Raw genomic sequence first — 121,896 nt, 5'->3', positions numbered from 1 at the left:
GAGTGAACAGTGTGCTGCTGCGGCCAGGAAGGCCAACAGGATGCTGGGTTGCATCAAAAAGGGCATCGCCAGCAGAGAGAAAGAAGTCATCATCCCGCTCTACTCAGCGCTTGCCAGGCCACACCTGGAGTACTGTGTACAGTTCTGGTCCCCGCTATAGAAAAAGGATGTGGACAGGCTGGAAGGGGTCCAGAGAAGGGCCACCAAGATGATCAAAGGACTGGGAAGCCTGCCATATGAGGATAGGCTGGGAGAACTGGGTTTGTTCAGCCTTGAGAAAAGGAGGCTCAGAGGGGATCTCATCACCATGTATCAGTGCTTAAGGGGTAGCTACAAAGAAGATGGAGACTCCCTTTTTACACAGAGTCACATGGAGAGGACAAGGGGGAAGGGACACAAGTTGCTCTTGGGGAGATTCCGATTGGACACCAGAGGGAAATTTTTCACAGTGAGGACAGTCAACCATTGGAATAATCTCCCCAGGGAAGTGGTTGACTCGGCCACGTTAGACAGTTTCAAGAGTCATCTGGACAGGGTGCTGGGCCATCTTGTCTAGCCTGTGCTCTTCCCAGAAAGGTTGGACTAGATGATCCCTGAGGTCCCTTCCAACCTGTGATTCTGTGTTTTGGGGTCCTAACTATTCTGAATTGAGATACATACCTGTCTGTACTTCTCCACAACTTCAGCCCACCCTATTTTGTAGAAATTTTCCCGTAATTCTTTGTATTTATTTTCTCAGTGAACAGTGTTCCTAAAATCCTGGGTCAGAAACTGAAATAATATTTTGAATGAAATAAGAAGAAAAAACCAATATTGTTTATCATTTCTGTCAGGCTGGAACTTTTGGCAGTGATGCATTATGTGATCTACTGACACCACTAGAGTTATAATACATTTCAACATCCTTCCTCTGTGTATAGTATATTTTCATATTTGTATTTGTCTATTTATCAGTATTTTCAAAGACCTATCTCACATGTACTTAATTACCAAAAGCTAGAAAAGATTTTCTCCTAAAAGTATGGTTTTCCTCAGGGAAACATTAACTGAAATTTACCTTTGTCATCAGAGACACTTAACCATCAGAAGTCCTTGCTGTAGCTTTTAACAGAAAAAATTCATTTTACAAATTATCAGTAAAAAATAAAGTGATTGAGATTTTCTTACAGTTCAGTTACTAAAAGCTATTATCTTTCTTTCCTAAATGTGACAAAGAAATGATACCGCCTGCCTGCATAACATTAGGGCTGTTTAGATAAGCCGGGCGAGTTATTTTGTAAACTCCTGTGGCTACGCTAGTGTAATCAGCCTCCTCTGTAGATACCAGCATAACCCCAATGTCCCAACAGTGTACAGATGTAAAATGTGAAGCGTTGGTCAACTACAGCAGTGTAAATCCCACATTACACTGATTCAGCTTGCTTATGTTAAATACAATTACAGGTGTAATTGAACTAGGTCAGAAACTAAATGTTAGTAACTTTCACATCACAATTTCATATAACACTACACTGTAGATCCCTTTGTATTAACCATGTACAACCAGGCACACTTCATCTCACTACAGCTTAAATGCAGGCATCAAGAAGTAGACATTCATTTTGATGGTGTATCTCTTGTACAGAGCAATAAATGAAAAATATATTACTAAGTAACATGGCAGAAATAATTTTCTCAGAGACAAGATATAATAAATAGGACAGGAATTTGCCTGGGACACCTTGTAAATAGCCTCATCTAATCACCATACCCAGATACTGGTTCAAAAAAGTTCAAAGGAGTGCAAGAAGTTAAACACCGTTACTGTGCCTACATCATCTGTTCCCTGGAAATAGTTTCACTGAAAAATAGATCTAGTTATATTTTACTTTACAGACTCAGAGGACTGGATTGTAAAGTTACAAGACATAATTTTTCTTTTTTTTTTAAATCTGTGAGTTTTCTAATAGACCTGCTAAAAATAAATTTTAAAAGTACTATTTGGGATTCTGCAGGACTTCCAAGGAAAAAAGAAACAGGAGAAAATGAGAAGAGAGCTCATACATATATGTGCATTTTTATCACCTGTGTACAGATCTGAGAAAGCAGAAGCTCAGAAAGGATGATCATGATCTGAAGTCAAAATTCACACTGGTCTAAGTAAGGATACCACTAAACCATTCCAGCGCAATGACAGGTTAAAACAAGAAGGCACCTGAAAACCAGGAGACAGCTCACATTCTGGAGAAATGTCCGTGCCCTGAATAAAACATATGAAAAACAGCAATCGTAAGTGCTGTGTATATAATTACAAGGTTTAGTATACACGTAGAAAGTAATGCAGAGTTTTAAAAAGAAAGATCCAAAAGGTGCTCTGCTGCCAACTTGCTTACCCCAGAACATTAGACACATCATTATTGCAAATTAAGTCACTTCTGGACCAGAACCTAGACTGTATACCCCTTTCTATCCATAACTAACGAAGGGCAGGAACAACAGCTTGTTTTGTTTCTAAGATGAGAATTATAGGAAATTGATTCCCAGAAAAATTATACATCAGTAATGCATGGTCTGAGGTAGTGGGGGGTGTTACATCCTTGGCTTGATTTTTTTCTTCTGTTAAGGTCTTAAGAATAATTTCAGTTTTAGAGCTTAACACTGAAACTTAACTTTTGCTGCTGAAAAAATACATGTTTAATCCTTACACCGACAACATTAGTTTTACATATTGAGGCCAACATCATGGGTAGTCAAAGAATATGTTTAATAAAAAATAATTAAACTTCCATTTGCTCTATAGAACATCATAGAAAGTAATTCAATAAATTACAAATGACTTTTTAAGACGCTTGTTCAACTACAGAAAGCAAATCCAGACTACACAGAACACAACTGGCAAATATTGCAAATGTCCAAAAAAACCTGGACTAAGACTTGGGTCATGAAGCTTGAAACAAGGGATAGAAATACAAGGCAATAACAGCTAAGGTTCTTTTAGTAACTACCAACACACACTTTATCATCACCTTGGATATCCTTTTAATTTTAACTTCAGTATTAGTGTAATTCTACTGAGGTTTCCTTATAACCCTTAACTTTATACAACCGTATTTGCATATAGTTTAGCTGACAGTGGGACATTTTTTCCCCTTCTGGTTCAAACTGATTAAAAATAAACCCAATATAGTATGTTCAAGTCTACACCAGCCTTCATTACTTGAAACTGTAATTGCCTCATTACATAGAAAGAATCACTAGAATGCTAACCAAGCTCACTTGACCATAATTAGGAAAATACTTTATTTCATAAATCTGATAGAAATTAGGTTTTAGCCACAAGATTTAGGATTTGTTTTGTGGGGTAAGGGTGGGAAATGATGGTATTGTTGACATATTCCATCAGCAAACTAAGTTAATAACTGTTTGTAAAACTTTGGCTATTTCATAGATGCATCCTAGTTAAATAAAAGTGCTATATTACAAAGGGCAAAATATTAAACACTTTTTTTTCCCCCACAATGAAGAACTGCTACCCCCTTCTCTTGGCAGTTTTTAATTTTCACTATTGCTAAGACACTGCATGAAGGGCCAATAACCAGAATACTATTTGGGAAAATATGTAACCAGAACAATCCAAATGGTACATGTATAATTGCGTAATTACATGTAATACTGCTTCTAATCATGGGGCTAGTTATTTTGCACATAGAAACTTATATTTCATTGGTAAAGTTCTTGATAAAAAACAACACAGTTGTTTTACTGTACAAGCAAGCAACAGAACTATATCAAAATATACAGTTTTTGTTTTTTTGTTTTTAAATTTATCCCTTTGTAAAGCTTTTTCAATTGCTTTTACTAGTACCTGTATCTATTTTCTCTCAACACTTGCCTATTCTTGGACTGCTAATGATCTAACCAAGGTCAACTGAAGTCTCAGTCAGTTCAGAACTTCTGTAAATGTTAATCTGGGCCTCGACTGTGTCAGAGTAATAGCAGCTTAAGAAGAAGGAGGAATCGTATCACACATCAAACATTAGACAGATTTTATATAGTAAAGGGTTCTAAGGATTTGGACTTAAACAGATGCCTTATGCCCTGTTGTTGTGGTTTCTAGGAATAATTTGTCTTCCTTACTATTCAAAGTGCTTTTTCTTTAGTGGGTAACTCAGCATAATATATGAAGTGATATGCCAATAATGATTTTAGGTAATATTTAATATTTAGTCAGATTTAAATCTGCAGAGAAGTCTAAACTCAAAAGGAGTTCAAAACTATATATATTTTATTTACCATTATTAACTGGTAACTCCAGGAGGCTTTATGACATAAAACACAAATAGAAATCTACACAAACAAAGCAAACAAACAATTTTTACATGAAGTATGCAGTGTTGAAAGGTCTTTTCAGTGGCACTTTATGACAGTTTGCCTCTTCTGAGCCTTGGGGAAACTACTCCTCGTTTTGGGACTTTTAATTCTGCAGAGGGAGCCCAAAACTTCGCAAGGTGTAAACTAAATAGATCTACATGGTGCCAAGTAGCATGAGATTAAGACAGTTTTTGCTTTAATTTCCCCTTACTGCTGTCAAAGGGAACAGCTGTAATAAGGGGCAAGAAAAACCCCAACAGTCTTATCCCAAATAACTCAGATTTTAACATGATATACAGGATGTCTTTAGAAAACAAAACAAAACCTGAAAACAAGTAATAGAAACCAATGTAAACTTCCTAAACTAACTCAGCTGAGGTAACAGGTAGCCAGTTTAATTGGCTGATTGGGAAAAATTTATCTTCTTTTAAACACACTTGTACCTGAATTGGAAACAGCAGTGCATCACAACACTAGAGCATTTTCATGTAATTAAAGCAATGGATAGTGATGTAGATTCTACAGCTTTCATGACATTCATTAGCTGCCCAAATTATTGCTGAGTTTTGATCTGTAAATTATAAGTGTCAAGGAGGCTGTAAAACTATATTCAAATTAAATCAATAATATGCATAAAGTATTCTGTGTTCACTGCAAATATATTAAATATACAGCTCTTACTTGAGCATTATTTTCATAAAATTAACCCCCCAACAAAATTATAATGCCTTTTGTTGTAATTTTACACCATTGTGTATTTGATAGTACATACAAGTTCAGAAACTTATGAACTTCCAAGAAATATTACATGCAAAACGTCTCTGAAAGCAGTTTGCACTTCTAAACAAATACTGAAATGTTCGGTCAGTAAGTCATTGATGCACTCAACACTGGGTTATTTACAATCAAATAATTAAAGAATAAATTCAAAATCAGTTTATCATTTAAGTGCAGAGTCTGGGATCAGTCTTCATCACTAGAATCTGAATCCTCAGATGAAGACGATGTACTATCAGATCCAGATGAAGCATCTGCTTTCTCTGAACCCTCATCTGTGCTGTTTTCATTGTGAGAGCTTGGCTCTGTTCCCCCTCTTTCTTCCTGATCTCTAACCCTAGAATTTTCCTCCTTTTCTTCTGTGGGCTTGGCTGAGCCTGTGTCATTGCTTTCACTGTTCTGTACATCAAAAATATTAGACTGAGACAAAGCTGGGATATGAAGATTAAGGCCTGGAGTGAGAAGCATCCCTGGGTAAAGTATGTTGGACAGAAGTAATGGGTTAAGAGAGAGAGGATTGGCAGCTGCAGCGGATGTTGAAGGAGAACTTGAAACAGAGTTTTCACCACCAGTGTCTGTGTTTTGGTCTTCTGTCCTTTCTTTCTTTATATCTGCCTCCTTCGAATCGCTTCCCTTTTTTTCCTCTGAAATAGATTCTGTAGACTTTGTTAGAAGACCTCCCATGCCCAGCAAGTTTGGTAATCCAGCCATCCCTGACAGCAGCATGGGGAACATGGCAGCCATGTTCTTCGCTTCTCCTCCAGCAGTTAAGCCAGCTGGCATTCCCATTAATCCTGCTGTTACTTGCAGTGACTGCAGGTTTTGCAGGTTTTGTTGTAAGGCCTGAAGACTAGGCAAATCGACTCCCGGAAGCAAACCGTTAGCTAGCAGGGGGTTAACTGATACACTTGCAGCAGTGGCAGCTGCTGCAGCTGCTGTTGCCTTTGCAATCTCGCTTTTGGGGCGCCTTCCTCTCCGGCTTACTTCTTCCCGCACAACAGGTCCAGTAAGAATACGGTCAAACATACCTTCTGGAAGAAATCCCTGCAAGAAACACATGGGTCATTTTTAGTATTTTTAGAGCTTAAAGATGGAAAAGTAAAAGCAAACAGAAGACCCAAGTGTACAGTAACAGTGTCAAAGATTATTCTGGTATGTTAGCACAGCAGCTTGATCTCCAGACAACTCACTAGAATTTGTGGTGACTTTGTGCTATCAAGTCTCAAATGTCTAAAGGCCCATTTCCAGAGTGAGGTCTACACAGGTATTTTCTCAGACCCTCTGCTAACTCAGAGGCTTGTTTACAGATCAAGTCAAATGTAGCTAATATACCAGCAATCTCAGTTTAAGATCTAAACCAGCACTGCTTTGCAATATTACATTCCAATCATTTGACAGTTTAATTAACTTTAAATTGAGCAACTAATTTTTTTAAATATAAATGCGTGACTGCACACAGACCAACAATCTCCAAGCCCTTTTTATTACTGCTACTGTCTGTCTAACGTCCTCGTATTTCACCTCATCCATAAAACTCAAGAACAAACAAGTAAAAAGACTCAAGTTCAATTAAAATGAAATTCAAAGCACTTAGGGCTTGCACAGTACTACTTCACCTCTGTAAGCCCTCCTACCTAATGATGAAGAAAGAATTGCAATGGACACTAATGTTGTTCTCTTTGAAACGCATTGTCTTGAAAATTCTTCTTAGAAATGGCAACCGTAAGATCAACCATTACCCAGCCTTTTTTTCCCCAGAAAATCTCTCTGATTTAATCTAGCCTACTACAACTACAGGAATTCAGAACTCATGCTCTGTTGTTTTGTCCTGTGGATCACTACTAAATTCTAGAAGTAATTCTGCTATTATTTATACCTTTATTCAGTCTTTCATACCTTTACGCAGTCTAATCCTGTTCCTAGTTACCTATTCTTCTACCAGAATGACTCACAAGGGTACTGGCATTTAGAACCTCACAGAAAGATTACCAGTTCTGTTGACAGTGAACTAGAAAAAAATTAACTTGGTAATTTCTTTGCCAGAGGCTGAAGGTGTAGCAGAAATATAATTCTGTCATGTTAGAGTAGGTGAGGAAATAGACTTCATAAGAATATTGACAGAACCGTCTTCACTTCTGTTAGACACATGGAATGGAAGAGTAACTGGGTTACCCAGAAACCATTCTTTATTATACAACACAACTTTCTGAAGTTCAAAATATGTCCTTATCTTCAAGGCAAACAGGGAATGAACTCAGAACCTTACACCATACTTGAAACAATGACACCTGAAAGGAGAGACCAGCCATATAACAGTTCCCATAATAATGCTTACTGCTGTTCTGTTGGAACTGTGGACAAAGTCTAACCAAAAACTTTTTTTTTTTTTTTGAAGTTAACCAAGTACAAAAACCTCAACAAAATGAAACCTCAAACTCACTAAATTAATCTTGCTACTAGTAAGAAGGTGGCTCAGGACTATGAGGGAATGTAGTACTCATTTGACTTTTCTAGTAATCCATACAGAAGGAATACATGGGCAACACTGATGTTCTAGTGCAGACCTACTCCTAAAAATATATATTGATCACGTTCCCTCCACTGTAATCTCAACATTAGTTTTTAGCTAAAACAAAATCTCTAAGAACTGAAAAAAACAAATTCTAAGTATTTTAAGTATTCTAAAATACCTACATTAATGCTTGATTTACATTCTGATTGAGGATAGTGATCTCTTAAAGGTACATACTGAAAGTAAATTAATTGAAAAATAAAATATTTAAAACTATATTTATCTTCCTAACCGCAACTTTAAGAATAAGAAAGTATTCTGTGGGCTAATACCTTTCCTAAAAGCCTTCAAGGCTACATTTATCAGATAAAAAAGCCACATATTACAGCACCTTCAACCAAATGTCTAATTTGGGGTTGCCAGCCACTGTTCCTCCCTTCCTCTCACTCACAGCTCTCACAGCTGTGCCAGCTGTTCCCAGTTTAGGGAACCAAACTGGCAGGAAATAAAAAGCTATTATTGACTCATATTCTGCATTTAATATAATGCCAGAAATGAAAAGCATACCTACCTCCCCTCCCCCCCCGTTTGCCTTGTTTAAGATACATTTCATGTCACAGTTATCTCATCTTGCAAATACTCACAGACTGTTTTACAACTTCTCCCCATTCAGGAGCCACTCCATACTCTGGATTTTCTTTCAAGAACCTGCACAATTCCTTCAAAGGGGGAGCAAATGCACCCCCCACCTGAGAAGCAGAAGACAGAAGTCAGGAAATACTTCTCATTTGCTAAGACAAAGCAACATTCATACTGAGACTGTCATTTTTGCCTTTTATATAAAACAATACCAATAAAGTCTCACTTTCAATTATCAATGAGTATGATATAGCTTTTGACTGATTCCTGGTGGTATGAGATACACTCTTGATTTATTCTGAATCTACTAAACTCAAACTCATCTATTAAACTCTTACTTTGCAACTTCAATATTTGACATTCCTACTAGTGTTTAATATCAGAGTTTATTTAGACATGCAACGGATGGAAGAACAACCACATGAATAGAGAACAATAGTGGTCCAAGTATTACCAACAAGGCTGTAACTACAATTTTGTTAAACTTTTCCTTTATCCACTAAATCAGGCCTATCATTTCAGTCAACTTCTAAAAATACTTCCATTAAGACGCTCTGCTTCTCCTGTAAATTATTTCTTGTATTTATTTCTTGTATTTCTTGTATTTTTTTTCATGCAAAAAAGGCCAAGTTAAGAATGCTAAACAGCATGTCCTAATAAGATATAAGCAGGAAAGTAAGCTTTCAAATTAATCAAAAGTACTATTCATATCCAGAAAGAAAGGAGAAATGGTAGAAAGGAAGAGAACAAATTCTAGTTTCTGCTCAACCTTCTCTACAAACTGCAACTTAAAACTCCTATTTTCTAGACTACTTTTGGTCCCCCTACCCACTGCTATTAAAATGGGTAACTCAACTAAAAAAGAAAATGAGACAAAATGAGTTTAGTTTGGTGATGCAGAGAAGTTGGGGGCAGGTTATAAATAGGAAAAAACAAGGTTAACAAAGTAACAGAACAGTCTCAACTATGGTGTGGAAATTTATTGGAGAAAAAGGCCATCATGAAAATACAGGCTTTTACAGCAAGCACAGGTCAAATCTCTCACTCCTCAATCATCAACTTTGAAAAGATTCCTACAGTAAGCCGTGCCCTGAGAGCAGCCAACGGTCTGTTTTCAAGAGACTAGCAACCATACAGGTTCCTCTTTAGAGCTGCTGTCTAAATACACTGAAGAGATTAAAGGCACTCAAATTCTGCCTCACTCTCCTCTACTGATGGAAAAAGCTTCTGACCTTAATAACGGCAGCCTAAAAAAAAAAAACCAAACCAAACCAGAACAAACTCCCCCCACAATCTTCCTTCTTTCCTTGCAGCTGCTCTCTAACAAAAAGAAAAGCTAGCAGTATCACAAGAGAAGATGCTCCATACATGGACATAATACCTCAAAGACTCCCACCAGACTGCCACTCTGGTACTACACTGATATTCAAAGACACTATCCCACACATCTGTCCAAATTTGTTCAATAAACAACAGCAATGTTCTGCATGCTTTTCTGGAATATTGCCTTTCAGCCTTACCCAAACCCTATTCAAATGCATTATGCCTTTCCCAAACTTCTATTACCTGTCCAAAAACTTGAATTCAACACCTGGTCTCTCATCTTCCACTGTTGGGATTTTATACAAGACTCCCCCTTCTACTTTTGTTCCCCTGTTATGCTACTGTTTAACCTAGCAATGTGATTTACAACGGATATACACTGGTGAGCCACAGATGCTAAATGCCAGAGATAACTGAAAACAGAAAAAAACAAAATAATCCAGTACACAGGATTTAAGCTATTCCAATGGACAAGTTTCTATGGAGGATGCACTACCAATGTAATTGTAATCATGTCAAAAGTAGTAATGAGAAAATATAAACGAAATTTATTACTTGGGAGGAATGTTGCTACTTTGATCAGAACTACATATATTTCAGTGGCCATGCCTCTTTATTAGTCAATGGCACAAATACAGCAATATAGTGTTCAATTCTATTTGAACGTAAACCACAGGGTAAGTTTCTAGCCATATCTTACAGATTTTCATAGTTGCAAAACGTTTACTAGAAGATTGTCATTGACCTTCTTGCTCTGTGACAAATCCTTAAAACAAAAACCTTGCATTTGCACACAGTGTTTTAGCAAGTGTAATATTAGATTTCTTAGTTTCAGGTAACTGTTCATTTGGGGAACATCAGAATGGGAACAGTGACATGAATACCTTTCTTGCGTTTCTTCTATTTATGAGCTGAACGCGTTCTTCACCAGTCAAACTATTAACGTCCAGTTTACTAGGGTTTCGACAACGGTGTCTTTTTTGTTTGGGCCTCCCATCGTGCAGCTGCATCCTCTGTTACAAAGGAATTAAAGGCCAATTATCTTTCTGATATAACTGCTTTAAAAATAGTAAGATATCTGTACATTGCGTGAGACATTGAATTAATCTTCCATTTCAGAAATATTTTTGTAACAATCACAATCATATAATAAGCAGCCCAGTAGACAGCACTAAATCCTCTCTCTGATGCCTCTAACCATTGCTTTGTTTTATTCATTGTTCAGTTTTCAACAGTGCCTTAACTGTCAGGAATGTTGTATTATGTATTGTAACATCTTTATGGACAAACAAGGTTGTTATTCCAGATGTCATAAATATGATTTTCTTACATTCTGTTCAACATTAACAAATCTCAAATTCAGAGGTAAAATGAGAACATCATACCCATACAAACATCACTACCATAGCACTGTAATGCGGGTATGAGATACAGCACACAGTAAAGGCTTCAATCCTCTTGCACATCACTAAATATGCTGTTACACATTTTCAGCTCCTATCATAAGTATCACTGTAATATGAATTTTCTTAGATAATTCTTTTAATCCTACATAAAATGAGAAAAAGATCAAATGTCTTGTTTAGTATTGGTTTTCTCAGAATTTACATTTCTGAGGGTAAAAGAAGGCTTGTGGAGCTCAAATGACGTAAAAAGAAACAGACGTTTTCCTTTTCCTGAACAAAAAAAACCACCAAGAAAGAATAATTCCATGTAAATTTCAAATACAAATTCAAATACGTTTTTGAGAAGTGTTTTACTGTTTAGCTAAAATAGAGCTGAAAATAATACTCACAGGAATACAAGCTCCTGAATCTTCAACATATCCAGGATGTTCTTTAAGCCACCTTTCTAAATCTTTTCTTTTGGGGGCATCATCACCTGCAAGCCTTGTTCCATCTTTTAGGTTAATAACAGGAACTGGACTCTCTGCATCAAGCATGCCTTGGGACTGCGTGTAAGTGAGTGCTGCATTTATTCCTGCAGTAACTTGACAGGAGTTAATACCTGGATTAACCTGGAGAAATTCAAAACACTTTACTAAGTTCTCCATAGAAAACAAACCGTCACAATTATTTCATGTATGATACAATGAACGCAGACCATTATGCACACACTGAAGGACTCAGTGAAATTACTCATGCCATAAAGACAGCTCCCTTTAAGTCACAGTACAATCAGGTTCTGTAACAGACGTTACAGGAAAGGATGCCAGAAAGTGTTGCTAGGTCAAACATCAAGTTTTTAATAAATCACTGTTAATTTCAGTTCATCAAAACTAGAATTAAACTTGCTTTTTAAAAAGTTATTTTGAATTAGTTTAATTTAATCTAATAACATACTGAATATATCTAATAATTAGTAAAACTACCAGTTCCCATTTGCGTAGCCATAAACCATCAGCAAACAATTTCAGAAAAAACCCCAGCCAGTTTTGAGTAATAAAGCTTTTCCTGTATGTTAACAGCTTGTTATGTTCAGTTACAGGATTAACAGTAATTTGGACCTTATTTTTGGATATAAAAATCAAGTTCACTTACATGATTAGGCTGTTTATTTCTATTTATAAAGAGGACATCAACTCCCTCCACATTCTTCCTTCTTCCTCTTCTCTTTTTGACTACAGGCTGACTGTCAATGACGACTCCATTGGCACTAGCTGTTAAATGACTGGAAGTACCTAATTAATGATGCAATAACATTAGCATCAGATGCTTGAGCTGTTTATAACAAGAAACATGTCTGAATAAAAAAAGGAAATAAAATTACTTGAAATAGTGCAAGGGCATATAATTTCTACGTGTAATATCTTACAGAAATTGCCTATTGTTTTATGACTGTTCAAAACACTTAATATCACGCTCTGAAAAGCCACTCTACTATAAAAGTTTCCTGTTACTGCCTCCTACCCCCTCCAAAAAAATTGTACAGGGAGGAGACCTGTTAAGAACTGCTGACATCACACACACTCAGAGGAAGACATTCCTAAATAAATGTTTATACAAGACCTTAATAGTATGTTTCAAAAGAACAAGAAACTGCAAAATGCAAGCAAAGGGTAGCATTTTTTAAACAAAACATTCTCATCTGCATCTGTATGCAATATCAATGAATTACAGTCATTTAATCAGAAGCTGGCCTAAATCAAGCACCCAATTCCAATAATTTCAAACATTTTAATCCAAATTTTAACTGCTCACTTTAGGCTCATTTTTATTTGTCAGTGTACACCTACCATTATTTTTTAATGAAAATAAAGCTACACGTTTTTGGCTATAAACCAAGAAATTGGTTCTAGACTATTGTCCTCCACCGTTTCCTTACATGAGACACAGGAATGAACGTGAAGAGTGCAAATTAACACAGGCATAAATCTGGAACACTTCGTCTTTACTTAGAAACTAGCCACAGTAAGTTCTGATTTAAACTGACAAACACAGTCAGTGTAGAGTGATGCACTTTTGTAATTATTAAAATCTTCTTGTGGGAGTGTTTATAACTTATAATGGCATCCTTCCAATAAATGAAGGTTACAGTAACTGACCCTGTGAGACAGCTGAATACCGTGGTTCAACGTCATGCCTCAACTAGGTACCCAGTTTCCCTGTCACACTGGAGAGAATTTCTCCAGACTCCAGTTTAGAATAAATAACATCACAAACATCTCTCTCCACTGCCTATACACTGAGATCAACAGAAGAACCCAGAAGACAAGATTTATTACAAACTCTCATGCCCTCTGACATTTTACGTACCTAATTCAGGAAGTGATTTTGGGAAGTTGACAAGGCTGATTTCTGAAGCATTCTGGAGTTCACGTAGCCGAGCCAGGTATTGCTGCTGTCCAAGTGCACCTTCCTCGCTTTCAAATGGCCTTTTCTGAGACAGTCCCTGCTTCTGAAAAGTCAATTTCAAACCACCTTCCTGTTAAATAAATCCCAGGGTTAGAAGAGTCTCTGCTGAAGCAGAAATGACTACTTCATAATCAGGATTCTCAAAGACAAACATTTAGTCCAGAAGAATTGAGGAAGAATGAAAGCATTGTATTAGACGTTAAAACAAGTCTTGCTTCTCTTCCATGTAACAAAATGTGAACAGAAATTTTATGGAATTGCTTCTTTGAATGTCAATTTTAAATTACTTACTACCTTAACTGAAAAATCCAGACACTGAACAGCTGTCTACCTCCCTAATCTCGTTCTAAAGAAATGCCAAGCCAAATTACAAGAGGAAGTCTTCATACATTTTTATGTGCTGCCAACAGGTCTCGAACTACAGATCAGGAAAATGTTTGAAGCTTCTAGCCTGCATTGAAACTGGGAAATTTACCTGTAACCCTCCAAAAGGCCATGAAATAATAAAGTGCTTGCTGGATAGGACATGCTGAAATGTTAAAAAAAAAGCCAAACCACAGAATACCTTCTTTTACTGACCAGATTTCTTAGAAACAGCATAACACAGGCTGTCTGAGGAAGCACCAGAATGGTGAAATTTCAATTCAGAGACAGAAACAACAGTGATTCCTTCCAGTGGTTTATGGAAATTAAAAATAAACAAACCCACCACCCCCTCCCCAAACCAAACCCAAAAACCAAACACTCCATGCCCAGAAGCAGCAGACCCAAATACCCACAAACAAGTGTGTGAAGAAAGTGAGAGTGAGAGCAGGCAGCCACTTGCAGGTAAAGCATGCCGCACACCGCAATCGCAATCAGGTCCTAGGGCAATAAAAATAAACATACGTCATTGATTTTCACTGTAAACTCCTTTTCTCGTACATGCTTCTTCACCTTTGACATCTGTGGTGATTGATCATATTCTTCTTTAACACCTGCAAGAGGGGGTGTTGGTGCGCTGGGCTCACTGTAATCTGCAGCTGCACCTGGGCTATCCAGAAGTTTGGTTGTGTAGAAAGATGCCACCGTATTGCTGTCATAGCTCCTTCTTGCTGAAGGCCATTTACCTTTTAACACTGTTTGACAAATACTATCAAGTCGATTAATCATAACTCGATCCTAAAAAACAGAGAAAATCGTTTTATAAGAGTAATGCTTACCAACACCGTACACATTACATTTATGTATTACCTTCTAATTCTAAAAAGAAGAGAAATGACAAAATTGTTAATCACTAGACTTGGACCTAAAAGGTTTCTAAGTTCCTAGATTTGAACAGATTTCCTGTAAATCTTTGTGAAAGCCACCTCTGTACTTAATTTCACCACCTGTGAACAAATATGCACTCTCATCTACCAGGGTCTGGGGCCTGCAAATGCCTGAAACACATTATCTCACTAATTTTTAAAGGAAAGATATGGTAGCTACCAAAGCAGTATTTGTGGGTCTGGCTTTGAGGCATTGGTAGCAGTGTCTGAACCTGTGGGCAGCACTATAATGTATCTGGCAAACAGCATTTAGAAATCTAAATCTACATGCTTTTATTCATGTCTCATTTTAGCTTTTGAAACCATATTATTCCTCATTCACATTCTCAGACACCAAACACAGGTTTAACTTCAAGCACCTGCATAATACACAGATATCGAGTCCCAATAAAATCAGCTAACTACCTGTAGACTCCTGAAACTACCAAGTTTTCTGATACTTTCAGAGTGTAGTTATTTGAAAATAAGGAGTGTGAACACTAAAATTACCTGTTCTGTAAGCAAACATTTTTTGCCAAGTTCAAGACCCTCCCCTGTATTTAAAAGAAGTCTGATTATGTATGCACTCAATGTCATTTTTCACAATCTGCCAAGCACCTGTGATGTGAAAGTTATGCTCCTCTTCTCAAAATGAACGTTCAAAAATTATGAAAAGTAGTATATAGATTTAAGTGCATCTTCCAGGAGCAAATGTAACAATAACTACAAGCTCCTCAAAGGCAAATCCTATATCTGTTCTTCCTGTTCCATCGCTCTTTGTCTCCTGTGTCACCCTCCTTTCAGACTTTCCTCAACTGCCTCACCTTGAAACTTTTCCTTCATTACAAGCTTGTGATCTGGCTCTGAATTTTCAAGCTGATTTGCAACTCGTGCCTGTTGCACAGGAGGAGATTTTGAAATGATGCTTTTTATTAAAACACCAGTGTATTTTTTAAATATAGCATATGTAGCAACACACCAGACATGCTAAAACATGCTAAAATTGCTTTAGAACTATTGAAAAATACAAGCATCAAAAAAATCTCTCACAAAAGCTAACAACACATGGGCTTTCCCACACTTCAGAAAAAAGGTGACACTAAAACCTGTAAGTGTAATACTGACTATAAAAGTAAGTCAATTTTTCAAGACCCAGACTATGTCTAAGACAGTATGATTTTCTTTATATGTCAGGAAAGAAACCTATCCAAAAATATTTCACAGTTAAAGTTTATGCATTTAACAGGCATTCCTGCAATTCACAATTTTTGCTTCATCTTCTTAGTAAGCTAGTAATTGAAAGTTTAAGAAACTGCTCTGCAATGTTCCAAGCTACGTCAGCCATAGAAAATCAGATATGACTGAAGAGCTTAAAAACATTCAGTCCTTATTTCAAACAAGATGAATTTCCAGTCACTTCGTGTTATTATATTTTCAAAGTAAACTTCAGAATTTCATGAATTTCACTAATTCCCATATGGAGTCACAGAGTTAAATTTTAACATAAGAGCTGTATGACACCAGTGCTTCAGCCAGTCTAACATGACTTAGGATTTTGCATCGTAGCTGAAGGAGTCCTACTACTATTGAAGTTATTTAGCTTAACTGATTTTTTGTTCTGTTTCATGTTTTACTTTCTTTTGGACTACTCTAAACAATTCTTACTGACTTAAGATCATCCAAATACCTGATAAATTATCTCATCTCCATCTTAAATATGCTTCCTTTGAAGTTTTGTTTCCTATGTGAAAATTCTGTCATTTACAGATATAGCTATATAACTGACGTATGAAATGCTTGGTCATAATTTTAATATAATTCACCATGAACAAAAATCTGGGTTTTCTTCCAAGCTCTCCCCACAACTCAGTGGTATGGTTTTAACATATTTAATTGAATACTAATGTCAGAGCCCACCTTCCCCTACAACTCTGGTTTTCAAAGCAGTATTATAAACTTGCCTTTGGCCAGTAGGATGCAGCCAACATGTATCCACCTTGTAGGAGATAACTGGAATTTGGTGTCCCATTGTTCATCTGGAAACTGTCTTGTGTTTCATCTTGTGTTGTACTCAGAGAGGCTACACTCTCTTCATCATATGCTTTTATATGTGGGGTTCCTTCTGCTGAATAAAACCACTAATATCATTTGATGTTGTGAAGTTGAACACTCATTGTAAGAGGTTTAGTGAACAAAACACACAGAACAATGTTCAGAGAAAGTCCAAACACAACGTTAAACTGAAGAATTGACCTGTTAGGTTTTTCAGGATGATTGCTCATCTTTTTCTAGGCACGTAAATTCCACACATATTCCTGTTAATATTTCAAGAGCTTAACATGTCAAACATTAGCTATCTGAAAACAGCCATGCTTTAGAATAATCTGATAGACAGCCCTTACAAAGGAAATACGTTAAAATAAGTAAGCCAACATGCACTGAAATGCAGAATTAAATTGAAATGAAAGGTGTCTGTCACGGGACCATGGCAAATCTATTATGATACTACTTAAAAAAACCAACACCATTTCATTTACAGGATGGAATGCTGGATGTTCCATGCCTTGAACGCGTGTGCCCACATAATTTAATTTTTAAAATTTTGATCACAGAGGCTTTTTTCCTAGTATCTTTGCAGTCTGTCCTCTGACTTTCTTATACTACTCTCATTATTATTTTATTTTTGCCTCCCATCTAGACAACAATGTGAGATGCTGCCTGAAAAGGTAAATACTACATCAACACAATGATTAAGAGTATTGAGGGACAATTCTATAGAACTCAAATTTGTCCTTAATAATAGCTATTTAGCGAGACATCTGATACAATGCAGGTGTCCCTTAAAAGATGTTTCAAACTTGAAAAGTATGCCAAAGGTCCATGATCACTGTACAACATATGAAATAAAAACTGGGCTTAAAACTAAAATGCAGATGAAGTTAACAGAATTTTCCAGCATTTACTAATCTCTTCAACACCAATTTACAGCAAAATATCCACAAAAAGAAAGGCTGACTGGTTTACAAGATTTTGCAATCTACAAATCGCACAATTACTTGCCTAAACAGACTGAGCCAGCAGAAAGCAGCCCTAGTATCTACACTTGTAGTATATGTTACAGTATCCAAAACCTAGATGTAAATATTTATGTCATTATAAGCATTCCCCTTCTCTGGCTGTTTTCATGGTTGCATACAACTTTTTCCTCTGAAAATATCCTTCCACTGCTACAGGTAGCAACAGCTTAATAATTTTAAGTGGCATTTCACTTGTCCCATAATCATTTGTCCCAGTAAATTAACCCTATGATATCCATTTGTAATTTCCACAGACAAGAGGATCCCTCTGATTAACATAATGCCTTCTTCCCTGAGTATTGGAAAAAAAATATCTTATTTTCTTATGCTGTAATCCCACTGCCTAACTCCATCCTCTTCTTTTTTCTATTATCATTTGTTATCACGCAGTACAGAAATCTTGTCACATTCTGAGCTTCAATGGGGCAAGAGTAGAGGACATTTCATAGTATCAAAATAAGGAATTTATTAAGTAATGAGTGGCTTATTTATTAAAATTTTTCACTGATCAGAGGTTTTTGCTTCAAAAGTGTCTCTGTTATTTGGTTCCATGCTCTGTAATCACCTCAGTCTTCTCTAAGCGTTTGAAAACTTTCAGTGCAAGTACACTGTTTGGCCACCTCTGGTTTACAAGAAAAAGCAGCTAACATTATAGCTTGGACAGAAAGAAGCTTGCAGATTTCACAAAAGCACAATGAGGAAGCTACAAAGACAGGTGAGCAAGAGTGGAAAAAACAAATGGGGAAACCGAAAGAACCCCTATATTTAGGAAGAAAAAGAAACAGTAGTAGGAAATACACACACAATATATATTTCCAGAAAATATCAGCCATTCAACTCTCCTCCCACACATGAACCACATGCACAGTAAGCTTGGTTAGGGAATCAGTCAACAAATACTAACTACCTCATCCAAGGCACTGATATGGAGCAAAGAAAATGCTGTATCGTGAAATTCTTACAACTCACTTGAAGAATTAAACAGATACATTTATTTAAGTTTACTTTTGTGGGATTTAATATCCTGTTTTAGACATTTTTCCATTAAGAATAAACTTGTTCAGTGTAAGACTTATACTGCAGAAATAAGACTACACACATACCACGTTTTTGTGCCTCCTCTTCATCACTATCACTCTCTTCAGACGATGATGATGATGATGACGATGATGATGAGGAGGATGATGATGAGGATGAAGATGCTGAAGAACAAGATGAGGATGATGAAGAGCTAGAACCTGATCGAGAGTGTGAACAAGATGAGGAAGACGAAGAGGATGAAGATGATGACCTGGAAGAACAGGATGATCTATCTGAGTCAGAGTCTGAGTCAGAGCTAGAGTCAGATCCCCTTTTGCTGACTCTCTGTTTTTTGGAAGCTGGGTTTGGAGTTAGAGGCTCTGTCCTTGCTGCCACCATGCGCCTGTCTGTTTCAGTCTTCGCGCTAGGTTTGTGGTCTATATTTTGTATTGGTGTGCCATTTTTTGGACTCAGAGGTTCAGATTTCATTATTGTTTGTGTCTCCTCTGTAGACATAGATTCCTCTTCAGAAGACTGAGGGTCCTCTTTCATATTTTCACTTTTAGCTTTTGCATCCTCAAAAGCATTCACTTTAGGATCTGACAATCTTGACTGAGGTGTAAGAGGAGAAGCAGATAATGCCATCTGGTACTGATGCAAGAGTGGAGTAGAAGTCCTTGAGAGTGCCACTTTATTTTGATTATAGTTCCTCTGGGCAGACATAAATGAGAGTTCAGGATCACGAAGAATATGATAATCTGTCCTGCTGACTCCATGTTTAGCAGCTCCAATAAGTAAATCCCTGTCATGAGTCCCACACTCCCACCAGACAGGTAAGTCTGGGTTTGGCTGGCATAGCTTTAGTCGTTCAAACAACTGTGGGTGTCTAAGAGCCTGTTCTCGCACTTTCCTTAGAAGTTCAATGCGATACAAAGTCCGAGAAGCTCGCTCCTCTGTAATTGGTTGGATAAAAATGTTTGGGTCTACAAGTTCTGTATTAAAACAAAACAAAGATGGGAATTTGGCAAAAAAAACCCACAGCAAAGCAATACTAGAAGTTGATTGGTTAATATATGCTTCCCCATTATAAACTTTCAATTTTACACATAACATGTTTCCTTATTTCCTTCGCCCCCATTTTTGTTTTGGAACACATGAAAGAAAAACCTTTTCAAGATAAGCAATGACAACAGAAGTTACAGATAAAACTAAAAGTAAAACCACATACACCCACCTTCTTTTGAGGGGAGACGACAGACTCTCCGGCACATTGACATAAATGCATACAAGTACTTCTCTAAGCTCTCATCAGTTTTCTTATGTAGTCTAGCCATTGCTCTAAATTTGGTCCAATCAAATCGTCCCCTTTCAGGATCAAACACCACTCCAAATGTGGACACAACTCTGTAAAAGTCAGCTTCTTCTCTTCTTGTCCACCTTGATCAGCAAGAAAATAATTGGAAGTCCTATCACTTTCGTCATTGTTTCACGCAGCTAGCAATTATTATTTCCTCAATATTTTTAATGTAAGGATGTATTAAAAATGTGTGCTTGCATGCTGCACATACCTTTGCTGTCTTTCAATCTTAGCAGCCATCTTTGGATTTAGAGCAGCTTCTTCAAATGGAGGCTGCATCATACTAGTTTGTACTGGGAACGCTGGCTGGATCTGCTGGGCCTGCCTATTTTTGCTTGTTCGTTGATAAGCTGTTATTAGGCGGCGAAGACGTGTTGTTAAGGCAGACTGAGTAGGCCAATAGATTTTGTCTCCTTCCATCATTTGTCCATCTGTATTAAAACAAAGCACAGGAAAAATAATCATTGCTAGTGCATATGGTTCTACATTAGGCAATCTAAATATATTTTAGCTATGTCAGGAGAATTAAACAATTCGAAATAGATTGAATTGGCTCAGATTTGGAAGTTTAATGTATTTACCTCCATCTGCTATTACTAGATCACCTGGGGATGAAACATCATCCTGTAGAGAAAGAGAAGTAAAGCAAAAATTTAAAAAGTAACCCTCTCCAGAGATTTAGCTTAAACTTACATCTTGCCAACAATTTCTGAATATGACAAAGAACAGGAGTAACATCCATTCTGGACAAATGGCTAACAAGGTGTACAACAGAATTACATGATTCCATCCCATTCCCCCTGCCCATACAACTGCAGGAACACACAGAATAAGTTCCATCAGTTTAGAGAAATATAGAAAAATGTAGTAATTTACTCAACAAAAAGGTGGAAGTATATACATTCTACGTGCATTAAGAGGAGCTATTAATAGGTGCCTACTATACCTCTATGTCATCTTTAAACATTGCTGGTGCTGGTTTATATTCTGGATCTTCTACATCCCTGTTAAAATTGCAACACAGAAGAACACATCTCAGTAAAATTTTGGAGGCCCTTACACTCTTTTCAATTAAGCAAAACTTATTTCAGTTAGACATATTGTATTTGATTTTCTATTTGAAGTGAGGAAAATATTTAATGGCTTCAATCCTGCAGCCCCACCCTCCCCCCAATTCAATATCTCATTCAAAGATGTTCTTTACGACCGCAGCTGCTAACCTCACTGATGAAGCAATGAATAAAAGCAGTTCTGCCTTTCAGCAGTTATCAGTGACACTCAAATAGATCTACTGGGGTCACTGGTTAGCTACACAAGACTAATACACCAAGCTGACTGACCTGAAATCAAGTTAAATTGGTCTGTAGTATTCTGCCTCTGAAGGCTTTTGCACTTCAGTGTCTAAGTAACATTTCTGATACAGCAACACAAGGTAGAGTCATTGTTAACAACAAGTTGCTGCATTGTTCCTTTAACTGTGAAATCCCAAACTTCAATGGTTCTGTTACACTGTTACTAACTCTTTTCCACTCTGTGGGAGTAAAATCAAAGTAGTATTCTTCATAACAATGACATCAAACTAATACAAAACCAGTTAAGAAGAGGATAAAGTACAACATAAAAATTTGGTGTCATTTACTTTAAGGCCCTGAAACATTCATGCCCACTTTTAAGTGCTCATACCCATCAATATAATCATTTGCTCTCTGTTCAGCTGCAACTGCTTTTTCATCTGGCTTGCCAACCCTTTCCAAGAAGCACAGTGCTGGGTCTGCTCTAATAGTGTTGTATTTCTCATAACCTATAAAGAGGGGGGGGGAAAAGGAAGTGGCATAAAGTCACTTTTCAGAGTAAGCCGTAAAAAAAAAAATTGTGTAGGGTGTTTATATTGAGGGTCAGGGAAGTACGTATGTAGTCATCCATATCACTCACCATGTTTAAAAACTCCAATTAGAAGGGATTTATCTGCATCTGCATCCCACCACTCAGCAGGAACTTCAGAGTGATCTGGCTCAGGGACCCAAACATCAATTTCACTAAGGAGAATCATCAAGAGCACAGCAACATAAATAATATTCAGAGGTAGAAATGAAATTTTCTCTTTGTACATTTGTACTTTACGTGGGATTTTTAAACTTCTCTCTTCAAGCACACATATACAACATTCCACATCCAAACTAATTCAAATATTACTTTGAAGGTTGTAAAGAGTCCTAGGATTGAATTTTTTAATGTGCTTTGTTGTTTAATAGTAACAGTTAAAAAGTGGATGGTTACGCTACTAAATTACATAAGCCACACATACAATATTAATTTATCATTAATAATAATTTGATAACCTAAAAACCTGAGACATACACATTTGCAATACAAAACACCCAGACAGCTTGGTATTTTGTATTTGACAGAGGAAGAATACAAAAGCAGAACCAGCATGCAATAGTGTTACTCTCTCAGTAAACTCTGCTGACTCCTAGCAGTTTGAGCTTGCAAAACTTAGCAAACCAAGGATTATCTGCTTTTATGTTTAATAGCACGAGATGGACTGCACTTCCACAAACATTTATAAAATCTTTCTAGATCAAAATAAAACTTTCTATCCACCACAAGCTCCTGTAGCAGTGAGTTCAAGGGTTTCCAAACAGCAATACTTCTATTAAAAAAAAAAAAAAGGGGGGAATATGCGGCATGTAACCAAAAATGTGCATAAAGAGGCAGGAAAACCTGACAATTGGAGTGTCGAGTATGTAATTCTATCTTTCACTCACTGTTTCAGTCTGACTTAATTTCACTTTATAGAGCTAGCCTCATAAATAGGAATCAGGACTTCCTCATGTCAAGTCAATACAAAGTGTTTAGTAAACAAAGAATAAGCAAAACATTTTTCTCACAGCCTAAGGATACAGTTATTTGGTTTTAACATTTCTTATTTAGGTCTAGGAAGATTTCTGAACTTTCATTTGATAGTTTACATTTAAAATAAACAAGCAAAAAACCTCTCTATAGTTCACCTGGCATCAATTCCATCAAACACCTTTTGGAATTCATTACCAATGACTTCTTGTTTTAAGTAATACAGCATTCTTACTCGAAGCAAGACCCTAAACAGAGAAAAAAAGCACAAATATTAGCACTCCAAAAGCTTTCCATAGTTGTGAGTGGTTGTTTAGTTTTTTCTGTTGTAATATCACAAAGCTTTCAAGTAATTTTCCTAAAACATACTTCCTTCAGTTTTAAGAGGACATAACCTCCAATTCAGGTCCCCTAACAGTTTTTATTGCCATCACCACTACACATCATTTCATCACAAAAATTCTTTCAAAGCCTAAACAAAGGCCAGGGCCAGCAGAACACTCCTCACTTGCTTCAGAAAATACTGCTAAGAACAAACTGCTATCTCCCTTTTCCTGCTTAGAAGATTCCCTTCGAAAGAATTGAGCAGGCTGACAATGAACATCTTCCACATAACCTTCTCATTCCTCTCACTTTGAATTCGGTGCACGTCCCCAATGGCTTCTCCATGGTTTCTCTCAATTCTTGACTACAGCTGTATGAAGTTTTCAAGCAGAGTATGGCAAGTTTTGCTACAGAAAAATAATTTATCTAAAACAAGCTCATTCATGGCCACGTATAAGCTTTCCACAAGCTAGAGGCTCAGATTCACAGAAGCCCAGAAAACATGCCAGGTAAACAGCATTAAGACTGAGGGACAACAACTTTAGTGCTTTCTGTTTCATTGCCAAGCACTCCGAAACTCTTCAGTCCTTTGGCTGCTACAAGGCTCCCCAAACATGCTAGCAAGATGTCTCTCTCTTCTGTACAGACACATACAGTTTCTTTAAAAGTAACAGAATTACTTTCAGTGTGAAATACTCAGTCCACCTCCTAATATACTGCAACCTATTTATTTTTATCAAGCTAACACCATTAAAACTTGTTTCTTCATAGTGCCACAAGTATTTTCAAGTCTTCTAAGACAAAGAGGAATTAGGAGAAAAAAGAATCTTTACATAAATATTGGAAGACATTCACACTTCAGCTGCTTACTTGTTGCAGTGGTGTTTTATGTGCTTTTTGTATCCTTCATCTTGCAACAGATGTTCTGGATTGTATTTTCGAAGCCATTCTGCTTTGTGTATATCGAAAGTGCTAGCCTGGGTCTTCACTTTTTTTCCTTTTCTTCCTCTAGGCACAGGGGCTGATAAACCTATGCAATTTAAAATACAATGCAGTAACAGGTACATAGAGACCCTCATGACACTTGGAGTTCCTATATCCTATACCAGTATTGTGACCTGCAGTGCAGGAAAAAATACTAGCATCACAGCCTCTGGATAAGGTTTTTTTATTTTGTCTCTCAGAGCATCTCTGGAGTACATTTCACCAGCTAAGGAAAAAGCAGGGGAGAGGGAAAGAGAGGAGAGTGTGTTGTCACCTGCTATGAAACAGCACAGGCTCTTAGGAACTGAAGTGAAAAGAAAGCTTACACAGAGTATACCAATCCATTTGTGTAATCCATCAAATACAAAGCAAAGCAGAAATGACACTTCTTTTCCCATCAGTTGAATTGCGTATGTGGAATAAATTCCATTGATTTAAAGTAGGACACATTCAGGTTTTTTCTTTTTGCTGTTTTTATCCCAGTACCACAGGCATACGTATATGAAGCTATTTAACTGCAGGAACACGTAAGTCCTTACCAAGGTGATTCTGTAACTCTCTTGTTTGGCCATCCTCTGTAGGGGTAATGAGATCCCATATAAAACTTTTTATTTTCTCATCCCCTCTGTAGTGAACAAGACAATAGGCTAATAGAGCTCGGCAAATTATCTCCACATCCTGTTCATTCAGCTGTCTCTTGAAGCGACCATGTGACAAAATTTCTCTCCATCGACCCCACCTAGTCCAAAGTGAAACACAAATCAGCATTTAAAAGTGAAACACTTGGGTAGCCTGTAGATTCCTGTTACAGAAGGGATTTTCTCTGTAAAGTATTTAGCCTTCCACTTTTTTCCTTCAGCTGAAGTTACTGAGTGGAAATATGAAAGTAACACTTGCAACAAAACTGCATCTGTTAAAACAGCATTTTAAACAAAACTTGCCTGTTTAGAAAAAAATATGGATCATTGTTTTACGCTTCCAAGACACAAAACTGATGGGAACTCATACTGATAAGCAAATACAGTCAATTATCTTACAAGATGGGTGAGAGAAGACCTAAGAGTTTACTTCAAATCAACATATTAAGTGCCTGCAGCACTTAATGTAATCATTTTTAGAGAGAAAACTGTAGTGCCCTTGCTAAATGTCATATTCTCCTTTGAAGAAGAAACATTAGAGAGGAGAAAATATTTCAATTGCAAATTGTCAGAAAGATTTATACAGGGTGCATGACAAACTCACATAAATTCATATTATAAATAAATTATTTACATACACACCAGGTTACTGTCAATATAGCTGAAAGTTATTCCATAAATACAATTTCGTATATGGAAAAATACTATTTTTTTTCAAACTTCCTAGAATGAAGAAAGATATATACAATACCCATAGACCAGCAAGTTTTTTTCCACCCGAAAGCACTCTGTTCTTCCATATCCATTGGAGCGGTCACAAGGCCTGCGGAGTTTTGGTTTATCATCACCCTCGCTCTCCACCTCAGACAACTCGGCCAGCTCATCTTTTGTAGCACTAAAGGGCCGTGTTTGTTTCCTAATTCTTGGGGTATCAATAACCAGGCTGTTCTGCAAAATTTCAAACAAACCTTGTCAGAGAAACAGCTGATAAGTTTTTATTGAGTAGATGGCTTCAGTTCAGAAACAACAATTTCTAATAACGTCATTACTGGTATTTTGTAGACATCACAGTAAACACTCATAAAGTAAAACACTTTCTGGTATTTAAGGCAAGAAAAAATGGGTGTCATACCATGATGCCAGTACAATGGTTATAAACAATACTGAGTACCTCATCTGAGCTGAACACTTACACCGACTATGCTGCAGTTTCTGTGAGTAAAAAAGGGGCACTGAAACCTTTTCAGAACTGACTGCATGGGAATGCCTTCAAGTGTAAGGCATAACTTCCAGTATTATAAAATTGATATCATTCTTAAGCAGCTGTTTTGCAGATTCCAGCCAGGATTTACAGACAGAGAAACAGGGCAATCAGAATAACTACATGCTTTCAACCATTTCCAGGTCTGTGACAAACATCAAAGAGTCCCCCAAGCTCTTTTGGGACAGAAGGAAGCTAGAAAATACTAAAGCTACCAGCAGGCTGATTACCCATGCACAAACCAACCAGGAGAAAAAAAGTCTAATTTGTTGAAATATTAATGAAAAAAGCAGCAGAAATCCTACACCTGCTATTTCAGAATTCAACAGCAAGCACACACCACAAAAAACGTGCATTAAAAAAAAGAAATACTTACTCTACCACTGATAGCATCTATATCTATTTCTGCTTTTTTGGCCCATTTCTGCCAGAAGTTGGGATCATCTAGTGAAATATCAGTCCTGTTTCCAGACGCAACAAAACTAGCCTGTAATGAATAAAACTAAGTCTTACCAACATCACACATGAACATTCTGTAGAGTTTGAATGTCTCAGTGCTGCGAAGACTGCATAACCTCATTTCATCAAAAGTCTCCCAAGCAAGACTTTAGAAGTCAGAGTGCAAAGCAACTCAAAAGTTCTTCTCCCCCTTAATTTTTTAAAATCAGATCCCTAATATATCAGAAAAATCTAATGAACTTTTATGCACTGTCAGGAGAGAGGAACATTAAGCAGCAAGATTCTTCTGCTTCTAAGTCTGAATCTAATTTACTTGAATAGAAGAAAATAGAATCTTTTTAGGAGGCTTATCAGCATTTGGGGATTTCATCTCATGCAAAAGTACTCACTTGAGGGAAGTTTCAAAGGAGTGTTTAAACTACCAACAATCAAAGCTTGAGAACATAGAATAAGCTTAATTTCAGAGGTGTTAAAGAAATCCTGATACGCTGCTTTTGGGAAAAGAGTAAATATATATAAAAATTTCTAACTCTTCTGATAAAAAGACAGTGATGATGATGTTTCCCTAATTGGTTTCCTATCTCTTCATTGGAAGTCTTCCTTATTTAACCCACAATCAGCAAAATATAAGAGAGCCTAAATTAACGTGTATTTAGAAATAATAAATATACATATATATCCTTAAAATTTTTCCTTTTGCTTTGCCTTTTCTTTTTCCGAATTGTCATAACTACATTGGTGAAGTACGCATGTTACGCACTCACTTATACTGCTTGATATTTTTTAAAAATTATTTGTCTGTTTTTAATTTACCTGAATTTGTATTTATTCAGAGTCATATTTACATAGGCTTTGGATAATAAGGAGTCCAAATTTAAGTTTTGTTCTGTTCATCCAATTTTCCAGCTCAGGCTTTTGGATGCTGTGGTATTACTGTTTTTCTCTTACCAACCAAAAATTAGAATGCATTGGTCCAATTTTTTTCTATACTATTACTCTAGACCTTAGATTCTCAGCCCCTCCCCCATGTACCTATATATACTCTCCACCCCCTGCTATTTTAGGAGCTTTTATTTTGGTTTTCAAACTCTTATGAAAAAAGCTAAAGGTTCAAACTATATCGTATATGCAGGCATTTTTAGAGTAAGCCTATTTTCAATCTTTTTAATTGTCTTATATACATTTCCCCCCGCTCTTAATATATCTGAATCCAAATGGATCTCTAAACAAAACTGGTTTAATATTCTTGGTTAACACAGTCCATTTTATCTCACACAAATCCTAGCCTTTTCTAAAGCAGCGCACATGTATTACTCATCTTTGCTCAAGTATGCTCTTTGCATCTGACATTTACTCAATCTGTATGTGCAAATCAGATTTTGCTATGGGCATGTTAATATAGAACCCCAAAATATACTTAACACACAGACATTAAATACAAGTAAACATTACTTTAAAAAAAACCAAAACCATAAGCTTTACAACATCCAATTACATTTACAGCTCTATACTGTCACAGAACAACTTGCTGCTTCTGCACCTTAGCAAACGTGGAGCCCCTTCCTTCTGATTCAATTGTGATAGTTTTAGTACGACGCTGCAAAATTTGGTCAATGTCTTCCTCACAGAATTTAGAGCCTTCATCTTCCTCATCCATAATGGCACCATATGCACCTCTTCGAAGCAAGTCTTCTATTTCTTTTTTTGAGAGTTGTTGAATCTAAGCAAATAAAATAGGTTGTAGACAGTCAAGGAAAAAAAAACACCACACAAAAACACCACCAAAAAACCACCATCAAACCCTGCAGTCTTCGCAATTTCTCTTTCCCTTTCTGCAACCTAACTGTGCCTTACATTTTATAAACTTAAAATCTATATTACTGAAAGCTAAGAGTAAAGTCTAGCTGACAGCTGAAATAATTTGTTATGTGGGTTCCAGTACACAGTTTTACAAGCATGTGTCTTTTTTGTTTTGGCTATTCTCAACACTGTGATGAATGTAGTTTTAAAAAATTACCTGTTGATACAAGATTTAAATCTCATCTAACACTGAAGTAAAATATTATATTAATATGAAAGATACAGGAGACAAAGGGTAACTTTTCTCCTTGTTTTAACTTTGACATTATCTACCTTAGACCTTAAGAGATAAGAAATAGTGAAAGATTTATCACAGTAACTGACTACATTTAAAATTATGTCAGCTATATTGTTAACCCACCTCAGAAAAAGTAAGAGATGGAAATGACAGAAAAATGGTAGCTTCTGTAAAATAGCTCCCACATGATTACAAAAAAAAAAAAAGTAAGTTACTTCAAGAAATAAGTGTACATACACCACCGACACTGTTTTCTCTTCCACTCATACTCTGTAAGACAGCCTTATCCAGTCCCAGTTTCAGACTTGCTCTGTCAAACATCTCTCTCTCATAGGAGTTACGCGTTATCAGTCTGTAGACCTTCACGGCTTTGTTCTGACCAATCCTGTGACAACGGGCTTGAGCCTTTTGAAGAAAGGGAGAATGGCAATAAGCATTTAGACTTAGCTAGAAATAAAATAAAATTCTTTTAACAAATTGTTTCTGCTGTAGCGCAATCTGAAAAATAGCATGAACTCAAAAGGAAGTCAATTCACATTGAAGTAAATAGAAGTGATCAGACATTTTTCACACTGTGAACAGTTTTCTAAAAACAGTGTATTAAGTAAAACGCAGATGAATGATCTGCACTGAATGCTACTGAATGGTATTCCTCTTGCAGTAACACTAGATAAAAAGGCATGCTAACTCTTAAGTTATCTGATCTCCATATACAAATCGTAAAAGATTTATGACTTGAGAACGGATCCAATTTCAGCATCCAATTCCTAGACTTAACTCCCTGTTTCTTAATATATATTAATCATTTTCTATATATTATGTTTTAACTGAACAGCTCTATTTCCATAAACTGCATTAGTCAGCTTATGCAAGATCTAAACCCCCGTTCCACGTCATCAAAATCTTAAAGGTTTTATCAACTCACTGACTTAGTTCACCAGTGTTGTGCTTTTGAAGAGTAATCAACTTGAAATAAAAAGTTAGAACCCAGCCAAACCCAGATGACGTCTCCTACCCAAGTAGAAAGTATTAATCAAAAAACATTAAACATATGCCTTAAAAAACCCTGAACATTTTAAGATGATGCAAGTTCAAAACAGAGACAATATTCAAAGTGACCAAATTTATATCAACCAGGTTGACTTCTTAGGCCTATTATGCTCAAAGGAATTTACCTGCAGATCATTTTGAGGATTCCAGTCAGAATCAAAAATTATACAGGTATCTGCTGCTGTCAAATTAATGCCCAAACCACCAGCTCTGGTGCACAGAAGGAAGACAAAGCGATCGGAATCTGGTTTGCTGAACCGGTCAATTGCAGCTTGTCTGAGATTCCCTCGTACTCGCCCATCAATTCGTTCATATAAGTATCTGGAAATTGCCACAGATATACACACACAAATAATTACAAAATTTTTCATAATTTAAAGGGAGATTAGAACATATCTCCTGCTTGTGTATTTATTCTTTACAGTGAAAAAAGTGATATAAACTAACTTTGATCATCAGTGGATAACATAGGAATCACAACAGAACTCACATACCTACAGTACTAATACACAGTGAGTCCAAACACTGAGCATTTTATAGCAAGTTCTTCTGAACTTTTTCCATTAAAGCAAGTACCTGCTTATACATACCAGGAAACATGTATTACCATGGCACTTCAATGCATTAAAACACACCATAACCTGAAGTCCCATGTGGACACTTAAAAGTTTTTCACATGCTGTTATGCTTGGATCCCTGCCTAGGGTCACAGAAGCAGGACGGTTTACTTTTGTACTGTACACGAAATTGTAACATGTTAGGGGTAACTGAGTAATAAGCAAAAAGCAGTACTTGGTGAGCTGTCATTAGATAAACTACATATGGATTCTGTCAAGATTAAGAGAAATGGAACAAAAATGACATGACAGCACCTTTAAGAGACTTTTATCAAGGCATCAATGAATCCAGGGCTTCCTAAAGTAAAACCAGCAAATTTAAAAGCCTAAAGTAAAACTGTCATTTCTGTTACCTTTGATAATTACTAAGCGTCCTACAAAACTTGTGAAATAAAGTGAAATGCTTAAAAAGAGAGCAAATACTTTTGTACACTGTAAATGGAGTAAGATGCTGAGTGTGTATCTAGTAGTCAAAAAGCTTCACAAACATTTTTGTTCTAATCAACTATAAAATGGCATGGCAGATAATCCACAGGACCACAGGCATTTTGGCAGGCAGCTGTCTCCTGCAGTCATGAACCCTGTCAAGTATTAAATCTAATCACATGCGCACTCTAACATTTCTAATCAAATCGTAGCACAGAGCAAGTTCCAGCTTCTACGGATTTCAGAAGATTCCACTAGATGCACTAGTCTCAATTACTAGTTACTAGTTACATCATTACATAAAAAGGAATATTCTTCCATGCTAGATTTTAAGTACTACTGTGGAGTTAAAATTAGTCTATTAAAACAAAACCGTTGAGTGTACAGTTCAAATTGATAGTTTTATGAAACAAAAACCATAGAAGCATAGCAGTTACACAAAATTATGACAAGAAGAGGTATTAATATAATCAACTAATGATTTTTGATATACATTCCAGTAACCAGGGCAGAAAGGCTTGACATATTTACTTTTTAAAAAAAAAAAAACCAAAAAAATTTTAATTCTATATTACTACGTAGTTCACTGACAAACATATACTTCAGAGTGGTATGTACATTCTAACAAATGGACTATTAAACCAAGCAGAACTATGCCTTTTTATAGTTTTTCAGGTTGATATAGCAACTACTGATTGTAACCAAGTTGAAGGTTAGATTTTATGTGCTAAGGCTTTATCCACAGTATTTAGTCACATGCTTAAATAAGCTCTCAGTTTCCGTGGAGTCAACAGTATGATCAAAGGGTGCTATTATAGTGACAGCAAAAGCCAATCTAAGGAGCTCTTTACAGCTGGCAGTTCAGTCCTGCCGCAAAATTCAAAGCAGTAACAATTCACAAAGGACAGGAAGCCTGTTTTTCTTTTTACATTACTAAAAAACAAACCTCCAGTTGTCTACCACTTTGTACTTATAGTCTGTTGGGGATTACCCCTGTCTGGTCCAAGTTCAACATGATGCAAGTAAAACCTGCATTCTATGCTTCTGGGGTGTGGATGAGCAGCGCTGAGCTTGAACTGCCTTGGTTTCTGACTGGCAATGTATGAACAGTACATACATACCAGAATGTTTAATAGAAAAAGCAACAAACTGAAGGCACATCGTTTGCTAACAACCTCTATTCAGTTGTTCTCTGAAGTTTTTCGTTTTCTGGTGAATAAATGATAAGCCATCACAGAACACAGCAAGTTACACAGCGGTTAGCAAAAAAAAATAATTCCTCTCTTTGGTATGCTGTAATTGTTAATCCTGTGCCAACATTCAAAGATATACCCACTGAAAACAATCTACTACAGAAGACAGAATATGCAGTATCTTACCTTTTATGTATAAGGTAATCCTCCAAAATATCAAGGCAGCGCACCATTTGAGAGAAGATAAGGACCTTGTGGCCTCCTGCTTTCATTTTTGGAAGAAGTTTATCAATAAGAACCAATTTACCAGCAGACTGGATCATTGCTTGCAGATGAAAGTCAGGAGCACTTGGGCTATAAGTTTCTTTAAACTCTCCAAGGATTTTCTCTTCAGCACCTATCAAAGAATATTTCTGTGTCTATAGGTGTATCTGCAAAATCATCTCCCTATACATACAAGACTAAGTTACCAAAATTCGTGCCTGTACTCTAAATAGCCCCCTTTAGCCACTGCTGGAGACAGAACAAAGCTATGGATTGACTAAAGTCTAGCAAGAACATCTATTCCTATGCTCTTTGAAAACAAGTTTTTAAGCAGAACACCACAGAAAGAACACCTTGAATGAGGTGAAGACCCCAAATTGCAAAAACAAAAATACTTGTTCTCAAGTGTTGTGCGAAAAAACCCCAACCCCAATAATTAAAAATGCAAGTCCATTTGTCGCTGTGATATTTTAAATGGGACATGAGCCTTAAAAACAGTATTTTGACGACCTTTTCTGAAGTCCCACTATGACTGAAATAATAGCCAAAACTTTAAGAGCTTAAAGTGTATTTTCTTGCAAGCAGGAAAAACATCCAAGTTAGTTATAAATGAGAAAAGCAATGAAGACTGACACAGACCGTATCACTAGCAAAAAGCATTAATTTTAAAAGTTAGCTCTAGAAGTTCTTTTTCATACTGCTTTTGAAGAGATGTAACATTTTTATGAGATAATTGCTTCTAAATGTTCTGTGAAATCCTACAAAACAACAAGTCCACGTTTCAGGCCTCACAACTTTGCCTTACATCTATTAAAAAAATGCTTCCACCTAATCCAATCCTTGGCAAGTCTGGTGAAAACATCAAAGAATTACGACAAAAGTTCTTACGTATTTTGAATGAAAGAAGAAATTAGTTAAAAAAGAATCCATGTTTATCATGCATTTACCTTTGATGAGATAAGGGTGATTACAACACTTTCTGAGTTCCATCATCGTGTTAACCAGATTGGGTACATTTGCTTGACCTGCGCCTTTGGATAAGAAAGCAAAATTTTTCTCCAAGATTGCTCGGTAATATTTCTTCTGAATATTAGTTAGTTCTACTTCAATTATAGTTTCCTCCTTGGGAGCCAGCTTTTTTTCTACATCTTCCTTTAATCGTCTGAGCATCATGGGCTTCAGGATAGCTTGTAGTTTCTGAACCTAAATGAAACACAATAGTTTGTTGGAACATGGAAAAGTAATAGTGTAGTTTAATTTAAAAAATTTTAATTCCGTATCACCAATTTTCTTTCCTAGACTTACGTAAGATGTTTTCCAGGGGGGATATATCCTTGTTTTTATCCCCAAATTACTGAAGAATTTTTTTAATGTACTCCAACCCCCCAAAAGTACCTTTTAAGCATTTGTCTGCAAAAACTTTGCCTACAAAGCCAGAAAGCCTCAATTTTTATTATTCTCACTATTTACTTGTCAAATTAAAAAGACTAACCCCCAAAATTGAAAATACTTCTTTAACATAAAATATCATACTTGACTGATTTCTACTGCCTGCACAGTTTAAAAAATTTGCATGACAAAAGAACTCAGAAGTGATACGTGGGGAGGGAAGGCGAGGGTGGGGAGCAATAACAGTTACTATATAAAATGAAAGCTTTTCCTTCGAAGAAGTCACTCAAATACTGTAGCTCAAAATGAATTTATTCAACATGCAATACCTGTTCTTCCGTTTTAAGGTCTCCGAATTCTTGCATGAATGTACACTCAGCAGGAAAACGCAATGGTTCAAGAAAATGAAGAAGGCTAAATAATTCTTCTACTGTGTTCTGCAGTGGGGTACCCGTTAACAGTACTTTATGCTCCTAGAAAAGGAAACATAACTCACGTGACCTTAACGTGCACACATTTGCAAAAACTTGTGTTGAGTCAGAGTGTTATAAACTGAAAATACCAGCTCTGCATGTCACTAAGTACACAGGTAATACAGATAAGCACGTTTATAAAAAAATAAGTATTTTCTACTAGCTTTTCTTTAAATCCTGTCTTCCTGCATCTGTAACAAAGAAATGACTGAACAGTTCAACTTTTGCCTGTAATATTCACAGATGTATAATCGTCTCCGTCTATAGTGCGGTAAGTACGCTCCAAGCATCTATCAGAAAGCAAGTAAGACGACTTCTGAGAACATGTAGCAACAAGTGTATCAAAGTAATAATGAAGTAAAAAATAACCACAATGCAAAACTAGTCATGGTGCATCTTGTAGTAATGCACCAAAAGCCTGAAGACTCACGGTAGTATCTGCTTTTTAAAACCTTATGCTATATGAAGTAAAAGCTTTAATATGGGACTAAACAATATTTCTGTTTTAAATTTTACTACTTGCTTGGTAGCATGATTACTTGCTTGCTTATATAGTTAAATACCTTGTTTAAAATACTTTCTATGTTTTTAAACATTTAATAATGAAACAGTCTTTGTGCAGTAATTAAAAGCCCATTTTGAATTAAATCGTCATAATCAAAACTAACTATAGAATAGTATAATCAGAAATAGATTCTGCTTACAGTTAGAACTTGCCACACTTTATTTAAAAAACATACCAGCATCAGCTATTAATAAATACATACATTTGAAGAGAGTATCAGGAATAGATATCTCCTGAGAAGGACTTCTTGACAGGTCTTTTTTGGCAGGTAAAACAAATTTGTGATGTATTATTGTACTGTACTTAACTAGAATCAAATCCCAGAAGTAAAATCTAGTTACTCACAAGGTTCATTAATTTTAGTCCTTCCAAGAGTTTGCAATTTTTGTTCTTCAGTCTGTGAGCTTCATCGATAATAACACACCGCCATTCAATTGCATTTAACTCTGGACACCCACCAAGAATCATTTCAAAAGTTGTGATAATGGCTTGGAATCTGTAGGTACCTCGAACAATGCGTCCCTAGAGATTCATCAACACATAAAATTTGTTAATTACCTTGAATCTACTTAAAGATTTTGTTGCTGAAATTATCAAGAGCCAGGCATCAGATTTTGCATTATAAATTGTTCTGTCATCCCATACACATTTATTACATCTCTATAACTCTGGAATTAATACTAATGAGGAATTATCCATTGCCACAAATCTAGTATTGTCCAATGAATAGTAAAATTTTAACCACTTTTAAATTACAGATATAACCATCTAATAAAAATGTTTCAAAAGGTGCACGTAGATAATATCACATTTTTAACCCTGGGAAAATCTCAAAGAGACTGACAGGAAAAACCCTACAGTTGATCTATCAAAATATATGACGGTAATACATTTAGCACTCATACAGTAAGAAATAAAAATACCACCTGAGAACTAAATGAACACTTGTTATCCAGCTTACTTTACTCCACTGGTCTGACAAAGAGAATATGTAAGGCAGTGCACAATAACTCACTAGAGAAACAATATGTCATTTCAATATTTAGCACTACTTTAAAAAAAGGTTTCAGCCTTGTCAGTTTTGGAGAAATACCATGATAGTTTTAAAAAACCTGTTTATTTATGCAGAATATACAGCAAAGGCAAAAACAACCTTTTAAAATAGTCAGACTTCAAGGTTTTTTTTCACATCAATGTGAAGGATTTCAGACAGAAAAGCAAACTGTACGTAGACACATCAGCTTTACACTACAAAAAGGAAATCACCATCTACGTAAAGGTAACATAGAGCTTTATTGGCTCTATTTTTTTCCTCACTGCTCTTCAAATTCAGGACCCAACTACAACCATCTGTGTACACTTTAATCTCCACATGAATATCAATGTCACTGCTATTCAGTTGCAAAATTACTCTGCATACTGAAACAACATATATCCTGCTGCAACCCCTTTTAAAAATTTACTCAGTAAGAATCTTCAATGTATGCTGATATGTAAAGAGCTTAAAAAACACATCATGGGATGTGAAACGACTTTCATGAAGACATATGTACAGATAATGTGAAATATACTTTTCATTACTACTACCTGCAACAGATTTTGGTGAAGTTATTGCATACAAGTGACATTACAATACCTGGGAGTCCCTGAAGTACATTTCGTACTGCTGAATCATCTGCCTGCTGATCATACTTCCATGATACACTACAACATTAAGGTCAGTCCACGTGCGAAATTCTCTTTCCCAGTTCGTTATGGTGGAAAGTGGAGCTATGATGAGAAAAGGTCCTCTTATACCAGCCAGGAGGATTTCATAGAGGAATGTAATTGACTGAATGGTTTTGCCAAGACCCATTTCATCCGCTAAAATGCAATTTTGCCTAAAGTAAAATATATTTATTTGTTACTAGCATCAAAAGAAGTGCAGACACTGAAGCTGTTACTCAAATGGACATTTTATAAAACAAAGCTCAAATATATCAGTTTAAATCAATGGCCAAAACTGAGGCACTGTAAAAGATGCCTAGAAGTGTTCCCTGGTTATGATGAAAGAATGAACTCTGTATGCAAAACCACAAGCTTTCAATCATGTTTAGCACTGGCAAAACCTGAAAATGGTATGTTCCATGAGGTTCTCCTAGAAAAATATTCCAAAAGTATTCTTTTGGGACTACATCTGCCCTAATTAAAGGAATTCAGATTAATCAGATTTCCTGTATGTACACTTGCCTTGAAAAAACTGCTAGAAATTAATGAAGATTCCCTAAAGGTCACAGATGGAAATCATCCCAGCTACACTCACGTGAAAGAAGTGAAAAATTTCCCCTCGTTTCCAAAACTAAGACAGATGCATATAACCAAATTACTACATGAAGTACCACTAGGTGCTCACCCTCAGCCATACATTCCAGCCCTTCACTCTGCACAGATGCTCACACTGTAGTGTTTGACTGCAAATTAAATTTTCTTTTGCAGATCATGAAACTGTATGATAAAATGGTATGCTGGTATGCTCACTGACATAGTATCTATAAAGGACAGGCAACTGATATTTTGGAAATAAAGCAAGCAGGAAGATTCACAAGTAGAAATCCAACTTAGATACAGAGAAAATACATCATTCTGGAAAAAATCTTGAAAGTTATTATATTCCCATTAATACATCATAGCATTAATGAACCAAAGTTAACTTTAGCTTTCAATGTAGAAAACTCAATTATTTACTAGCCTTTTCGAAGAGAGGTAACTTTATTTGAAATACATATTAATTATAGAAATAATTTTGAAAGATGCAAGCATTTCCCAGTTGTTCCAAAAATTCTGAAAGCTTTCACTTCGGTGAAAGTTGCTTTTTGTTTTAATTTCCTCATAGCCATTGAAAATTTATTTTCAATTAGGTTAGTTTTACTCTTTTAAAATTTGTTGTTATTTGTGTTGATAAAAACATGCTTGTACACCCAAAAGAAATCTGTTTTTTTTTTCCAGTTACACCCTTTTAGCAATAAGCAGAGAAGATAAATTTAGTTAAGCCAGTATTCATCCCCAGCAACAGTGATTCACTCCATATGGTCTAAAGTTTACATTAAAAAACATTCCATGCATATACCTGTTGTACCAGTTGAATAGGAGCCAGTTAAGTCCTTCCAGTTGATATTCCCTGAGCTGATTGCCGTTTTTATATTCCCTGGACTGTTCTATCTTCTTCCAGGAGTTTGGAGGTGGTCGGTCCTTCAAGGGAGAGATTAATACATGTACAAGTTGGTACATACTTTATTTTTCCAAAACATTTTAACCCATTATTTCCTGAATGTAACCATTTAGATTTAGGATGTCATTATTCAACCTTAAATCTGGGATGGTGTAATTGTTAACATTACTTACTAATTACTAGTCTGCAGAAACCTAAAATTTGTATTTATTTGTCTCTAAGTTAATACTTTTAAAAATAATTTAAGAATATATTATTATTATGATATCAAGCAACTGATTTCTAAAACTAAGCATAAAAATAGCTTGGCACTGATAGTTTGAACTACTAATTCATTTATATGAGAAATTTCAGGAATATATGAAGTTTCACTTTGGAAGCTCTAAGAACAGCTGTCCTACAACCAGAGCCAACTAAGTATTTGGGACTATCAAAATCCCCAAAGTCTAAGTAACTCTGGATCCTGAAGCAGTTTGGGCAATCTACACCGAGTTACTGTGATCTTGCCCTTTTCTTTCAGCACCTGCCCTGGTCACTGCTTATCACTTGATCTCACAGACAGTTCAGGAAGCCAACACCAGGAATAAAAAAACTAGACTTTTGAGTGGCACAAAACAGACTGTAATAGTATCAAGGTATATCATCTTAATGTCCTGAGCAAGCTAAAGGAAAGCTAAGAGGCTACGTATATGTGTGTGTGTATATATATATATATATATACACACACACACACACACACTAGTTCCCAAGCCTGGAGACAAAACAGGCTGGCTATTAGCTTAGCAAGCAACTTAGTAGAGAAATAATGAAGTTTTTGACTGATACTAGGTATGATTCCAGCAGAAAACACTCTCTTTTAATAGCTTCGGCACCCCAAAGTGAACAAGCACACACTGAAGCAAAATATTTTCAGTAGGAGCTTTTCTGATCAGCTGTAAACTTCTTTTTTAATATATTTCTCAGTATTTATAAAAGCTTACATCCACTCGAGTCATGTGGCCTTATCTGGCAGCTCTGAATTTTAGATTTTTATTTTATATCTCTCTATTGCCACCATCAGCATCACCTGACACCAGGTCTCAGTGCAACAGTAGGTGTCCTTCCCCAGCAGCTGTGGCTTTCTCCCCTCACCCACAAGAAACCACCTGTCCACTCCCCCACACCAGGAGCAGCCATGCTCTTGCTCACAGAGCTGCAGTCAGCAAGTACTTCCTTGTACTTATTGGAGCCTGGAAGAAAAAAATTCTTGTGCTGATGCTAAGTTGACTGTCAGTTGTACAGCTGCACTTTAATCATCTTTTTCTCTCAAAGCCAAATATGGTAAACAGAGAGGTATAAAAGCCCTTCTACACACATGCCCAAATGGCAGGATTTTACATAAATACTAAAAAAATGAACTAAATATAATATGAAGATGTTCATCAGGACCAATGTCATTATCTGTAGATGGGAAAACCATTACAATAAAATCCAAAGCCTACAAATTAGAACACTGCATATCCGGTTATGTAAAATAAGTAAGTTAGAACAAGTGTTGTACTACACCACGCAGGTCACATGCCTTACTCTAACAATGACATACAGGGCTTTAAATAGAACTGTTTTGTTTTCTGCTGCTCTTTGAGACAGAAGATTAATAATTTAAAGATAAAACACATTTCCTTATTACACATATTTTTCTTTCTTTCAGCTAGCCCTTTATGACAAGAAGAAAAATAAAATCAGGAAGTAATTACGGAATTAATTTGACAGATGTCATTTGCCAATTTCCTTCAGTGCTGAAGCACAAGACTTAATTCTGTTCCCTATAAAAGGATGTTTATATTTTCTGTTTTCTTCTTGTCTTAATGGTGTTCAGATTCTGTGATAGCCGGTTTCAATGTGTTGCTCATCACTCAGCTGGGAGCTCAGGAAGTCATAGCACTTCATGTTTTTATCCCTAAACAGTTGTGGTTTTTTTTTTAAGCAGAGAACCAAATCAGATAAGAATATTTATCTATACCTACCTGAAAACATCATTATTCCTAGGTAACAAGGCACACAGATCCTTTACACAGTATTTCAATAAGCCTTGTGTTTTAACATAGAAGTTTAAAGCTGGGAAAATCAAGTCCCATTTGCAAAGACAGAGGAGTAAATTAGGTATGATTTTACCAGTCTCCTTGAGTCAGGCCTGGAAGCTTGCAATTGTTCAAATTCTTCTATTTTTGCTTGATCTACATCTTCTTTCAGTTCCCACGTACTGTCTTCATATGGCAACGAACACCATTTTACTAAATAGTAAATAACAGGCTGCAGAAGAAAATTCTGAATGTTATCAGCTTTTAATTTAGTATACACACCATTAATATGCCTTACTACTTAACTAGCTTACATGAGAGCTGGAAACAAAAGCACATTTCTCATACTTTTTAAAACATTCGGTGTTGATTCTTGTTATCTACCTACTTATCCTTGGCTTCTCATACTCTGCCACTTGTTGTAGACCCCTGTAGTACTTCTCAGTCCCATTTGCCACGAGTACATCTTAGTATTAGGAAAGATAAATTACTACATTTGTGATGTTTGTGGAAACAGAGCTGGGGGGGCACGACACATGCAGAATTAACTACTAAGGTGTTACCCAGAACATTTCCTCCACTCTCTGAATCAGGCTACCTAAGCCTAAAACAAAGAGCTTGAGAAAGTTCCTAAACAGATCTTCTCAACAAAATAGAAAGCTTTACAGGTCTGCTGGGCAACATATCTAAAAATTCAGGAAAAGTCTCAAAAGATGGAAACAAGGAACAGAATTTTATTTAGATTCAGTAAATAAATATTTAAAAACCAAATAAAAAGTAATCTTTCAGGAAGGTGTGGTCAAGTCTTACGACAACACCGTATTTTTTTTACGTGTAAAAAGTGTAAAAATGACATCTGCATACAATGAAAAGTAATTTTTAACCATCAACCCTGCTTTAGGAAGATTAATGCAGAAGTCACTGGGTCTGCTCATTTTGCTGTCTAGAACAGACTAAGTATCATAACTATTCCAACAGCCTTAATCAACAATTTTGTCAGTCTTTGCTCTCTGCTTGCCTCAGACTTTCTGAATTTTGACAATTTATCTGCTTGATTTGCTTTTCTGTTTTTTTTTGTTTGTTTGTTCTTGTTAATTTTTCTAATCTTATGTTTTGGTTCTGTTACAGCTTTCTAGAAGAAGTACTTCAGGTTAAAAAAAAGAGTTTTGATAAATATAAAGGAAATGCCCACTGGTGGCTATCAGAACACCTCTCTATCACTGGTTGCCTAGGGACAGAGTTAGGAAGAGGGAACCACCACTGACCTGCCTTCTTGTGCTTTTTTCAGCAGTGACCCCTTGTCACTATCAGAGAGACAGGACAGTACATGGGATCAGCCCTTTTGTTGGAATTCACAAGGCAATTATCAAAGCTCACATTTATGTCAGTAACTACCTAAGCTTTGTTTACCATGAGCTATTAATACTAATAAAAATATAAGCCACTGAACTCCGATTTCTGTTTCAAAATACATGGCTAGCATAGCAAATGACAAGACTGTCATGTCTCATTAAAAATATTATTGACGCTTAAAATCTTTAGGGTGTTACTCTGAAATCTGCTAAAATTATGATTATCAAACACAACTTGGAGGTGTATCTTCTTGATTTGCTTTAAGATATATTTACCTCACCAGTGTCCTTATCTTCACAAAGAGATACTTCTAATACCCGATCTACTTCAACATAGTCGGGATTAAAAGGTTCTTCTTCCATCTGCAACATAAGATTAATAAAATCTGTAGAGGGGCAAAAAAAGCTGGTATATGCTAAGACTTGGTCTCATCATACGCAAAATGAATTTGGCAGTTGGAAACTACTGAGGCTTTTGCACACACCTTAAAATTCACACACCCCCACCCCCACCCTTTTTTTTTTCTTGGCAACCGGCACTGAAAAGGGATCTGACATTAGAATAAAAAATGCAGTCATTTAGGGATGAAGGGCTGTCTTGGGAAAGTCATATAGTAGAGAAACTAGCCATCCTAACATAATGTTTCCCTCCTTACCACTTTTAAGTAGCTACCCAAACAATTCCAATTTTAAACCATGCAGGTCAGGTTAGTTCAGTGACTCCAGAAAACTTGCTCTTAAAATTACGTTACACAACCCCCTGCTACAACCAAAAACCCAACCAAAGACAAGGCTAATTTTCACTTCTCAACATTCAGCTGTTCCATTTAAAAGCAAGCTATTAATAACAATTTTACAAGAGGGAAAAAAAACCACCTTATTCAATTGTATGTTTCATACTCACATCTGCAAAAAAGTGAGCTCTTTGTGCTTGCCTTAATTTGAATCGTTTTATTTTCTGCTGTATTCTTTTATCCTTTAAAAGCTGTTGTTCTGTGGCCCACTCACAGTGGAGATAAGAGCTAAAATTACAGAGATTAACATGAACTTATTAGTGAAAGCAAAAGCTTACTATTTTTAATATACAGATAAAATGTATTTTATAAACAAGAATTTAACTCAAAAAACATTTTATCATTTAAAACAGAATTCACTGTAAAGATCAAAGATTTATTCTCCTCCAATTAATCATCTTACAGCATCTAGTTAAGGCAGTGTTTTTGGGCTAGGATCCACAGAACACTATGGATTCACAAATTTCTGTCACGCGTCCTAAGAAGAGAAACGAGTATTTAAAATGAGCTTAAATAAATCAAGTTTAAAATCTGACACCTCTATCAGAAAACATCCAGAGATATAAAGGACTCAATATATTGGACCTAGCTTTTTCATGTACTCCACGTGAACATCTCTTCACAGCTACTGCTGAACTATATAGCTAAGCCCATTAAAAGGCCATTGAAGAACATCAGAGCCCATGGCAAAAAGGTACATGCCATCAGATTGGGTTGGGAGAGAAGGATAGAGTAAAAATCAAAGGAAGGAGGAAGCATGAGCACCAATACCTACACCATCTAACTGCACCCCAAGTGAGCCTTTCTGAAGTTAGACTGGTTTGGCAGAGGTACATATACTTCTTCCTCTCCCCCTTTTTAATATGTTTTCATCACTCTCTAAGCTTTCTTAAGATATGCTACCAATAAAAAAACAAAGCTATTGCTGGAAATTACTCATTCTTGGATGAAAAGACAGACTTCACCCTTTCAGAAAACAAAAGCTAAATGGTCTCCAGGAACATGTGAATCCAGAGCCTCAAGAAAATTACATTTATTAGCAAGAATCTAATGAAATTACTCACATATGTAAAATTAAAAATGTGCTTGCACTTTCAACGTCAGGAAGTCAGTGCTGACAGGAAGATAGGTATTAAATTTATAATAGGAAAATATGGAAAAAGTTCTTTTTCTTCTTCTATTTCCTGCTTCTGATGTAATTTCTGTTGCTAGTTGTTTTCTTTTTAAAACAGTAAGATCAACTCCTACATCAACCTCTACTAGATGTGTGACACTGAAAATCTAATCTAGGTTCACAAAATAGCTCTGATTTGAATTAATGAAAATAGAATTAGCCTCAGGCATGTAGCCCCTGATGAATTTACTAAATGTATATTCTTTAAAAACTCTTTTCTTTTGGCCATAATGGCTGTCAGCTTATTGGTCAGTGCTGCTTTCACAATGCTGGTAATTTTACAATTATTACTAACAATATAATGCAAATTCTTCGCAATTTTAACATTAAATTTGTAAACAAAGATCTCAAAAGGTGATACATCTGATTATAAGTGATCTTCAAACAATACAAAACCTTAGTACATGAATATGGTACTTATAATTTCAGTCAACACCTCCAGTGAAACAACTTTTTAATACTTACTAGTTCTTGTATTTTACAAAAAACTCTTCTGTTTCTACTGTCATCCCAGAAGATATCTAGAAAAGGAAATTCAAAGGAAATGTAAAATCACAGATACAAAACCCTTTTTCAAATAAACAACTTTATCCCATGACAATCACTTACTTCTTTCTTTATTAACCTGGAGGATAAGATTTTGTCTACAATTGCTGCATCTTCTTCACTTGGATTTTCCTATAGGTGCAAGAAAACAATGACATAATTTGCAGTGAATGCTCTCTCTTCAAACTGATCAGGCTTAAAACCTTCAAACACAAGTGGCTTGTTAAAAGATCAACAATTAAGGCAAATTTGACCTCTACATTCTCTTTAACAGCCTGGGAGTAAAATTTAAAATCCAGGTCTATCCAGAGAGAAATACATACAAAAGTACAGCACTTCCAAAAAGCATCAGATGCAATGCTCACCTAACCAAACACACTTATAGTGAAAGCAATGGTGATTCTGATGCTTTCCAGACACAGACTATCTGTGAATGCCCTGTTGAGTTGATCTGATGCAGAGGTCATACCCAGAATTTCATTATACAGATATGGAGAAATAACAACTCTGGCAGACACATTAAAAAAAATTAATGAAACAAAACTAGCATGTGTCAAACTCAGTTTAATAGATTTACTCTGAACATAGGTAACAAACATGCTATGCCATCAGGCAGACAAGGTCGTGCCTGGGAATTCCAGCAGGGCTTAGGTGTGAGACAGATACGGGATTACTTAGCTCTGCCAAGACTGGGCTGCAGTTCCAGAGATAAAGAGCCAATCTTTACAGGTTGCTTCCAATAAAAAGTCACCTTCCCTTTTGTCTGATTTGTTTCCCATCATATTACCTTTCTCCTTCCCTTAAAACTTTGGCACTCTTTCAAACATCTCACAAATGCTTTTTCCCCCGTTTCCTGCCACTTTATTTATCTAGAATGGCTCAACAGTAGATTTGAGTACCGGAGCTGGCACAAATTAAACAGTGAAGTGTAAACCTGAAAGCAGGGGGGGAAGGAAAGATCTTTATAAAACTCTCTGTAAGCAGAAAGCAGAGATCCCCACAGGCTCAGTTAATTTTATATTTAATTTTCTACTTCTGAAAGTCATGGTAATACTAGCATACAGCTTTTTCATATGCCTACACACCATAATACACCATTTGAGATATACCTAGCCTTAGTCTTATCCTTAACTTCAGTTAAGTCCATGACTGTTTATAACAGAAAAGAAGAAATTGTAATTAGCCACTTCTTCCAGTTTTCAAGATCTTAGCAAGATGTCACATTAAATAACTTGGAAGGAATACATTATTATTCCTGAGCCATAGTTTATGAGCTTTATTCACTGAACTACTTGAGGCAAATGGAAAGCTCCCATTACAGACCAAGCCAGTTTTTACTTACCACAAATAACTGTAAAGGCTGTTCAGCAGGCAACGGTGCAGAGTTCTTTCTGATTTTCACAGAAACTTTAGCTTCTTCTTCTGATTGTTTTCCTTCTCCTTCTTCAGCATATTTTTTCCTTTTAACTTGACGATTTGATCTTCTCTTCTGCATGCAGGACATGAAAATAGAGGTTTTACCAAATACTTCCTCTAACGTGAATTGCAAGGTTTGGGACATTCTGAGCAATACTTCAGATGTAGCTAAAACCAAAGGCCAACATTTGATAGAAAACATGAAGCCTGTGAATCACAGAAGGTCAGAAACAGCCACATACTACCTTCGGTCAATTAATTCTTTTTTTCCTGTTTCATATAAACCTTTGATGTGTTCATTTCTAGAGTTCAAAAGCAAACATGGAACAGTATTTTCAGGGTATGGAAACAAAGCTGATATATAACAGATCTCCCAGAAGAATCAGTATTTCAACAGCAATTTCATAACGCAGTATAACAGCAGTGTGTCACTGTCCAATTCAACAGTCTGAGTGAAAGATACAAAATATGCTCAAGTGTCTCTACTAAACAACAGTGCTATACAAAAAGTTACAAAGATTTTTCATTAGATCATATTGGTCAGATTGCTGATGAAGTCTGATTTGATGGCTAGTAAAGTTCACTGCTTTATTAATGTATTTGTTTTCTCCTCCACCTTTATCAAGCTTGTTTAACAGAAGCATTTGGCTTACTTTGCAATTTATCTCTCTAATCTTCCACTCATTTCAGCAAGAACCTGAGGGCAACAAGTTCCATTTGGAGCAATAATGTTCAGTCTAAGAAAGTAATTCCTTCTCACTAACTGTTTAAGTTTCAAATACTTAGATTATAAGGATATTGCATATCCTTTCCACCCCTCAGTACCAATACATGAGACACATCACATTCAACCTTAACTCATAAATGCATTAGATAAAAATAGCAGAATCAAACTAGTCAGCTAACATTTGAAAGCATTGCAATCTGCGTTAGAAGACTGATCACCACAAAAATAAAGTCAGCAAAGTAGAACAGCCTCTATAAAATAACTATACTAAGCTATACACCAAAGTGTATTTTTGTTTTGGAAAAGCAATTTCTGTTTGCAATACACTGTAGAAATCAGCTGGGAGAAGAACAAGTTGAGAGTAGCACAAAACCCCAAATCCTGTGGTCATATTGGCTTCTGCAGAGCAGATATTAAAGAACAGTAAGATTACAGCCCAGGAACTTTCTTCCTGACTGTTAAATTCAGCCCTAGGTCTGGCTGGTATCTAGTAAAAGTCCTAGCTATACTTAAACAAATATTTAAACGAAGTATTTTAGTAAGGTAGAGTACTAACACTACATATACAACAGAAATCAAAGAATGGGCATCATCATTCTTCTGGAGACGCTGAGACAGTGCATGTATGAAACTACTCAATCAGCTTTCCATAATCAAGTAGCCAGATTAGCTATTCTTCAAGAAAAAGTGAATGTGCGTGTGATGTTTGCATAAAAAGAAACTTCAGATTTAAACAGACACATTAACATGACATAAAATGTCACGTTATAGCTAAATCAACAGTAGTTTGCTGACAGAAGCAGAAATTTTTTTGGGGGAGGGACGGGGAGGGACAGGACAGGACGGGGGGACGGGACAGGGGGATGGATGACGACACACAACATGCGACGGGACCAACAAAACCAACTCAACCCAACCCCACCACACCAGCTAATCGGAGCAGTGTTAAATGATGTATGAATCAGGAAAAGAAGGATTAAGAACCAGGTTCAAGATTTACTCAGTGTTTGTTGAATTTTTTAAAACCTAATGAGGCATTAACTGACATTTTCAATCCTTCTCACTATGTCTTTTCTTGAAGTATGAAGTGACTAACGAAACATCAATAGACATATGTTCTGCAACGTATTAATATATAACCTGAGTTGTTTAAACATAGCTTTGTATTTCCGTGAGCTGAGAAGCATGGTCATAAACAAATGCTCTAAGGCACAAAATAAAGTAGTACCACACATTTTTCCAAGAAATAAATCAACATATTTAAGGGAAACACTGTGAAACTAAGCATACAAAATGAATTAAGGAAAAAAGAAGACCTAAAACTGCCCTCCAAGCTTAGAAATAGACAGCTGTTTGCTATAGGAAGAGAAAATAATGGATATGTTCAAAAACTACATAGAATGAAGTAACGAAGTAAAGCAAGTTATGTCTTTCCTGTTATGCTTCTCCCCAAACCCTTCAAAGATACCCGGGCCAGTACTGTGACATTCTGCAGTATAATCTTTTTCTATCCCATGCTACCCCTTATTATCTCTACCCTCTTCCTTTCGTGCCAGGCTCATGAGATTTGATGATACTCCCTGTCTATCCACACTAGAATTGAATATGACCATTGTCATGCTAAAAATCAAATATCCAAAAATCCAAGAGCAATGAGAAAAAAGAAATTATCTTCAGTTTTTTGTAGTATACTCTTTAGCCTACAAATTTATATCTGATAACAGAACACTATTGATAAGTTACAGTACTTGAGAACCACCAAACCTGCTTTCACCACCTTCAAAATACCAAATGGGCTTCCTATACCAAGACAAATTCCCTGAGAAATAAGTAATTTCATGTTTCCTTCCAGGTAACCTTTACCTAAGACAAGCTATCACTTAAATTAACATAAAGTCATTCTGGGAAATGGCTTCTGATCCTGATCCTTCCCCTCCCCCTCCCCAGCATTATCATCTGTGAAATACTGCAGGTCAACTCAGTATCTCATAATTGTTTTCTGACACTGTCATCAAATAATGCAATTAATTTTTACTCAACACCACCTTATTTTGAATATTGATTTCATTTCTGTGGATGAAATTGCCACAGGATAAAAGCCTGTGCCTTTCCAGCACATAACCTTACTTTTAATCAGATTCAACACTGCAAGAAACTATTTCAGTTTCTACAGAAGCAGAGCTCAGAAAAAACAGTGAAGTTTGAAACAAGCCTTATAAGAGTTCTCAAACAGCAAGTTTCACTGATAAATGTCCCTTCTATTAGGCAATCTCTGCATCTTCCCCACAAAGTCAGCCAAAGTAAGGATCAGGTCCAACTGCCAGCTCAATAAACGAGTACTTACAGCCTCAAATCTATGGATTTCTGTACTGAAATGAAACAGACATAAGCAGGGCATTGATGTCACATTACAGAATGGGGACTGTAACCTGTAGAATTTTCAACGGGGAAAAACAGCTGATAATGTAAGGTTCTACCTATGAGAGAGAAACTGTCACTGGGTCAAAAAGGAGTATAACTTTTTGGAGAGAAGGGAAAAAGATCTGTAAAAATAACACCACATACAAATTTAAAAGGGAAAAATTCTGACTACTCACCTGTGAGTCATCATCTTTCAATGGCCGCTGCGGAGTCTGCTTTGCGTCAGACAATTCATCTGAAGATTCATTTTTTCTTTTCTGCTTCTTCCCTAGTGTGATGATTAGCTTTCTGTTAGGAAAAAGACCCAACATGTAAGTGAATGCCATGTACTAGTCTACTTAACTTCAAGATTTAAAATAACACAACATCCACTAGCAAATCCCATGTTATTCTTAACAGAAAACCCAGGAAGCACCACTGTCTGAAAAATGAGAAATATGCCTCAAAACAAAAAGCTACAACTCGGCAGTAGATGGTATTTTCTACTACTGTTGCTGAGTTTCTCTACAGGCAAGCAGTTACCTTACTATTGCAAACACCTCTGTATCATACCTGTTTTATATGTATAAATAAGAGATGCAAATTCCAACATTTAAAATAATTGACAATGATAAACTACACAACATTAGCATAAATACCATCTGCAGATGATGACAGTAAATGATTTATCATAATTTATCATTACAAAATATATCATCTCTTATTTTTTACTCAGAAAAATTAGCTATGGACAGCAATCTAAAATCATTCAAAGCTGTCTGACATGCAGAACTTGTATGTTTAAATAAGTCATTTGATCATGACAATGACGGAATTGCATTAATCCTTTTTGCCCTTTAAAAAAAAAAAAGTAAAAAACAAGAAGCTGTATTCAAAACCCAGTAGTTTTACCGGTAAGAAATCTTAGAACCTCTCAGAATACGTTAAGAACCAACACTGTGCTGAATAAATCAGTTAATTTCTAATTAAAAAGCACCTATTATTTCTTTGTTCAGATTTTAAGGGTACACTGTAAATTACAATACCAATTAAACTGATTTGTTTTTAACTAAGGTTGTCAAAACATTTATCTTTTCACATTTGAAATATGCCATATACTCCTCTTTGTTTTCAGTGGCATCATTGCAGAATGATGACAAACTATCCAATAAAATCACAGATAAAGAGCTATCCTAAAATATCTTTTTTTATATATTCTCTAATAACCAGATCTGTATAAGAGAAAATGAGGAAACTGTTCCAGCACACAAGCCTCTTCTGCCATTTTATGGAACAAATTAAGCACAAGACTTTACTCTTTATACAAGTTATTTTACACCAAAGTAGCATCAAATAAGTTGGTCACCTGAAAAAACATTGATGAGAACATAGTAGCTGAAACACTTGTATCTCATGTGCTTGTCTTTGCAAGTGTCCAAACCAGAGAACTATATATACCGTGTCCAAACTAACAGTCCACACAGAAAATAAAAATCTTACATTACCAAAACACTATGGATAGCTTAATCGACATGGCTGACAGAAGATTATAGGCATATTTTAAGAAGTAATGAACATTTTCATTGGTTTTCAATATTTAACCACTACGTATGTTCAGTGGAAAGGTTAAAGAAAAAAAAAAGAAAACCAAAACCAAAAACACTTTCCACTCCCGTATTTTTTTACTTCTCCTATGAAGTGAATAGCGCTGGTGAATGCATGTTGAAATTGAGCTGCAGTAAGCATAATCATGGAGCTGCTTGTTCAAAAGTAACTTCTGATCCTCAAGTCTTTGCTTTTCATCACGTGTTCTCACTTTAATTATTACTCAGAACACATGTTTCATAATTGCAGGAAATAATTTCAACAATGAACACGTTGCTTTTCCTGCTGTCTTTGAGAGTAGTTAAGGGGTTCTCCGCCCCCCACTTTTCAATCTCTAATTCAGTGGTAGGTTTTTTGTTAGTTTTTTTGTTGTTGTTTTGGTTTTTTTGTGGTTTGGTTTTTTTTTTTGTGCATGGGTTTTCTTTGGTTTTGTTTGGTGGGTTTTTTTTAAAGACAGTTGGATTCTCAGGTATTTGTCCAATATGACTCTTTCTGGTGATAGACTTTGGACTTGGGTAAACCACTTTCTCAATTTTTATTTCACTTTGTCTCATAGAATTTTCGTGTCATATTAGCACTTGTCAGCTAATATGTCAAACTAGCTAATATATTCCAAACTAATGCAGACAAGGCACACTGATTGAACTTCTGAGCTTGTTAAATGGAATTGTGGATGCTAAAATTTGACATGGATTTAAAGGAAAACCTCAAAAACTTATGAGCGAGAATTTCTTGGAAGACCATTAAATTCATGAAATGATACCTATCCAGCAAAGCTCCTCGTTTGCATCTTTGGCCTTTGGGAAAATATTAAGAAGTATCACGTATGTTTTCCCTGCTCTTAAATTCTTCCTGTTGCAACTGCTTCTGGACATTGCTGCAGAGCGGATACTAGGCTAGTTGAAACTCTGGTCTCAACTGGGTATGCACTCTCCTCAATTTTGCCCATATGTTATTAACTGCAACAAGCTGCGCTGATCTGTACCTGTCCCTTGCTGATCTTTGGACATAGAGCATATTCAATCCAGTGCACTCACATGATATCATTTGTAAACTATTATTTTTTGATCTATAAATAAGATCCCAAGCCTTCTCTTTGATTTCGAGCAAAGATATTAAAGGCCTGATGTGTCTATAGCATGTAGAGATGATTGTGAACATTATACATATTTTGATTTTTAAATAAATGACAAGACCAACAATGAATAAAAAGGATAATAATGTTCTTTCATCAAATAAGTGTTGAGATATAAGTCAAGCTGGAAGGGGTCTCTAGAAAACATCTGGTCCCTACTCAGAGCCAACTTCAGAGTCCTTCTATGCTGCTCAGCCCAGTCAAATTCCGCTTATCTCAAAGGCTGATACCTCCCTGGGCAACCTATTCCAAATTTTGATCCTCTTTTGTGAAATGGTAGCTTAAAATGCTTTTATAAATACACACTGCTGTGTTAAGCATTTGTATCTGTGCAACCACAGTTCATCCTCATTTCATGCACTACTGCCTAATATTTTAGGCTCAGGTTCCTTTTGGATTCAAGAAGCACAATACTAAGAAAGGCCATGACTGTTTTACTATGGGTCATAGCAGTATCATTGAAGAGCAGAGGATTTTAAAGGCCTTTTTTAGGCCATGGGCTCCTTTTGTCATTAGACTGCTCTAGCTACATCTTTCCTTGCACATTTTTTCCTCCTCTTTTCTGTAGCTATAGTCTCCCCTTGCATCCACCTCTTGTGTCCCTGCAGCCTTACACACAACATTCCCTTTCTCTGTCAGCTTTTGTGCCTCATCTTGATCTTGTCTTCCCTACCCCCAGTGCTTCACAAGCATTTTCCTGAAATTTTCTTAACAGTTTCTCTACATGTTGCAGATCAGAATGTTTCCTCCTCTATATGGATATAGCGTCAACGAGAAGAATAAATGCAGTTTCACTTCTTTCTGATCCAGTGCCCAGAACCACAATGCTCCTCGCTATCAAAAATTGCTGAACGACAGTATGGTGCTGAAGTCACGCATTTCTATTAGTAAAAATGCAATCTGTTCATATTTTGGCCAAGGACTTCTAAAAAATCTGCTATGTGAAAACAATGATTTTCAGGAGCTTGTAAACTGGATCAATTCTGTGAAAATTCTTCACTGAGAGAGCAAGTTCTCTTGCCAGTTTACAGATTTCTGCATGAAAGCATAAAGATCCTTGGCTAAAATCCTTTTCTACACCGAAACAAACTGCTCCGAACAGAAACTACCTATTCTATTTCTATGAAAAGGAAATAGCACTAGATGCCATCCCAATTTCACTTTCTCTTGCCTTTTTAAATTTAAAATGAATCTTGTTACATAGCATGTAGAAATACTTGAACAATTAGTGTAGATTCCTTCAACATACATTTCCTTCTTCTGTAACTACAAACTGAAGATGCCGAGAAACTTATACCAATGGAAAAGTTTAAGAAGCAGCCATCTCACGAGCCATTATTACTTCTGATGCTTAGCACAAGACTCCTAACATGGTTTAGATCCACAAACCCAAGACTTAAAATATCAGCAAGACCACCAGGAACCATTTGAGGGACACTGCAACTTCTTTCTTACAAATTAAGAACCAGTGAGAATCTGCTCCATTCCCCTTCTGTTTGATAGCACAGGATGCAATGAAAGAGTTGTCAGCACTTAGAACAGCTTTAAAATTATAAAGAATAGTTTTCAAAGCCTTCCAAATAGTGAACACAAGGAAGTATTAAAGAGGAAAGAAAAGAAAAACAGCAATTATGTATTAGGCATGTAAGTAATACTAAGTGTTGCTGGCCTTCAATGCATGCCTTTAATACATTATTTTACTTCAATTTTCCCAAAGCAGAGAAACACCAAGTAACTAACTATTAGCATCCAAAGCCACCTCCCAAATATTCTAATCTGTGTCATATTACTAGCAATACAACTCCTGTGTTATCAACAATATTAGTATTTCTTTATCACTAAAAACTTAGCTAAAAATCTTATCTATTAGCAAAATACAAAGCAGACATTTCCTTGACAAGATAGCATATCCTCTTGGAATGAGAGTTAAATTGGTGGTACAAAAACAGTTGCTCTTCTTTTAGCGTATGTTTATTAAATACTACTAACACATATTAGCCTCTGTGTCCCTCTCCAATTATATTTCAAATTCGTAACTTCTGGATTGTGTACAGATTTTTAAACCACCCCTATAGTCTTACTGGAACCAACAGCAATTTCAAGCTCACACAACAATGCAATAATAACGCAAGAGACCAAGCGTTTAGTTATTTGTTCAGTAAGACCACACTGTTATGCATTCCTATATTTTGCAGTAGAAGCATAAGATTGTGTCACTTAGACCCAACTTATGCATCAAAACTAGAATCTGGGAGCAGAGAAAACTTCACCAAGGAGTCACAGCTCAGTGCATGCAAACACACCCCAGAAGGATGATCAAATTTCGAAATTGTGTGCCATTTCTAATCATGACAGAAGTAGTATATTACCTACCAGATCTAACAGAACAAAGATTCAGCGAGATCTCTTCCCTTTGAGCATAGATTTATTAGACAACATTTGTCCGACTTACACGAAACGCAAAAGACAACCCACAATGGCCTCCTGCTAGGAAATTCACTTCAAGTTCTCTGCATTTAAACTTAAACTATACAGGATCAGTGTAATAAGCAAATTGCTTCCCTTTCACTCCCTTCCCCATGTCTTCTTGCTAACTGAATTTACAAAGGTTTCAAACCACTTTAACTACTTTCATACCAACAAGCAATCATATAAAGAATTTTCTGTCAGGGTCTTGGGACCCAAAAATGCTCTTATCAACAGCACATGTGAGATCTACTTCAAGGCAACAAGGACATTAAATCATTTGAGTAGTGAGCAGGATCATGTAAGACTTGCTGGATTCATGACTAGACAATTAAGGGTTAATAAAAAAATACCCACCATTGTTCTTTCAGCACATGAAACAATACAGCTATTTCTGATAACAGGAAACAGTTTTGCGCTTAAGGACTACCACCCTGAAGTGAACGTCTGTAAACCAAATTCTTAGGATTTAGGGGATTTATTTATTTCAACTATGCAGTGATAAAAAAACATCCTAAATGTAGTCTACTGATATTGTCCTCTACATTACCAATGCAGAGCTGCTGCTTTTCATCAGGGCCACGATATTTAATTTAATGTTTGCGTAGGTGGGAATACATTGAAAGCTATTAAACCTAAATGCCAATCTACATTTTGAACAACAGAATGTTCACAAATTCATAATTCTTCTATCCTTCATATCAAGTAATAACAAAGTAGATCTTTTAGTTTAAATATGCATCACCTTAAATGGAAGAGCTAGAATTATAATCAGTTAGAAAAAGTTTAAAAATGGAAATAAGTTCTATGCAAAAACATTAAGGGTTTAAATAGACTCCTAAATATCAACGCACCTTGATAAATAGCCAGGATATGGAAAGTGGTTCTGTAGTATTCACAAAAATTGCAAAGGAAGGTAATTTTAAAGAATTAACTTTAGCAGCAATCAATGCATAAAGCAAACTGGTTACTTAATTCGGTAACACTAAATGTATTATGTGTGTGTTCTTCTAATAATTTCTGTCATATACTTACAATGTTGCTGGTAATGAAAGAATTTAGTCATTTGTCTTCAATGCTTATGGCACAAAAACTTTACTAATTACTGAATCCAGTTCTTAACTATTTGACTGAAATTAACAGGCATTATTTCTATGACTTCAACATGTCAGAGGATTAAAAACCTTAATCCTCACCTTTAGAAAGAAACTACAGCCTGCCTAGAAAGTAACTGCTAGTGATTAATACCAGCAATGATAAATTGAAAAGAATCATGCTGTATATTTTTTTCTGTACATGTATATCTCATAGGAATCACTTAAGAAAAATGTAACTGGTTAACATGAAGCCCTCAAAGACATCCCAACGATGTTTAATTAGCAAGAAAGAAAAAACCCACTGTTTAAAATTCATCCTGCCCCCTAAATTCCCTAAATTAAGACACAGTATTTAAAACTTGATCCTAGATGAGGGCTACTCAATTTCAGTAAAAGCTGTATTGCATTACATTCAAAAGCACACTTTAACTGATGACCACCAGGCAATCTTACCAAGGTCTGTTCAGCAAGCAGCTAGTGTTCCAGCTCTGCCAGATCAGCAAGGCAGAGTATCTAATTTTCACAGCAGGACAACTGTGTACCTCCACAAATCCTCCTCAGGAGCAATACAGGACATGCTACATGGGATATGCTACACAAACAGGACTCCTGTAAGATCCCAGAAAAGTTTAGGATCACAATCTAAATAAGAGTTTGCTGTTTGAGTGCTAGACTAGAGAAGGTACACTTGTGCCCATATTGCATAGGCTATGTTTGAGGCTAGCAGAGATGTGAAAGATCAGATTAAAACCATTCTCCAAACACTTCTCAAAAAAAAAAAAAAAGACAAAACAAAACAACCTCAGACCAAAACCCAATCAATGTATTTGTTAGTAGTTTCTGCTCTTTCAGCTCTATACTAGCTTGCAAATCAAACAGAAGTCACCTGCACAAGTCTGACTTCAGATGTTCTCAAGCACACAAAACTCCACACTACCTCCTGCTCCCGTCTGGCGCTCTGAATTCAAACTGAATCAGCATATTTATCAGTTACTGCAAGTTAAGTATGTTTGCTTTAGAAAACACTGAATGAAAAGAAAGATACTCATCTGGATGGACATATCACAGCAGAACTTCTAAAAAGCAAAGCCAGATGCTCGGAAACAAGTGTTCCACTAGTTAAAAATGTATACTTAGCATTCTTTTTTTACTGTAGATCTTTGTTGTGTAGATCTTTATTGGTTGTAAGGTTCCACTCGTGATTTTATTGCTTGTGGAAGAACTACAGTTGATAACACTTTGTAACAGTTGGAAATTGTTTATTTATCTTCTCAATCATGAGGGGACTTTTTCCTGTCTCCAGGTTTTCTTTCCTGCTTAAATGGCAAGCAACATTATATACAACTTTGCCTTTTTTAAATGGTTCTTCTCCTTTATTTCCAAGACAAAACAAAAACTTTTCATAGAATTGAGGTCCTCCCTCCCCCTTCTTGCCCAAAAAAGCACTCGTCTTCTAAAGGTATTATTTTAGCATGGTAAAATTTTCTCCCAAGATTCAGTCAGAGTTTACTTTATTTTAAGCTAAATGAAAAAAACAGTGTAACAACCCACACATTTAACACCCCAATCCTATTCTGACATACCAATAATTTCCAGGATGTGTTTAAAATACCTTAGGAGATATTTTCTTAAGAATGTAAGATAGGAATATACCTTTATAAGAGTTGTTTAGCCTTCTAGAACCTTTATTAGTTATTGAATTTAGTTTTGTTCTTCTCTAAAAAACCCAAATTTTATTAATCACACAATTTTTAAAATCACCTTTGAAAGCAAAAGTATAGCCATTCTGCAGTAAATATTCTTCGTAGATAGGACCAATAATTACGTTTGCATAGCAAACAAAGTCTGGTAAAATCAAGGCCTTATTGCAACTACTGCTCTTCAAAACCACTGTAGTATATTCTTTGCTAAACAGTTAATATTTTATATATTTATATAAATAAAAAAACAGTGCTAACACAACATAACACATGAAGCTGTTTAGATACAAAAATGAAGTATGCGGATGCCTCAAAGCATTTGATTTACTGCTCTCCTTCAAAATACACAGGAGTTCTGTAAAATCTGTAATATGTGGCTCTAGAAGACTCTCTTTACTGCTCTTTAACAGGATCTGACTGCTAACTGTTACCGCAGAAAGAGCATGGATTTTAAAAAATAATTTAAAAAAATCAGATTGTAGCTAAGATTTCCATTTCACTTCCTGACTGACATATTTAACATCAGAAATTACAGTTCCCTTTAAAAGTACACAGGAGAATTTGGTTAGCTCTAAGAGTCAGAAGACATGCCACCTACTGAATGCCTTGGAGTATTCTAACATGTAACATCTTTCGAAAGCTCCTTACCCCAAGGTATCCACCCAGCTTGACCCAGCTGAGTCCGCAAAATCTTTAAGAGAACAGATTAAACTAGTATGACTGAAGACTACAAAGGGCTTTGAACACAAATATGCCAATATGCACTTTACTTCTGATACACGTGATATCTACAAGAACATTCACTTGCTAACAAGTTCATTAAGCTTCCAGTTTCTTCCTATGCACTTTATCATGCACTCTGCAAGACACATACCAAAATTGACAAAGACAGCATTTATAATATCACATAAACTTAATTTGGAGTCAGAACTGATTACAACACTAGATGAAAGATACTTTGGTCTTGTCTATGCTTCAAAGTAAGTATAGAATAGTTTAGGATATGAATTTAAAATAACTCCTTTCAAAAGGACAGTCCTACAACGATATTATCTGAAGAGAAACCGAGCATTCTTGTTCCTGAATGAAAGAGTCCACACATGGACTTAATCAGGAAGAATTTTCTGTAGGCAGTAGAGGAGAACATTTTATTATCAGTAAGCAGTTTTCATTTTAATCAAGGATTTACAGTCTGATGAGAAGACAGATGACATTTTAATCTACTTACCCAATTTTTGTTTTCTCTTTAATTTTGGACGAGGAACCAGTTTTTGGTTTTTTGCTCTCCTTGTCCTTTGGTTTGGATTTAACTTTTCTACCCTTCTTTTCTTCTTTTCCTTCGGCTGACGCACTGGGGAAGTTTTCAGGACTCATTACTCGTGGAATGTTTCTCTCTCCTCTCTCTTTTGCTTTTGCAATCGCTTCAGATATTATGCGATTTGCCTTCTCTTGTTTACTTTCTGAGTCTGCTTTTTTCTTCTGCTTCTTTTCAGACATTGCTCTCACCTGGGTATTCTGCAACTTAGTATATGATCCTGAACCATCAGTCTTCTTGGAGGAAGGAGGCTGTAGCACGAGAAAAGTAGTAAATAAAATCACCTTACTTTAAGAATACAAAAAATTCTTGAAAGAAAATGTGCAAATGGCTTTGATCCGGATATGCATTTAAAAAAAAATTAAACTGGCAGGACTTGTGCAGACACAAGAACAAATTCTCTTTATACCATGGAATGGCGTGGGTTTCAGAATAACTACATCAATTGTGGGTTTTACACAACCAATCCACGTACTGAATATCAGTAGAAGATATCTTTCTAAAATTCTCTCAGCCTTATTTCCACTTCTGTAGTTAGACACTTAACCTTTCAAGCATTCTCATACATTTGACACACACCTCCAACATCTCCAGTAAATGTTCTCATAAAATCTGAAAAAGCAAAGAACTCCCAAAGGTAACAGCATCACAGTATTTAACCTTCGGGAAGATACCAGGACCACAGATACCTTAAAGCAGACGAAAGATCTACAAGACTAACTCAGTGCTAAACAGAACAGATGCTTGAACAAAATCCAGATTAAAAAACAGACAAAAGATAAAACCAAACCTAAATTTACACAGCTCGATATTCATCAAAAGATCAGAAAGCAGTATCTCTCTTATTTAGATCAACATAAGGTCAGTGCCTTACTTAGTGTAACTGGTTTTCATTTTCAGGGTTTTAATCACCATTTCATAGACGCAGAATCGTTTACACTAATAATTCAATATTCAGATTATCAGCCTCCCTTCAAACAGGCTAGAAGACATGTTTTTGCTTTCCTCCCCTCCCCCCTTCCCCTTTAGGAATGGAAAGAATTTCCTATTCAAACAGACAAAAATCCAGCAGATAACAGTTATGTTACATTCTCACCCGTAAATGCGCCTCTGCCTACAGCACGAAGAAAAGCCACCAGGAATTTCCAAACACATTTTCTGGCCAAATCCAGTGCACTTCACTGGATACATTTTCTATAGGTGCCTCATTAAAGGCTCAGCAGCAGCGCTGCAGCACCGGCAAGGAGGCAGGGTTCAGGATCACTCTCTAAAATGCCACCTTAAGGCCTACAGGCTTAACAAATAACCAAGGCTCGAGAACAGCAACAAGCTCAAGATGGCGATGCAGCCCGGCTCCCGCAGCAGCCAGTAATAAGGAAGGTTATTCAATCCCATTAGCCTTTTAGCCCAAAGAACCCCTCCTCCTCCCACTCATTCAGGCTTTCACTTACCCTTCCTCTTGGCCTCTTCACTGAAGACATTTTTGGCGTCAGACAAAGGCTTGCCCTCTGCTTTTTCAGCACCCCAGGCAGTGCTCAAGAGAAAAGCATTGAAAGAAGATTGCTAAATGGCCTATTTAGCGAGCTGTGGCCACGATATGTACAACCCTCCACAAACACACATTGCGATTTATCAACATATTCCTCCCTTGGCAAGTGGACATCCACTGCTCCTCCAGCCCAGGTATGGCAGGGCTGCCTGCCTCCCCGCCAGAGCCGGGTTTCTACAACAGCTGTAAGCAGATAGCCAGATTCCAACAAAGCACAGAAAGAAATGAATGCACAAAGCATCAAAATGCATCAGCATGAATATTAGAGATGTCGTTAAAAATACTGACTCCTTCTGCGGAAGTAGGCCAGCAGATGGTGCTACCCGTTATTATTCCATTAGACTCTGCAGTTTAACCCCCAACGGACTGCTCTTCCCTACGTGTGGTACGGGCATTAACTCTTGCTTTTCCCCCTCCTGCAGTATTGCCGGCCAGGTTTCTTCGCTTGCTTGGAAAAGCATGGGAACTAGGCGGTTTTCTGTCTTAGACTCCAATTCATGGCAACTTTGCGGTTCCGTTTCTCTCATCGGAAGGGGGCTGGGGGACAGCACGGGAGGGGGGCAAAGGAGTCTGTGGCCTCAAAGGTATTTTGCTCTCCAATATACTTCTTGGCTGGTGTTTTTTTTAAAAAAAAAAAACAAACAAACAACAAACAACAACACTGAATTCATTACCATAAGCTAGCAACAGCGATTGTATAAGCATTTGCTTACAGAGCTCTCTGCTTCCTACAGAAAATGGAAGAACTCCTTAATTTTCTCTCTCTACTCCCTGCCCAGACCTGCGGGACGTTTTGCGGTGAAAATCAACTCGATTATGTGGGACACAGCTACATGGTAAACTCCTCTTCATTCCAAGGTTGGTTTAAAGTGCTATTTTAAAAGATGAGACAATTTTTAAAATATGTTTTTTTAAAGATTAAAAAAACACACCCCAAAGAAAAAAGCTTTTGACAGTATTGCTCTATTCTAGTAATACCCTTCCTTCTCAGAAGCCCATTAAAAATTAAAAAAGATAATTTGATTTCCTTTTTGCTTAATTAGATTTATACTTTTATTTTGTGATACATATGTGCTTTTCCATAGAAAATTGAAAATACTGCAGGGATTTTGAGATCGTTAAGATTAGGCCTTACACTTAATCAGGATTTCACTACTATGTAACGTTCATTTCAAAATGAAGTTCATTGTCCATTGAAAAGACTAATAATACTAAGGTACCAATACATTAAATTGATTCTTTTCTCAACCATATCACTTAAATTCAAGATATATCTGTAAATATGCAGCTTAATCACAAGGACAATTATTAAATTTTTATTTTACTTTTCAGAACTCTAACCAAGATGTTTCTACATTATAGTTACAGTATCTATAGCAAACTGCAGTGATTTATCTTTTAGGGTTATTTCATAACTTAGTAAAAATGTACTATTTTGCATTTTGAGATCAGCTAAATAATAAAATATTCCTAATGTACTCTTGGTATAATTTCAGCTTGAAGCCAAATGCTACTAAAGCCAGTATGGTTAGAGGATTTTTAAATGAAATTGGTATGTTCTTGAAAATTCCTGGGCCACAAACAAAGAAAGAATGCCTAATAATTAAATGGGCAATATAGAAATGGTGGCTTTCATAATTCTTTCATAATAATCTTCCTAGATACAGTACAACTTTTAAAACAAAGTTTCTTAAGCTACATTTCCTCAGAGCTCAAAGCTGCTTCAAGTTATTCCTCAACAGCTTTTACTACTTTCTTACTGTAGAATTGTGAGTATGCTGGATGAGGCTACTGTATGGTTTAATTCCTCAGGCTGACCCTCTGCTTCTTGCTCTGTACTATCGCATCTGTTTCTAAGTTATGTCTCCTGCACTGCACAAACAGTAAGCTATCTGTTAGAAAACTGAGAACTTTTTTTTAGAATTTTGCTATGATATTCCTAACCATATGGAAATGACATTCATGAAGATGCAGGAAGGCACCAGGCCAGCCATTCTAAGCTAAATAAAGCTGTAATGAAACCTTTGTCAAGGAAGTCACCATTGTCACCAAAACCAAAACTGGAAAGCAACGCAAGTGTTTTGAGATTAGAAGAACCCCAAACATGCTCACACTACACAGAAGAGGATATCTGTGTGTACTTAGTGACTAAAGCAGCAAAAATCTAATTCAGCAGAGGTCTTTTATTCTGATAATCATTGCATGCTTCCAAAAAAATGTGTGGCTATAAATAGTTAACAGTTGTAAGTCATCATGCACACCAAAAACAATTTCAAAAGCTACATAGCATCTACAACAAAAAGGACAAAGCGTTTTGCCAAGCCAAAAATACCCATCCCCCTTACTGAGAAGGCACGCAGATCAAACATCCTAAAGGAGCATATCCTTTTGCCAATAGCTTACAAACCTATTCCATGTATCAGTATTAAGAAATAAATGCTTAACTGAGAAACGAATACAAGATGGAAACAAAGACCCTGAGGCAGCCACGTATCTAAAAACTGAAAATTTTATTTGGAAAAATATGTTTTTTCTTTTCATGGTTGCAAAGACAATCATCCAAATATAACTGAATGTAAGCCAATGCAATGTTGTCTTGAGCCTGCACAGAGAGAGCTCCAGGGTATCTGCTGCTGCTAATAGCTTTGCCAAGCCACAGCCGAGTGCAATGAACAAGCCTCCTGTCAGTTCCTCACTGCTCCCCGCAATCCTGTGGGCAGCAGGGAAATTGGCAGGAATCACATCAATTCCATGCTACTGCTGCTGCCCTACTGCTGTTCACACAGAAGAGCTAGCCCTAAAGAAATACTAAGGGTGGAACAGATAAAACAACAGCTGTAGACTTCTCCACATATGCCCTGATTCACAGCAGCCAGGGGAGCATCTACTCTTTGGCAGCATTTGAAAGAACCTGACACGCTGTCTTGCAGGAGTAAAAGGTACACTGAACATCTGAACGTTATCTTAATTAAATTAATGTAAAATCAATCAAGTTACCAGACAGTATCGAGAGACAGCATCATGACAGCAGTCTTCCCAACAGCTAGCAGTACTCTACTGAGTAGGCTTTTCATAGACAGGCATTTCTCCAACATTTTGTTGTGGCCATAGGGCATGCATCTGAAGGTCTTCACTGGTGTACCAGTACTTCCGCCAGCAAGAACAAATCACTGTCCTCAATGCTTACAGACATTAGGTTTTTCCCCTTGAAGGTTTAAACCCATTTTAATATGCTCCAGAACAACTGATAGTTTCTTCATATCCTCTTGCATATCACTACAAAGGATGACCCATGAAGAAAGTAAGTTTAACATAGAAAAAACTTTTGTATCCCAGAAAACCCTCCCAAATCCTGCCTGATCTGTTCCATAAATGAAAGACTGCTTCAACTGTAAGAACACCTTTCTTACAGTAGGTATGGCCATTCATGGCAGAGGAGTACTACCTTCAATTCTTTGTGCGCACAGAGAATCTTTAAATATCCCTTGAAGTTGCATCCATTCTTGATATACTCCAAGGACTGGTAATGCCTCTCCCTGGAATTCTAATGACCCACACATTCCTGATTTAATTATATAAAGCACTTTTTTTTCATAATAATGCTTTTCACTTGTGGTTCTACTCACCTCAACACTAGCCACCACTAAGAACTAAATTATGACCCTAGTCTAACAACAGAAAGCTACAGTTTACATTTGCAATGCCTTGGATGATTCTTCTACTTCCCCTGGTAGTAGCATACACTGCAGGAAGATGCTCATACTAAGTATCATACACCCTGAGAGCCTATCAATTTCTTGCTAGTCTACCAGGTCCTTAGGAAAAATCAGGATGACCTTGACATCAACTGCACTGAAAGCAGCTAAAATTAGCCACCTGGAAACCTGATCTTCATGCATTACCACATCCATCTTTGTCCATGTTTATTACTAAACAACAAATCCTTTTGTGCATGTCAACTCACCACAATAGTACCAATATCATGACCATAATACTAACAAGTGAATCACATAACTAACGATAATCAGTAGTTCAGGTTTTTTGGTCCCAATTAGCTTCTCATTTTTTCACATTATAATCACATCAAAATTTGAAAACTGCAGTTGCTTTTAAGCTGCTACAGTGAAAAATCTTAAAGGAATGTCCATCATTTGAATTATAAAATTTTATGTAGGAATGCCACTTTGAAAAAATAAAATGCATGAACTCAACTCAGTGACTTCCGAATTCCATTCTAGTACTCCGAACATTCTTCCTCTAGAATAGTCTGCCTAAGTAACTCTTTTAGTGATTTTTTTTTAATGGCGGTTTATAGTCAAAGAGTGTATCTGTTAAAGAAAAGATATGAGCTCATACCCTTGAGAGTCAATCTGTAGAAGAATCCTCACAGTATGGATGTGTGTCACCCCACATGCATGCAGCAAGGACTCTCCTTTGTTGAATGGCAATCCCAGCAAAAGAAGCTGTTTTCTTTAGATATACTGAAATAAGATTTCCATGGTTAATCGGGCTACTTCTGCACAACTGATAGGAAGATGACCTAAACATGCAACAGGCTTTCTTTTTTCCAGGAGTGCCTTTTTTACTTTTTCCTTCCCTTCAGCGTGTTGCCTTTTTTTTTTCTTGTTCAACAGTTGCCCCACACGATCTGTGTGGTTCCAAACTGTGGTTCTTTCAATATGCTCATCATACTCTTTGTTCTTTTTCTTATTATCATCGCTAATGAATGTCTCAGTGTTTAAGGGATACAGAATCTCCAGGCATACATATATGAAACCTAACCCAAATTAAAACAGACATGTTACATACAGATTAAAAAAAAGGAAAAAGATACAGGGGGAAAAAAACCCCTATATTTTCCACCTTCCATATTTGTTACCTGTAATGTTGATAAATTAATGGCTAACAACTACAGCAACATAGCTGGGCAACAGTTTTCATCTGTGTAATAGTCACTTCAGAATGTAAATTTGGTTACTGGGTTTTGTACCTCACAAGGCATTTAACACCAAGCTTATGACCAAATTTTAGATTTACACGGAAATGAAAACATTTCTGTAAAGGTCAGCAACATTAAGCTAGTCATGTTTCTAAGACAAAACAAGCACCTGCTTCACAGGTCATGCATTCTCTATATAGGGCATTGTTTCTTACCTAAATGCTACAAAACCCAGTAACACATATCACTAATCATGCTTCACCATGTCGATAGCTAAGATACCGTAGTTGTGATTAGTAGCAGCTTCTTAACCAGTAAATCTCTGATATACCATATCATTCATTGGGATAAAATCAAGCCACTGTCCAATGTAACCAGATGCTGTTAACCTGGGCATGCTGCAAAGGCAGCAATGGATATTAGAGACTGAGTCTACAACACATTTTAGCTTCCATTTGGGAGATTTTGTTTGAAGACAGTTTTTTTGGGCTCAGTGCCTAATATAGTTGGATTATTTTTTCCTTAATATTTAGTAGTGGTATAAGAACCTTGTGAGACTTTCACTGTAATTCTTAAAGAGGTTATATGTAATGAAGCATATTAAATTGCCAGGAAAAGAAAGAAATAGAGAACTTCATCCTGCTTGTTCTGCCAGGCTACAGCATCGGACTTGTGTCAGTTTTCAGTGCCTTGGTGTTCAGTACCCACCATGTACCCACTTCTCTTCAGTTCTAGTCTGTACTGATGAACACAGCTATTTGGAAAATGGCATACAATACTAATAAAACCTACTGCTTCAGCGAAGTTTCTCAGGTGCTGTTTTTCACATGAGAACTAGTAACACTAAGTACTTGCATTGATGTAAGCCAGATGCAGCATGTATCTTTTGTTCCACCCATGGGGTGGGGTCCCCACTAGAAGTACTGCTATACTTAATATGAGAAAACTGTGGGCTCTGATATATGAAAACAATGTAAAGTTCATATCCAAGTCAGCTGGCACTGTCGATGCACAATAGATTTGAACTACTAGGCTCAGATCAACTTCAGTCATGCCATACCTCTACCTCTACAGATTTTCTGAAGCCTAAGGTTAAAATCTTTTAGTAAAAAAGCTCCACTAGTGTTTTTCTTGCACTCTTGACCCACTTTACCTGACATTTTTCAAATTTATTTGACTCCTAAAATACACACACACACAAAAGAAGTTGACTTAATTCAATACTCCATAAAAGGAAAGTCAGGTTTCAGTTCACTGTTTGAAACAAGTCCTGAGCAGGCACCTGGAAATCAAGCTGTAAGATACTTGGCCAAATACTTATGGGCAAGAAAATAACACAGATCTTTCTGATTTGAAAAGAGTAGTTGTCGAGTTCAAAACCCCCAGATAAAGCCCTACAAATACATAGATCCACTGAAATCTCACATCATCAAAGACATTCTTAGAAGGTGCAGGTAAAAGTTAGGTTCTTCGGGAACATACCTCTGTTTTTACAATAGGAAAACTTTTATTTAACAGGTAAAGCCAGATAGCTTCTATCACCATGGGAAGTGGAATGCTGCAAAGCAGCAGAAGAGAACAGCTCTCCAACGTTTTTTTAATGACCTTTTATACCCCACAAAAATGTAATATTAACTGAAACTGCACTAATTTCTAGCCTTTCGTCAGTGAACAATGTCGGTTAAAGTAATCTCTCTCACCAGGAAGTGGTGCTTCAAGAACCTGCTGAGTAATACTGGAGAAAATCAGAATAAGCTGTTAACTTTGTTCTTTTGATAGGAAACCTTGCATTACCTCACAAGATTAAATTCAGTTTATTTTTGCATTATATTTTAAATCCAAAGTAAGGGGACTTCCTGAACAGATATTAAATGTAAAGTGCAGTGAGGGATGCTAAAAATAATTTTTACTGTACTTAAAGATCTAAGCTTTTCTTCTGACCAAACTACTGAAACAACTCTTTTTTTTAAAATGCCTCTCCGATTTCAAAAAGGAAGAAAGCTTATTAAACTCGTTATCTCCCTTCAAAAAAATATAATACAATAAGAAGATACAATACTTTGTTTCCTAACTTTAAGATGGATAAAGGGAAAACGAAAGCACCTCACAAAATAGAAGCACACGACAGAAAAATCCCTAAATTACTTTTGGCTGGAGTAAACTTGGGCTTTGTTCTCCCTCTCCCCAGGGTAAGCCCTTGTTTCAGACATTTTCCTGGGGTTATTTTTTGAGGCTTTGTCAAAAAGGACACACTATACAAATCATAGAATGTACTGAGTTGGAAGGGACCCGCAAGGACCATCAAGTCCAACTCCTGTCCCTGCAGAAGACAACCCTGAATTCACACCATGTCTCTGAGGGCATTGTCCAAGTGCTTCTTGAATACCATCAGGCTCGGTGCCGTGACTGCCTCCCTGGGGAGCCTGTTCCAGTGCTCCAGCACCCGCTGGGTGAACAACCTTTTTGTAATATCCAACCTAAACCTCCCTTGGCACATCTTCCTGCCATTCCTCTGGGTCCTGTCCATTGGTCATCAGAGTGAAGAGATCAGCGCCTGCCCCTCCTCCTCCCCTTGTGAGGAATCTGTAAAACCACGATGAGGTCTGCCCTCAGTCTCCTCTTGTCCAGGCTGAACAAACCAAGGGACTTTAGCTACTCCTCATACGGTTTCTCCTCTAAACCTGTCACTATCTTCATGGCCCTTCTCTGGACACTCTCTGGTAGCTTTATATCCTTAATGTACTGTGGCACCCAAACCGGCACACAGCACTCGAAGTGAGGCCACACCAGTGCAGAGCCTTGACCAGCTGCAATGCAGTGCTTGATGCACCCCAGGACATGGTTGGCCCTCTTGGCTGCCAGGGCACACAGCTGGCTCATGTTCAACTTGCTCTCAACCAGAACCCCCAGGTCCCTCTCCCGCAGAGCTGCTCTCCAGCCTCTCATTCCCCAGCCTTCTCTTCCCCAGGGCTGCTGTGTCCCAGGTGCAAAATCTGGCACTTGCCCTTGTTAAACTTCATACAGTTGGTGATTGCCCAGCTCTCCAGTTTGTCCAGAATATTTTATTATTACAAAACCACAAGAACAAGCACCAGCAAAAAAAATTAATACACACATAAAAAATTAGGTATTCTGTAACAGAACAATTCAGTACTCCATCTTTCCAGTGTGCAAACATCAGGTATTTTGAAAATATAACACAAAATGTAACAAGTATAAGCTTACTGTGGTCGTGATTTTCTAGTCCTCCTGCTACTATCTGCTGAATTTTTAAAAAGCAGATGTAGCAGTGGTATGAATAAAGAGGGCAGACAAATGCCAACATCAGTATTGTGAATCATGTCATTACTCTTCCACTGTCTACAGAGCTCTAAACGGTAAAGTAGCAAAAAGAATTCCAGACACCCGTGGACTTTTTCCTAATGCTCCTCCAATCTAAACCAAGAGCCAAGTTTGTTCACAACTTCATCAAACCTCACTGGCTGTCCCAAAGAAACATGTTATTAGTACCTTCACCTGACTGGCCTCCTGCCCACGGTGCCTGACCTAAAACGAAACAGTAAGCTGCACTAAATGCACCCCCAATCCCCTAAGTGACGGAAAAGCTGTCCTTCAGAACAAGGAACACTTCTGTCCTTTATTACAAAGCCAGTCCTTGATAGTGATACATTCAACTAAAGACTTACAAGAAAGATTTAGCTTTAAAATATTCAGCTAGGTTGTTTTTCAGCTCTCAGGTTACAGTTATATATGCACATTAAACTACAAGTGACGGTTGTTTCATTTTTATGCAGCTTGCTTTAAAAAAGGCTATTGAACCATGCAACACAAGTTTGTGCATTTATACTTTCAAGCTCCTAGTAATTTCTAACACATTGATCAAATTTAGTCAAATTAGAAGAACAGAAATCTCAAGAGATGTCCCTACCACTTATGTGAGGCAAACAGGTAGAGAAGAGAGATCTTAGTGAGTGAAATGAAACATGAGCTCAATCCTTGGACCTCTGAGAGTCCACATAAGACATTACAATTATAGTAACCGCAAGCTCCTAAATCCAACCCTTTGGCACCGCATAATCTACTCATTCTTTCTTTTCTCCCTACTTCCATATAGATTCCCATCTGACGAAAGAAAACCTGAACAGAAGTTCTGCTAAGCAATGCCAAAATGGCCTTCCTGTTACCTACCTCCTCACTCCCCTTCTCTGAAGGCATTCAAATGCACCAAAACCAAAGAACTGTGGGAATGCTATAGGGAACCATATTTCTTCAGAAGATATTTTGACTAGGTGACCAAAATATCAGTCTTTTACACCTCCTGTTTTGTTATTCTTGTTTTCAATTCATGCTTAGTAGTATCTAACATTGCCTTCTGGTTTTTTCCCTTCCTACCTGTGCACCTGAGCCTCTTAAATGTGCACCTACTAACAGAACTCCCATGGCAAATTATTACATTATAAAGATGGAAGAAATGGCTGAATAAATACTTTCAGAAAGGCAAGTGCTGTAGCGTATACTTGTCCATGTATCACAATATTTAAACTGTTGTTCCTCTACTGAAGTATTGATTCTCTAATGTTAATTATGATTCTCTAGCGTTAAATTATGATTGAAAAGGATCTTTTCAATGCACGAAGTGTATTAATTTTGAAGTTTTGAGGAAATTGTGCATTCCCAGAAATGCAGGGTTCAGCACTCTTCCCTTTTCCAAAAAGTTTAATGTAGGAAATTTAAAATTTAGGACAATATACCCTGAAAAGATTGCACTTACTGTACTTCTATTCAGATTACTCAAGCCTGTTTCAATTCTCCATTCATAATAAAAACAAAACAGAAGAACAGACTGCTGTAATATTTTATATTTCTAACCATCAATTTCAGACACTGTTGCTTACTTTCTACACTTTCTTTTCTTGTGATATTCTAAAGCTCCTGTTTATAAAGAAAGACAAATTTACATGGGTTGTCTGAAGTCACTAAGACAATTCACACACTCAGGGTTAAATGCAGAAACAAGTCTTGCACAATATGATGGCCCAAGTAAAGCTTCTGAAATGTAATCCTTTTTACTGACACAAAAGTAGCTAACCCCTAATGGGAAAGATTCTTTCAGAAACTGCCTGTCTGGAAAGGAACAAGATCTATAATAATACAGCAGCTCACTTTAAGGCCTCATGAGGCACAATAGGAAGTTAAGTGTTAGCACTTTTCCAAAACTGAAAGCATGATAAAAAAATCAAAACAAGGGGCCAAATGAAATCTGAGCTTGTATTTGCTTGGAAATATAGAACATTGGAATTCTGTAATCAGAGTGCTAAGAATTATGAATCCAAATCTGTAATAGAAGAGGTGAAAAAATACCTGAAATGAAATATACTCTATCCACAAAATAAGGCAAAAGAAAGATGTTGCACATAGAATACATCGAACTTTTAAAGTTTCCCTTCTCACAGCAACTTTTCTTGCTGTTTTCTTAAAATACGTATTTTATCATTGCAACTCTCAAACTCACACTAATCCACTGGAACTCTGTTGCTAACTTCAGCTTAGTACACAAATATTATCCACTGAAACTATCAAGCAGATGCAGGCTAGGAGTTCAATAATCCAACTTTAAGGCATACCAGCTATGAAAGAAACATATCTGACCTGCATGTACAATGGAATGCCAATACTGTCCCAAAGTGTCCAAGTGCTATTGTCATCCAGACAGCAAAGTAATAACATCTATGTCAATGACCTGATACCAAAATAAATACAAACTTCCATGCATACTGTGAAATACTGTGAAAACTGAAGATACAGTTGTGTTTGACCATTAGAAACATATGCAGTTGAAAACATACCATACCTACCATTTGCATGTATGAAATTACCTCACATTAAAAATTAGAAAGGGGGAAGGAGGTAGAAAGAGGTGCAACAACTCAATCTAAATAAATCAAAATTTTAAAAGCTACATTCCTTCCACATTACTAGCAAGTATTTCACACAGAGGAAAACCTGAAAACTGGTGAAAGCAAGGGTGTGGCTTTTTCACCTGCCACTGTAAACTGAGGTTTGAACTCACTGGGAAATATCAAGATACAGGACAATTGTTTCAACACAGTAGATACAGAGAGAAGATTCTAAATAAAGGTTTTCTTTTAGAAGTTGAACAAAACTTTTAATTGTAAATAGCAGCTGAAATTTTGATTTATTTGTAAGGGAAAAAGAACATTTGAGTAACTTATACATGCCGTACCAAGTAGAGGGCATGAAGTGGAATGTGCCGAGACAGCTTTTATCCAATCTCTTCACTACACACCCAATAATTGAAATAACATAGGCACTATTCGGATTTACAGTCTGCAGTAAACTTACATATTACTTTAAAAGTATTCAAGTTTTAGCTACTGTTTTCTTTTCTAGTAGGCTTAATTGTTTACCTTAGACAAAAATTATTATTTATACGAGATTATGAAATCCTTAAAAATGCTGATTTTAGTGTAAACCAAAGAATTGGCTGCAAAAGTGTGCAGAGCAGAAAAAAAAAAATACAAAAAACTCCAAATTAAATGGAAAAAAAGAGCTTTTTCTCCTTCCATTTCCCCATATTGCTACCTACCTACTAATGTTCTAAATGGCGACCACTTTTGTGTACCATCAAGAGAGTAATTTTCTCGTGTTTTTCATTATCAACCAGTGAGGAAGACCAGGAGACAAAAACCCACCCAAACTACCTCCAAAAAGAACAACACAGAAGCAGCTTTTGATTCACTTTATCCAAACACCTAAGATGAGCTTCAGCATGCCTATCCCCAAGCGCACTAAGAAACCAGCAAGGCATACAACTCCTACTTAGCGAGAAAGAGCCACGGGACCTTAGCAGTAGCTGGTTCCTGTCAAAACTTAATTTCAGTTCAAGTGTTCCTTCTACACCTCTCATGGGAGTGGCCTTGTAAGAAAACATTTTTATAATTTGAAACAAAAACCCTTTCATCCTCATGAAGTTTACTACTGCCACTATTTCCTTACTCTCTCCCCCTCCAAACCTCTGTTTGTTTGTTTTCCCAGAGTCAGAAATCACTACAGTCATGAAGGGTTGTCAACTGCAGAACTATACATGTCTATTTTTTTTACTCTTCTCCTACTTAAAGGAGTCATTTAACTTACTGAAGCGATGAAAGCGAAGGGCAAGTAGGCAAGAACTATGCAGAACTAGCATGAACCTGCCCACCTTTTGTCTCACACCTCACTTCCACAATTACCTACAGAAGGGAAAGCTGGGCTAGGTCAGAGAAACAACCACAGATTAAACAAAACACAGATTTCTGTTCTACAACATGTTTTAATAGCATAATTTACTAAACTCTCCCCAAATTCTGCAGTACATTGAGTTCAATGGTAAAATAAAATTCATTTACAAGTTAAGCGAAGCAGCTTATTCGGAGTATGAAGGCTCCTGGAACAACATGCTGCAACTCATCACTGTCAGTACCAGGGAATGATTCTATAATATTGGCAACCTCCTTTTTAAATTTTTTTATTAAAAAAAAAGTATGCATTTTCACTGCTCCTTCATGGCAGAACAATTAAGTATTATGAAAGATGACAGACGTGAAAAAAAAAATATTAGTTGATTCTGTAGGAATAGGGAAATATTGATCATGAACTATCTTTAAATCAAAACAGATTGCATATTCAGAAAGGCTAGCATGTAAGATATCAATTTACAACAGTTTTATTCACTAGAAGCAATTATGTTTAGAATGTTAGAAGATACTACTGTGGACCAACAGGATCCAATTTCAGGCAATGGAAAAAAAAACCCAAAGCAAAGAAAAACCCAAACCATTTTTCCCCAGAAGTCTCCTAAAAAATTTCTAGAGAAAGAACATAGCATCTAAGAATTTCACAGGGATAACCATTATAAAAAGCAAAACTAAACAAAACAGCAGGGAGCATGAACTTCTGGTACAGATGAAATAGAAAAAGTTGCAAGACAGATCTCAAAAAATTACTGCTATGCTTATGTTCCTAATCTCAACCGAGTTGGGCTGTTAGCAGAAGAGGCAGGTCTAGACCCAGTGTAAAGCTCAAGACGAGATTCTTATCAATTTTCATGGAGTTAAACTGCTGTCAACATACAGCAAAATGACAGCCTGGTTAGAGACGGCAGTGTCCTGCCAGGGACATCCCCAGGCACAGCCATGAGCATGAGCACCTTCACATCTCAGTCCGCAAAAAGCAAGGTTGGGTCACCATTTCTGAAAATCTCCTGAAATCAGTTAAAGCCTGTACACATTTGCAATTAACTATATTAAGCCAAAAAGCACACCGGGCTGGCACCATAAAACATGCCTCTTGTGTAGTATCTGGAGTTGGTCAGATTTCATAATACTGCCTGATTACAGGTCAGAATCCTCCATGGGATGATATAAATAGGAGCTACGACACAAAGTAAATTCATCTTTTTAAAAAGTTGTTCTTACTGAACTCAAAGACAGTAAGACATGTCTGATTTTTTTGCTCATGTCCCTTAAATTAGTTTACCTGCCTTCCCTGTGACAACTTACGTTCTGTAGCAGCTAGTTGCTGCTTTTAAGACTTGCGAGAACTGAAGTTCCTGCTGCAGCAAAATTCACACATCAAGCTGAGCCATACCTGGGCCTCATGAGCAGCTGCTACAAAGATTTAGTGAAGAAAAACAAACCAAATGTACTGAATCTTCTAGCGCTACTTCTTATCCTTCTGAAGTATAAAAACACGTACTGGATGCCATAGCAGGTTGCCCATAGCAAAAGCACAATAGCTATGCTCTTCTAGCTATATTCTTTGCTCAAAATACTATTAAAGAACTCTCCTCCTATGTATGTGTGGTATTCAGTAAAAAAGATGGTACAGTGAAACAATTAAGATTACTTTTAAGATTATTTTTAAAATTATTTTTAAAACCTATCAGTCAGAAGTCTCTTTCTGAAACAATGTTTCAAACTATAACAAAAAAGTGCTCAGAACCAAAATATTTGCAGTCATCTTTAACACTAAGGCCAACTGTTCTTTTCTTTCCAACATAGAAACTAAAACTAGATTGTGAAGTCGTTAATATCTTAAAAGAGGCCTTCCTATCAATCTATGAAACTAGCTCTGGTTTGCAATTCAATATGCTACTGAATAGCTTTATGTGCACATAGACAATACACTACTAACACTGAAATTACTTTCAAATACAGACCAACCTCTGAAAAGATGGGAACATTTTCCTAAGATATACATTAAAATGCTAGCCTTCACAGTAAGACATCATGGGAGCAAAAAACCCAAGTAAGTGCAAACACAAGCCAAATAACCCACACAAAAGAAAACCTGCCACATTTATGAAATAAAAAAAAAAAAATCAATCCTGACTACAAATTACACAGCTTTCAGAAACATAAGACTTGTCAACTGCTCCTAGCCTAAAGCTACATTCCTAGATTCATTTATCAAACTTACTCAAATCAACATAGGAATTCTCAGTCTCATCATCCTAGAAATCCACTCACTTGTATTTATTAGCCTTAAGAATTCCAAAATTCAATCCACTCAACACCTGAAGATAGACACCATCTCGGAAATCCATGTAACAAAGACCTTGTGCAATTTTTTAACCTGATAATGAACAAAGAAAACAACACCTCTCCAAATGTAGTAGGCTGCTAGGTGGGCCAACTGCTGGAAATTATTTTGATCTCTCTATATATTTAGAATTAATGCAACAGCTGAAAGAAGTTGTAAAACCTGAGTGCACAAAGCACATGGACACCTGGACAAAAGCCACATGAATTCCAAATGTATTTCAGATTCTTTGCCTTCAAAAACTGTACTACTGGTTAACATCTTTACAAGTTCTGCTTCTCTTTCAGCAATAATGCTTCACTAACACTGTAAAGTATTGATCTTCTACAAAATATCTCAAGATGAAGTGCTGTTCTAGAAGATTTAGAGGCAACGGAATGTTTGAAACCACTCAGAAATTCAGACTTTAGATAATAGCGTTAAACAAAACAGGCTAGTGGCTACCAGTGCCAATGGATGGTCCCACAATGAGCTCACTCGCACCCTCTGTATTTGAGGCTGTGGCTCCATGTACAATTATTTTGCCTTCACTGCAGAAAATGATGCTTCCCACCCCTTCCTCCCTCCCCACCACTGTTTCTGTGGTACACAATTCTGTACAACTAAGAGGAGAACTAAATCAGGAACTTATTCCTGAAAAACACCCCCCAAAAAAGTGAGAAGTTTTTCTGCACCTGAAGGAGTTTCCCAGTTCAGTTCACAGCACAAATAGTTGTACGAACACAATACGAAGTGGAAGAATAGCTTTTTTCCATAAATTGCTTTTCGCTTTATACTTCAGGCGTATACTGAACTACAGCTTTAACAGTCTATCATATGGGTTGCTGTCTTTAGAAGACAATTTAAGGTGGGTTTTGTTTTCTGTTTTGTCTGTAACTAGGTACCACTTCTTCCAGACACAAAGCCTGCACAATTATATCAGTACTCTCACATTACTGATTTGCTTTATAGTTCTTCAGCGTTAGCAAGACATCTGCTTGCAAATAATTATTTGCAATATAATTTATCCTGCAATATAATTTAAAAAATAACATATATTTCACTTATTTTTGTCAACGAGTCTCGCCCTGATATCTGGAGGATTACTGCTTTAAGTTGAGCTAGCCAGAAGCTTCCTTCCTATGCTTACCATCTGCTAACTACTTTTTACAAAAATGCTTCTGTTTTGGCACATTTTAAAGACAATGATTGCAGTCATTTAATGAGTGTGCAATTATCTCAAGAAAAATTATATTCTTAAATTATAATAATTGTTACAACAGCAAGCACTTCGCTTGAAGAGGAAGCATACACAAAGAATTGGACAGCCTAATTATTTGACAAGCGACAAAGGTTGAGAGAGACTTAAGAAAGCATCAGTGAGGCAAAAGAGATACAAAGAATAATGATGAAAACAGTAAAGCAGACACTCTAGCACATTTTCCCAGTTCTTAGAAGTCCAGAAATTTGTCTTTCCCTTACTATAGAGCTGTATTTTGAAAAGAAAAACAAGGCAAATGAAAAAAGGAGAAATAAAAAATTATAACAAATATAATCAGTAAATGTGTTACAAACTAATCTCAAACATGTATTTCCTGTTCCCAACCTATGCAATTTGTCATTTTAAAAAGAAATAAAACATAAAATGCTTATATAAAACTTAGATAAAATATATTCAAAAGGAAATGCTTTATACACATTCAACTATAAAGCAAGCTATCAAAATATTGCTATCTTCAATGATTAATACATCATTGGCAAAAAGCCATAGATTAGTAATGAAAACACATTATATACAGCTACAGTTTAAAAGACTTGGTTCACTCCAGGGACTGCGCTACTCAAGCTCAGAGATGTTGCTCTACTCTTCTCATTAACTCTGTGCATCTGACACAGTTTTGCCACTTTCATTCACCCCTATTTGTGCAGGCCTTTCTGAAAGTAATAGAAAGAAAGCAAAAAATCTGGAAAACATGGTACAGTGTAGGGATTACTTTCATTTCTTGTACATACACGATAAACCTATTAGGTGCTGGGCAATGACAGCTGAATTCTGCTGCCTCGCTGTGGTAGAGACAATTTATTAAGCTCCTACAAGGAAGGTGAAAATTGTTCTTTAAGCAGAGAACTAAATGCAGAGTATAAAACTGCCGGATGTGTTTAAAAGGAAAGTTCAGACACAGATTTACATTTCTTAATGATTATACTACCCATAAAATTAACCATAATTGAAGAAACAAGAACAATATAAATACATTGGATATGCTTAATGGGACCTATACCAGCACTATGAAGCATTTTAGGAAAAAGAACAAGGTTTTAGGGCTCTTTTGGTTTGGGTTTTGGTGGGTGGTTTTTTTTTTGTTTGGTTAGTTTTTTTTGGGGGTGGGGTGGTTTTTTATATTTCAAGATTACAAAAGATGATTTTTAATGGCCTCCCTCCCCCCCCACACTGAAACAGATGGCTAGATTTCAGTTTTCTGATGATGCAAAGTAGAACAAATTTTGAGATGTGTATTTTATTATGCTCAGCCCCACTGAAAATTGTCACCCATTGCTTCACAAGCAATGTAACAGCATCATAATTTTACAATCTTGTATTGTAATATCACTTAGGAGCCATAACCTGTAAACTTACTATGCAAAAGAGCCAGTCTCTTCTACAAAGAATTTTATATATAATGTGATCAGTTCAATACTTCAAAATATTTCTCATTAAAGGGTCACTTGAAATTAAGCTATACAGAATGTAGGGAATACACTCTGACAAATACTATATTATTGACTTTTATACATCTTCCATAACTGCATCTATCAAGAAATTGGCTTGTTGTACCTACCATACTAGCTTACTATGTTACTTCTCTCATAAGAAACTTTACAGAGCAAGATTTCACATACAAGCAGAACACCAACCAACAGCAGAGTAAGAGGTTTACGAGTGGAATAATCCAAGGGATACTTGTCTACAATCAATTTAGAACTGATGTTAAAAGGAGGCATCTCCTAACACAGTCAGCGGTGAAATGCCCCTGGCTATTCAGGACGTGCATCTCAGCGGCACATAAGCCTGGACTTTGATCAGGTGAAACCTAGTTCCATCTCTGATGATACACTCATATATATGAGGTTATGCCATTCTGATATATACAGATGTCCCAGGGTATGACACCAACCAATCATCTACAGTGCCAAGACTTTCTTTCCTAAACTTTCAACAAGGGCAAGACAACCTGTCTCCAAAAATACAGTGTCATCTGTTGCTATAAACCAAGTGGTAGGAAAGCTCGCACCTGCAAGCACAAAAGCACCTGCATGTTTCAAGTTAGTTTAAAAAAAAAGTCAGATCTGAGATACTGGAATTCATTAATATAATGAATTATCAAGTTAGGTGCCAAACTTTTAGCCACAAAAGGGGAAAAAAAAGATTCACCTGACTTAAGAACCGAGACCACCACCTTGTCCTATAGCACTTAAATTATTAATGGAATACTATTTTCCAGTTTCATCTCAATTATTCTGCTTTCATGTATGCAGCCAGAAGAGATTAAAATTCTTATTACAAAATAACATACACAGATCATTGCAAACTTGTCTTAGGACAGTTTATACTTAGATTATCTTTCCAACTTCCTTTTTCTTCTAAGCATGCAGAACTGAATGTTGAAGCCTGTATTTTGGTTGTCTTTTTCTCAACTTTATGAAAAATGAATAGATTATTTAGCTTTAGCAAACTCAAAGCAGTTTGAGAGTGGAGTTAAAAAGATCACAAGTGTTACATTAGTCAAAGCTGAGGCTACACGAATCTTCAGTGTTTCTTCACTTTCTGTTCTCTAACTCTGATGAAAAATGCATGATGTAAAATTGAGGCACAGTTTATTTACAATTATAATCTAATTACAGCAGGCATAAAAGTGTAATAGCAGCCTAACACATTCTAGATTGTTTTTAATTCTGTATTATTATTACACTGAACAGATTGTATTTATTTTTTAATTAATTTCTATCAAAAGAATAGCTGTACAAGCAAAATATGAGTATGCTTGCTCTCAAATAACAGAAAAGTATTTTATGTTCTTCCTTAATATTAAACAACCTCAGCGTAACTGTAAGTAAAGATCTTTGGATGTCTAATGTTGGGTCCATTCCAATAGCTGCAGTTCATTAACTATTTCATAAAACAAAAGTTTCCCTTTCTGAAAAAAATCTCAATTATCAAACTGATGAAAATAATTAAATTCACTACTAATTGTTTCCTCAATGTGTACAAAAGCCAGTATGAGACATTGTCTTGTTAAACAATAAACATTTGACCTGAAGTATTATATATGAAAGTGATCAAAATCCCTTTGCATCTAACTCCTAGCCTAAAAACAACCAGTTTAAGACCAATATTCCCTCCCCATCCCTTACCCCACCTTTTTCCTCTCTGGTTAACAGACATATTTGTAAAAAGCTCACACAGAACAAACTCATGCTGAACTTTAAGTTTTACAAAGCAATCAAAGAACAGAAGTGAGAATTAGAACGAAAACCCCTCTTAGAATTGTAATCAGGCAAAAGACAGATCTAAAACACTTCTTAACTTCAGTAATTGCCATACTTTTCTACTACTATTCATATTACATACACTGCTGATTTAAAGAAGCTTCTACATTGTTTACTTCTGTCACTCCCCCATCACCTCATTCCTCATAATAGGTCGACAGCTACCACTTCACAATCAGTTTCTGAAGGAAACATTAAACATCTGTCCGATTACACAAACACAAGGTCAGAATCCAATTTATATTATTTATTGCATAGCCTTGAAATAGTAAAAGCTAAACAAAGCAGTTTTACAGCTATCTGCTTTCTGTCCATTTCATGTCAAAGTTCCAGCGGAAAAAATGTAAAAAAAGTTTAAGTCCAGTAAAGTTGCTTTGTCTTCACACCACAATAAAAACCAAACCCAAGCCCCCAAGAACTTAAAACACTGTCCACAGGCCTTAGAACTTTCCCTCTATTGCTAGTTAAAAATCAAAGCGTTAAAACTGATGTCAGCGAGATCAAAGTAAGTCTTGAATGGTTCTGACGTATACAGCAGAGAAGTCACAGCACCAGAAAGTTATTAGACCTACTTCTCGCAGCCTGGCTTGTATCCCAAATGCTCCTCACAAATGACACTAACCCCTGGATTTCTCACCACCCCCACTTCTCCTGGAACCCGCTTCCTTTTCACCCTTAACCCCAAGTATGCTCATGGGAGACCAATAGCCTCAATGCCACTGTTCGCAGCTCTGGGCTCCACTGCTCCGCTTGCTGGCAGGGAACTTGGGTGCTGCTCCCTCTGCAGTACTGTACACTAAACAGGATCATGTTTCACTAGTAGCTGCTATACCACATGTCTCTAGGTTACTGAGATAACTGACAAGAGTAGCTACTTGGGCTGTGCTCTCTTCTTCCCCCTCCCTGACCTAAAAAATAAGAAATGTTTATCGAAACCAACAGAATGCATCTACTGCATCATTGTTAATGAAGCTTATCTCAAATACACAGCCATATACATGTTCTGTTAACATCACACCACAACTTTACAGAAAAGGTTTCACTAGTAGGAATTGAAAATTACACGCTACACAAACATAAGCAGAAGTTGTAATGGAGAAGCAATCTACTGAATCAAGACCAAAGATTAAATGTTTAAACTCTTATCTCTGCACTAATGACGAAATTAAAAGGGGGGGGGGGGGGGGAGAGGGAGGGGGGCCAGGAGGTGTTACATTGCCTCCTTCACAGGCCTGTGTCCTGCAAACTAAGTAGAAGCAAGAGTCAGTAAATAAGTTCTTTTCCTTCCTAACAAATTTCATTCCAATAAGACAGCATTCTATATTCTCAGGCAGAGAGAATATTGGTAGCAAGAATATAGAGAAGTAATACTGTTATTACAACTTTTTTAAAGCTGTCTGCATGTATCTATTTGATACTAAGAGTTGCCTCTATTTTGAAATGCACAGATTGAAAATTATAAAACATTTATATTCCCTCTCCTTTCCCACATACAAGTTAAATTCCTACTAGAATTTAAAACAAGAGTTTAAAATAAAAATTCCTGCATTCACTGTTCACACGTACATGGATTTCAGAATCTCACAATTTTGCAAACCCTAGATAACCAGCAATGGCAGCTGAATATGTGCGTTTCTCACACAGAAGCTACAGCTCCTTCTGCCAAACCATCTAACTGAATAAGTTTCAGTCATTCCTATCAAATCAAATTTGGGCTAGAAGTTACCAAGAAGTGCCAAACTGTGATAATATTAAGGTATTAACTTACAGGTAACGCAGTCACTGATAACACTCAAGCATTAAAACAGAAAGCCACCAAACCAATCTCCAAAACCATAGAAATAGCATTAAAGATCAATATATTTTAAAAGCTGAGAGAATAATTATTTGTGCCTTTGGTTAGTAAGTCTCTCCTATATTCAAGACGGTTTTTTCTTTGGATTTTGGAATGTTTTGAGCTGAAAGATCGGCAAGAATCTCACATATACTGAGGTAGAAACCTCAGTAGCTGTAATAAAAACATGCTTTTGCTGGTTTCAGTGTTGTGAAAAAATAAACTTTGCTTGCCCTATTTTGTTTGGTTTTGAAAAGCTTAACTACTCTCCTAAGAGTCCACAGCAATCCAGAAGCACCAGTCTATATTTCAATTTACTGACACACACTTCCTATAAAAGAGGACATGATGATACAGGTGAAAATAAAGGCCACTGTTTAAAGAAAAAAAGTGGACTTAGTATGTCAGAACTCTTAGTATCTCAAAACTCTTTGAAAAATCAATATGCTATGTATATTACGAGAAAGCACTTGCAAGAAACAGGTCGAAGGACTGAAGGATTGTCTTTCTGAACTCTTCAGCGCCCCCACAATTTTCTCAGATAATCTGAAAAACGCTGTCTGCCAAGTTTCTCTTTATGCCATTAAAAAAAGTACAATATAATTTTTATGCTATCTTATCCTCCATGCGGAGGGCTTTACTACTCGTAATAGATGTGCACATTACACTACAACAATGGCAGAGTTTTTTGGTTTAGCTGAAAGTTACAAAATCAAACATAGGCATAGCCTTTTATATGTTTTCTATTATTACATGTCAACACCAAAACCTAGTTTGTCTTTTTAGCCAATGAGCACGAGCACAAAGATGCCAAGCAAAGGACCAAGTAACAACAAAACCAGTGCAATTCTTGCAGGAAATCAGCCAAACAAACCTTATTAAAGCTCTTAAAAATATGTTATTATTAGTACTTTAACAGACAATAAGCCATTATATTTGCACTAAAATCATAAAATAGCCCATTTTCTCTGCCGTACTTGGGAAATAAAAGCAGCAGAAGGACTGACACCATTTTCTCCAAATAAATATTTCAGGTCATGTAAGTCTTGTTTTCTACAATGGTAAGAAAACAACAGGAGAAAGCAAAATCCTCATCAACAGGTTTTGGGGTTTTTAATTCCCTAAACTAGCAGTCATTTAGATTTCTTCAGGCTCAAACAACAGCTCAGAGACTTCAGGCATCATGCTTTGGCACAAGCACCAATCACTATTATTCATTTCACCAGATCAAACAAATCAAACAGCTCAAACCCCCGTCCCCCAAATCCCTACATACCTGTCCTTGTAAGGTTAGACGACTTCTGTCTTGCAAATGCTGATTAGAAACTGAAGAATGCCAAGGATGGATCTGACTTTGAGACTGTGCCCGAACAAGATCGGATGACTGGGTTACTTGCTGTGGGGTTATATGGTGTTCTTCTAGGTCATGCTCCAAAACATGAGTTGTGCTATCCTGAACAAATGCAGAATCATCAAACTGTGGCAGAAGGTCTTCCTGAAGGAGGTCATCTGGGTCAAGCCCTGTAAATGGTTCATTATGAGTATCAACCTGATGAAGTAAGTTCTCATCTAAGGATGTAAAACCGTTGCTTTCGATAGGGTCAGTGAAATGGCTTATCTGAGAAGCAGAACCAGCAGAACCTGGAAAATTAATATTCACAGGAGAGAGTTTTGAACTACTAAAGTTGCCCTGAGGATGTGCAGAATGCAACATTTGAAAACTATTTGAATTCAAAGGTGTGTTAGGATTCAACATGTGCTCAGTTGCTTCTTGCTTGGTCCCTGTTTGAGATGTAAAGGCATCGCTTCCAGTGAAGTCAGAAATAGAGTGCGTCTGCTGGCTAGTAGAAAGAGCTGTTGTAGACTGAAGAAGGCTGGTAGTAGAAATGTGGTTATTAGAGTACGAATAAGGAGATGAAAATTGTTGGCTATTATTGACAGAACATGGAGTAATAGATGGGGACCGTCCATCAAAATTTCCTTCTTGATTCCCACAAAAATGTACTGAAGCACTTGCAGTTTGAGAAAACTGTTGAACAGACATAGGCTGCTGTGAAGTCGATGTATTAGAAACTGGAGGTGGGTGGTTAACACTGACTCTGTGAGAAGTAGAAACGTTAACTTCCATGAAGTCTTTTGGCTCACTCAGAGCATCTTGCCCTGTGTTGTTTCTGCTTTGCTGCGACCGTAGCGAGGCACACTGATGCTGCGGTTCATTAGCCTGAAATAAGGCAAAGTCATGGTGTGCTACAAAGCTTTTGTTTTGCTGCATAGACTGAGAATGTCCTTGTTGAAAGGGTGACCCATTTTGATTTGAAACAGTTGTGGCAGTTTGATGGCCCCACATAGGACTACCATCAGCCACATCTGGAAACATCCCATTAGACTGGTTTTGCGGATGAATTGGTGAACAACTGAATTGAGAGTGTGGTGATAAGACATTGTCAGCTGAGCTATTAAAAGACTGATTTACTGAGTGAAGTTTCAGTGAATCATACTGATTCAGCTGATCAAACTCACTCATCTTTTGTTGACTTTGAGAATCTTGCACATGGTTCAATGAGTCTATGTGCAAAGGTTCAAATTCTGCACCCAAATTCAATTCATCAACAAGTGAAACAGGTCCAGATTGAACAAAGGCATCATCTGACAAACCTTCTAAGGTCTCACTAAAAAGATTGGCATCATCAAAAAAATCCATCATAGGATCAGTCATCTTGATAGCTCTGTACTGCTTTTTCTCTCAACTCCAAATGGAGTGAATTTTAGCTCTCTGCAGTCACCACCTTATCCACGGCATGCCAACATCCATTGGTGCTTCTGATGAAACATTCGTCTTAAAGTGTTAAAGCATCCTATGGGAGGGGAAAAAAAAGGGGGGGAGAAAAAAAGAGAAAAATTACTTTCATGATTCTCCTTATTGCTTCTTTCCCTCCCCAACACTTTTACAGATTTTTCATGATTTGTTCATAACTTTACAGCGACGTTAAACCACAAACCTATTAAGTTATTTTTGCTTATACTCAATGCCCTGTGCAGCATTTATTGTTTTTTGGGTTTGGTTTTTTTTTTTTTTGTACCTTACATAATTGAAGTAATATTTGATGTTTTACATGTAATGGCTTTTTTTTTTTTCCCATTTGCTTTGCTCTATTACCTAAGCACACTTTTAGGTTCTCATTTGCCATTTTCATTAAAACTATCAAATTGTAACAGAATGGTGGTTTTTTTAGTAGTCCAGAATTAAAATTTCTTTCTACAAAGAAATCATATAATGGATAAAATTATGTATTACACAATTCTGTACACAATAATTCTGTATGTTTTAAGAAGGAACTTGAGAGGTTATAAGCTACTTTTAAAAACAGGAAAAGCTGAGATACTTTTTTTCATAAGTTGCATTAAGTAAGATTGTGAAAAGCTGTATTTTATCTCACTTCAAGACAAGAGGATGAATACAGTGATACAGTCATAGACAAACACAGGAAAAGAACTACCTTCAGATCAACAACAGAGGTTACACACAGAGTTTTGAAACACAAGTTGGTTTTCTTTTTTATTTATTCATAGTTCACTGAGTGATCATCAACAAATTAGTCTGCAATCAGGGATTTTAGGGAAGAGGAGCTGAGAAGGATGGCTAGTTTAACTTCAGCCTAAAAACTTGCACATTCGTAGTGTAATCACAGAATGGGAAATGAATGATCTCTGATCATTCACCTCCCAAGATAACTACTAAACCTCTAGAATAGAGAAGCAATCAATTTAAATGAGCATCTTCATGGAATACCATTCCTTTTTCCTGCCAATATATATTTCTAATTACTAGAAAGAAAGAAGGAAAGAAAACAGCCACAGTTTTTAATTCCTGACCCTACTACTAAAGCTCACTTTCATGCTCTCCTCCTCCATTTCAATTGCAATTCTTCACAAATGAATTCTCCTAGGAATAAAACGAGTATACAATCCTTACAGAAATGGACACCCTGGAAATCTGGAATATTCTCTGATGGACAAGGTTCATGCTGAACCTATTAAGTACAACATAGTCTTCAACAAGCAGATGAAAACCTGTTTACTTATACTCCTAGTTCACTGAAAGCATTGTGACCATAGTCAGAACAAAGCCTTAATAAACCTTGTTGAGGCTTTGGGTATATCAAAGTTCTGGCGTACACACAAGGAGGACAGATCGATCCTGTATCACACTGAAAGATGCCAATTGGTGACATCTATCAAGTATGGATTGGTATGAGTGTTAATTACTATAAGTATAGAGAACAAGCATGCTATAAAAAAGGCACAGAAGCTTAGGAAGGTGACAGCTTAGCAAAGCAAAGTAGCTGTGGATTCCAGATGACACATGCACAACTTATTGCTTAAAGTTAGGACTTCCTCAGGTCCCAAGTTAAAGGAAGCACTAACATAAATTAGACCCCAATATCTTCTAACACGGTTAAGTTGTCTGCCTATGATTAAAAGCAACACAATGATGAAGTATGACTTTCCTAGTATCAAACACCTTCCAATAGATGATAAACCAACATCAGGATCCAGGTAGATGATGTGGCATCGTTTTAGGTTTTTTTACATTTCTATCACAAAATCACAGAATCCCAGGTTGGAAGGGACCTCAGGGATCATCTAGTCCAACCTTTCTAGCACAGTCTAGACAAGATTTGTGCTAATTTGAAGGAAAAAACCAAACCAAACCAACAACCAAACACCCCAATGAGATTTCTTCCATCTTTAGTGATATAGATACAATAGGATGTATAATTTATTTTTTTTTTTTTAAACGTAGGGTGACATATGGGCCAGCTACTCTACTGTAATTAACAACTAGAGCTACATACTGGCCTAGAACAATCAAACAGGACTACAACAACCCTGTATTGGGAAAAAAAAAAGTACCAGACATTCTCTTCACGTTTTATTGACTACTGTGTACCTTTATAGTGAAAAATGGGGAAAAAAAAATGTGTAACATTTGGCATCACTGCAGTTGCAACACTAACCCTGAGCTTGCCTCAAAGAAATCTGCTTCTTCGCTCAAAACCCAAGAAACACTTTTCATCTTAGTTTTTCCTACTTTCTTTCAGCATAAGGAAAAAAGGGATGAAATGAGACAAATACAAACTCTCTTTAAAATGCAAAGGCTTTATGAAGCAAATAAATCTTAGTATGTATAAAAAGGAAACATAACTTGAAGATGTCAGCTTCACTCCAAGGATCCAAGCAAGATGGATAGCACAGATAAACTTCCAAACTGAGAAATCTGAAGGCTAGATATTTGAGAAACCTCTCCAATGCTTATTAGACTAACGTACATGATCAAGAAAGCTTCTCTGTAAAGGAGATCATGCAGTTTAAAAAAAAAACCCCAAACCACAAAACAAAACCTACAAAAAACCAACACAAAAACCTCTTTTGGAGAGGATACCTCTGTAGATAGCCTGAATGCAACTCTGTTGCAAAGACACCTTGTTTTTTGACCACAGAAGTATTTTTACCCCTAGCCTTTTTCTTCAGTGTCTATAAAAATCTATCACTCTTTTCTCAGCCCAAATAAAAGCCTAACTTGGAAATTCAAGGGTATTGATTTGGAGAATTGTAGCCCTTCACACAAAGCCGTCTTCCAAATTTATTGAGCAATTGTCCTTTTTCTCTGCTATACCTGAATATAAAAACATTAGATGCTCAGTTCGCAAATTGTGAAGGCATATAAAAGCAAATTGTGATTATTTCTGAACTTAACTGGCACACAAGTACTATTTTTCTGTCCCTTCCTTAATAAAAACCCCTACCTTCTCACATCCAACTTAGTGAAACACAAAAGTTCTGAGATGAAAGCTTTTTACATGCCTTCTGTAAGTGATTCTCTCCTCCATGTCCTTATTTCCTCTTACATAGAAAATGATGGCAGCTACACTTACTTTGGTAAATTTAGAATTTTCTGCATTGGGTTTTGTTTTTGTTTTAAAGATAATGGAACTCAGAGGCATTCAGCAATATTTCTTACTAGTATTTAGTTTCTCCCTTTGTATTTTAAACTCTCAACTCTGTACCAACCAAGCTGATTTTATGTAGAAACCTAATCAACAGGAACTACTACTACTACTACAGGGTAAGTACTATCTAATGGCTATCTAACAATATCATACCTTAGTCTCGCTATTCTGAAAAAAAGTGTTTGGGTTTGGTTTTTTTTTTTTTTTAAATAGCACAAAGTTTCCTAAAATTAATTACCAGGAAACATCAATAGTATCCCCCAAGTTAAGATGAAACACATTTCAAGGTTTGCCATCTTCGGATATGTTAAAGCATCTAGAATTTAAACAGTAAATTTCTGACTGCCAACTGTATCATTTGATGTCTCACACAAAACATAGCATTTGTTCCACGAAGCATTAAGTCAAATGTTTGCAGAATAAATCAGAATAGAAACATCTCCCAGCTCTTGTTTTTTTTCATCTGGTCACTATTGATTGAAGTGAACACCTATACTTTCTTTAACCTACTAGTTCTCAACACTAAGAGATGTATTTTAAATTAAATATTTAAACCAAAGTATTAGAACACGAGAAGTGGTACTAGAATAGATCTTACGAGTGCAACGCCTGTTTTTGATTTAAAAACAATGTTTTATCCTGTATGGTCTAAAACTGCCTGTTTGATTACAAACAAAATAAATCAATGAAGTGTTATTGTTCCTCTTAATCTGCAAAAGCAGCTCTCATTACTACTACAGTAATTATAACTTTTTTTTTTAAACTAAGTTTTTCAAATTTTACTTAATATATTCCAAACCACTTAGAAATGAAACTGGCTACACTCAGCCCAATTTGATTCCTTTCCCTAAGTGTGCATGAAAGAAGAATGAATCAATACAAGAGCTAGGTTTGGAAACTGAGGCTTCAAGCTAACACAGTTAATGCAACAACTTGCAAAGGGGGGAGGGAGGAAAAAAAAAAACAAACAAACAAACAAACTTCCTCCATTTTGGTTGCCCATGAAGGTTTAAGAAGACGCAACACCAAGAAGAGATAGATAGCCTGAAAGTTTTGAAGAGTTTATCCCCTTTTATACCACATTACCATGTGGCAGATCTGAGCTGTAAAAAGACAAGCTGTAGTTACAGACACAAGCAAGAGCAGAAACGAATGGAATGGCACAAGATTGAAAGACCACAAGGGAAGAAAGATTTACTTTACAGAATACATAAAAAAAGAATGAACACATAAGAAAACAATGCAACAAAGAAATAAAATTTTGCTTTCAAAAAAATTAAGTGGAAGACCAGTAAAATATAAGATAATAACTACCGATGTGTCTTATTTCATTTATGGCACTGTTGATTACTTTTGATGAAGTGATGATAGAAAACAAGCTACTCTAGTTAAAAGGAAGTAAATCAGGTAAAGATTCAGCACATTACCATGACATCCACACTTTTATAGCTTGATAGGCTTAAGTATCACTGCTTCACATGACTGATGTGTGACAGTTCCATAGATAAGAGGAAGTCAGGACTTTGATGGCCTTTTTTCACATAAGAAGTTAAAACAACAGCTGTCCAGACAAATAACAGAAGCTATCTCAGAAAGAGCTAGGGACAAGTTATTAGACAAAAGCAATTAAAACTCAAGTCATAAAACCATTGCATGACAACAGAAATCCAGACTACAGGTAAAGGACAGAGAAAGAGTAAACACAGTCATAACTAAGGAAGAGTTTTACAATATACACATGCAAAGCAGTCTGGGTGGGTGGGTGTGGAGGGGTGTATGTGTGTATTCTGTTTTGGGGTTGTTCTTTTTAACAGACTTCCTTCCAACCACAACGTCTGCCGGAGAGACTGAGAAAATCACTATATTTGCTAAGTTCTACATAGCATACAACAGCGTGACAGGTTTGTGGCTTTGCATGATTTGCACATTTATTAGCAGATGGAACACTCTGTCAAATGAGGTAGACAACACAGCACGTTAAGAAACAGATATTCAAAAAAAATGATCACTTCTGCATAATGTTTGGAAACAATTGAGAAATTCCCTCACCAATATTAAAAATAAAAGACAACTATACTGCCATTACTTGTCAGATTTAATTATAACTAAAGCTTTGGCCAAGTTCAAAAAGCTGCAGTAAATTAAATAATACAGATGTTACTTCCCACTGATGCACCACTATAAATGATATTCTATTACACACTTAAGGATCAATGTACATCTTAAATTTAAAATGCACAAAGGGACAGCACAATTTCCTCAAAATCCCAGAAATTTAGAAGATTGAAAGAAAAGAACATCTAGGCATTTAGTAGAGATGAACTCTCTTATTCCCTAACAGAAAGGAATAAGTAAGTCTGTACAAGAGTGCCATGCTATCTGTAGCTAAATATGGATGGAAAAGATGCATTTGCTCTTATTGTTACCACTAAAATTAGGAAAAAACTTGTTTGGGTAGCCTGTTTCATTAAATAAAAGAATACACATCCAACTATATATACGTAAATAGGCATTATTTTATTTTAAAATTGCTTTTAATTAGTATGCATTTATAACTCTATTCGAGTCATGAGCCATCCCTTTAGTAAAATCATTCCCTCAGCTTACCGGTTTTGATTAGAATTCTGTTCTCCTACAGAGTCCACAGACATTATGCTAAATACTCAAAAGATAACTCAAGTACCTTGTATTTTGATTTGAAGACTAGGAAGAAAAGGATTTGAAGTTGACAGTCCTAAATTAAATTCCCAGAACTCGCTTCCAGTACATGGCTACAGTTCCAACTTCGAGTAAAAGCATAAAACTGGAACAAACTAGCTTGTGTGCGTTTGCCGTATTAATTCGGAGTAGCCTGATCTCATACCTACACTTGTTTTGCTTGCACCAAACATGTCACGTCACTGTTTCCCCCTCTACTCCCCAGACATGCACAAACTCCCTTCTACCACCTCTTCTCCTTTCTCCTGAAGCAGGTAGCCTCTGGGAAATAAATATTAAAGAACTATAGAAAAAAAAATATTTAGTAACTGTCAATTGTTACGGTCATTCATGGAAGTTCAAATCACCAAACATGACAAATGACATTTCACTTGAAAAGAAAATCCATCTTCCAATGCAGCTAAGGACAAATTTCTACCATTCTCAAAGATGTTTGCCTTCACTGTGAATGGGACAGCTTCTTTACTGAGAGCAGTTTTGCTTAAGCTGAACAGAGCAAAACCACACCAAAGAGAAAGTATATCACAAAAAACTCTGTTTAAAACAGCATGATACCAGAAAGTCCCACAGCATGTTTGGACCACTTACTATACTTCTTTAAGAGATATACTTTAACATTAATTTTTAACTCAAGTTAAATATATGAAGTCTCAAAGTGATATTTCAGCAAGTAGTGCTCAATATATGGAAAGAACACATTATAACAACTTCTGTAATACGTGAAGTAATCTTAGCTGTTTTAGGGACCTACAAAAATTAAAAATACTAGTAGCATTTAGAAAAAAATCTTATTTTCTAGTGAGATTTTTGTGGTTGTTTTGTTTCTATTGTTTTAAAGTGGGGGTGTGTAAGACCACAAAGTTTCTTCAGATGAAATTTCATTTATATCATAAAAAAAAGTGTTGTTCTTTTAAATTGCACAAAATTCACATCCTTTCCTTTTGTTGCTTTCCAAGACGGAGTTTCTTTCTTCCCAAAACTCCAAAGTTGGATGGTGAGAGACACCCAATTAAAGCCTGTAGAACTGTTGAATATATCAGAAAAGGAATCTCAAATCACAGATGAATTTTTAAATTATGCACCTATATACCAACATGCTGTTTATCTGTAATACTAAGTTGGAGTGATTTAGTTAATGTACTGATATTTAGATATATGAATTCCAAAGTTCAATAATTAGCTTCAGTCAAAATTAAGAGCTAGCACAGGCACCTAAAGAACCCTATACTAAGTATCTGATTAACCTATAAGACATAAAAATAAGTTGCTGAAATCTTCTGAATTAAAAATGTATCACAATATATTTAAGAAAGGGCCCAAGTCAAGATAAAAAACATCCTTACGCATGAATATAGAACACATCTCTTTAATGAAGAAGCTCAGAAAGGTGCTTTAAATCCAGATGGATACCTCATCATTAGAGACCTGAAAATTAAACATGGTAAACAAGTCACACAATAACCAACTTCAGGAGTATATATCCAAATGCAATTCTTTAAACACAGAAATTTAATAGATACAGTAAAAACAAGAACACCAGAATCAATACACAATCGCTAGTAGCTATCATTTTATGTCTGATAAATAGACAAGTAAAGTGCCCATTTTGTCGGGCCACTGAAAAAAAACCCAACCCTACAGACCTCTAAGGTTGCAGGCCAGTCTGTGCCAGAATACTAAAAGTTTTAGGGCAACTTTAAGACACAATATAAGAACCAAAAAATAAGGTTTTGCAGTTAGGTTTTAAACCTGTCAATGCAAAAAGCCCTGTACATATTATCTTTTAACAGCAGTATGCTATTACATACTGAAATGTGTACTTGCTGAGAGGAACTGACACTGCCTTTCTAGGGGATCATACTTGCATGACAGTTTTATCCTATTCCTTGCCTTGACAGTGGGCAGAAGAGCTCAACTTCGAGAGGCTCTATTCTAATCTGAAAGAGGCTTGAAAATATTACAGTTTATGGGGAAGGTGTGCATGGGGTGAAACTGAAGGCTTTTGCTCCTGCAGTAGAAGCCTCAAAGCAAACAAAAACACCCTCTAACATTAAAACACAGTCAAAAAGTTAGTATATAAACTCATATTCTAGACCAGTGTGTTTTTACATAAACAATGCTACCCTTTCAAAAATGTAATGATTCTCTCCAAGGCACAGAGCATCCTCCAATTTCAATAAATATAGATTTCCCTCTCTAAATATAGTTTCTTGATGACAAGCTCTTAAACACCTTTGCAAGAATATTAATACAGTTCAACCTTTAATCTTTATTAAAGGATAATATAGCGTATATCACTGCATTAATAAGCAGATTTTTAACACAAAAATTATTTCTTCTCCCCACATCTTTGAGACAATGTTGTAACATGTCAAAGATATAAATTGGTTATAACTGCTATCAAAAGCCTGCAATGTTCTAGTAAAAAATTTATTTGGTACTAATTCGGTACATAAATGATTACATTTATCCTTTTATTATTCAGTAACTTCAAGACTTATTCCAAGATTGCTAAACTAAAATGTCTCTACTGTACATTAACAGGGACACTTAAATAATATGCAGAAATTTTAATAGAATTCATAAAAAATAAGCATGTGCCCAAACACATACTTAGGTGAAGGTTACTTCCACATCTTTGCTGTCTATGTGAAATGATAAGAATTTTGTATCAGGACAGCCAGGAAACTTCCTCTAGTTGTTCTCTTTTTCTATACTGGAACTCCCATCACGCAAATAGAGGTCCCATCATGCAAAAGTCCTCTTCACATCCAGAGAGTAGAATCAAGTTTGAAATTATTTAACTATCAGGTTTCATGCAGCATTTCAATATATTTTTAATTCCTAAACTTTTGTTCTTTTTGACTCAACAATAGTAGTATGGTTTTACAATACATAAATGAACTGGATAGAGGCATTCAAAAATTTATTTTTAATTGAAAAAAAGAAAAATCCAATATTTGCAATCAAGTAATTTCTCTTAGCTGTAAGAGTTCAACAGTAAAAAAAGAAATCTAATCTGCCTGTAACTACCAGATCGTACAAACACTACCTTAAGTTCTTGATGATCCAAATAATTTTGGATCCTTCCTCAACTGGATTCTTTGTGAATCCTCAAAATAAAGAGAAAAAAGATGTTTCTTACTCTTTAGGACAGTGTCCACTTGCTTGAACAGCTTCCAATATGGAGACAACTGTGGAGTACTTAAAAGTTTGAAAAATCCTATGTTGAAAAGAAGAAAAAAAACATACATAACTAAATATACATTCTCCAGATCTATGATATATTATTCTAGGTATAAAATACAAGAAATACTTCAGACAGTGGAAGAATCACTGATGCTTATACTAAGTGCCAAAAAGAGTACACACACAAAAGAAACTCAAAGCTTTCTTAAGAAGCAAAATGGGATCTAGCTCCACAGATTCTCAAATAAGCTATACTGCATGTGAACTTTTGATTATCTATATCTAAAAATATATATGTATGTATATCTGTTAAGTGACATGGTAAAAAAATATTCTCTCAGTTTCCTTCTTTGGAAGAGAGTTTTAATGCTTTCTTTCAAATCTTGAATTGGGAAAATCCACTTCTATACGACAAAGCTTACACTGTATTAAATAGAACCAGAACTAAATTTGTTATTAGCATGCCTAGATACACACTAAGCTATCTTAGAAAGTTTTTTAAATATTACCTTCCACAGCCCAACTAATACAGTTTCTTTGTAAAATACCGAAAGAAAACTACACATTTCCCTAAGTGCACATGGATTTCCTTACATTCTTGATGGAATCCTAAAGCATTTCTATTACTAATAAAAATTTTGAACAGTAGTAATCTTTCTCATTTTGGACACTAAAACACAGACTTTTATACACGTTAGTGTAACAGGAAATAAACTATTCGTTTCAGTTAGTTTAGAATAACCACTTTATCCCAATTTCTAGTTTTTAAAACATCACAAATTAATAATTTTGTTTTGTACAAAATCCTTGCGTGCTTTTAGACCTTCAGTCTTTGCAAATACATTTAGAAAATTTAACAGCAGCAGTTTAACAAGTTATTATTTTCAACTACCTTTTTCACCCCTCTGCCAGAGGTTACTGCCCTCAAAGCACAGACTGCAGAACAAAACATGCACGTGTGCATCAGCTGCTTCAGTGTATAGTCTTCCAATTTAGTTTTAACCCTTCATCTTGTTAGTTTAAACAAACCCATTAAACTTTGCATTTAAACAGCTAAGGTGTATACATACATTCTATTTTGTCATTTTTATTTTGTGAGCATTAATTGCAATAAAGGGACAATAATAATAGAGAATGGCAACATCTTCATTTGCTACAACTGATTGTGAGCCAGAAAGACACCAAAAGTTTGGAGAAACTTCTTGAAAACAAAGTGCATCTCCCAGTCAGTTTATTTTAGTGACAATAACTGTTGCGAAGTTTAGTGGTTTGGCCAAAAGACTACTGAAGGAAGATATATACAAGTCACTAGTTCTGTGCTTTAAACATTATTGCCATTTTGCTTCTCCGAAATGTACCTGTAAAGACTTCCATAAATTTCAGGACTTCAGTGAGTTCCTGCTTATTTTTGTAATAGCAAAACTTCTCAATGTTCTTTTCTTCAGGTTTGAATACCACTGGAACCAACTTTTTTCTTTAAGAGATCTGCCAACAAATCTTTGTTTATCTGCACAGAATATGTCTCCTTTTACCCTCTTTAGTTGTCAAAAGAATTAGAACCTATTCAGTGTAACATATTTGTAATTTATAGTTTATTTCTGGTCACTAGGAAGACGGTTACACATGCTTCCTTGAAAGTTTAAAAAGAAAATCCTCTTGGTGCTGTTCAGATTTCTGATGTAAGCATTACAGGGTTTCTATAGTGTTGTCATAAATTTCAGCAGTACACCTTAAATTAGACCTACAAAATATGTTTCTGAATTCCAGTATCTTTCCTGAGGAACTACACTGCCATCTTAAAATATGTAGAGAAACATCTGCTTTGAAAACCAGAAAAAAAGCCTTCTCATTTTCACATGTGGCCTAAACCAAGGTTTCATTACAAACCATCAGAGACAAGAGACTTCACAGCATAATCCTCTTTCAATTCACAATCTGATTATACACTAACTTCCAACAATTCTCATGTTCTAGCCTGACAGGCATCTTTGTGAACCTCTGCAAGTTTATAATCTGGAAGTATCAGCTAGAACAATGCAAAGGATCATGTCTATTTTACAGATGCCTATGGATTGTAACCTAGGAGTACAGAGCAACGGTTATGAAGACTTGACATGGACAGAGATAAGTGTTCTCTGTGAAGATTTGGAAAAAAGAGCAGAGTTTCAAGTCTTTACACAACCAGATTAGGATACTACCACAGTACTCTACAGAACAGAACAGGTTCAGACTTCCCACTCCATACTACGTTAGTTGACATAAGGAATTCCATCTGCAACAGAGATCTATAGCTTTCAGAGAAGGGCTGCATACAATTTTTCAATTTTTAAAAAAAACTATTTCTAAGGGGACTTGATATGAAAGTTTTTCAAAAAAGCCCCTCCCAAGCATATTAAGCAAGACATTCCAAGTTTGTGAGTTGTTCAATATACTATTCTTGAATTAAGAAATCAATTAGAACTGATAACCCAAGCAAAGCAATATTTTCCATCTTGTTTCATGGCTTCCAGCACACTCAGAACATATTACTGAATTCACTTGCAATAGAGGGAGTCTCCAGACTTCTTCTATTATGACATCAATATTCTGCCCCAAGAGCCTGACAAAGTGGAATTTTAAAAAATGCCTCCCAGTGAAATGGGACAATACTCATCTGCTCCTCAAGGGTATCAATGAATTAATTCCTAAACACCAAAAAATCTGGCTCTGGAAGCTCATTTTAGTTTAGCTTCTGAAAACCAGCAAAAGATATTTTCAAAAACTACATGCTAAAACCAGCAACACTATATTATATGGAATCAGTCCCACTGTCTTACCTAACACAGTTTTTAATGTTGGTGGAATCCACTAACTACAATGGATTTACTACAGAATAACGGGAAACAAAAATATATCCTATTTAATTCTAAGATTTCTTCTAACAAATGGAATATCAGATGGGTAGATTTTCATGCCATTATACAGATGTAATCTTTCTGAAGCTTAAAAGTTTCTTCATTAGGGTGTTAAGTATCAAATGTAATAATATCATTTACTCTTCAAAAGCCATTTGCAGAATAAATTCTGGAGGAATTTGAGCAACGAACAGAAAAGAGTAAACCAACCTTTTAATACTGCTCATGCAACACAAGGAAGAGTGCCCAAGAATGCACTGCAGAAGGAAATAATTTGGTAACCAGAGTTACTACATTTTCTAATATGACTCAGGTAAAGAACAAAGTCAAAATTATTATTTGTCTTCCAAAAAAGGATGGGAACATTTTTCATCTTCCTGCAAATTTCAACTGTTGATTTAAAATTAAAACAAAAACATATATCTTGAAGAAAGATGCATGCACATCGGTGGCCTAAAGACATTAGTATTTGATATCTCTTTGGTAATTTGCATGGATGAAGTTTAAGATCCTTACACATTCGCTCGCTGACAGATGCGCTGTCATACCAATGTATTTCTGCTGAATTCTGAGGTTTTTTTAAAAATGCTTCCTCCCTTGTAACTTGTTTCTTGCAGCTTACTAAGTGAACATAACGTAAAGACAGCACTGAAAGGGGAACTCAGTTCCAAGGTGCTGCCAAAAGTAGCCTTTTACTTGATCACTGAAGCTCTTTAAGAGGCAGCTGTGTATCCATCTGAATAGTATTATATACACGTTTTGAAAGTACTAGGAAGATGCATAGCTTCACTAACCACATTGTTAAGAAGTGTTTGATTTAGAGCTGGTCTTCTGCAAGTTTTCAACACTTACTCAAAACCATGGCATTGTAAACCATATTATACTTCTTTCTAGTACTACTTCAGAAAAAAACACTGCTTAAGAAAAGGTCTCCTATTTACAATAGTGCAGGCAGGCGAAAATCGCATGTTCAGCCTGTTTGACTTTTGGCCAGCTCTCTTTCACGTTTATGAACTGGCCAGACGGATAAAATATAAGAACCCTGCTATTCCTTCAGCCAAAGACAGAGCTGCAAACTCTTTCCGGTTGCTGTGGTATCAGCAAAAGAATTACTTGTTAGCATCATAGTTTCTTTTGCTGAAAAGGGGAAAGAGAATACTTCAGTAATATTCTCAAATATTTCCAGTAATGCTAACTATTGATTCTTCAAGGCTTGACTAAGTAAACAGACTGTTTCTCCATCACCCATTTTTATGTATGCAGATACCCAGCATTCCTGAAGCACCATTTCTAACTACAGGAAGAGCACTAGAAAATAAAATGAGAGTACACTACACGAGCTCGAGTGACTGGGAGATTTCTAAGTGTTCATTAAGCTCAAAGCTCCATAGTTTGATAGAACCAAGGCCATTAAAAGGACAAATAAAGGTAGGTCAGTGGAAGAACAGAAAGTATCTACAAAACTAGTTTGGTTAGAAAAGACACCGAGTGCTAAGGGTTACCGGATTTCAGTTAAACACAGAAAAATATTTCAACTGGATGATTTATGAACATAAGTACCAAACACTGCTGAGAATTTAGTTCATGTACAGGGGTAGAAAGAAGTAGAATACTGCAATCCAATGATGAATAGGATCACGCCATTCATCTCCACCAGATCCAGCTTCTCCTCATCCTAAATTGCATGAAAAGCATCAAAGACAGACAACAATGCAGCGTTTGGACACTTATTTCTACAAGACTGATATAGAATTTAAAAATGCACTGTAAGGAACCCTGACCCATTAAACACTTGATTGTCCAGCTTACCTGTATTTCTGAAGTGTTTGAAGGATATATATACTTTGATTATAGGGAAAAACTGTATTGCAAAATTGTAATATATACGAAAAGCATAATCTTACAATTAACCATATAAAGCAAGTAAGAACAAAAGTGCTTCTATTTACTTTACGGGCTGCATGAATCAAACCAGCGTGTCAGTCTCTTTGTTTTTACCTGCCCACATCACTACCTTGTCTCTCATAAGAGGGAACAAATGATCAATGCCTGTTTCAGGGCCTCTACAGTCTCTCAGTAGTGGTTCATGTCATACCTCTTTTAGATAACATCACTAAAAGTACTTTTTAAAAATCACATTGTGCTTTCATCAACATTTCTCCACGACTGAATTCTTGGACTTATCTTCAGGAGCATTTAGCATCAGCAGCTCATGTTAAACGAGTAGGTGCTGAGATTCCTCCAAATTCATGAAAAATTATGAGACTGAAAATTCCAGTTCTTTGTACAGTAAAAATGACAGCTTTACTCTCAATGAAATAAGTTAAGACACCATCATAATGAAAAGCAGCATAAATTCTTGTAAATTGAACTACCTGGTTAAACACAAACAAGCTAGCACAAACTAAACCAGCACAGACGCATTGTAACTACCTATGTGCCCACCCTTATTGTCTTATAAATGCAAAGTAAATTGATGCAGCTTACCCACCAATGGGGGCGTGGGGGGGGGACGACAGACGAGGGACGACAGACACAAAGCCACTTCACATTTACTATAAGGTCAGAGAGTTCACAAACTGGCAGTATCCACAGAGTTGTTGATACCTGACATCCTATCACATCCTACCTTACTTCCCACTAACTTCTCTGTGTACCCCTATGTACACATAGGGCCTGGCACATGGATCCCTGAACTGGTGAACTTTCAAGAACATGTATATTAATTTTTGCTCTTTGGTTTACAAAAATTGGGCATTGAAGTCCACAGTGTTTTGGAAGCCTCATCTGCCAGACACAGGAAAAATTTAAAAGTCATTCTTAGTTTTGGGGGTGCGTAGAAACTGTGAGTAGGTAAAACCAAAAAATACTAATTGCTACTAATTCTTTAACAGTTAACAAAGTATAAAATAGGAGTAATTATTAATTTTGAAATATTTATCTTGCAAAAGAAACTAGCAAAAGGTTGACCTATGTACCAATAAATTAAAACTCAGAGCCAGGCTAAAAATCCAGATATTGCTCAAAAATAGCTGAATGCTAATATTCTGCCTTGAATGCTAAACATTTATATTTGCATACAAATGATTACATGTAAAACATGGTAAAATAATTACTTTACCTCACAACTGCCCAATGGGAACTTGATGGTGTCAAATGATACAGGTTTAAAAAGAGATGCAGAGAGCTCTTAAGACTGATGGGCCCAGTTTACCTCAGAGAGGAGGATTACTTTTTAGAGCTACTTCTTACAAAGTCTCAGAAAAGACACAAGAGAAGAACTAGAAACCTTAACCCTTTACACAGATTGTTATTTTGTCCCCCATGAGCACACATTATTAACACTAAAGGGTTCAGATCTCTTCTATGTAAGGGAAGGAGACCAAGCGGTATTTTCTTGCACTAATGAAGTTAAACAATTTTCACAAACTGAAGGAAGTCTTTAGTTGCCAAAGATTCAACACAGTTGTGATGCAAAGACAGTGAGGAGTGCAAACCATTTTGACGAACTGAAAGTATATGCATCAACCTCGATGTCAAGCCAAATGAGAATTATGGACTCTCTTCACCTGGTTTTTATCCCCGTTCACAAAAATTTGTGCATGAAGAAGGAATGAAGAGGTTTTAACAGTTCAGTGCTTTAAGCCTCATTAGGAAGTAGCATGATTTCTCCACTAAAGATGCATGCCACCTATCCACCCAGTGCTACATACATACAGTACCGAGCTAGCCTCAAAATTCTCTTGTCATCTCTGAAGGAAGTCAGCTCATGGCCCCTACCTGAAAAATGCTAGTCCAAAAATTCCAACCTTGCACTTTCACAGCCAAGTCCCTTTTTAAGCCTCCGCCCATGCAGCGGGAACCTGCAGCCATGCGCCACCGGTCCTCCTCACCCCAGAAGTGTTCCAGCCCAGAAGGACAGCAGACTGCATGCCCACCTCCATCTCTCCCAGACACACCTCACCCAATGCCAACCCTCCCCTTCCATATTCCCTTCCCCAGCTCCCACGTTTTCTGCTGTCGTGGATCCAAGCCAGCAGGCTGCCAAACTCAGCTCCTCTTTTTTCCTACTGCTTCACTTGCCCTGGGAAATTATTTTCATTCCTCCCTCTGCCCAGCTCTATTACCTTGCATAGCAACAAACCTGGTCCAACATTCCCACTTTTCTGCCTGGGAGGGTGCCACATCCCTTCCCTGCCACGCAGCCCCCCTCCTGTACGGTGGCTGGAGATATTCTTGCTCTGCCTTCCTCCACCCACCCCTTTCCTCGCACCGCCACCTTCTCGCTGGGGGAGACAGGGACACTCAGCCTGTTCCTCCGACTACCCCGAGAAGACAAGGCCTCTTCCCATCAGCCTGCCGTCTTCTTACCTGCAGGAAGCCAGGGACAGGACATCCAGCCTCTCCCCAGCCCCACTACCTGGGGAAGGCCCAATCTCTCCCCTCCAAACTTTGCCCCCCACCGCGGGCCCGGCGGGGCCGGGAGGAGGGGGGCAGGGGGGACCGCATCCCTGGGAGCGTCCCCCCCCGCCCCGCCGCCGCCACCACCACCATCCTGCCCCGCTCCACCCCCGCCGCCCAGAGGAAACGCTCGCCTCGCCGCCACCCCCCGCCCTCCTCCCACCTCCGCCGGAGAGGTGCGAGGGACCGGCGAGGAGCCCCGCGCCCGCCGCCGCTGGCGGCGCGGGGCGGAAGCAGGTCAAGGCGCGGCGGCGGGGAGAGCCCGAGCAGGCCGCGCCGCGCCGTTCCCCAGCGGGAGGTGGGACTGACAGGACGCCGGGGCAAGCCGGTGTCTCCGGCACCTGGTGCGCGGCCTGCTCCGGAGGTGGCGGGGGAGCAGCCCGTCCCCTTCGCACGTACTCACCGCCGGGTTCGCCATTACACGGCGGCGGTGGCAGCGCCTGGAACCGCCGCCGCTGCCCGGCAGGAGGCACACACGCGCGGGGAGGAGGAGGCGGAGGAGATGCCCCGCGCCTGACAGCTCCCCGCCGGGGCGGCCTCAGGCAGACGCGGCAGCTCAGAGGCGGCGGCGGGAGCGGCGGCGGCTTCCCCTCCCCCCATGGGGATTCCCCCCGGGGAGCCGCTGGCCGAAGGCGGCACTTACCGGGCGGCAGGGCGGCTGGCGCAGGCCGGGAAAGGGGCGGCGGAGCGGGCGGCGCGGCCTGGCTGGCTCTCCTCCCCCCGCCGCCCACCGCGCAAGCAGGGCGGGCGGGAGGGGCGGCCGGGAGGGAGGGGCGGCCGGGCGGGCGCTGCGGGACAAGTTTCACTCGCTCCGCGCCGCGACCCCACCGGCCCCAGCGAACCCGCGGGGACGGGCTGGGGGGTACATTTGCATATTTGTCACCCCCGCGCTGATTGGCCGCCCGCGCGGGGGCCGCCGCCGCTCGCTGACACGGCGCCTCGGGAAGGGAGAGAGAAGGAGGGAGAGAACAGGGTGTGAGCGGCGGCGGCGGGCGGAGGGGGCCCGGCGGCGGGGAGAAGGAAGAGGAGGGCGGAGCCAGGACGCGAGCAGGGGAAGGGGTGTACGGAGGGAAGGAGTGTGCGCGGGAGGTGGAGAGGGGAAACGGGAGCGTGCGAATTTCCTTCCCGAGACACCTTCGTCTCACGCCGCAGCCCCCACGAGAGGGGGCAGCCATGAGCGGGCGGGCGGGGGCGGGGAGGCTGGAGAATCCGCTGCGGAGCCGATAAAATGGTGTGTGAGTGGCGGGGCGAGCCGATCCAATATGGCCCCCTTCGCTAGCAGAAACCAATCGCGGGCGCGTTTACTCTGGAGGCTCCGGCAGAGGCCGGGCCGCGCTGCCGGCGGCGCCTCCGTTGAGGAGTGGCCGCGGCAGCAAGCGGCGCCCGCCCGCCCGGAATGCTGGCCCCTGGCCGCGGGGGGAGCGGGGATTTTCCCTGGGAAAGGCAATCTTAGGCGTCCGGCACGTTTCCGGGAGGGGATTACGCAGTCGCTGTCGACGGTTTCCTCGTGACGAGCGTGGCGGGCGGCCGAGCGCCTGAAGGCAGAACTGGGCTCGCCTCGCCGGCGGGACTCCTGCTGCGGCGTTACCTCACGGGAGCGGGGCCCCCGCCGCGTACACGTCCCTGCGCTTCATTGCGACATTTGGCGTTCGTTGGATACCTCCACTCGAGATACGGCTTGTAGGCAGCCAAGGCGCTCTCCCTGTCTGTAGGGAGAGCCTGTGTGACCAGGATTTTGGTTAATTTGACCTATTGATGACCCCGAGATTTTGCACTGAAGCCCCAGTACTAGCAGGGAGAGCAAGAATTCCCGCCTTTCAGAGGTGAATAAAGGTGGACACCGGACAGGGCGAGCATAACCTGAGGCACTCCGCATCGAGCCATTCTCGAATGAATCACTTGAATATGCTAATAAGGCACATACGTTCCTACAAAGTTACCGATAAGCCTTTCCCTCTGGGTTTACATAATATTTTTTCAATCATGGAAAGCAAAGTGCATTGAATGCCAAGCATTAATTTCAAGATCAGAATTTAGAAGTAGCAGTTAACAAAGAAAACATTTTACATTCATATTGGCTGAAGGAAGAGTCCTTTAAAAGTTTAAGGGACTTCTAAGAATTTAAAGGACTTTAAAATACTTAAAAGACAAAACAACAAAGTTGTTACAAGACCCGTTTCCCTGTAGCAGGAGGGAAGAGCAAAAAGCTGGATGAGGGCGTGTCTAGCGTGGTTGAAAGGCGAATCACGGAAGGGGCTTGCTTGCAGTTTTATCTAGAGTGGTATATAAATAGGAAAAGCTCTTTAGGTGCGCAGTTACATAACTCTTGTTGAGCTGACCTAAGGACTAAAAATAAGAATTCCAGGAATACAAGGGAATTCCCAGTCAGTTACCTACACTTGGATATTGTGCCTAGGAGGACTATACACACAGAGGCAAAAAGAAATCTCATTCTAAGTCTTCCTTCTGTAGTTTGCTTGCAGAGAACTAGAGATAAACTTCCAGTTCTTCCAACCTGTTGCTTCTATATTAGGATATAATTTAAGATAAGAGTTCGTCATTATACTCCATGTCAGACTTCTTGTGATCTTATATGCTTAATTATAATACATTAATTGATTTCAGGGTTTCTAAATAGCTCAGCTGAACTGTAGATGCAGACATAAGGTAGGTTCTTATTCAACATCGGTTCAGAAGACAAAACTTTAAGCAAGTTACTTCAATGTTTTAGCTTAACAGCTAAACATAAAGCTAAATTTAAGCTTTATTACCCTACCTCTCAGTTCCTGCATGGCTAAAACTTTAATCTTTCTCTCAAACTGTTCAGAAAGACTAATGTTAACAGTTATGCTAAAGTTTCTGTACTAACTTTATTCTTTTGGCCAGCCCTATAGTTTTTCCTTCTTTCTAATTTCCCTTGCTTTTACTAAAATTTGATAACAACTTTGAAAAAAAGTTAACATACTCATTTTCATCCTAGTTGTTTCTAAAAGCAAATGATTTGGGGGAGAGGGGAGGGGGGGAGGCGGAGGGAAGGGGGGGAGAGGGGAGGGGGGGAGGCGGAGGGAAGGGGGGGAGAGGGGAGGGGGCAGGGAAGGGGGGAGATGGGGCAGAGGGGAGGGGGGAGGGAAGGAGGGGGGGGAGAGGGGGAGGGGAGAGGGGGAGGGGGGGGAGAGGGGGAGGGGAGAGGGGGAGGGGGGGAGAGGGGAGGGGGGGGAGAGGAAGGCATCCCTTACCCTTTTATTAGAATTAGCTGGCCAATTGTAGTACTTCCTTAATAAAGCTATCAACACTATTGTAACATTGTGAAGGGCTCTCAGCTGTAGATAGTGTGAATGGTAATGTCATAAGTTGAGAGCACAGGCTTAGAATGATAAATCACATGAATGACTGAAAATGCGGCTGGTTATTCTGTTGCTCAAAAGGACACTGAATCTCATGAACACTTAACATCTGGATGGATCCTCTTAGAATTTAGCAAAGAACAGGTTGCTTAAATGTACAGAATTAAATGTTGATTTTTTGGTTTGGGCTTCATTTTCTTAAACATGTCTTATCTCGTCAGTTTTGGAGATTGCTTTTGCACAGTGTTAAATTTTCTTTCCATCAAAACTTCTGCCACTTCGTATTACCACCCCAAAATCCTACTATTGTTTCAAACAACCATAATTTTCGCAGGTTTTATACATTTTATGAGATCTTTGTTTTCTCAGCACCACTACTTCGCAATGTAATTATATCATCTTGATCCATCATAGCATCTAGATGACTGTTCTAAAATGGTGAGTTTGGTAACAGTGGAATAATACTGTGTCCCTCCCCTCCTTTTTTTTTCCATAAATATTTTCCTTTAGATGTCTCATGTACAACAGAGTGAGAACACATGCATTTTTTATGTTCTTGACTCCCACAGAAGTATAGCAGTTTATTCTGCCTTAGGATTTACCATGTGTGTACCTTGTAACACGTTGTAGTCTGTAGAGGGAGAAGTCCTGTGTACTCAATAGAAGGGAACTCATCCTTTACCCTTCTGTGAGTGTGGGATAAAGTTTTCTAAGGAAAAAAAAAAAGAGGAAATCAGTTGCTGCACTTGCCTGGTTTCTTGTACTTTGATTATGCATGGAAGTTGCTGCAGGGGTATTGAGGTCAGAGCTGGAATGAAGTTCACATGCACTGAATCAGCTGCTGAGATTCCACTGTTGCCACAGTGACTGCTTTGATCCTTCTCAGTAGCAATTCTGTGTGACTTGGGAAAGAAAAGAGCAGCTGTCTGCACAGATTGCTGCTATTAGAGCAACTCTTTATATGTCTGTGTAGACATGCTCTAAAAGCCTGGTAGGAAGCTGTAATGCAGGTGAAGACTTGTAGCGCCATGCAAACCAGGCCCCTACTGAGGTGTTTTGGCTGTTTGGTGCATTGCCTCTGCAACCTGCAGCATGAATAGGGAACAAAACATTTTCTCTGTATGACTGTTGGAGCCAGTAACAAGTCTGCAAGGTGAGGGTAAGCTCATGTCATTTTACTTCTGAATATATTCCGTCATAGGTTCCCTTACAGTTCAAACTGGGGAGCTCTGCTTGGTTTTGTTGCGCTGTTGGCTAGTGGTTTGTATGTTTGTTTGATCTGGAATATACACTGCAGCTCCTGCGAGGAGCAGCTATGCTGTACACCTGTAGATGTGAAACACTGCAGATGCAAAGTAACTATGTGGAAGCAGATGGTTTCTCTCATGATCTTGCAGAGGCAGATGCAAACCAGGGCATGGTTATGAATCCTTTTAGATTAGGACAAAATTTAATTCTTTTGACTGTCTTTGTGGGAACAATTGTGTCCAAGGGTATGGATCAGAAAGAGAAGCTGGAATTCTGAATATAAACCTTTCATATTGTGATAAACAACTACAAATAAATCTGATTGCTAATTAAATTTGCAAGTTATCTACTTTGTAAGATGGAAATCTCTTGGCAGCTAGAATGTTTTACCCTCAGGATGATATGTCTTGAAAGTTTACTTGGCAGCTGGAAACCACTGATGTAAATTGAGTACACCTGCAGTTAGGGTATCAAAATGCTGATTTCTAAAACTGCTTCCATTGCTGTTTCCTCAAACACCGACACCTGTACTTTGATTGTCTGCTTGCTACAATGACAGCCACAAGTACACTGTTAATTGAAAAAGCCATGATGATAGTACTAAAATGAAGTCTGTTGTGAAATAGGCAGTGTGAAAGGAGAACATCTTGAATCTGGACTTACTGAAAAAGTTCTTACTAAATCATGTTTTCATTAAGAAATTTAGAAGGTGTATTTTTTTAGGGGATCACTGGCAGTAGCCAATTTTAGGTTTTGAGAGAGGTTTGCTGTACTGTCTTGGGAGAACAGAAGTTAGTATCTTGATAAGCGGGGGCCAGTTTGTGAATCTGAGTGCTGAAACTTACGAGATTTTTGAATTAGGGTTTAAAGTGTTGTTGTTGCCAAAGAAGAAAGGTGATACAGGATGTCTTCTAGGCACTTGTGCTAGGAAGAAAGTAGCCCTTTAAGACCAGAATTGCAGGTTTTGATGACAAGGTGGAGCACAGGGCTGAAGGGCACCTGACTCTCTTTGGGCTACACAAGACAACACTGAAGTCTTGTTGTAGTTTTTCTGTAGAATGGGTGAATGTGAAGAAGCTTTCAAGAGAGAAGGAAGATAGTAATAGCGGTTAAAATAGCAGTTGAGAATTTTTATGAAAGTAGAAATATGTTGGAGAATTTATGCTGTTTCAAAAGTCTAGAGGAAGCCTGCAAGTAAAGTGATTTGATAATGGGGTGACCATTTTGAGTTGTGTTAATAAGTAAGATACTGAAATTGAATGTGGTAGTTAGAGCTTTTAGAAAATGTATTTTTCCTGGTTTTATCTTAAATTTTCTTCGGTTTTATCTATAGAGCTTGAATGGATAAGCTATTACTTGATTTTTGAATGTAGGGCTTAGAGTGAGTGTAGTATTCTCTTGAAGTTTTGTGTTATTAAATACTTCTTATTAGGGTTTATTTACTGTAGGACTAACTATTTGTGTTTATTGTTCCTGGGCTGGCTTTAAAAGTTGTTGGAGTAGGGAACTGCTTCTTAACTTTAAGAAAACTTCTAGGTTTTTATTAAGTAAGGACTAAACAGCTTTTACATGGAGGAGAAAGGAGAGGAATGCTATATGAGGGATTTGAAGTAGAAGTGTACTTTTATTTTTCAAGAGGAAAAAGGTTTTCTGGAGGTGCATGGTTCCTGGCCATGAGATAGTAACAGGTCTCCTGCTATAGCTGAATTCTGTTCTTTGCTGTTTTCTTTTGCTTTTTTTCTTTTATAGCAGGAGATGCAAAGAGCTGGTTTTAGGTGTTGTGAGATAAGACTGTCTACTGGAAGGAAGATTTGTGTAGTTATAGCCATAGGGTTGTCTTTTTTTTTTTGTTTTTGGTAAAGATGGATAGAGAACTAGTGGTAACTTCTACTCCCTGTTGAAGACTTTTGGTGCTCTTACTCATGTGAAAGTGGTAAGCACGTACTATGGGAAAATCAGATATATGTTAAACACTCAAAGCTTCTGGGAAAAGTTTGGTTAAGGAGTGGGTAGAAAGGGCAGTATCAGTGTGGAGCTTTGTTTAATTCAGAATACTGGATAGGGAAACACTTCAGCCTAGTTGTAAAGGTGATTTAGGAACTCTGCAAGTAGTTTGAATGTACAAAAAAAAAAAAAAAAAGGAAGAATAAGTTACTAGTTTATCAGCCACTTTCTGAGACTGTAGTAGGGAAGGAACCTGGCGGGGTGGGGGGTGGAGGAGGGGAATGGAACATGGACAGGACACACCAACCCCCCACCCCCCAAATTATAGTCAAGAACAGTTGCACTATAAGTAGGGTAGCTAATCGTAATCAGTAGGTGTGTGGGACTTGCCTATGTAGGTCTACTAAACTTGTTAGGGTTCTAGCTTCAGAACTGTTTTGCAGTCTAAAACTAGCTGTAAAATCAGATAGCAGTGTTGTGGCCCCTTAAACTTCTCAGAAAACAATAACTCAGGAGTACTGGTATGATCTATGTACTGGGTTCTCTTCGGCATCTCCAACAATTCAGCTGGAATTACTATTTTATGTAATGTGGGTGTCTGTATTAGGATGCATGGTGTCATCAGCGTATGAAGTAAATCCCTAAAATGTTAAGCTTTAATGTAGTACTTTGGTGTAAAATGCTGTTTGTGTCCTGACTTTATATGCTGTGTACTACAACAAAACATGCAACAAACTGTTAATATTAATTGTATTAGGCTTTACTCTTAATTCCCTTTTACTGTTTATGTAATACTAAGCCAGTGAAAGAAACCCTGGAAATTTATTTGTTTCCTATAGTGCAGCATGTGTGTATTGCCTCATGCGAATCCTATTATCACAGATAGGTGTTTGAAGAGTGTGGGTTTGATATCTTAGTTTTGTGTGAGGTATTCATTTATTTGATGTGATTTGATGAAGCAGAGCATGACTGAGTGGTAAGAACGTGTGCTCAAAAAACATCCGTGCAAGACAGAACGTTTTGTTAATAAGCGTAGAAAGCTTTTGCTGCCCTCTTGTGGTTTTTGTGTAGATAATATTTTTGCTCTGAGGCTGTTAAAATATTAATGTTCCTTTAAAGCAGAACTTTTAGCTGCCAGTGTAGTTAAATATGTCCTTATTCTGTAGGCAAGAGCTAATGTTACAGATTGCGGAGTACTTTTTTCATGATCAAACTACTAGCTCTGTGGATGACAGGAGGGCAGTGGATGTCATTTATCTCAACTTTTGCAAAGCTTTTTGCACTATCTCCTACAATATTTGTATGTCCAAGTTAGGACTTTATGTTCCAAATGGGCATGTAACCAGATGAGTGGAAAACTGATGAGATGATTTGGTGTGGAGGGTGTTTAATACTCCATACAAATGCTGGTAACAGACAGAATGCCACAGGGATCCATACTGAGACTAGTTCTATTTAACATCTTTATCAGTTGCTCAGAGGAGTTTGCAGGTGACATGAAAACAAGGGAGGATGAGCTGATGTGTGCAGTGTCAAGACTGCCATTCAGGGATCTAGACAGGCTGAAGGACTGGCAGGAACTTGCTTCCCTGAAGCTTGTTTTTTAATACCAGATCCCTAGAATATCTTTAGAAATCTTCTGAAATTTGTTTTGTAAATCTAAATAATGTAACATGCCAAAATGACTAGTCAACTTTTAGTTGGATGAGAAATGTGGATTATCATTAGTTGCTTTATAGAAGTTGTAATGAAGCTATGAAGCAGTGATTCAATCCCTTGTCAGTGTTGGCTTCAGTAAGTAAAATGAAATTTGCACTGAGCCAGTAATCATGAGCAAAGTAATCATAAACCTGAAAATGAGGATGTTCTTTATAATTCTGTACTGTTAACTTAGTCTAAAACTCATCTGCTTTTGGACAAATATTTAAAAATATTTTTTTGTTAGTCATGCATTGCATTTATAAAGTGAACTATCTTCCCTTTGCTGTTAACTTGAAATAGGTAGAAGCAAGACCTGCATTTCAAGACCTGTGTAAAATAAATTTGCTACTATGTAAACTTTATCAGTACTATATAGCTTGTGCAAATTGTTGTCTTGTGAGTTCCTAAGGTACAGTAGAGTAACTGCTAATACTACTGAAGTCTGTAAACTGTGTAGTTCAGCACTTAAAATATATGCACTGCGGTAATCAACTTTGATCATCTGCTCTAGGCCAGAAATCTTGTTGGTCTGTAAAGTATACTTCCAGAGCGGCTCTGTGTGACTGCTGTGCCTGCCGTTCAATATTCAGCAGGGTACTAATAGTAAATCTTCTAAACCAAAGAAGTTTTACATCTATGTGACCCAAGGTATCTTCTCTTGAGGACTGATTCAAGGTGAACTATGTGGGATTCAGCTGGCATTTGGCTGAAGCGATTTAGGCAATCCCTAGTAAAGCCTGCGTACTGTAAGAGCCACACAAGCAGGCTGCAGCCATTCTGCTTGTCTGCGGTGTTGAAATTGTCCAAGAGGGTGCTGAAGGCAGAACTGAGATGTGGCTGTCTGCCAGTGATTTTAGAGTCACAGGAGAGAGGTTTCGTTCTGCAGCAGTGTGGACCTGTGTGCCTAAATTCAGTTGAAATAATTCTTTGGATTGAGGCCTAAACACAGTTTCTTTGGACATTGACTCTCTGGTAAGCAGATATTTAATATCTGCTTACAAGTGATTAGTTAATGTGGTAAGATGAACTTTTAAAGGCTTGTGAATGTTCTGGCTTGCATTTCTTGTGTAAGCTGCGTTTCTGTGAAACTTCTTTACCAGTCGAGAACTGCAGGAATATGGCAGAATTTAACTTAAAGGCCTTTTTAAACGTTCCCTGTGGAAACCTTACTGAAACAGTATTGTGCAGCTTAGCCTATTGGTGATTGTCTTTGTTCAACGGTTGACTATTAGTCTATAGAAAAGTGAGATCTATGCAAGGAAAATGAGGAATTAGAGTCTTTTAGCAAAGTACTTATTGGTGGATAACACACTCACTTTTCGGAGAGTTAATGCTAACATGTATTTCCTAGGCAACAGGATCGACTGTGTGGTACTGTTTCTGGTCCTCCTGTGTCACTTGTTTAGTTTTTTTTATTGATGCCATAAAACTTCAGTAAATTTTCAGGTACTTTTAACTGGTACTGTATTATGTAATGCTGTGGAATATTAAAATTGACCTTTACACAACTGAATTAAACTGCTGCCTTTTAGCAAACTTCTAACCGTAGTTCACTAAAAATGAAATCTTAAATATTTGTTCTATCCAACTAGCCATGCATTGCCTGTACAGACTTTTATCACCATCTTCTAATTGTTCCCTGTGGACATCTTGGAATTAGGATTGCATTTTGGCTATACTGGCTTTAATTGTTCAACTGCTTTATGACTTTTACTCCCTATTACAAACTGTTTTCCTTCCTCTTTTTTAAACTTCCACCACTAGTTACTTTTCCCTCCGGTCCTTGTCAGTCTAGTTATTTAATGCATAACGGTAGGAAGGTTTCTTGTGTGTGTGCTTGCATGCACGTATGATTTTGTGTTTTTTTTCAATAGCATGTAGTAAAAGAAGATTGTGATCCATGATAATGGCTCCAAGAAACTGATTTTTGGTTTCTCTGACTTGGAAGTTAGGATTAAAAAAGTAGCCTATTTCCCTTCTTACTGGGTTCAGTGGAATTTAAATATTAGTTCATTTTATATATGAGCATCTTTATCAGTTTCAGAACGGCTAGTTGGAGGAGGGAAATGTGTGTGTATACATGTGTTGAGTGCCATGCTTTTACTTTTAAGGAAAGGCAGTTTGTAGCACAAATGCTGCCCAACCCTCACAATATCAGTGCCTGAAACTATTTCTTCAAAAATGAGATTTGACTGCTCACAAGAGGGCACTGCAACTTTACTTTTGTGCACACTACTGTAAGACATAAGCCTTGCCATGAGATAGGTCTAGCAACAGAAAAACAAATAATATTGTCACTCTTCAGCATAATTCATTTTAAAACCAAGTTCTTAGTAAAGATTGCCAACTGTTTTTTTTTTTTTAAACAGAAATGAAATTATTCAAAGTAATGCAGAAATTTGCATAGATAGTTTTGAAATGGAATATTCTTTTGTCAGCTTCAGGGTCAAGCTGTTGTAGCTGGTGATGACCGAGTAAGGCAAGCTACATAAAGAAATCTGTGATTGCATTTAAAAAGAAAAAAGGAAAGACTGTCTGACCATAATGAACTATTTTATTTACTTATCAAAGCCTTGAGTGTCATTAGACAGCTCAGCAGGCAAGTCATCGTAAGAGAAGTGTTCATTTAGTAAAGATTAATTATAGCCTCCAGCATATCAAGTTTATTATGTCCAATAAGTATGGCAAACAGCTGGAGGAACATGTTTGTTTTACACTTGATAGTGTTCTTGTGCCTCAAGGTCTAACTCATGAAAGAATAATTAGTTGTTATGAGTGAATTGTTCCTAATTCTGTAGACTGGTTTTTGGTGTATATTTAATTCTGTGTTTTAAGTAAAACAAAATGAAGGTATTGGGCCTGACACTGAAGTTGTCATTATATAACTTTTGAAATAGTGTCTGAACTCTACAGCAGAGTCCTTTTGTTTGTATTAGTTACCTTAAATCCATGCATTCATTGCATTTAAACTCTTGGTCTAGAATTGTTTTTATCAGTGGAAATACGAAAGACTGGCAACCCACAAGTGGTTGGACTTACAGGGTCTACCTGCTGAAGAAATTCATTATGGCAGGTGGGTTTTATTATTTTCCATAATGGCTTTTTCACTTCTGGAATTACTTTCCATTGAATGACATAGAAACTCATGAACTTGAAGTTATAAAAAAGCATGTATTACTGAATGGACAAGGCAGGTTTGGAACCAAATTATGTGAACAGCTAAAGGATCATAAAAATCTACTGAGGAAGAACTACTTTATATTGTTTTATTATATGCTTTTGAAAAGCATATATGCTATAGGATTATGACCCAAGCTGGAAGTGGCAGAGGGCCTGGTAAAAGCTAATAGAGAAATGCAAATATACAATGAGAAAAAAGATTACTGAAGAAGTAAACAAGAAATGGCGTATAAGGTACTTCAGCAGAATAAGGAAGGCTTCTGATAGCAAAAAGAATTTAGGATCTCTAGAACAGGATTTAGCTGAAGACCTTAATTTTGCTTTTTATGCAGTGCTCTCAAGATACTGTCAAAAAGGAAGAATCTTTGGTTTAAACAAGATCTTAATGTTGGTGAGAGGCAGGGACAATTATTTTGAGTTTTGGAAGTTACGAAGACTAAGCTGTCAGGATGGACTTGTTACAGCGCAGTTTTGAAATAGGGAAGAACAATTTTTCTTAAAAAAAGTCTAGATAAATAATGCATTGAGAACAGCTGACAGTCACTGGGTGCCAAGGTGAGTCTTTTTTTAAATGTTGTATAACTGGTCCATTGCACATGAGTGTGACTTACTAAATTTGATGTGAACCTATGTGGGAAGGGATAAATCACAGCAGTGTATTACAGTACACTTGCAAATCTACATGGTGATGCTGCTATGATCTAACTTGGAAATATTAACCAGCTGCAATACCTTACTCCTTATGAAGAGCTACTAACTCATGATTAACAGTCAGTTGTGTGAGAACTGGACTCTTAATTCCAGCTAATGAGCCTAGTTTGCAAACAGAGGCTCATGCTCTAGATTTTGAAGTTCTGCTTCAGCAGCTTGTGTAATGGTACTGTTAAGCTCGGACTCTGCCACTGTTCTGACCTGTGTTGAAATGGAGTGTTTCAAGGTGGAGCTAGAAAGAATTTTAGACAACAAATTGTGTTGGTTTTGGCTGAGAAGGGGTTAATTCTCCTCACCGTGGGGGGTCGGCTACCTTTCCAGCTTCCCACGCTCTGCTGCGTGGCGGGGGGGGGGGGGGGGGGGGGGGGGGGGGGGGCTGGGAGGGGCGGGGCCATGGTGGGGGCGGCTGACCCCGACTGGCCAATGGCAGGTTCATTCCATACCACGTGACACCATGACCAGTATATTAAGGGGTGTCGGCTGTATCGGCTGTGGTTTGTTTCGGCGGTTCGTTCCCCCTCTCCCCTCCCTTCCCTCCTCCCCCGGGGCTTTGCGCCTCTCGTTGTTCTCCTTTACATTGCATTTCTGTTCTTGTTTCGTTTAATTTTAATTATTACAGTTCTTATCACAACCCACGAGCGTTACCCTTCTGATTCTCTCCCCCATCTACCGGTGGGGGAGTGAGCGAGCGACTGTGTGGGACTGAGCTGCCGCTAAACCACGACACAAATTAATCCAGGAGTCCTTCACTTTGGGTTTTTGGCTGTTAAACCCTTCCACTTAGTGGAAGAATCTCTGAACCCTGTTAGTGTAAGCATTTTTTTCTTAACTGGAGCTGAGAGGCAACCTTTTCAGTGCTTATGAAAAGTGGTCTTTAAAGCTGAAATAGAAAATCCTGAAGTATTTTATGTACCCCACATTCTTGTTAATGATAATATTAGGAAGATACTATTGGAACACAACGAAGAACACACTTCCCCTCTGAGACTATGCCCCAAAAGATAATCCAACTGCAGGAAGTATTTAATAAAATACTAGAATGCCTTACTTTGACTGCATTAATACGAAAGCCTCAGAAATAAAAAACCCAAACCTATTGTCAGTACATTTTTCTTTAATTCAGTTTGTCTTTAGGATTAAAACATCTGTCCAAAGCTCTGTGTTGACAATATATTGTTGAGATTTGTGGTTTTTCTATTTCAAGCCATAAATGGCCCTACGGAGCTCAGGAATAGCTCTATTTGACAAGCTTGGTGGGAGAAATGTCTAAACTTGTTTATATATGTTTAAATATTTCTGTATTCATTTGATGAATTCAGCTTCTGAGGTGAAGGGCTAACGTACGTTTCATGCCCCCATATGCTCTACATGCCTCTCCTTGGCAGTCGCTACTCCAGTTTGTGTACTGCTTCCAATTCTGTCTCTAAAGATAATCTTACGTGGGTTTTTTCTGCTGAGAAATGATCACTAAGGGTGCATCTCTGTTACCATATGGAACAGCTCAGTGTTGAAGGGGGAGGCCTTAAAGGATGGAGGAGGCTCTACTTATCTGGGATGCAGACAGATTCATTTTGTAATCCTGAGGGATGGGTTGTGTTGTGTTTCAGTGCAAATTAACTCTCAGGCATGCTTTGTCTCCTGGTGTCTGATTACTTTCTTCAATACCTGTTCCACTGAAACTTCCCCTTTACCTGGCTCAGTGGCTACTCTTACCAGCTTACCTGTTTTCTCCGTCTTCAGAAGCTTTGCCTGTTTTCCATTTTGAGTTGTTTATTCACCTCTGTTTTGGGAGCATCTCCCACATCTTAAAAATGAATCAAAATGAATTGTGAAGTGAATTTTGCTTGGCTCAAAGAGCCAATAGCCATGAACAGTGTGTTTGACAAAAATCACGTTTCAGTGCCTTTTGGGAAGAGCATTTTAGTCATGGTATATTTTCTTGGCATGTGTAGCAGTTTCTACAGAATTATCAGGCCACCCTTCCTCATGTGTTAGGTGGCCTTTTTGGTCTCTAGTAGCTTCTAACTAAATGCTAGAGAAAAAGATCAAGGACTTTCCCAAAGGTGTTTCATTAAGTGAGGGCTGTGTACTGGGACTTAAATCTTTTGGTTTCTGTTGACAGAATTGAGTAACTGGACTCTCCAACTCTTCAGGAGATGAGTGAATTTGAGTGCAACCGATGGAGTTTATTTTGAATCTGAATTTTTTCTGCAAAGGTAAGGTCTGGTTCTGCACAGCTGAAAGGATTGATTCACTCCCAACAGTCTACTGTAAAGTCTATTGGTCACGTTATGTAAAAACTTGCTATGAGATACAAAATAATGAAGCTAATTCTCAATTGCCTGTGTCCTCTCTGGTTAAAGGAAAACTCTCTAACTTTCTGGTAGTGCTGTGAAATCACTACTTCTGAAGCTTAATAGGTCAACGGGACCTTTCTTACCCCAATTTGTTTCTGATTAAAGTGCTATAATCTCTGAAGTAATTATCACTGTGGTGATAGAGCTTTCAGGTATTGTTGAAAAGTCAAAAAGTTACTGTGGCCATATTGGTTTGGAACTAGCAGTTGAAATGCCTAATTTGATTCATTTTTAAGGATTACTGATGCTTCATAGTAAGTGAAGACCCTTCCATCCTGCAATACACTGTTTATTACAGCTGTGACCTGTCACACTGATGGAGGGCTTGGCAGGGGCAGCACACTATTTTTCTGACACCTGGAACATGCCATGAAAGCACTGATTTCTCCCCTAACTTGTCATGGTCTCAGAGTGAAAGCACTTCTTATGTGACCTTTGCTCTCCAAATCACAGACCTGTTTCAGTATCTTTATTTGCAAAATTCTATGTTGTCTATGGCTAGAAAGGAGGCAGAATGACAGGACAGTTTTTTGAAACTTTGACAAGATATGCTTAGATGCTGTTACAAAAAGAAAACTTCAGAATATAGTAAACCAGCACTGGCTTGTGGTCTGGCTTTCTACTTTTTCTTCGCGGTTTCTGACTCCACAGGTACTGGGTCAGGCTGTTGCTGTCTGTTTTATCTTCCTGGCATGTGTAGAAATTGTATTCTCTGGTATCAGAATGGGATTCTCATAAGATTAGAACTGATAGATTCTGTTTAATCTTCAAGAAAATGATTTAATAAGTACAAACTGACCAAGTGTGTCTGTGTGTATATAGCAACAACTAATACCAATTAAGTAAAATCTGATTATTTGCACAATGTTGAGCAGGCTGTCACATACAAAGAAAAGCACAGGGTAGGCAGGCAGGGGCCACCGGGGGCAAGGCTGCTGGCAAGCAGGGAGCAGTGGGGTCAATGGTGCCAGGTGGGGGAATGGAGGGGAAATGCTGTTGACAGAGGCTGGCAGGTGATGGCGTGGGAGATGAGGGCAGGGGGGCTGGTGGGTGAAGGGCCCTTGGCATGCCAGGGGCTGGTGGTGGCAATGCTGCTGGCAGGGGGAAGTGACACTACCGGAGCAATGCCATCAGCAGGCTGGAGGGTGCCAGGGGAAACATGGCCACCAGGGACAGTGCCGCCAGCAGGCAGGGGTTGCAGGTGCTTGGTGTGCTTTTTGTTCTTTTAAGTTACCTTAGTAGTTTAAGTACATAAACATGTTTTATAGCTACTCTAAATCTTCACACCTTAAAGTCTTGTAGAATTTGTCGTGTAAGGATTCACTATCAATAGGTAGAGCACTCACGGGCAGTTGAAGCCTTTGAGCATGAAAGAACAGGAGGTGGAATACGGTTGTTATAAAAATAGCTGCGCTGGGCAAAGCAGTGGAATGTTCTGTGAGGAAAAAGCAGTGGACAGGAGATATGATTGGATAAACTAAATGGATGTTCAGCCTCTCCTTTCTGTTATTTACGAAGGGATAAAAGAAAATAACCCTCTATTCAGAAGGGTACTGCTGACTATATTGACTTCAATTTATTTTTTAACCTGCAGCTTTTTTATGAGTGTACTGAACTAACAGCTCTTTTCTAAAAGCTTAATATATATCTAATCAACATATATTTTTTAGAAGTCTCACTGCCTAGTTTAAACCTGCTTGTTTTTTTTTCTAGCTACACAAGTTGACTCTTAATTCAAAAGTTGCTGCTCTTAGAATAAATTGAATTGAATACCACTCTGTTCTAGCTTTCCTATGAAAAGAAAAACTTGAAAAAAAGAATGTTAAGGTGTTGGTCTTGGAGTTCACTTATGAATATTTATAATCTTGATATTTTTCATATGCCTCATTTCATCTTGAAATGAGGACAAAGCTACTAATTATGTTGTTCTTTGTGCTTTCAGCTCCTTAAATGTGCCAAAATTTGACTTTGCCATTTTGTTTTTGAAGTGTAGCTAAATCATGGCCCCATTGAGTTCATGACAAGTCTTCTGATCTTGACAAAATTAGAGTTTTAATTACTATGTAGAAACCTTCGTTAAGTGAATGAATACATGATTCTGGATCTCAGCGAAGACTCATAATACAGGTGATGCCCTTGATATGAAGGGTGTATGGATGGCATTGGCATTTGGATAACAGATTGCAGTGGCTTGAAATAACAAACTGAAAGAGCTGATAACAGCTATCTGGACTTTCAGTTTTTTTAATGTCGGGAGTGGCTGATGTAGAATGGAATCATAGAATGGTTTAGGTTGGAAGGGACCTTTAGAGGTCATCTAGTCCAACCCCCCTGCAGTGAGCAGAGACATCTTCAGCTAGATCAGGTTGCTCAGAGCCCTGTCCGACCTGACCTTGAATGCCTCTCAGGGCAACCTGTTCCACTGTTTCACCACCCTCATTGTAAAAAAAATTTTTCCTTATATCCAGTCTAAATCTACCATCCTTTAGCTTCAAAGAATTACCCCTTGTCCTGTCACAACATGCCTTGCAAAAGACATTGCTCCCATCTTTCCTAGTTTCCCTTTACGTACTGGAAGGCTGCAGCAAGGTCTCCTGACAACCTTCTCTTCTCCAGGCTGAAAAACCCCAACTCTTTGTCTGTCTCCATAGCAGAGGTGCTCTAGCCCTCTGATCATCTTCATGGCCTTCTTCTGGACCCACTCCAACAGTTCCCTGTCCTTCCTGTACTGAGAGCTTGTCCTGGCTGTGTCCCCTCCCAGCTTCTTCTGCACCCGGCAGAGCACGGGGAGCTGAAAGAGTCCTTGACCAGTGTAAGTGCTACTTAGCAACTTAGCTGGGGAAGAAGAAGGAGGGGGGGACATTTTTGAGTCATGGCGGTTGTCTTCCCAAGTAACCGTTACGCATGATGGAGCCCTGCTTTCCTGGAGATGGCTGAACACCTGCCTGCCCATGGGAAGTGGTGAATGAATTCCTTGTTTTGCTTTGCTTCTGCGTGCAGTTTCTGCTTTACCTATTAAACTGTCTTTATCTCAAACCATGAGTTACCTCACTTTTACTCTTCTGATTCTCTCCCCTGTCCCACCAGGGGGGAGTGGGCGAGTGGCTGCATGCTGCTTGGTTGCTGACTGGGACTAAACCACGACAGTCCATTTTGGTGCCCAACGTGGGGCACGAAAGGCTTGAGATAATGACAGGTTTGATTGGAATATGCTAGATGGAATTTATAGCGGTTATTGCTGTTTAGCTATTATATGGCAGGCTTCTGTGCTTGGTATGGGCTTGCCTGACTTACTGTATATGCATACACTGTATGCCTTAAAGTCTAGTGCTCATTAGTGGCACTTTTTGCTGTCACTGCTTGCTGTACTGCTTATCACCTTACCATGCCGGGCCTGGGAACACTCTGATAACAGCCATGGCGATGCACCTGGGCTGGCAGATGGCCAGGGCCCAGCTGCTGTTTCTGTGCTGCTGTACTGGACAGGCTGGAACTCCAGTGTGAACTCAAGTCAAAGGGACTGTGACCTGTGGATGAGTCCATGTGGGAGCAGGACACCCCAAAGCATCTGTGTCTGCGTATAAGCCCGTGCCAGAGCAGGTATATCTCGAAGCATCTGTGGCCTTGGTTATGTCTGTGCCACAGCAAGTGTACCTCTGAGGCAATTGTGGCCCAAGGATATATCCATCTTGGAGAAGGTACACCTCGAAGTGTCTGTGGCTGTAGATAAGTCTGTGCTGCAGCAGGTACACCTTGAAGCATCAGTGGCTGTGCATGAGGTCATGCCAGAGCACCTCAAAGTGCGTGGCCATGGATAAGCCCACAACGGAGCAGGCTTACTTCTGGAGGGACTGAAGCCATGGGGCAAAGCCTTGTTGGAGCAGGCTTATTTCTGGAGGTACTGCAGCCATGGGAAAAGCCATGTTGGAGCAGCTTTGGAGGGACTACAGCCATGGGCAAGGCTGTGTTAGAGCAGGTTTACTTCTGGAGGGACTGCAGCTGTGGGTAAGGCTGTGTTAGAGTAGGTATATTTCTGAAAGCAGTGAGGCCCGTGCAGAAGGCCACACTGGAACAGGCGCACCTCAAAGCGACTGTGGATCTGGATAAGTCTATGCTGCAGCAGGTGTGCCCTGGGGAGACTGTGGCTCCTGGGTAAGGCTCCACTTGGAGCAGGTACAACCGTAAAGGACTACAGTCTGTGGATAAGTCCAAACCAGAGTAGGGTCAAGGGGAGGAGTTCATTACAATGTTAAACCTGATGGTCTGATCCAAATGGACCAGGGGTGGAGATTGTAATGGAAATACCTTTAAATTGTTCTAACCCGGGATTTGAGTTACGTATTATGGAAATTACTATAGCAGAAACCCCTTGTTGCTAGCCAAGCTGGGAGCAAGGGGAGGAGTTCACTGCAATGTTAAAACCGATAACCTGGCCCAAAGGGGCCAGGGGTGGAGACTGTAATGGATATACCTTTAAATTGTTGTAACCTGTGATTTGAGTTGCATGTTATAGGAATTACTACAGCAGGAACCACCTGAACCAATGGAGAACAAGCCTTTCAAGAAGCAGTGCGAGTGCAGCAGTGACCCGTCCTGAGCTGGCTTTGGTGCCCAGTAACTCCACGCAACACACCACCTCTCCTGTCTGCATGACCACAAGAACAGATGGAGACCAAAGCCATGGACTAAATTATATCCGTGTATTTTATCGAAGGATGGGAAGGAGGGGGTGGAGGTTAATGAGGTTGTATTGGATAGTGTGGAACGTGAGCATGATGTAAATGGTATGGAATAAGGGGTGGATACTGTCCTGGTTCAGCTGGGATAGAGTTAAATTTCATTGTAGTAGCTAGTATGGAGCTATGTTTTGGGTTTTTGCTGGAAACAGTGGTGATAATGTGGAGATGTTTTAGTTGCTGCTGAGTAGCACTTACCCAGGTCAAGGACTTTTTCAGCTCCCCGTGCTCTGCTGGGTGCACAAGAAGCTGGGAGGGGACACAGCTGGGACAGCTGACCCAAACTGACCAATGGGATATTCCATACCATATGACGTCATGCTCAGTATATAAAGCTGGGGAAGAAGAAGGAAGGGGGGACGTTTTGGAGTGATGGCGGTTGTCTTCCCAAGTAACCGTTACACGTGATTGAGCCCTGCTTTCCTGGAGATGGCTGAACACCTGCCTGCCCATGGGAAGTAGTGAATGAATTCCTTGTTTTGCTTTGCTTCTGCATGCAGTTTCTGCTTTACCTATTAAACTGTCTTTATCTCAAACCATGAGCTGCCTCACTTTTACTCTTCTGATTCTCTCCCCTGTCCCACCAGGGGGGAGTGACCAAGTGGCTGCGTGGTGCTTGGTTGCTGACTGGGGCTAAACCACGGCAGAGCTCCAGACCTGCACGCAGCACTCCAGGTGGGGTCTCACCAGAGCAGAGTAGAGGGGCAGAATCACCTCACTTGACCTGCTGGCCATGCTTCTTTTGATGTAGCTCATGATACAGTTGGCTTTCTGGGCTGCAAGCCCACTTGTTGGCTCATGTCCAGCTTTTCATCTGCTGCAGTTGATCATGAAGAACTATCTAACTTAAATACCCTTGGTAATTTGAAGACAGAGAACAGCAAGATTTTCAAAATAATACTTAAATCTTTGGTTCACAGTGTTTCAGTAGGTGTAACATCTTGGCTGGTGTCAAATTTGGTGGCCTCAAGTTGTGATAGAATAGTGTTGTTACCTTTTTTTATTAATACTTAAAGTTTTTAATCTGGTATTGGGCATCTGGCTGTTAAGGAACACTGCTTCCAAACTATAAACAGTATGTTTGATGTAGCTGCTTATATTAATGAGTAAGGCTCAATCTCTGTAGTGACTTGGGATAATGGAGCAACTGGAGCCACAAATAAGCTTAACTAGATAAGGTACTATGAAAAATATATCAAGACCAAATTTTAAAAGCTCTGAATAGGCCAGACTTGTGGAATTGATCAGTTGTTGAACCTGTCTCTATGCAGGTTCTATTGCAGGTAAAACTGCAATTTTTACATTAATGACTTGGAACAAAGACCATGATTTCAGTTTATAAATCTAAGATGTTTGCTTTCTGCTTCGTTGTTAAAGGAAGGTATACTATTTAATTAACTAATAAAACAGTCTGAAGTGCAAGTGATCTCAACGTAAAAGCGTGTGTCTTGTTAACGTCTCAACAGGTACAATATTCACTTACAAAATGTTTGTCCTTCTGTCCCTTTCCGTGCACTGATTTTATGTTCATTTTTTGACGCATTATTGTAGACATTGAGTGTTAAGGCAGTGTTTGAACATCCAGGTATTTTTTTAGACTATTTTGCAACACTGAACTGTGTAATGGACTGTTGATGCTCTGCTCTAATGCAGATTTTGGAATTAGGCCACTTATGTTCTAAGTTTCAGGATTTCTGAAAAATTTTGGTTGCAAAGCAAGGCATCTAGGGTACAGAAGGGGAAGCTGGAAAAATAGCCTCCTTTTCAAATAAGTTTTATACTTTTTCTGGGGCGTGTGTGATAATGGAATACTCTAAGTGAATAATTCTGTAATTGGGCAGGAGGGCTGGGGAAGAGGACCGGGTAAAGTAGCTTGATATGCCCTGTAATAATAGCAAGAATAGCATTGTTTTCTGTGTCTTGTTGTTTTGTGGGTTCCCCCCCCAGTCTACAGGACCTTGTTAGGTGGTAAGCTTTCTGGTAGCTAGCAGTAGTTGCTAAGAGGATGCTGTGATTTCTTGTGGCAAAGCATGCAACTTAAGGTCTAATGCTGTCTCTGATACTCAAGGACACAGAAGAATCTTTCTGCTAGTAAATCTAGAAGGAGGCTGTATATCATCTGGCTAATAGAGACTACCTGTCAGATCATTAATGGAAATTATTTTCAGTTTGCAGTTCAGGCTAGGTAACAAGACCTCCAATGAAATAGAAAACAAGTTATGATAGATAATAATTTAATGTGGGAAACTTGTAGTGCGTGTCTTTGCAGAGTTAACCTTGCCTTCTGGCAAAAGAGACAAAAGCTTAGAATCTCAGTGTCCTTATGTCTTTCATGTCATATTGTAGGCTTGCTGTTTCTCTGTCTTCTCCCTCTTTTCACCTGGAAGAAGGCAGAAATTTGCCATTTAACAATGTGGTGAGATCCATTTCTGACTGATGTTCAAAAAGCATACATGCAAGGCTTAGAGTGATGTAGCTCACTTAGGATTTTAAGAGCTCAGTTCTTAAACTTAGTTCAGTGAAAATGGTAAGCACTATAGCATTTACTAGTTCGACAGACTTTTTTTCAGCCGTCCAAACACAGCTTGTGTTTCTAAAGAGAGAACAGATTGTTGTTGCGGTTCTTTCTCCTTCATGTACAGAAACACAGGCATGTTTGACAGCAATAGAACAGCACATTAGGATTGAGACACAAAGCTAGGCATATATGGATGAGTTTTCTGTTGAGCTATTTACCATCTTACTCTTTTAGGTTAATAAATAGCAAGTAGTCCTTCCTTTGAGAATATACTGCTAAATTAATCCTGGATGTCTACTAATCAAAAATAATTAGAATATAGTCGCTTTTCATATTGCTGTTTGGAGCTTAAACAAGACTGACTTGACGTGAATTTCATGGCAAAATCTATTAAGGTTCCTTATCTGAGGTAGGCAGACCACTTCTCAAAGAACCATAATTAATATGAGTACAAAATGTCACCAGTCTAGTTCAGCCATTCAGATTAAAAATCTCTGGTAAATAAATAGGATGACAGTATGTACTTTATGTGCCACTGAAAGTTTTAGCACTTCCTTTTGTATTTTCACTGGAAATGCATAACACGGGACTGGGGAAAGAAGTTATATACTATAGTACCCACACAATTTAAGTATCTTGCTTGTGTAC

At 37.7% G+C, this 121,896-nt stretch overlaps 1 protein-coding gene and 1 long non-coding RNA gene across 9 annotated transcripts; one reads left to right on the top strand and one right to left on the bottom strand.

Annotated features, from left to right (window-relative positions):
* Positions 1-2,724: 2,724 nt before the first annotated feature.
* Positions 2,725-100,438, bottom strand: CHD9 (chromodomain helicase DNA binding protein 9). 8 transcript variants are annotated; one of them, XM_075101597.1, is made up of 41 exons: positions 100,153-100,353; positions 92,111-92,188; positions 90,309-90,390; positions 81,513-83,091; positions 57,701-58,038; positions 48,667-48,778; positions 45,269-45,415; positions 43,990-44,058; positions 43,846-43,901; positions 42,317-42,434; positions 41,689-41,775; positions 40,155-40,292; positions 37,899-38,020; positions 36,429-36,672; positions 35,138-35,314; positions 34,084-34,227; positions 33,313-33,568; positions 32,288-32,498; positions 29,991-30,186; positions 29,053-29,220; positions 28,258-28,437; positions 26,635-26,745; positions 25,749-25,945; positions 24,899-25,098; positions 24,246-24,405; positions 23,210-23,299; positions 22,131-22,234; positions 21,882-21,999; positions 21,145-21,202; positions 20,780-20,822; positions 20,410-20,629; positions 20,076-20,278; positions 18,925-19,833; positions 16,706-16,869; positions 14,344-14,616; positions 13,357-13,525; positions 12,142-12,281; positions 11,397-11,618; positions 10,486-10,614; positions 8,284-8,388; positions 2,725-6,171 (listed from the first exon to the last, which is right to left on the bottom strand). In XM_075101597.1, exons 4-41 carry the CDS (start codon positions 82,950-82,952, stop codon positions 5,314-5,316), a joined length of 8,676 nt encoding a protein of 2,891 aa, XP_074957698.1. In that variant the 5' UTR covers positions 82,953-83,091; positions 90,309-90,390; positions 92,111-92,188; positions 100,153-100,353; the 3' UTR covers positions 2,725-5,313. The 8 variants fall into 8 exon arrangements, with proteins under 8 accessions (XP_074957698.1, XP_074957702.1, XP_074957701.1 ...); XM_075101601.1 differs by having other exon boundaries at positions 13,357-13,498; XM_075101600.1 differs by having other exon boundaries at positions 16,706-16,866.
* Positions 60,071-68,776, top strand: LOC142061070 (uncharacterized). Its single transcript, XR_012662049.1, has 2 exons — positions 60,071-60,194; positions 68,390-68,776. It is a non-coding gene; the product is annotated as an uncharacterized LOC142061070 (long non-coding RNA).
* Positions 100,439-121,896: the final 21,458 nt, after the last annotated feature.

The sequence above is a fragment of the Phalacrocorax aristotelis genome, chromosome 8 (assembly GCF_949628215.1).
Source record: "Phalacrocorax aristotelis chromosome 8, bGulAri2.1, whole genome shotgun sequence".
Lineage (NCBI taxonomy): Eukaryota > Metazoa > Chordata > Aves > Suliformes > Phalacrocoracidae > Phalacrocorax > Phalacrocorax aristotelis.
Note: the sequence above shows the minus strand (reverse complement) of the source record. Positions and strands in the feature narration are given on the sequence as shown.

Coding starts and splice junctions, on each gene's coding strand:
- CHD9 (XM_075101599.1), bottom strand. CDS start 82,952: ATGACTGATCCTATGATGGATTTTTTTGATGATGCCAATCTTTTTAGT. Junction 44,059..45,268: donor AGCCTTTACAGTTATTTGTG/GTAAGTAAAAAC, acceptor TTGCACCTATAG/GAAAATCCAAGTGAAGAAGA. Junction 14,617..16,705: donor CTGCATCCTACTGGCCAAAG/GCAAGTTTATAA, acceptor TCTGTTTTTTAG/GATCGAGTTATGATTAATCG.